The following is a 122,500-nucleotide window of genomic DNA, read 5'->3' as shown; positions in this document are numbered from 1 at the left end:
CCAGGACTCAGACACCGCCATCAGGACTCAGTTAACGCCTCCAGGACTCAGTCACCACCATCAGGACTCAGTTACCGCCTCCAGGACTCAGTCACCGCCTCCAGGACTCAGTCACCGCCTCCAGGACTCAGTCACCGCCATCAGGACTCAGTTACCGCCTCCAGGACTCAGTCACCGCCTCCAGGACTCAGTCACCGCCTCCAGGACTCAGTCACCGCCTCCAGGACTCAGTCACCGCCATCAGGACTCAGTCACCGCCATCAGGACTCAGTCACCTCCATCAGGACTCAGTCACCGCCGTCAGGACACAGTCACTGCCATCAGGACTCAGTTACCGCCTCCAGGACTCAGACACCGCCATCAGGACTCAGTTAACGCCTCCAGGACTCAGTCACCACCATCAGGACTCAGTTACCGCCTCCAGGACTCAGTCACCGCCTCCAGGACTCAGTCACCGCCTCCAGGACTCAGTCACCGCCATCAGGACTCAGTTACCGCCTCCAGGACTCAGTCACCGCCTCCAGGACTCAGTCACCGCCGCCAGGACTCAGTCACCGCCGTCAGGACTCAGTCACCGCCGTCAGGACTAAGTCACAGCCTCCAGGACTCAGTCACCGCCATCAGGACTCAGTCACCGCCTCCAGGACTCAGTCACCACCATCAGGACTCAATTACAGCCTCCAGGACTCAGTCACCGCCTCCAGGACTCAGTCACCACCTCCAGGACTCAGTCACCGCCATCAGGACTCAGTTACCGCCTCCAGGACTCAGTCACCGCCTCCAGGACTCAGTCACCTCCATCAGGACTCAGTCACCTTCGTCAGGACTCAGTCACCGCCGTCAGGACTCAGTCACCGCCGCCAGGACTCTCAGTCACCGCCGTCAGGACTCAGTCACCGCCGTCAGGACTCAGTCACCGCCGCCAGGACTCAGTCACCGCCGTCAGGACTCAGTCACCGCCTCCAGGACTCAGTCACAGTAGTCAGGACTCAGTCACCGCCGTCAGGACTCAGTCACCGCGGCCAGGACTCAGTCACCGCCGTCAGGACTCAGTCACCGCCGTCAGGACTCAGTCACCGCCATCAGGACTCAGTTACCGCCATCAGGACTCAGTCACCGCCTCCAGGACTCAGTCACCTCCATCAGGACTCAGTCACCGTCGTCAGGACTCAGTCACCGCCGTCAGGACTCAGTCACCGCCGTCAGGACTCAGTCACCGCCTCCAGGACTCAGTCACCGCCGCCAGGACTCAGTCACCGCCGTCAGGACTCAGTCACCGCCGTCGGGACTCAGTCACCGCCTCCAGGACTCAGTCACCTCCATCAGGACTCAGTCACCATCGTCAGGACTCAGTCACCGCCGTCAGGACTCAGTCACCATCTTCAGGACTCAGTCACCGCCTCCAGGACACAGTCACTGCCGTCAGGACTCAGTCACCGCCGTCAGGACTCAGTCATCGCCGTCAGGACTCAGTCACCGCCATCAGGACTCAGTCACCGCCGTCAGGACTCAGTCACCGCCGTCAGGACTCAGTCACCGCCGTCAGGACTCAGTCACCGCCTCCAGGACTCAGTCACCTCCATCAGGACTCAGTCACCATCGTCAGGACTCAGTCACCGCCGTCAGGACTCAGTCACCGCCGTCGGGACTCAGTCACCGCCTCCAGGACTCAGTCACCTCCATCAGGACTCAGTCACCATCGTCAGGACTCAGTCACCGCCGTCAGGACTCAGTCACCGTCTTCAGGACTCACTCACCGCCTCCAGGACTCAGTCACCGCCTCCAGGACACAGTCACTGCCGTCAGGACTCAGTCACCGCCGTCAGGACTCAGTCATCGCCGTCAGGACTCAGTCACCGCCATCAGGACTCAGTCACCGCCGCCAGGACTCAGTCACCGCCATCAGGACTCAGTCACCGCCGTCAGGACTCAGTCACCGCCATCAGGACTCAGTCATCGCCGTCAGGACTCAGTCACCGCCATCAGGACTCAGTCACCGCCGCCAGGACTCAGTCAACGCCATCAGGACTCACTCACCGTCGTCAGGACTCAGTCACCGCCGTCAGGACTCAGTCACCGCCGTCAGGACTCAGTCACCGCCTCCAGGACTCAGTCACCGCCGCCAGGACTCAGTCACCGCCGTCAGGACTCAGTCACCGCCGTCGGGACTCAGTCACCGCCTCCAGGACTCAGTCACCTCCATCAGGACTCAGTCACCATCGTCAGGACTCAGTCACCGCCGTCAGGACTCAGTCACCGCCATCAGGACTCAGTTACCGCCTCCAGGACTCAGTCACCGCCTCCAGGACTCAGTCACCTCCATCAGGACTCAGTCACCTTCGTCAGGACTCAGTCACCACCGTCAGGACTCAGTCACCGCCGCCAGGACTCTCAGTCACCGCCGTCAGGACTCAGTCACCGCCGTCAGGACTCAGTCACCGCCGCCAGGACTCAGTCACCGCCGTCAGGACTCAGTCACCGCCTCCAGGACTCAGTCACAGTCGTCAGGACTCAGTCACCGCCGTCAGGACTCAGTCACCGCGGCCAGGACTCAGTCACCGCCGTCAGGACTCAGTCACCGCCGTCAGGACTCAGTCACCGCCGTCAGGACTCAGTTACCGCCATCAGGACTCAGTCACCGCCTCCAGGACTCAGTCACCTCCATCAGGACTCAGTCACCGTCGTCAGGACTCAGTCACCACCGTCAGGACTCAGTCACCGCCGTCAGGACTCAGTCACCGCCTCCAGGACTCAGTCACCGCCGCCAGGACTCAGTCACCGCCGTCAGGACTCAGTCACCGCCGTCGGGACTCAGTCACCGCCTCCAGGACTCAGTCACCTCCATCAGGACTCAGTCACCATCGTCAGGACTCAGTCACCGCCGTCAGGACTCAGTCACCATCTTCAGGACTCAGTCACCGCCTCCAGGACACAGTCACTGCCGTCAGGACTCAGTCACCGCCGTCAGGACTCAGTCATCGCCGTCAGGACTCAGTCACCGCCATCAGGACTCAGTCACCGCCGTCAGGACTCAGTCACCGCCGTCAGGACTCAGTCACCGCCGTCAGGACTCAGTCACCGCCTCCAGGACTCAGTCACCTCCATCAGGACTCAGTCACCATCGTCAGGACTCAGTCACCGCCGTCAGGACTCAGTCACCGCCGTCGGGACTCAGTCACCGCCTCCAGGACTCAGTCACCTCCATCAGGACTCAGTCACCATCGTCAGGACTCAGTCACCGCCGTCAGGACTCAGTCACCGTCTTCAGGACTCAGTCACCGCCTCCAGGACCCAGTCACCGCCTCCAGGACACAGTCACTGCCGTCAGGACTCAGTCACCGCCGTCAGGACTCAGTCATCGCCGTCAGGACTCAGTCACCGCCATCAGGACTCAGTCACCGCCGCCAGGACTCAGTCACCGCCATCAGGACTCAGTCACCGCCGTCAGGACTCAGTCACCGCCATCAGGACTCAGTCATCGCCGTCAGGACTCAGTCACCGCCATCAGGACTCAGTCACCGCCGCCAGGACTCAGTCACCGCCATCAGGACTCACTCACCGTCGTCAGGACTCAGTCACCGCCGTCAGGACTCAGTCACCGCCGTCAGGACTCAGTCACCGCCTCCAGGACTCAGTCACCGCCGCCAGGACTCAGTCACCGCCGTCAGGACTCAGTCACCGCCGTCGGGACTCAGTCACCGCCTCCAGGACTCAGTCACCTCCATCAGGACTCAGTCACCATCGTCAGGACTCAGTCACCGCCGTCAGGACTCAGTCACCATCTTCAGGACTCAGTCACCGCCTCCAGGACACAGTCACTGCCGTCAGGACTCAGTCACCGCCGTCAGGACTCAGTCATCGCCGTCAGGACTCAGTCACCGCCATCAGGACTCAGTCACCGCCGTCAGGACTCAGTCACCGCCGTCAGGACTCAGTCACCGCCGTCAGGACTCAGTCACCGCCTCCAGGACTCAGTCACCTCCATCAGGACTCAGTCACCATCGTCAGGACTCAGTCACCGCCGTCAGGACTCAGTCACCGCCGTCGGGACTCAGTCACTGCCTCCAGGACTCAGTCACCTCCATCAGGACTCAGTCACCATCGTCAGGACTCAGTCACCGCCGTCAGGACTCAGTCACCGTCTTCAGGACTCAGTCACCGCCTCCAGGACTCAGTCACCGCCTCCAGGACACAGTCACTGCCGTCAGGACTCAGTCACCGCCGTCAGGACTCAGTCATCGCCGTCAGGACTCAGTCACCGCCATCAGGACTCAGTCACCGCCGCCAGGACTCAGTCACCGCCATCAGGACTTAGTCAACGCCGCCTGTCTCTCACTGTCTCTTACTAGAGCAGAAGCCTGGAATCTACCTCTAATATGGACGTTGTTGTGGGTAACATGCAGGCTGGCTATGAGATAACTGATTACATTATTAGGAAGGAGCTGATTGTTCTGATTCAGCTTTGATGTCAAATAGCTCCACATCATTCAGGGGCCGATTGGTGTGATGACAGGTAGGGGTCCCATTACGACCAAACAGCCTTGAAAGTTCAGAAGTAATTATATTAGTCATTTTTTGTGGCTCAGTAAAAGGCCTTAAAAATACTTAGTAACACACAGAGCATACAGCGGACAGAGTGTTTGAACCCTAGCACACGGAAAGCAGAGGTCAGGTAGCGATATTGGCTAAAACTAGTGACCTACATGTAGGATAACCTGTGAGCCAAGTGATCTATGCAAAAACATCTTTTTCCTCTTTAGATGTCAGAGATGCATTCAGGAACTAGACTTCAAACCCAATTAATCAACTTTATTGTCAAGTACGATTTACATTGCAATGGTGATTTCAGTTTCAGTTTTTCTTTCTGAACATAGATGGCTTCCTTTCAAACTCCTCACTACCAGAAATAAAACCTTGGGAAAGCGATAAGTGCTCAGTGGAGAAGGCGCCATATTTTAAGGTGGTTGAGGACAGTTAGAGTTACTGAGATCCAGAGATATCAGAGAGAAAAAAGAGCTTATATCAGCCGTAGATAGACTGAACAGCACATTGTTCAGTGAAGTGAACAAAATACGTCTCACCAACAGCAGCAGTAGCTCCCTCTAGTGTTAAAGAAGAAACATGGCGGCTGTTAAAAAATCTACCAAGCTGATCAGTTCCTACTAGGGAAGGTTGGATCAGCTACGTAAGCAGAAAAGTTCATTAGTTGTTACGTTCCATCCATGCATCATCCCCCCGCTGTCAGAGAGAGTCTGTCTTTCACCTCCTGGGGTGTGAAGATATGAAGCGCCCCCCGCTGGCCTAGCATGGACCAAATAATGGGCTAATACTCCCAGAGTTTCCCAGGGAGACGCGTCCTGAGATTGTTGGCAACATGGCCGACTCTGTCCAGCATCCAGCGAAAGGAGATGAGTGTCTGCTGATTGTTTCGTTTTAAAACCCTCTGCTTCAGCACAGGAATGAAATGATGAACTCATTAGATGGACCCTGCAAACGGTGGGCCAAAAGTTTCTGTTTGGGGGAGGATGGAGTTTCAGGCTCCTGGTGTCTTTAATGGCATCCTCAGCGGGGAGGTTGTTGCTCTTCAAGGGGAGGCCTGAGTCCATATTAATAATGTGCCTTTATTGCTGCAGTAGTCTGAGCTAACCCCACAGTTAGCTCTCATAACCAAGGCCAGCTAACGGAGCTCAAAACTATCATACACATAAAGAGTAACACATAAGTTCCTATTTACAATAACGGCCTGACGACTGCAGTAACCAGTTAGGAAAAGGGAAGTAGGGCTAAAGGAAAAGAGAAGTAGGGCTAAAGAAGGAGGTAAGTAGGGCTAAAAGAAAAGAGAAATAGGGCTAAAGGAAAAGAGAAGTAGGGCTAAAGGAAAAGTAAAGTAGGGCTAAAGGAAGAGGTAAGTAGAGCTAAAGGAAAGGGGGAGTAGGGCTAAAGGAAAGGGGGAGTAGAGGTAAAGGAGAAGTAGGGCTGGGGGAAGAGGTAAGTAGGGCTAAAAGAAAAGAGAAATTGGGCTAAAGGAAAACTGAAGTAGGGCTAAAGGAAAAGAGAAGTAGGGCTGAAGGAAAAGAGAAGTAGGGCTGAAGGAAGAGTGAAGTAGGGCTAAAGGAAAACTGAAGTAGGGCTAAAGGAAAAGAGAAGTAGGGCTAAAGAAGGAGGTAAGTAGGGCTAAAAGAAAAGAGAAATAGGGCTAAAGGAAAAGTGAAGTAGGGCTAAAGGAAGAGGTAAGTAGAGCTAAAGGAAAAGAGAAGTAGGGCTAAAGGAAAGGGGTAGTAGAGGTAAAGGAGAAGTAGGGCTGGGGGAAGAGGTAAGTAGGGCTAAAAGAAAAGAGAAATTGGGCTAAAGGAAAACTGAAGTAGGGCTAAAGGAAAAGAGAAGTAGGGCTAAAGGAAAACTGAAGTAGGGCTAAAGGAAAAGAGAAGTAGGGCTGAAGGAAGAGGTAAGTAGGACTAAAAGAAAAGAGAAATAGGGCTAAAGGAAAAGTGAAGTAGGGCTAAAGGAAAACTGAGGTAGGGCTAAAGGAAAGGAGAAGTAGGGCTAAAGCAAAAGTAAAGTAGGGCTAAAGGAAAACTGAAGTAGGGCTAAAGGAAAAGAGAAGTAGGGCTAAAGGAAAACTGAAGTAGGGCTAAAGGAAAGGAGAAGTAGGGCTAAGGAAAAGTGTAGGGCTAAAGGAAAAGAGAAGTAGGGCTAAAGGAAAACTGAAGTAGGGCTAAAGGAAAGGAGAAGTAGGGCTAAGGAAAAGTGTAGGGCTAAAGGAAAAGAGAAGTAGGGCTAAAGCAAAAGTAAAGTAGGGCTAAAGGAAAACTGAAGTAGGGCTAAAGGAAAGGAGAAGTAGGGCTAAGGAAAAGTGTAGGGCTAAAGGAAAAGAGAAGTAGGGCTAAAGGAAAACTGAAGTAGGGCTAAAGGAAAAGAGAAGTAGGGCTAAAGGAAAACTGAAGTAGGGCTAAAGGAAAAGAGAAGTAGGGCTAAAGGAAAACTGAAGTAGGGCTAAAGGAAAGGAGAAGTAGGGCTAAGGAAAAGTGTAGGGCTAAAGGAAAAGAGAAGTAGGGCTAAAGCAAAAGTAAAGTAGGGCTAAAGGAAAACTGAAGTAGGGCTAAAGGAAAAGAGAAGTAGGGCTAAAGGAAAACTGAAGTAGGGCTAAAGGAAAGGAGAAGTAGGGCTAAGGAAAAGTGTAGGGCTAAAGGAAAAGAGAAGTAGGGCTAAAGGAAAACTGAAGTAGGGCTAAAGGAAAGGAGAAGTAGGGCTAAGGAAAAGTGTAGGGCTAAAGGAAAAGAGAAGTAGGGCTAAAGGAAAACTGAAGTAGGGCTAAAGGAAAAGAGAAGTAGGGCTAAAGGAAAACTGAAGTAGGGCTAAAGGAAAAGAGAAGTAGGGCTAAAGGAAAACTGAAGTAGGGTTAATGGAAAAGGGAAGTAGGGCTGAAGGAAGAGGTAAGTAGGACTAAAAGAAAAGAGAAATAGGGCTAAAGGAAAAGTGAAGTAGGGCTAAAGGAAAACTGAAGTAGGGCTAAAGGAAAGGAGAAGTAGGGCTAAGGAAAAGTGTAGGGCTAAAGGAAAAGAGAAGTAGGGCTAAAGGAAAACTGAAGTAGGGCTAAAGGAAAAGAGAAGTAGGGCTAAAGGAAAACTGAAGTAGGGTTAATGGAAAAGGGAAGTAGGGCTGAAGGAAGAGGTAAGTAGGACTAAAAGAAAAGAGAAATAGGGCTAAAGGAAAAGTGAAGTAGGGCTAAAGGAAAACTGAAGTAGGGCTAAAGGAAAGGAGAAGTAGGGCTAAGGAAAAGTGTAGGGCTAAAGGAAAAGAGAAGTAGGGCTAAAGGAAAACTGAAGTAGGGCTAAAGGAAAAGAGAAGTAGGGCTAAAGGAAAACTGAAGTAGGGCTAAAGGAAAAGAGAAGTAGGGCTGAAGGAAGAGGTAAGTAGGACTAAAAGAAAAGAGAAATAGGGCTAAAGGAAAAGTGAAGTAGGGCTAAAGGAAAACTGAAGTAGGGCTAAAGGAAAGGAGAAGTAGGGCTAAGGAAAAGTGTAGGGCTAAAGGAAAAGAGAAGTAGGGCTAAAGGAAAAGAGAAGTAGGGCTAAAGCAAAAGTAAAGTAGGGCTAAAGGAAAGGGGGAGTAGGGGTAAAGGAAATGAGAAGTAGGGCTAATGAAGGAGGTAAGTAGGGCTAAAAGAAAAGAGAAATAGGGCTAAAGGAAAAGTGTAGGGCTAAAGGAAAACTGAAGTAGGGTGAAATGAAAGGGGGAGTAGGGCTAAAGGAAAAGAGAAGTAGGGCTAAAGGAAAAGAGAAGTAGGGCTAAAGGAAAAGAGAAGTAGGGCTAAAGGAAAAGGGGAGTAGGGCTAAAGGAAAAGGGGAGTAGGGCTAAAGGAAGAGGTAAGTAGAGCTAAAGGAAAGGGGGGGTATGGCTAAAGGAAAGGGGGAGTAGAGGTAAAGGAGTAGTAGGGCTGGGGGAAGAGGTAAGTAGGGCTAAAAGAAAAGAGAAATTGGGCTAAAGGAAAAGTGTAGGGCTAAAGGAAAACGGAAGTAGGGCTAAAGGAAAGGAGAAGTAGGGCTAAGGAAAAGTGTAGGGCTAAAGGAAAAGAGAAGTAGGGCTAAAGCAAAAGTAAAGTAGGGCTAAAGGAAAACTGAAGTAGGGCTAAAGGAAAGGAGAAGTAGGGCTAAGGAAAAGTGTAGGGCTAAAGGAAAAGAGAAGTAGGGCTAAAGGAAAACTGAAGTAGGGCTAAAGGAAAAGAGAAGTAGGGCTAAAGGAAAACTGAAGTAGGGCTAAAGGAAAAGAGAAGTAGGGCTAAAGGAAAACTGAAGTAGGGCTAAAGGAAAGGAGAAGTAGGGCTAAGGAAAAGTGTAGGGCTAAAGGAAAAGAGAAGTAGGGCTAAAGCAAAAGTAAAGTAGGGCTAAAGGAAAACTGAAGTAGGGCTAAAGGAAAAGAGAAGTAGGGCTAAAGGAAAACTGAAGTAGGGCTAAAGGAAAGGAGAAGTAGGGCTAAGGAAAAGTGTAGGGCTAAAGGAAAAGAGAAGTAGGGCTAAAGGAAAACTGAAGTAGGGCTAAAGGAAAGGAGAAGTAGGGCTAAGGAAAAGTGTAGGGCTAAAGGAAAAGAGAAGTAGGGCTAAAGGAAAACTGAAGTAGGGCTAAAGGAAAAGAGAAGTAGGGCTAAAGGAAAACTGAAGTAGGGCTAAAGGAAAAGAGAAGTAGGGCTAAAGGAAAACTGAAGTAGGGTTAATGGAAAAGGGAAGTAGGGCTGAAGGAAGAGGTAAGTAGGACTAAAAGAAAAGAGAAATAGGGCTAAAGGAAAAGTGAAGTAGGGCTAAAGGAAAACTGAAGTAGGGCTAAAGGAAAGGAGAAGTAGGGCTAAGGAAAAGTGTAGGGCTAAAGGAAAAGAGAAGTAGGGCTAAAGGAAAACTGAAGTAGGGCTAAAGGAAAAGAGAAGTAGGGCTAAAGGAAAACTGAAGTAGGGCTAAAGGAAAAGAGAAGTAGGGCTGAAGGAAGAGGTAAGTAGGACTAAAAGAAAAGAGAAATAGGGCTAAAGGAAAAGTGAAGTAGGGCTAAAGGAAAACTGAAGTAGGGCTAAAGGAAAGGAGAAGTAGGGCTAAGGAAAAGTGTAGGGCTAAAGGAAAAGAGAAGTAGGGCTAAAGGAAAAGAGAAGTAGGGCTAAAGCAAAAGTAAAGTAGGGCTAAAGGAAAGGGGGAGTAGGGGTAAAGGAAATGAGAAGTAGGGCTAATGAAGGAGGTAAGTAGGGCTAAAAGAAAAGAGAAATAGGGCTAAAGGAAAAGTGTAGGGCTAAAGGAAAACTGAAGTAGGGTGAAATGAAAGGGGGAGTAGGGCTAAAGGAAAAGAGAAGTAGGGCTAAAGGAAAAGAGAAGTAGGGCTAAAGGAAAAGAGAAGTAGGGCTAAAGGAAAAGGGGAGTAGGGCTAAAGGAAAAGGGGAGTAGGGCTAAAGGAAGAGGTAAGTAGAGCTAAAGGAAAGGGGGGGTATGGCTAAAGGAAAGGGGGAGTAGAGGTAAAGGAGTAGTAGGGCTGGGGGAAGAGGTAAGTAGGGCTAAAAGAAAAGAGAAATTGGGCTAAAGGAAAAGTGTAGGGCTAAAGGAAAACGGAAGTAGGGCTGAAGGAAGAGGTAAGTAGGGCTAAAGGAAAAGAGAAGTAGGGCTGAAGGAAAAGTGAAGTAGGGCTAAAGGAAAAGAGAAGTAGGGCTGAAGGAAGAGGTAAGTAGGACTAAAAGAAAAGAGAAATAGGGCTAAAGGAAAAGTGAAGTAGGGCTAAAGGAAAAGAGAAGTAGGGCTAAAGGAAAAGGGGAGTAGGGCTGAAGGAAGAGGTAAGTAGGACTAAAAGAAAAGAGAAATAGGGCTAAAGGAAAAGAGAAGTAGGGCTAAAGGAAAAGGGGAGTAGGGCTAAAGAAGGAAGTAAGTAGGGCTAAAAGAAAAGAGAAGTAGGGCTAAAAGAAAAGAGAAATAGGGCTAAAGGAAAAGTGAAGTAGGGCTAAAGGAAGAGGTAAGTAGAGCTAAAGGAAAGGGGTGGTAGGGCTAAAGGAAAGGGGGAGTAGAGGTAAAGGAGTAGTAGGGCTGGGGGAAGAGGTAAGTAGGGCTAAAAGAAAAGAGAAATTGGGCTAAAGGAAAAGTGTAGGGCTAAAGGAAAACGGAAGTAGGGCTAAAGGAAAGGAGAAGTAGGGCTAAGGAAAAGTGTAGGGCTAAAGGAAAAGAGAAGTAGGGCTAAAGCAAAAGTAAAGTAGGGCTAAAGGAAAACTGAAGTAGGGCTAAAGGAAAGGAGAAGTAGGGCTAAGGAAAAGTGTAGGGCTAAAGGAAAAGAGAAGTAGGGCTAAAGGAAAACTGAAGTAGGGCTAAAGGAAAAGAGAAGTAGGGCTAAAGGAAAACTGAAGTAGGGCTAAAGGAAAAGAGAAGTAGGGCTAAAGGAAAACTGAAGTAGGGCTAAAGGAAAGGAGAAGTAGGGCTAAGGAAAAGTGTAGGGCTAAAGGAAAAGAGAAGTAGGGCTAAAGCAAAAGTAAAGTAGGGCTAAAGGAAAACTGAAGTAGGGCTAAAGGAAAAGAGAAGTAGGGCTAAAGGAAAACTGAAGTAGGGCTAAAGGGAAGGAGAAGTAGGGCTAAGGAAAAGTGTAGGGCTAAAGGAAAAGAGAAGTAGGGCTAAAGGAAAACTGAAGTAGGGCTAAAGGAAAGGAGAAGTAGGGCTAAGGAAAAGTGTAGGGCTAAAGGAAAAGAGAAGTAGGGCTAAAGGAAAACTGAAGTAGGGCTAAAGGAAAAGAGAAGTAGGGCTAAAGGAAAACTGAAGTAGGGCTAAAGGAAAAGAGAAGTAGGGCTAAAGGAAAACTGAAGTAGGGTTAATGGAAAAGGGAAGTAGGGCTGAAGGAAGAGGTAAGTAGGACTAAAAGAAAAGAGAAATAGGGCTAAAGGAAAAGTGAAGTAGGGCTAAAGGAAAACTGAAGTAGGGCTAAAGGAAAGGAGAAGTAGGGCTAAGGAAAAGTGTAGGGCTAAAGGAAAAGAGAAGTAGGGCTAAAGGAAAACTGAAGTAGGGCTAAAGGAAAAGAGAAGTAGGGCTAAAGGGAAAACTGAAGTAGGGCTAAAGGAAAAGAGAAGTAGGGCTGAAGGAAGAGGTAAGTAGGACTAAAAGAAAAGAGAAATAGGGCTAAAGGAAAAGTGTAGGGCTAAAGGAAAACTGAAGTAGGGTGAAATGAAAGGGGGAGTAGGGCTAAAGGAAAAGAGAAGTAGGGCTAAAGGAAAAGAGAAGTAGGGCTAAAGGAAAAGAGAAGTAGGGCTAAAGGAAAAGGGGAGTAGGGCTAAAGGAAAAGGGGAGTAGGGCTAAAGGAAGAGGTAAGTAGAGCTAAAGGAAAGGGGGGGTATGGCTAAAGGAAAGGGGGGAGTAGAGGTAAAGGAGTAGTAGGGCTGGGGGAAGAGGTAAGTAGGGCTAAAAGAAAAGAGAAATTGGGCTAAAGGAAAAGTGTAGGGCTAAAGGAAAACGGAAGTAGGGCTGAAGGAAGAGGTAAGTAGGGCTAAAGGAAAAGAGAAGTAGGGCTGAAGGAAAAGTGAAGTAGGGCTAAAGGAAAAGAGAAGTAGGGCTGAAGGAAGAGGTAAGTAGGACTAAAAGAAAAGAGAAATAGGGCTAAAGGAAAAGTGAAGTAGGGCTAAAGGAAAAGAGAAGTAGGGCTAAAGGAAAAGGGGAGTAGGGCTGAAGGAAGAGGTAAGTAGGACTAAAAGAAAAGAGAAATAGGGCTAAAGGAAAAGAGAAGTAGGGCTAAAGGAAAAGGGGAGTAGGGCTAAAGAAGGAAGTAAGTAGGGCTAAAAGAAAAGAGAAGTAGGGCTAAAAGAAAAGAGAAATAGGGCTAAAGGAAAAGTGAAGTAGGGCTAAAGGAAGAGGTAAGTAGAGCTAAAGGAAAGGGGTGGTAGGGCTAAAGGAAAGGGGGAGTAGAGGTAAAGGAGTAGTAGGGCTGGGGGAAGAGGTAAGTAGGGCTAAAAGAAAAGAGAAATTGGGCTAAAGGAAAAGTGTGGGGCTAAAGGAAAAGAGAAGTAGGGCTGAAGGAAGAGGTAAGTAGGACTAAAAGAAAAGAGAAATAGGGCTAAAGGAAAAGTGAAGTAGGGCTAAAGGAAAAGAGAAGTAGGTCTAAAGGAAAGGAGAAGTAGGGCTAAGGAAAAGTGCAGGGCTAAAGGAAAAGAGAAGTAGGGCTAAAGCAAAAGTAAAGTAGGGCTAAAGGAAGAGGTAAGTAGAGCTAAAGGAAAGGGGGGGGGTAGGGCTAAAGGAAAGGGGGAGTAGAGGTAAAGGAGTAGTAGGGCTGGGGGAAGAGGTAAGTAGGGCTAAAAGAAAAGAGAAATTGGGCTAAAGGAAAAGTGTAGGGCTAAAGGAAAAGAGAAGAAGGACTGAAGGAAGAGGTAAGTAGGACTAAAAGAAAAGAGAAATAGGGCTAAAGGAAAAGTGAAGTAGGGCTAAAGGAAAAGTGAAGTAGGGCTAAAGGAAAAGAGAAGTAGGGCTAAGGAAAAGTGCAGGGCTAAAGGAAAAGAGAAGTAGGGCTAAAGCAAAAGTAAAGTAGGGCTAAAGGAAAGGGGGAGTAGGGGGTAAAGGAAAGAGAAATAGGGCTAAAGGAAAAGTGTAGGGCTAAAGGAAAACTGAAGTAGGGTGAAATAAAAGGGGGACTAGGGCTAAAGGAAGAGGTAAGTAGAATAGTAAGTAGGTCTTTGAAATGTCCTTTACTGGTCCTTGAATGGTCCTTGGCTGGTCCTTGAATGGAAATTGGCGGGTCTTCGGCTGGTCTTTGAGAGACGTTTGACTGGTCCTTGGCTGAAATTTGAATGTTTTTTTGGCTGGCCCTTGGCTGCTCCTTTGATGGTCCTTGAATGGTCCTCAGCTGGTTCTTGTCTTGTCCTTGAATGGTCCTTGGCTGGTCCTTGAATGGAAATTGGCGGGTCTTCGGCTGGTCTTTGAGAGATGTTTGACTGGTCCTTGGCTGAAATTTGAATGTTTTTTTGGCTGGCCCTTGGCTGCTCCTTTGATGGTCCTTGAATGGTCCTCGGCTGGTTCTTGTCTTGTCCTTGAATAGTCCTTGGCTTCTTCTTTACTTGTCCTTAGCTGGTCCTTGAATCGTCCTTGGCTGGTCTTTGAATGGTCCTTTACTGGTCCTTGGCTGGTCCTGGAATGGCCCTTGGCTAACCCTCGGCTTGTGCTTGAATGGTCATTGGCTGGTCCTTGGCTGGTCTTTGAGTGACTTTGACTGATCCTTGGCTGGCATTTGAATGGTCTTTGACTGGCCCTTGGCTTGTCTTTGGCTGGTCTTTGAATGGTCCCTTACTGGTCCTTGAATGGTCCTTGGATGGTTCTTGGCCGGTCCTTGGCAGGTCCTTGAATGACTGTTGCTTGGTTGTTGGCTGCTCCTTTAATAGTATTTGGCTAGTTCTTAAATCTTCTTTGGCCGGTCCTTGAATTGTCCTTGGCTTGTCCTTGGCTAATCTTTTAATGGTCCTTTGGTGGTCCTTAAATGGTCCTTGGCTGGTTCTTTGTTGTTCCTTCGCTGGTCCTTACATTGCCCTTGCCTTGTCCTTGGCTGGTCTTTTAATGGTCCTTTAATGGTCCTCGGCTTGTTCTTGGTTGGTCCTTGGCTGGTCCTTGAAGGCCCCTTTATTGATTCTTGGCTGGTCCTTGAATGGTTCATGGCTGGTGCTTGAATGGTCCTTGGCGGGCCCTTTGCTGGTCCTTCGCAGGTCTTTGAATGGTCATTGGCTGGTTCTTGGCTTGTCATTGGCTGGTCCTTAAATGGCCCTTGCTTGGTCCTTTGCAGGTCCTTGAATTGTCCTTGGCTGGCCCTTCACTGGTCCTTGAATGGTCATTGGCTGGTCCTTGGCTGGTCATTGACTGGTCCTTGGCTGGCACTTGAATTGACTTTGGTTGGTCCTTGGATGGTCTTTGACTGGTCCTGGACTGGTCCTTAAATGGTCCTTGCCTGGCCCTTGGCTAGTCCTTGGTTTATTCTTGGCTGATCCTTGGCTGGTCCTAGAATGGCCCTTGCCTGACCCTTGGCTTTTCCTTGAATGGTCCTTGGTTGGTTCATGGATGGTCCTTGGCTTGTAATTGAATGTTTTTTTTGCTGGCCCTTGTGTGGTGCTTGAATGGTCCTTGGCTTGTTCTTGAATAATCCTTGGCTGGTCCTTGAATGGTCCTTTGATGGGCTTTGGTTCATCCTTTGGCTGGGCCTTGGTTGATCCTTGGCTTGTCCTTGAATGTTCCTTGGCCGGTCCTTGGCTGGTTCTTAATGGTCCTTGGCTGGTCCTTGGTTAATCCTTGGCTTGTACTTGATTGTCCCTTGGTTGCTTCTTTGTTTAAATGGTCCTTGGCTGGTCTTGAATGGTCCTTAGCTGGTCCTTGAATGGTCCTTAGCTGGTCCTTGAATGGTCCTTAGGTGGTTCTTAAATCGTCATTGGCTGGTCCTTGACTGTTCCTGGTTGGTTTTTGGCTGGTCCTTGAATGGTCATTGGCTGGCCCTTGAATGGTCATTGGCTGGCCCTTGAATGGTCATTGGCTGGCCCTTGAATGGCCCTTGGGTGGTTCTTGAATGGTCATTGGCTGGTCCTTGACTGCTCCTGGTTGGTATTTGGCTGGTCCTTGAATGGTCATTGGCTGGCCCTTGAATGGTCATTGGCTGGCCCTTGAATGGTCATTGGCTGGACCTTGAATGGTCATTGGCTGGCCCTTGGGTGGTTCTTGAATGATCATTGGCTGGTCCTTGACTGCTCCTGGTTGGTATTTGGCTGGTCCTTGAATGGTCATTGGCTGGTCCTTGACTGCTCCTGGTTGGTATTTGGCTGGTCCTTGAATGGTAATTGGCTGGAACTTGAATGGCCCTTGGGTGGTTCTTGAATGGTCATTGGCTGGTCCTTGACTGCTCTTGGTTGGTATTTGGCTGGTCCTTGAATGGTCATTGGATGGCCCTTGAATGGTAATTGGCTGGCCCTTGAATGGTCATTGGCTGGACCTTGAATGGTCATTGGCTGGCCCTTGAATGGCCCTTGGGTGGTTCTTGAATGGTCATTGGCTGGTCCTTGACTGCTCCTGGTTGGTATTTGGCTGGTCCTTGAATGGTCATTGGCTGGTCCTTGACTGCTCCTGGTTGGTATTTGGCTGGTCCTTGAATGGTAATTGGCTGGCCCTTGAATGGTCATTGGCTGGAACTTGAATGGCCCTTGGGTGGTTCTTGAATGGTCATTGGCTGGTCCTTGACTGCTCCTGGTTGGTATTTGGCTGGTCCTTGAATGGTCATTGGATGGCCCTTGAATGGTAATTGGCTGGCCCTTGAATGGTCATTGGCTGGATCTTGAATGGTCATTGGCTGGCCCTTGAATGGCCCTTGGGTGGTTCTTGAATGGTCATTGGCTGGTCCTTGACTGCTCCTGGTTGGTATTTGGCTGGTCCTTGAATGGTCATTGGCTGGTCCTTGACTGCTCCTGGTTGGTATTTGGCTGGTCCTTGAATGGTCATTGGCTGGTCCTTGACTGCTCCTGGTTGGTATTTGGCTGGTCCTTGAATGGTCATTGGTTGGTCCTTGACTGCTCCTGGTTGGTATTTGGCTGGTCCTTGAATGGTCCTTAGCTGGCCCTTGACTGGTCCTTGAATGGTCCTTGGCTGGTTCTTGGCTGGCCCCTGAATGGTCATTGGCTGATTTTGGCTGGTCTTTGGCTAGTCCTTGAATGGCCCTTGCTTTGTTCTTGGATGGTCCTTAAATGGTCCTTGGCTGGCACTTGAATTGTCTTTGGTTGGTCCTTGGATGGTTTTGACTGGTCCTGGACTGGTCCTTAAATGGTCCTTGCCTGACCTTTGTGTAGTCCTTGGTTTGTCTTGGCTGATCCTTGGCTGGCCCTTGATTGGCCCTTGCCTGACCCTTGGCTTTTCCTTGAATGGTCCTTGGTTTGTTCATGGCTGGTCCTTGGCTTGTAATTGAATGTTTTTTTTTGCTGGCCCTTGTGTGGTCCTTGAATGGTCCTTGCCATGTTCTTGAATGATCCTTGGCTGGTGCTTGAATGGTCCTCTGGCTGTCCTTGGTTGATTCTTGGCTGGGCCTTGGTTGATCCTTGGCTTGTACTTGAATGGTCCTTGGCTGGTTCTGTGCTTGTCGCTTGTCCTTGAATGGTCCTTGGCCAGTCCTTGGCTGGTTCTTTGTGTCCGTGGCTGGTCCTTGGTTGATCCTTGGCTTGTATTTGAAAGGCCCTTGGTTGGTTCTTTGTTTGTCCATGAATGGTCCTTGGCTTGTCTTGAATGCTACGAAGCTGGTTCTTAAATGGTCCTTAGCTGGTCCTTAAATGGTCCTTGACTGCTCCTGGTTGGTTTTTGTCTGGTCTTGAATGGTCCTAAGCTGGTTCTTGAATGGTCCTTAGCAGGTCCTTTAATGGTCCTTGACTGCTCCTGGTTGGTTTTTGTCTGGTCTTGAATGGTCCTAAGATGGTTCTTGAATGGTCCTTAGCTGGTCCTTGAATGGTTCTTGGGTGGTTCTTAAATGGTCATTGGCAGGTCCTTGGCTGGTATTTGAATGGTCCTTGAAGGTTCCTTGATTGGTCCTTATTTGGTCCTTGGCTGGCCCTTGGATGGTCCTTGGCTGCTCCTTGAATGGCCATTGGTTGTTCCTTGCTTTGCCCTTGGCTGGCTCTTGGCTGGTCCTTGAATAGTCCTTGGCTGGTCCGGGAATAGTCCTTGGCTGGTCTTTGAATGGTTCTTTATTGGTCCTTGAATGGTCCTTGGCTAGTCTTCCAATGGTCTTTGGCTGGTCCTTGAATGGTCATTCAGTGGTCCTTAGCTGGTCCTTGGCTGGTCCTTGGTTGGTCCTTGAATGCCCCTTGGCTGGTCTTTTGCTGGTCCTTCAATTGTCCTTGACTGGTTCTTGGCTGTTCCTTGGCGTTCCTTGAATAGCCTTTGCATGTTTCTTGACTGGTCCTTGAATGGTCCTTGGCTGGCCCTTGGCTGGTCCTTGATGCTTGCTTGGTTCTTGGCTGGTTCTTCAATGGTGCTTGGCTTGCCCATGGCTGGTCCTTGAATAGTCATTGGCTGGTCCTTGGCTGGTTCTTGGCTGGTCCTTGGCTGGTCATTGAATGGCCCTTTCTTGATTCTTGGCTTGTCCTTGGCTGGTCATTGAATGGCCCTTGGTTGGTCCTTGAATGGTCCTTGGCTGGTCTTTGACTGGTTCTTTAATTATCCTTGACTAGTTCTTGGCCATTCCTTGGCTGGCATTTGCGTAGTTTTGGCGGGTGCTTAAATGGTCCTTGGCTGGTCATTGAATGGCCTTTGCATGGTTCTTGACTGGTCCTTGAATGGTCCTTGGCTGGCCCTTGGCTGGTCTTTGAATGATCATTGGCTCGTCCTTGGCTTACCTTTGGCTGGTCCTTGGCTGGTCCTTGAATGGTCATTGGCTGGCCCTTGGCTGGTCCTTTGATGGTCCTTGAATGGCCATTGGTTGTTCCTTGCATCGCCCTTGGCTGGCTCTTGGTTGGTCCTTGAATAGTCCTTGGCTGGTCTTTGAATGGTTCTTTATTTGTCCTTGGCTAGTTGTTCAATGGTCAAGAACCACCTGGTTCTTAAATTGTCCTTGGCTGGTCCTTGAATGGCCCCTGCTTGTTTCTTGGCTGGTCCTTGAATTTTCCTTGGCTAGTTCTTTAATCATCCTTGGCTGGTCCTTCAGCCGTCCATGGCTGTTCCTTGCGTTGCACTTGGCTTGTCCTTGGCTGGCTTGAATGGTCCTTGAATGGCATTTGCGTAGTTCTTGGCTGGTTCTTAAATGGTCCTTGGCTGGTCCTTAGCTGGTCTTTGACTTTTCCTTAGCTGATCCTTGGCTGGCCTTTGGTTGGTCCTTGGCTGGTCCTTGAATGGTCATTGGCTGGTCCTAGGCTGGTCATTAAATAGACCTTGCTTGGTACTTGGCTGGTCATTGAATGGTCCTTAGCTGATCCTTGGCGGGCCTTTGGTTGGTCCTTGGCTGGTCCTTGAATGGTCGTTGGCTGGTCCTAGGCTGGTCATTAAATAGACCTTGCTTGGTACTTGGCTGGTCATTGAATGGTCCTTAGCTGATCCTTGGCTGGCCTTTGGTTGGTCCTTGGCTGGTCCTTGAATGGTCCTTGGCTGGTTGCTGGCTGGTCATTAAATAGACCTTGCTTGGTCCTTGGCTGGTCATTGAATGGTCCTTTGCTGGTCTTTGAATGGTCTTTGACTGGTCCTTGGCTGGCGTTTTATTGGTCCTTGAATGGTCCTTGGCTGGTTGCTGGCTGGTCCTTGAATAGCCCTTTCTTGGTTTTTGGCTGGTCCTTAAATGGTCATTGGTAGGTCCTTGGCTGGTCTTTGGCTGGCCTTGAATGGTCCCTGGCTGGTTCTTGGCTGGTCCTTGAATGGCTCTTGTTTTGTCCTTGGCTGGTTCTTGCCTGGTCCTTGGCTAGTCCTTTAATTGTCCTTGGCTAGTTCTTTAATCATCCTTGGCTGGTCCTTCAGCCATCCTTGGCTGTTCTTTGTATTGCTCTTGGCTTGTCCTTGGCTGGTCCTTGAATGGTCCTTGAATGGCATTTGCATAGTTCATGGCTGGTTCTTAAATGGTCCTTGGCTGGTCATTGAATGGCCTTTGCATGGTTCTTGACTGGTCCTTGGCTCGTCCTTGGCTTACCTTTGGTTGGTCCTTGGCTGGTCCTTGAATGGTCATTGGCTGGCCCTTGGCTGGTCCTTTGATGGTCCTTGAAAGGCCATTGGTTGTTCCTTGCATCGCCCTTGGCTGGCTCTTGGTTGGTCCTTGACTAGTGCTTGGATGGTCTTTGAATGGTTCTTTATTTGTCTTTGAATGGTCCTCGGCTGGTCCTTGGCTTGTCCTTTGATTGTCCTTGAATGGCCATTGGTTGTTCCTTGCATCGCTCTTTACTGGCTCTTGGCTGGTCCTTAAATAGTCCTTGGCTGGTCCGGGAATAGTCCTTGGCTAGTCTTTGAATGGTTCTTTATTGGTCATTGAATGGTCCTTGGCTAGTCTTTGAATGGTCCTTGGCTGGTCCTTGGCTGGTCCTTGGCTGGTCCTTGGCTGGTCCTTGGCTTGTCCTTGGCTGGTCATTGAATTGCCCTTACTTGGTTCTTGGCTGGTCCTTGGCTGGTCCTTGGCTGGTCCTTGGTTGGTCCTTGGTTGGTCCTTGGTTGGTTCTTTCTGTCATGATTTGTGAACATTAAGATCTAAAGAGAAGCGCCATCTCCTGGTCAGACCCTGTAATTCAGTGAAAGGGTGGAATATTCTCACTTCCTGTTTGGATTAACTGAGTGTGCAACTGAGTGTGCAGCTGTTCAGAGGATCTCCATCTGAAGTTAAGTTATTTTTTCTGTGATATCTCTGTATCTAAGTAACTCTAACTGACTACTTTAAAACATAGCACCTTCTGCTGCACTTTTCTACTGAGCACTTGTCAGTTTCACACGGTTTTATTTCTGATAGCAAGAAGTAGCTAGCCTAGGCTAGCGCTAGCTTAGCATTGCTATGGCTTCTCTCTCCCTCCCTTGACTCTTTTCCAACTCTTCCTTCTTCCTCTCCTCTCTCCTGCTCTCTGTGTCAGATGTTCAGTTATTCCTCTGCCTCCTTTAGTGATAATGGGATGTGTAATAAGTGTAGTATTTTTGTAGCTTTGGAGGCGAGGGTGTCAGAGTTAGAATCCAGGCTTCAGGCTGTTGAAGTAGGCCCCCCACGTAGCTGTCCTCCAAAAGTGCCTGAGCAGCCAGGCGATTGGGTAACTGTACGCAGAAAGCGTAGTCGTGGATCTCTGCCCACTGGTCACCACCAACCCGTTCACGTTTCTAACCGGTTTTCCCCACTCAGTGACACACCCACTGAGAAGCCCACTCTGGTGATTGGCAGCTCCATAGTCAGAAACGTGGCATTAGAGACACCAGGGACCATAGTCAAATGTTTGCCGGGGGCCAGAACGGGCGACATCAAATCCTACCTGAAACTACTGGCTAAGGATAAGGTTAAATACAGTAAGATTGTTATTCACGCTGGTGGTAATGACACCCGGTTACGCCGATCGGAGGTCACTAAAATTAGTGTTGCTTGTAAGTTTGCCAAAAAAATGTCGGACTCCGTAATTTTCTCTGGTCCCCTCCCTGATCTGACCAGTGATGACATGTTTAGCCGCATGTCGTCATTCAATCGCTGGTTGTCTAGGTGGTGCCCGGGAAACAACGTGGGCTACATTAATAATTGGCAATCCTTTTGGGGAAAGCCTGGTCTGATTCGGAGAGACGGCATCCATCCCACTTTGGATGGTGCAGCTCTTCTTTCTAGGAATCTGGCCACATTTATTAGTCCTCCAAAACCCTGACCACCCAGGGTGCAGACCAGGAAGCAGAGTTGTAGTTTAACACACATCTCTGCAGCTTCTCTACTGTTACCCACTCTTTACTCCATCCAGACAGTGTCTTGCCCACGACCAAAATCTAATAAATTAGCAAAGATTCCCAAAGGAGTAAATCATGATAATCTAATTAAAATCAAAATAACTCCAATTGGGGAAAAAGTTAAAACAAATAAATGCGGTCTGTTTAACATAAGATCGCTTTCCTCTAAAAGTCTACTAGTTAATGACTTGATTTGTGATAATCACATTGACTTGTTTTGCCTTACAGAAACCTGGCTGCAGAAAGAGGATTATGTGAGCATAAATGAGGCAACTCCTTCAAGCTATTTAAATTTTCACATCCCCAGAAGTTCTGGGCGAGGAGGAGGAGTAGCAACAATCTTCGAGTCTGACTTACTGATTACTCCCAAAACAATTAATACCTACAACTCTTTTGAACATTTAACCCTTAATTTCCCTGATCCAAATTTCAAGGCAAGAAAACCTCTTCTTTTTGTAACTTTGTATCGTCCACCAGGTCCTTACTCTGAATTTTTAGATGAGTTTTCAGAGTTCCTTTCTGATTTGGTATTAAATACTGACAGGGTCATCATATTGGGAGATTTTAACATCCATGCTGACATTGAAGGCGATAGCTTAAGAGCAGCCTTTAATGCTATCTTAGACACTATTGGCTTTGTTCAGAGTGAGAGTGGTCCCACGCATTCTCATCTTCATACTTTGGATCTTGTGCTGACATACGGCATAGAATGTGAAGAAATAACAGTATTTCCTCACAACCCTGTCCTCTCTGACCACTTTCTAATAACCTTCAGGATTACTTTAACAGAGTTCTCCTCCCCCAAAAGAAGGTTCAATTTTAGTAGATCTTTATCAGATAGTGCAGTTATAAATTTTAAAGAATCTGCTTCACTTTCTCTCTGCTCTGTGTCACTGAGCAGTGCTGCAGAGTGCAAAAGCTTAGCTTATTCCCCTTCACAGGTTGATGATTTTGTTGAGGGGGTTGCTAGTTCTCTGCGTATTGCCTTAGACAACGCAGCTCCTTTGAAAATGAAAACCGTTAAAAATAGAAAGCTTGCTCCTTGGTTTAATGCAGAGCTGCGTACTTTGAAGCAAAATGCTAGGAAACTGGAGAGAAAATATCGCTCCACAGGCCTGCGAGAGTCCTTCCTAGTCTGGAAAAATGGTTTACTGCTGTATAAGAGGACCCTTTGTAAAGCAAGAGCAGCATACTTCTCCTCATTAATAGAGGAGAATAAGAATAATCCTAGATTTCTTTTTAATACAGTTGCCAAACTCACCCAGAGCCATAGCTCTGTTGAACCGTCCATTCCACCTGCTCTTAGCAGCAATGATTTTATGGGATTCTTTATAAATAAGATTGATCTTATTAAAAATAAGATCATAAGCACTCCTCTATCCGCGATTGTACCTGAGGTAGTCATGGAATCTGAACCGGGTTTAGACTGCTTTGATCCAGTTGAACTCTCTGAATTAGCAAAATTATTGTCTTCATCTAAGCCTTCAACTTGTATGTTAGATCCAGTTCCAACCAGGTTATTTAAGGAGGTATTCCCTTTGATCTCCTCCTCCATTTTAGATGTGATTAATCTATCTCTGTTACAGGGATATGTACCTAAAGCTTTTAAGATTGCTGTAATTAAACCTCTGCTTAAGAAACCGTCTCTTGACCCAGATGACTTGGTCAATTATAGACCTATATCCAATCTTCCTTTCTTATCCAAAATTCTTGAGAAAGTAGTTGCCAAACAAGTTTGCGATCACTTCCACCATAATGAACTTTTTGAAGAGTTTCAGTCTGGCTTTAGAGCTCATCATAGCACTGAAACAGCTCTGGTGAAAGTCACTAATGATATTCTCATGGCCTCAGATAATGGACTTGTATCTGTGCTCGTCCTGTTGGATCTTAGTGCTGCATTTGATACAGTTGACCATAATATTCTTTTAGAAAGACTTGAATATTTTGTTGGAATTAAAGGAACAGCACTAGACTGGTTTAAATCTTATCTATCTGATCGAATTCAGTTTGTTCATGTTAATGATAGATCTTCAACACGCTCAAAGGTTACCTGTGGAGTACCACAGGGATCAGTGCGCTAGGACCAATTCTCTTTACTTTATACATGCTCCCAATTGGTAGAATTATTAGACAGCATGGGATTAATTTCCACTGTTATGCTGATGATACCCAGCTATATCTGTCTATAATCCAGATGAAGCTAACCCATTACATAGATTACAGGCATGTCTTGAAGACATAAAAACCTGGATGACTCTTAATTTTCTGCTTCTGAATGCAGACAAAACAGAAGTTATAGTCTTTGGACCCGAGTCTCTGGAAAAGAAACTGATTAGCCAGTCACTTCATTTGGATGGGATTAAACTGATTTCAGATAATAAAGTAAAAAATCTTGGTGTTATTTTTGATCAGGACCTGTCATTTAGGTCCCATATCAAGGAGGTTTCTAGAATTTCCTTCTTTCATCTGAGGAACATTGCAAAAATTAGAAATATCCTGTCCAGGGGTGATGCTGAGAAACTAGTCCATGCATTTGTTACTTCAAGGCTGGACTATTGTAATTCTTTACTATCAGGAAGTCCACAAACTGTAGTTAAAAGCCTTCAGCTGATCCAAAATGCTGCAGCCAGAGTTCTGATGAAAATGAAAAAGAGAGATCATATCTCGCCTATCCTGGCTTCTCTTCATTGGCTTCCTGTTAAATCAAGAATAGAATTTAAAATCCTCCTTCTCACATATAAAGCCTTAAATGGCCAAGCTCCATCTTATATCAGAGATCTGATTGTTCCTTATGTTCCTAACAGAGCACTTCGCTCTCAATCTGCAGGTTTACTAGTGGTTCCTAGAATTTCTAAAAGTAGAATGGGAGGCAGGTCTTTTAGTTCTCAGGCTCCTCTCCTGTGGAACCAACTACCAGTTTTAGTCCGTGAGGCAGACACCCTGTCTACTTTTAAGGCTAGGCTTAAAACTTTCATTTTTGATAAAGCTTATAGTTAGGGTGGCTCAGGTTATCCTGAGCTATCTCTATAGTTATGCTGCTATAGGCTTAGACTTTTGGAGGACATAGGGACCCCCATTTCATCATTCTGCTTCATTCTCTCTCTGTTCTCCTATTCTGCAGAATCTGTTAGTTCAATCTCTAACCTTCTGCTCTCTCTGCTTTTCCTCAGAGTAGCTTTGCCTCGTCTGTTCCTGTTTGGCTGTGACGTCATCCTGGAAAAAAAAACATCAGCTGTGCTGCTTCTATCAACACCCTTGTTAATAGATGTTGGAGATCGGCCTGTTTTCCAGTGTGGTCCTGTTTCTCTGACCGTGACTGAGTGGATGTGCTCTCTTCGTCCTCTGGCATGGGAGCTGCCTTGGAGCTCGTCTGCCTGGCTGTGTGTTTCCTGGACGGGGCCGCCTTTTACAGCTGCTTTTTGTATCTCTGCTTCTGTCTCCTTGAACCCCAGTCGGCCTCGGCAGATGGCCGCTCACACTGAGCCTGGTTCTGCTGGAGGTTTCTTCCTGTTCAAAGGGAGTTTTTCCTCTCCACTGTCGCTACAAGCATGCTTAGTGTGGGGGATTGTATTTGAGTCAATGAGTCAATGCAATCAACTGGTTTTCCTTAGATAGAAAACTTTGTATCAATTTGACTGGATGATCTGGTTGAACTGTAAAGTGCCTTGAGATGACATGTGTTGTGAATTTGGCGCTATATAAATAAACTGAATTGAAATTGAATTGAATATGCACCCCCATTGGCTGGAAGTTGGAGGGGATTTTGCTGGGAGTTGCAGGGAGGTGTGCTGCCATTCGGCTGGCATTTGACTGGGAGGGGCCATTTTAAATGACTGCTGCTGTATTACCACTCTATATATGGGGCTTACATTTCTTTAATGTAATATGGAGCAGCTGGAGCTCCGTATAACAGGACCCATTAGGGTCATTTAATTATTGGGTTGCATTCCAAATCCTCTGCTTCATTACATTTTTATTTTCTTCACCTGAAACAAACCAGACAATTAAAACGAGAGAAAAGCAATTAAAAACTCAGATCTAAATCTGCATTGCACTGTAGTCCTTAACGTTCAGTAATCTTACTTTATCCCAGACACACAGGCATTGATTTCTACTCTGTTTATTTATCAAGCACTAAATCACAGAAGATTTCCTCTCAGAGCCCCTCACTCCAAAACGGAACAGCTTCATTTTCAGATCCACTGATTGCATCATTCACTTCAAGGAGCTCAACCTCCAGCGAACATGAAAACCTCCTTTATTATACAGCTGCTCAGAGTTAGTCTGCTTTGTTTGTCCTCCCAGCGGCACCATCACCTGCAGCTCATAGGGCTGCTTTACATCTCCATTATTGATACAAGCAAAAAAAAAAACACATTTTGTAAACAGAAATGTGAAAAGAGAAATTAAAGTTTGGAAATGTTTTAAAAGACAGATTTTATGGATACATTTAGTATTTTTTCAGATTTTATGGCAATGCTTTTTGTTTTTATTTTTTTCAGATTCTATTTTTTTCTATTTTGTTTTTTTATTATGATTTTTTAATTCCTCATGTTCAGTCCACTGCAAAAAAATCTAAATCTTGATAAGTCATTTTTTCTTAAAATAAGTGCATTTGTTTTTGAATTGAGGAGATAAAAGAGACATTTTGCCAATGGAACAAGACAATTTAGATTTAAAATAAGAAAACACTATTGCATTCTCTTATTTCAAGTGAATACTATCTAATTATCTTATTTTAAGAGTAAAAATACTGATTGCATTGGCAAACTATCTCATTTACCTACTAAAATCAAGGGTAAATACACTTAATTTAAGAAATTTTTACTTATTTCTAGATCATTTTTGCAGTGGAGTTGGGCTTTTTTTCCTCTGGAGAAAGAAACACATTTGTATTGGTTTGTGAAGTTAAAGAGATTATAATTCTAAAATTCTATCTACAAAAGAGAAATTTGAAATATTTTTAAAACCCCTTTTCACTGATACATTGCATTTCCATTTACAAAACAAAATGGACTCCATATTCTCCTGGTTGATTTCTGATGGTTTATCTAAGTCCTTTAAAGCCCATCAGATGATTGGTTTGGGAAGCAGTCAAACTCTGACCAATCTATGAGCTGAAGATCTGTGGCAGGAACAACAACAACCGATGCAAACAGGCTCTAATGTTTGAGAGTTTTTGGTCAAAGACATTCGTGAAAAATTAACAGAGATGCACGAATATAACAGAGTTATTCTAAATCATTTTAAATGCCAGCATGAGTCAAACCTTTAGACATAATTATTATTCCCCTACTTGGACATCTTAAAAAACCCTAAACTAATTTAAAATCATTGCCTGGAACAGCTTAAAATAGCACAGATAAGAAACACAATAACCTTCAACCATCCTCATAAAAAACTGCAACAAACCTAAATATTAACTGCTGATTCTGATGCAACGTAGACAGCTGCACAGTTCCCTGCGCTCTCCTTCATCATTGCTAATACCACTCCTTTCACACCTGAACAGTGTTAAAAGCTCATAACTGCTTCAAAAGTCTCAACAGATGAGGTGAAGCAAGGTTAAGGATGGGATTTGTGGAGGAATAAACAACCATGTGCTCTGAACAGATGTTTTTTAGGGAATTACAGAAATCCACTAGAGGGCAATGTTGTTTAACTAAAACTGCACCAGGCAGGGAGGGAAAAAGGACATTTCATCGAAGGTGTCTGAGCCATATGGGTCACAGCACTAGGTTTTTTCAAATATGAACAATGAACAGTGATGGGAAGCAGGGAGAAATAACAGGAATAAAAATTCATGCCCAGCAATCAGAATGAAACCTTTTTCTTCCTGCAAATCAGTGTAATAAAGGAGGCTTTAATAGGAAAGGAAAGTCCCGAGCCAAGGAGCCGTTACAATCCAAATAATTACATATTCTGCACAAGAGCTGTTAATTGCACACATTCAGACAATTTTCTGCTGATGTATCGTCACTGTCACCCCAAGCCATCAGCGAAACAGCATCATCCTGAGTCAGAACCGCAAATGGAAATCTGCTGCTGCCTTTCATGGCTATGTTGACAATATAAAGCTACAGCAATCTGCTCCGAAAGCAGAGCGTTATTCCACCTTATAAGAGTGGCTGCTTCTCTAGCCTCGGATTCTGCTCCACACTGTCTCTCGGTCTCCCAGAGTCATTTTAAAATCAAGCTGAAAAGAGTAAGTGGATCCTATGCTGGACGAATGAACTGTCAGCCTCAATTTTCCTGCTTATCCTATCAGGAAACTCTACTAGAAGGGTTGTTTGGAGTCAGAAAGTTAGACATCCAGTAACAGCAAACCCACTTTGATGAATCCATATGACGCTATGACTTCTGCTTCAGTTTGATGCTGTTCAACAAACGGGGAACCTTGGATCAGAACCAGTACATAAAGGGTGCACAGTTTATTCAAAGAGAATCATGACTATCCTGAAAGCTAAGTAAAGCTGGAATCGAATGAGGCAGAACTCGACCTTTGAGGCAGCAGAGAGGATCTCAGCAGAAGATTGCAATAAAAGGGCTGGCTCAGAGCTCGTCTGCCTGGCTGTGTGTTTCCTGGACGGGGCCGCCTGTGGAGCTGGTTGCCTTTTGTATCTATGCTTCTTTTTCTATTACCCCATTTACACTACCCTTGAAAAACCGATTTATGCCGAGACCGGTCCGAGCTCGGATCGGTTAACCATCGGTTAACGGTTCTGATGACCATTTACACATCACGCTATCTCGGTTCCTCGACTCCTCGCCTCCTAGTGACGATCTGCGGTATTACAGCCAGTATTGATGGAGGAAATCAAGCAGTTGGTGGCGGTAATGAACCAAAAGTTGTTTGCCAACCGCCATAAAACACAAGAAGAAGAAGACGAAGAAGGAGGGAATCAAGCAAATCAAAATGGCGGCGCCCGTCACATTCAGAAAGTTATGCTTGATTATTATTGCTTGTGTTATTATTTAAAATGTTGCGTGGAAAAGATTTCGATTGTTCTTTATAGTTGTTCTTCTTCTTCTGTTTTGTGTTGGTTGCCAAGCAACGTCCGGGGGGGGGGGGGGGGGTGCATTACCGCCACCTACTGGCAGGGCCGGCGATTGCTATAGGCCAGCTAGGCAATTGCCTAGGGCGACAAATGTGTTGGGGGCGCCCTCTAGCGTCGCCCTTAGGCTTACTTCCCATTAATCATAGAATTTGAAAAAAAAGCGAATTAAACCGGTTATGAAGCGTCCGTCAGTTACGTATATATAAATAGCAAAATATGAACAAATAAATATACCAACGTTTTTTTATTTATTTTTTCACATTTAAGAGAAAACCGGAAAAGATTCTGATCACTTTTCAAGCGCCCTCCAACCCGGAAGTCGTGACGTCAGAACGGGAGCGTTCATGGCGGTCTACTGCACTAAATGCGATAGCCAAAACGAGAAATTTGAAAGCAAAATTTCGACTTCAACCGAGCGATTCCTACCAGGAGATCATTCTGATGTATCGGAGGAAGAATATTTGTGTCTGGAGCCTCACATGTTCGACCCAGATGTTTCAGATGAAGAGAAGGCAGCGGACGAACAACAGCGAGTCGGACAATGAGTGGAGATTGGACGTCGGGAGATTAGATGAATGGTAGGACAAGTTTTTTTCTTTTAACAGTTCAAACATTTTTTTTGTATGTTGACTTCATTTTTTCTCAAATAAAATCTCATTTGATGATACCATCAACGAATTTGCCATTAGGAAGTCCAGACGAGTCAAATTTTAATGCTGCATCAATTTTGAAGGTGAATAGAAATACCTGAAACAACTGATAGATAGAACTACAAGAACTTCAAACTTTTAATTTTGTAATGGTATTCATAAAAGCACTTTTGTTTGTAGAGGGTTAATCCTTTCTTTAATCACTAATCAATGTCAGAAATCAGGATAAATATACCTGATATATTTTATTTAGAGGAACATTTTGTTTATCTCATTTCTATTTATGTTCAAATGATTTAATTGAACTGGAAAAGAAAATTTAATTTAATGTTTATCAATTACTTTTTTATGTAATCCTTGGTTGAAGAATTTCTTAAATATATTATTTTTTATTGTTATTTGGTAATTTCTGAAATTGATTTATTTAATATTTGTTTAATGTGTGTTAAATTTGTTAATTGTCTGAAATAAATTCATTCATTGATTCAATCCAGTTTTTTAGTTATACTTTACCTAAGTGTCCTTACAGATGGTTAAAAGTGTTTTTGCACAGTCCTAACTTTGAGTGTGTAATAAATTATTTAAAATAATAAAAAAGAAAAGGTACTGAAACCTATTCTGGTATTTGTCTATGCATCACTCCATGCTAAGTTACAGTTTTTTCTGAATGCTTAAACACAACCTTGATTCTTATAGCACAATTTCTAAAACTATTAATACTTATAGCAAATCCACTCACTGAGTTCACAAAACTAAAAGAACAAACACTGCTTTGCACTCAATTTGCAATTTTGTAACACACACTTTGCACAACTGTAGGCACAATTCACCGCACAGCACTCTTTGTGGAACTGTAAACACAACTCAATGAAGCACTAAACAGATGCTGAAAACAGTACTGGTATTTCACACGGCAAAAGTGAGGGTGGGGGGCGCAAAACTCAATCTCGCCTAGGGCAACCAAAGGGCTACAACCGGCCCTGCATGCAGGTTTGTGTTTACGATAAGATCAGGCGCTAAACACCAAACGGACCAACAGCGATAAAAGCACCAAAAGGTGAAGTGATTCCAGTTTTCAAACATTCTCCACTGTGAGAGCTGAACGTTAGATATCCATCATTTCCATAGATATAGAGCAGGGGTCTCAAACTGGTTCCAGAAAGGGCCGTGAGGCTGCAGGTGTTCTTTCCAACCAAGCAATAGCACACCAGACTCCAGTCATCTCATCAAGTCATCATGTTAAGACTGGACTCACTTGATGAGATGACTGGAGTCTGGTCTGCTATTGCTTGGTTGGAAAGAACACCTGCAGCCTCACGGCCCTTTCTGGAACCAGTTTGAGACCCCTGTTATAGAGCATAATAAAACTCAGCATGGATTTATATTGATCTTCTTTTTAAGGATTCTCAAACACTCAGCCCACACATGTTATTTCACATGAAGTAAACACTTACTGCTCCAATGAGATGTTGGAGAAGAGCAGAGGGGGGGTGGAGGTGGGCTGAGCTGAAGTGGGCGGGGCCGTCCTCTTTTCTGGTAAAGACGTCTGAGGGACGATCTCAAGCACTGCCCAGCACCTGGTTAACACAAAAACACAACGAGCAAGTTAATGAAACCTGAATAGATGCTGTGACGTTATGTCCCCCCCCCCCCAATGATTATATGAAGTGATTATCCTTTAATCAAAGCCTTTTTTCCCTGTTTAAAAGCATTTATGGTTGGAAAAAAAAACTGATGTTAAAGAAATGCTGGGAAGCTGAGAATAATTCTTAGATAAAGAATGTTTGAGTATTTTCATTTTCACTTTATCATCAACAGTTAGTCAACCCAGAAATTGTGTGTGTGTATATATATATATATATATATATATATATATATATATATATATATATACAGGTGCTGGTCATAAAATTAGAATATCATGAAAAAGTAGATTGATTTCAGTAATTCCATTTAAAAAGTGAAACTTGTATATTATATTCATACATTACATACAAACTCATATATTTCAGATGTTTATTTTGTTTAATTTTGATGATTACAAATGACAACAAATGAAAATCTCAAATTCATCATATCAGAAAATTAGAATATTACTGAAGACCAATAAAAACAAAGGATTTATAGAGATGTTGGCCAACTGAAAAGTATGAACATGAAAAGTATGAGCATGTACAGCACTCAGTATTTAGTTGGGCCTCCTTTGGCCTGTATTACTGCAGCAATGCGGCGTGGCATGGAGTCGATCAGTCTGTGGCACTGCTCAGGTGTTATGATAGCCCAGGTTGCTCTAATAGTGGCTTTTAGCTCTTCTGAATTGTTGGGTCTGGTGTATTGCATCTTCTTCTTCACAATACCCCATAGATTTTCTATGGGGTTAAGGTCAGGAGAGTTTGCTGGCCAATTAAGAACAGGGATACCATGGTCCTTCAACCAGGTACTGGTAGCTTTGGCACTGTGTGCAGGTGCCAAGTCCTGTTGGAAAATGAAATCTGCATCTCCAAAAAGTTGGTCAGCTGCAGGAAGCATGAAGTGCTCTAAAACTTCCTGGTATGTGGCTGCGTTGACCCTGGACCTCAGAAAACACAATGGACCAACACCAGCAGATGACATGGCACCCCAAACCATCACTGACTGTGGAAACTTTACACTGGACTTCAAGCAACGTGGATGAAGTGCCTCTCTTCTTTTCCTCCAGACTCTGGGACCTTGATTTCCAAAGGAAATGCAAAATTTACTTTCATCAGAGAACATGACTTTGGACCACTCACCAGCAGTCCAGTCCTGTTTCTCTTTAGCCCAGGCAAGACGCTTCTGACGCTGTCTGTGGTTCAAGAGTGGCTTGACACAAGGAATGCGACAGCAGAAACCCATGTCTTTCATACGTCTGTGTGTGGTGGTTCTTGAAGCACTCACTCCAGCTGCAGTCCACTCTTTGTGAATCTCCCCCACATTTTTGAATGGGTTTTGTTTCACAATCCTCTCCAGGGTGCGGTTATCTCTCTTGCTTGTACACTTTTTTCGACCACATCTTTTCCTTCCCTTCGCCTCTCTATTAATGTGCTTGGACACTGAGCTCTGTGAACAGCCAGCCTCTTTAGCGATGACCTTTTGTGTCTGGCCCTCCTTGTGCAAGGTGTCGATGGTCGTCTTTTGGACAACTGTCAAGTCAGCAGTCTTCCCCATGATTGTGTAGCCTATAGAACTAGACTGAAAGACCATTTAAAGGCTTTTGCAGGTGGTTTGAGTTAATTAGCTGATTAGAGTGTGGCACCAGGGGCCATCAATTTTGAACCTTTTCACAATATTCTAATTTTCTGATATGATGAATTTGAGATTTTCATTTGTTGTCATTTGTAATCATCAAAATTAAACAAAATAAACATCTGAAATATATGAGTTTGTATGTAATGTATGAATATAATATACAAGTTTCACTTTTTAAATGGAATTACTGAAATCAATCTACTTTTTCATGATATTCTAATTTTATGACCAGCACCTGTATATATATATATATATATATATATATATATATATATATATATATATATATATATATATATATATATATATATATATATATATATATATATATATATATATATATATATATATATATATATATATATACACACACAGACCTGTGTCTGAGGTCTGAGACAATCAATCTGAGACATTAAGTGTTAATGTTTGTGATTTAAGGTTTAAACTGCAGGAGTAAAATATTTTGTAGATGATTTGGGATTAAAAGGTTTACAGCCTCCAAGCTGCTGAATAAAGGTGATTTTTATTTTTTTTAGCTGTTTTTTAAAATACTTTCAACCTGTCTTTTTAAATGTACTATTCAGGTATCTTTAGACAAAGCTTAAGAGCTAAGCAGGATTGCAAAAAAATAAAAAATAAATGACCTGCAGCAGTTTGATGATGAACAGATTGATCATCTAACATCTCACAGCACATCTATGAAGAAGTCAGTAAACAGGTTATCACCAGGCCCTGCAATCTGCTGCAATCTCAGTCATTGCTAAACTGAAACTACTTCATTTCAGAAAAATATCCATATTATTGTCGCAGGAGTTGGCTAACAGGAATAAAAGTGTGGTTTTTTTTTACCGCTCTGAGTGAACTGTTTGCAGAACAATAAATATTAAACATTCATCCCCGTGTCGAACAGCAGTCTGCATTAGAAACACTGAATTCTTTCTTTGAAGTAATTGATTTGTTTTTACAGTAATTTCCTTTAGCAACACAGAAAGCAAAATGTTGGACAAGGAAAAACAAGAAGCTGGAGGTTCGGATGCTTTTATTTCTACAGCCATTCTGAGTCTGATCAGCAGGTCGGGTGGATTCAGGCCTGATGGAAAAATGTTAGCTACATCCTTTATCACTTCAAGACCAGGCATCCTCTGCATGTTAATGCACTGAGAATTTGATACTCAACATGGAGCGTTTTCTGCTATTTAGGTAAAGGAGGAGACCAGGTATCGTCTAGATCAGAGGTCACAGATTTACGGACTGCGGTCCGGATCCACTAATCCGGATCCAACCTGATTTAAAACATTTATAAATTACTGCATGTTGTCCGAAGGCAGTGTCTAACTTCACTTGCGCCGCTTCTCCTGTTAATACGGTAAAGCCCTGGGGAGCGTCCGGCTCCAGGCTGCACGTGATCCAAATAAGCCAATGAGCTGTCAGTCTGGGTTGCTGCTGCTGCTACTTTTAGACACAGCAGGCAAACCTGTGGCAAGCCGGGCGATGGGAAAGAAGGAGAAGACCATGAGAAGAAGAGAGCAGAGAAAGTGTGGACTGCTGGAAGAACTGCAGTGAACTGGTGAAAGAAAAGTGAAATGGCGTGCTCAAAGATGACCCTGCACATTTAGAGGATGTTTGGCTCAACCTGCTGCTGTGAAGCAGGATTCTCCACCATGAACAGAATCAACAAGAAATCTGGATCCAGGCTCAAAATGAGCTCCTTGATCTGTGCTTGAGAATGGCTTAGTCTCCGGTTAAACCCAGGTTTAAAGCCTTGCAGGGCAGCCTAAAGCCCACTGCCAACATTAAGACAGAAAAAAGAAAAATAAACGATCAGTTCAGGGGTTTGAGAAAATATGGGAATCAGGAAATTGTCTATAAACCAAACTGAACGATTGTTGTTATCTGCTTTAAAAACACTTAAGATTTTAAAATGGAACAACGTTCTATTTTTTTTTATATTTAAAAAACAAATTCAATATATAACAAATCTGCATTAAAACCTAATTTTATTCTATTTAAAGAAACAGATAATAATAATAAAAAAAAAAAAAAGTTTCTTTATTTCTGTGATTTTTAACTGGTTAGCCCTGGACTAGATGCTGATCCACTAATGGCTGTAAATCTAGGGAGGGGGTTCAGACATAGCAGGGTTTTACTTTGGAGCCTGAAAGGGAAGTGGAACAAGAATAAAAGTATAAGTTTGTATAAATTCGATCACACTTTCCCTCCAGATTCTGCACAGAACGCGCTTCTGATTCTACTGAAATCTGTGCTGCAGGTAAAACGACCCGTGATCTGAACAAGGCAGGCATCTGTCATTTCTCTTTAGTCAGGTGGAAACTGGATATTTCATCGACGCGACCAAACCGTCCTTCCCCTTTAAAAGCCTCAGAGGGACCATGGGAGTTTTGTTCTGTTTTTTTACAGGGAGAGACAGATGGATTTTAAACTGAAATAAATCCAAGTTTCAAGCGAAAAGCAGCAGGGCTGTGAATATCATGAGTCTCATTGGAGGATTGTTTTGTTGATTTTTTTAACTCGTTTTTGTGGTTCTACCCAGTTGCTGAACGCTGAAGGTCCTAATTTATTCCCTCTAACAACTCTAGCTCTAGCTGATCTTGTTTCCTACTGCTAAACTGGCCGAAGGGATCCATTCCCCTGTATATCCAGCAGACCCCCTCCCTCGGCGGTGTGTGTCTGTGCTGCGTCGCCTTTGAGTTTATTGTGCCCCCCACTGAGACTCCTGCTGAGACGCATCAGGGCAAAATTCAAAAAGCAAATAGTAATCGGAAAAAAAACAAGGAAAAATAACCGACTTCCTTTTGTTTTTAGCTGTCATTTTATCCTCAGGTTGTTTTAGTTTCAATTTTCTTCACACTATTTTCTTGGCATTTCACTTTCTTTGTACTGTGGTTCATGTTGCCCGTGGTAACAGTAGTGTTGATGGCATTTTGAATTGAAAAAAATGTGTTATGCTGAAACTGTAATTTCAGGGATAAAAAAGTGCTGATGGGACTAAAACAGACATTTTTAACAGGTTAGTTTTTGTTAGCTCTCTGCTAACATTTGATCTTGATTTCATTAGAAGCAGGAAGATAGCTGTGTTGAAAAGCTCTGGCCCTGATTTATCAGAATCGTATTAAATCGCTACAGAGGTTTAATAAGAATGATGCTTTTCTTACAGGATGGAAAAAAACAAAGTATGACTGAGAGCAAAGATCAAGGATGCAATCATGAGCAAAGCAATAAAGTTTAGAATTTCAGCAGTTGTGCTGCTGCCATCAACACCTTTGTTTCTAGATGCTGAAGATCGGCCTGTTTTTCAGTGTAGTCCTGTTTCTCTGTTCAATCTCTAACGTTCTGCTCTCTCTGCTTTTTCTCATAGTAGCTTCATCTGGTCTGTTCCTGTTTGGCTGTGACTCCATCCTGGAGGGAAATATCAGCTGTGCTGCTGCCATCAACACCTTTGTTTCTAGATGTTGGAGCTTGGCCTGTTTTCCAGTGTAGTCCTGTTTCTCTGACTGTGACTAACTGGATGTGCTCTCTTCATCCTCTGACATGGGAGCTGGCTCGGAGCTCGTCTGCCTGGCTGTGTGTTTCCTGGACGGGGCCGCCTGTGGAGCTGGTTGACAGTTGCCTTTTGTATCTATGCTTCTTTTTCTATGTCTGCTTCTGTCTCCTTGAACCCCAGTGGGCCTCAGCAGATGGCCGCTCACACTGAGCCTGGTTCTGCTGGAGGTTTCTTCCTGTTCAAAGGGAGTTCTTCCTCTCCACTGTCGCTACAAGCATGCTTAGTGTGAGGGATTGCTGAAGAGTCAATGAGTCGATGCAAATTGAATTTGTGATTTATGTTATTGCTCTATCACTCTTCATCCCAGAATATAAGGCATCCTGATCATTGCATTCAACCCGGGTAGGTGATCCTGAAACAACGGGACCAAACATGATAAAGCTAAGCTGCTTCAGGTGGTGATCTTCTTCCCCTCTTTCAGGTGTTAAATTAAACTATCTACCAGTAATTTGGTACATTATTTTATTTTTAAGTTTAATGTGATCACCTTCTTCCTTTCTGACATGATGCTGAGCTCTGCACTAGTATTAGTTAAGATGGTTGTGAATGTGACTGGATGAATGTGAATCTGTCCTTGCCTACATGTCAGATTGAGCGTTGATGGAGTACCCAGAGAAAAACTAAGCTGGCACAGGCAGAACAAGCAGCTGGAGTGGTAAGGCTGATTTATAATCCGGTTGCCGCAGACAGGAGGCCTCTGATTGGTCAGATCTACATCCGCTCTACTCTATGCGTATTTCCTGTTTGGTTCCTTACCGGCTGGTTTTGTTTGTCTGACCGCCATTGTGGAAAACGATTGGTGAAGATGGAGCAGCTAGCAGAGCGAGGTGCGCAAGAACGCTGGGACCCTTTCCCACCTGGATCCCCGCTCTTCTTGGCCCTCATGTCCCTCCATTGTCGCACAAACTTGCCCCCACTTCCTCACCGCCTCGGCCGTATCTAGACCCACAGCTAGTTCCTGATTGCCCCTCTGGCGTTGTGGCGTGGAATAACAGCGCAGACCACGCTTCAATAGTGGGCAGATGTTACAAGCCTGCCAGGCTGTTTGTTTTTCTTTCCCCTCCCCCCTTCGCCTTTGCTTCTACACAGGTAGCAGAAGCTGGGATCAATCTCCCCTTGATTGATTCTTGATTGAGACTTTCTGTTAAACACACTAGGTAAGTAGATGGATGCCACCCTTGTAAAGTTTTGGTGAATCTTTTTGTTAGATTAGGTTAGCAGGGTTTTGTTTCATTTGTTTTATGTAGCTTAGACCGTAGGTAGGCCCTGTTTTTGTTTTATTGTTTTCTTTGATTCGGCACCACCTAATCGTCCCTCTCTCCCCCACCATTTGTATGAGTTGCTTGGGATTTTCTGTAACCAATAAATCCCTTAAGTAGGGATTCAAACTCAGGAATTTCTTTTTGTTGGCCTACAGTGCCTAAAAAAAAACTGTGACACCAAACAGCTTAAAGAAAAAAGGTAAAACAGTCTGACAAAAATTAACCAATGACTTAAAAAACAACAACAAAAAAAGGTGCTGTGACAAAACGCTGTGAGTGCTGTGGCCGAGCATGTAACGGACAGGACAAACCTTTGGGCCCCAAAGAAAGGAAAATCACAGCTATTGGGAAACATTCTGGTTTCTGAATCTAGCCTGCAGGGCCGTTAATCTGCCGAGGGCACAAAGAGTCCTCCAGACTAATGGGGCATCCTGAAGGGAAACACACGGCCCGGGGGGAGAAAGCTCAGCCTCCTCAGTGCCTCTTCATTGTCCTCCAACAGGATAATCGCCCAGATCAGCCCAGGGCAAAACAAAAATAGCTTGAATAAGAAAAAAACAAGAAAAACATCTGAGCCTGGATGTTAATCCAGCTGAACATCGCTGGAAAACTGCAGCATGGAGCTTCCCGTCATGAAGCCTGACACAGCCTGAGCACTTTGCTCTGGCTGGTGGGTCAAACTGCCACTTGGTAAATGTAAATAAGCGTGTGTGAAGCTCAGAACATCTGTAGCTTTACATTTATTTCTGAAAGTTGTGCTAAAAAAAAAATAAAACAAACGCGCTAAAACTAGAGAGAAACTTTCTCCTGTCAGCAGGGATCAGTCAGGATTTATCCTTCACTAAACGGGACGTCCCTCCCAGCAGCCGATGCCAATAAGATTCAGACTCCTAAACTGACATCACACCGCCGGCGCGAGGCGGGAAGCTTTAGATTTTAGACTGTGTATCTTATAAGAGATGATGGTTGACCAGGAGGTCAAACAGAAACACTCCAAGGGGATTTTCTCTCACATTTTTACAGCTTTTCAAGTTTGTTTAACATCAGCCTGATAATCCTTCAGGATTTTTGAAAGTTTTCAAAGTGATGAATATAAAAAAAAAAAACAGAGCAGACTGAGAACCTGAAGCTGAATCAAAAACAGTTTGCTTGGAAGCGAGGGCAACAAAGGCCAGAGACTGCGGAGGGAGAACAGGGGAGCTTTCTCCTCTCTGCAGCGGTAGGTTGGAGTCGGCAATGCAGCGCTGAGAGATTTATCCTTTCATTTGTTGTGGCTTCGCTCTAATGCACTCAACAACACACCATTTCTATTTTATTCTACTGGTCTTTCACTCTGCAGGGTGGCTCAACAGAATTATGTCCCCGACGATAATTATCAATCAAAATTATGTTCTGAAAAATGGAGTCAGAGGAAATTGCTTACCAGGATGTCAAACTAGGAAAGGATCCTGGATGAGAGAGAGAGAGAGAGAGAGAGAGAGATAGAGAGACAGGCCATGCTCTGCATCTGTGCAGGATAACAGACTCTGAATCCTGAACAAATCCTACAAAAAACCTCAACTTTTATTCTGTTTTTGCAAAAATACACATTTTAACTGCAGTTTTATTATTTTTGAAATCAAAAAAATTATTTTGCAATTGGAGATTAAAAAAATAAAAATACAATCCAGAAAGAAAACTTTTAACAATTAATTAAAAAAAAGTTCTGAAAGTAGCTTTGCTGTAATGGCAACGGTAATTTTCCATCAAAGGCACAATATTCATGTAGCCAAATAAAGCTGAAAGGGATGTTGTTTAAAAGTCTGCTGGTTAAATCATCAATGGCTCTGATGCTTTAAATATAAATAATATAAACTGTCCTGTTTGCCCGTTAAAACAGATGGATCCAAAATGCTACTTAGAAAGTTTAAACTGCCTCACAGATGGAGCTCGAATCAAAACATTACAACACGCATTATTTCCCACTCTATGGTGTCATTACACCCGCTAATGTCTGACACCTTATTCACTCATTAAATCCTGAGGAGTATTGAACATCTAAACATGTAAACAAAGACCATCCTTTCTATTTCTATGTTTTTAAAGAACAGGAGAAAAAAATCAGTTACCAGATTATAGAAATAAATATCAGGTCTTCTTCTTTTAATTTAGTGAGATCTTGACATAGAGCAGATATTTGATTTAAATAAAGCTACATTTTTACCTAAAAACTGATTCCAAATTCTTTATGTTTGTAATTTTACTGTTAAGTGGATGATTTGATTCTTTTCTATAATACTATTTCCACGCTTCCCTTTATATCCATCCATCCGTCCGTCCGTCCAGAAGGAGTCCCACTCAGATACATAATGATGATTTGATTCAATGCAATTTAATCAAGATAGAAAGAAAGGGAAATTATTAAACATGCATCACGAAGGAGGGAGAAAAGCTGAAACCTCTCTGTACAGCTATAATAAATTAATACCTGAAGTTCAACAAGAAAAACTATCACAGAGCATTTGCCTCACAACAGCACTCTCACAATATGAAGTACTGGTTGGACACAGAAAAAGGAGGGGAAATGTAGCCAGCAGCTTATAAATCTGAGGGAAGCGTCCCAGAGGAGAGAGACTTATTGTGTGGAGCTGCTGTACTCTGTTTCGCCCGAAGCCGATCAGCAAAGAACACCAAAGGTCAGAGCCAAGCAGTTGTGGGGTTGAGCTCAGTGAAATCTGTCATGGCTGCACCCGGACTCGTCTCAAATAACCAGAACTAACCTTTTTTCTTTTGGTTCGTGTGTGGATTTAGAAAAGCAGGAAGAAGCAAGCCGCTCAGGAGATTGGTATCTTTTACCCGATGTATTCCAGCATCCAGCTGCCATGCACGTGGGCATTGTCAGTTTCACTATAGCTCTGGTGAATTTCAATGGTGAAGTCCTCTGGAAATCTTCAATAATTGTTGTTGATTGCAGATGTGTCTAGTAGTTCCCATTGATTTAGCTTGGAAAGCGGGGGAGAATGGCGCTAGGCTTACCGCACCGTGACCTCACTGCTGGAAGATGGCAGGAGGGAGGGGCTACTATATTTGGGTAAAAATGGCCGCTCCCAGACTATTTTTTTTTCTTGATTAACCCTAAATTCATGATATCCCCGAGAACCTATTAGTTTTAGTTATAAATAATGATCCATTGATTATTCCTTGTCGACCGAACTTTTGCTTTAACTAGTGTTGCGCCGATGCCATTTTTTGGCCCCGATACCGATACCCGATACCTGGCTGTGCAGTATCGGCCGATACCAATACCATAATAATGTAAAATAATTGCCATCATGGCTTTGTCGAAGCAGGAAAAAATCTAATACAAAGTGAATCCAGTAGAACTTTTTATTGCCTACCAGGAGTGGGTGACAATAGTTGAATAAACTTTTAGCTCTCAAAATGGTATCAGTGCCCTATTTGTTGGTACTTGCTGATACTGATACCACCATTTTAGGGCAGTATCGGGGCCCCGTCCGATACAGGTATCGGTATCGGTGCAACACTAGCTTTAATGCTCCTCTTCATTCTCTCATACTCGTATTCTGACCCGTTTCTGTGTGGAAATGTCCCCATATGCGGTATTTCCAGGAAATAAGATAAACAGCAAATAATAAATATATCGACTATCCTGAACTAAATGTAAAAATAGATCCTAATAGATCCTAATATGATGCAGCATCTTCCTCCACCTACTTCTGCTCTTCTTTGTCTTTTTCTTAAGGCAATACAATGTTTCCCACCTCATGCATGAAGCTGTTATGGAGCCAGGAGCTCCTGTGGTTACAGACTGTTTCATCCTAGATGCACAAAGGAGCGCCTCCACAGATCCTCCCTCCCTGCTGCTCTAACAGTGTTTATAAACATGCTGCTGATGGTTACAGCGGTTCTTCATTCGATCGAGAAAGATTTCCACCGTTTGTAATCTGCTCAGTTTGTTTCTGCCACGTGAAAATCTGCACAAATCTGAACCTGCTCTGGATGTTTGTTTTTATAACTATCACACATATTTCAAATCGTTCTGTAAACCAGCTGGTGTTTTCTTTTTCTTTTTAAATACAAAAATTCTCATTTTTATTAGAATATTCCTTTTTCTTTTCTAGCTGCAGCATATTTTTTCCTTCTGTGAAGTGACTTCCACAATTGAAAAGTCCCATTTTTAATTATTTGATTTAATTCATAATCACACCGTATGTTCTCCACATTTATGCAGCATTTTTGGATTTCCTTCCTTTTCACTGAGATCTAGATGGATCATTTTAGATACCAAGCAGTAATCAACATGTCTGAAAACATCTTTCTGAGCACATAGGGGGGGGGGGGGGGGGGGAAGGGGAAATATTGGAACAAGAGAGTCTGCTTCAAACATAAAGCCGAAAACAGGAAAGCTGACTAAACTGGATCAAATGAAACAATCTTTATAATCTGATTAAGTAATTTCTGTTCTGAATCAGTCAGGATTAGATTTATAATGTTCTGATTTTAAATGTGAACATGCATTAAGTTAGTAGATATAAAGAACAAGCTGTTAATGTTTATATTTGATGACTGGAAGGTTTAACGTCTTTTTTCTACAGTGCATTTAAATGTCTGGTTAAGTTGAAGGTGCAGCATGATTCATAAATCCATCCTGCAGAAGCTGATTTTCTTTGTGTGGAGAGCAGAAGACAGGCGGATAAATACTCTCCCTAAATGCATCCGACTCCACAGCAGCAAAGTGGGGTTCAGGAGATTGAAGATGGTTTTTGCTCTCCACTGCATTTAGAGTCCTTTGTGGACGCTTATTTTGCCAGATGGCCTTGTTTCACTTCAAACCACCGAGCTCACTGCTGCTTTTAACGTAGGCTTCATCTGAACGTCTGCCCAGGGTCTCCTTGCTGACTATCGTCAGCCTGGTTTTTAGACTTTTCTTACAAAACTATTTACAAACCTAAAATCATGGAAAATAATGTATCTTATTTGAATTTTACACATCTGTTAGTATGTAAAGGGGACTGTGTAGATAAGGGGTTTAAGGGATTATTGAGAAAAAAAATAATTTTTCTTAAAAGAGAAATCAGAGGTTTGGTTTAAAGGCTTCAGGTCAGACCAACATGAAAAACTAAAACTGGATGTTAATCTGATGTGAAGCTGGGACCATTAATGGAGCTAAAAACAAGGCATCCTGGGAATAAAAGGAGCTGATAGGTTGAGAGAGAGAAGACTAGGAGGAGTCCACCCGCCCTAAACACAGAGCCAAGGAAGAGTTCAGATCGAAGCACGATGTCGCTCTAGACAGACAATAAAGTCTAAAAGTAACTTGTTTATTTGTCGCTTCATCCGGGACCGGGTCGTGGGGGCGGCAGTCTCAGTAGAGACTCCCAGGCTTCCCTCTCCACAGACATCTCCTCCAGCTCTGTGGGGGAAGCCCACTGCGCTCCCAGGACAGTGGAGAGACATAGTACGTCCAGAGGACCAGGGCTTGTCCCCTGGGCCTCCTCTCTGTGGGACATACCTGGACCACCTCCCAAAAGAGGCGTAAACATACCAAACCTAACAGGGATGAACTCTAGTTGTTTTTCCTCCAAACAATCAATGGTGAGAAAGTTCTTTATGCAGGGGGTGGGTTGGTTCCCCTGGAGGGAGTGTGTCTGACTTTCCAATGTATAAATTTACTGAGCTCGCCGCAGTCAGAGCTCTATCTCTCCGCCCGAGGACATTAAAGACATTTGAAACTTATTTCTTGCAATAAATGCCTCAGCTTCCCAACAGTGAAGCAGCAGCTAAAGACCAACTGATATTAATATAATAAACCGATCTACAGCAACTCTAATTTCTGATAAATCTTTCCCAGAACCTCGTAGCAGAACTTTAAGGAAAGAGAAAATTCCCAAATCTAAAACGGTAAATAAGGACACAGCATCTGGGTAAGAACCAATAATCAGTCTATTTATTTATAATATTTTAGTTATTTAGACTGTAGAGACTAAGGTTAGCATTACTATCACTAGTATCAGTATTAATAAGGACATTTACTCACACATCCATAAATTTGGATGCTTTGGTAACTGTAGCTCCTGCTTCAGTGAACATTCAGACTGTATTCACAGCGCTGTCCCAGCATTTCCTCTATTGAAATCAAATATGTTTTGTTTTTTTTTGACATCAGATCATGCACTTTACTTCGTTATCGCCACGCTTCGCTGGGTGGTGCTAACTGGCTTAGCCACAGTAGGCTAATCCATTGTTTCCCCCTGCATTCAACGACAATTGTTTTTATTCTAAATGTATATTAAAACAGCTTTATTTACCAACAAATCAACCCGGATCAAAGTGTAAAACCCCGAAATAGCAAATAATTCACCAGCAGAAAAAAAAAAAAAAAAATAATAATATATATATATATATATATATGCAACCAGAATGACCTACGTGCATTGAAAGAAACGGAAAAAAAAAACATCTAACATGACCTTTAAACTCCTCCATCTTTGCACAAATACACTGTAGCTGTAGATGTTTAGTTGTTAAACACTCGGGCTGTTTGGTGGTTGGCTGATCCTGAGGAAAGCTGAAAAACTGCAGGAAGAAGCTTTTCTTTAGCACTACCTGTTTCTGTGCTTTCAGTTCGCAACACAGATCGCACAGTCCTTGCACTCAACCACATTTCATCCACTTATTTCAGTGTTTTTAACACATTTCTAGTATTTTAACACATTGCAACCAAAATGTTGTGATTAGAAGTTGCATCTGTGTTTGAATAACAACTAGATAGATTTCTACTGTTGTCCTTTTACCAGAGAATGTTGAGGACTGTACAGGTAGCCAGGCCTCCAAGAACTGCTCTCCGAAACCAAAGGATCTGGAAAGAAAACAGGGAAATATGTCACATATATTGTGAGAAATGATGCAGTTACACTGATGCAGGTTTACAAACACAAGAGAGAAGTTTATTTCCAGGAAAATGGTTCAGTGTCACTCATGGAAAAGATGAGCTGTTTCTTAGAAATGTGAGCAAACATTCAGCAGCCATTGGCTGTCCCATTTTCAATGAAGAACGACGGCGGAGGCTATCAAAGGCTGTCTCTACATTAATCCACAGAGCAGAAGTTATGACTTCAGGTTGGAAAACGTCACAGAATCACCTCTAATGAATCTGTGGCTGAGCCATCCATGGTCAGCCAGATGCTGCCACCATCAAGGAATCTCAGGAGGTCCTCTTAGTGTCCTTGACTCTTTTTATGTTCCTCCACCTTAACTATTAGTCAGAGTAACCCTGGGTAGCCTCTAAGCCAATCACTGTCCTTCTTTCAATGGCTAATCCTATCATTTATTAGACGAAATGCAGCAACGAATAGGCTAGGCTACTTCAGTTGGCTTACTTAAAAGTCTATGACTTACCCTTCATGTGACTCGACAGCGCAGACTCGCCCATTGTGAAAAGCTGCACATCTTTTCTGCAGACTTTACAAGAGGCAACTCGTGGGGTTTGTCCCCGTTTAATCTATAATTTGTGTTTTTCATCTTCCAGCCAACGTTCATTGAAACGACAACCTCCCGGCATGGTGCAGTAGTGGTTTCATGGGGGCGGAGTCACACATGGAAATAGACTGGCAGATCGCAGTCACACATAAGCGAGCAGGTTTCATTTTCAGGCTCTGCAACATTTTATTTCTCCATTTAATAAACACAGTTAGATAGGTATTTGTTGCGAAAGAAATAGTTACAATTTCAAGCATTTTCAAGCATTTCATCCAAAATAAAAGCACTTTTCAAAGCTTGAAAACACAACGTCAAAATGCAAGCATTTTCAAGGATTTCCAGCACCCGTACGAACCCTGCGAGATAGATCCTCTACAACAGAGATATATCTAATTAAAGCACGGCATTTAATTCTGCTGCTGGCATTGAGTAATTTCAGCATCAGAAATGCAGATGTTTAGTCAGAGACATGAAAGGAGGATCTTGTGTCTTTTCAAGATCAAAATAAACATAAAACTCCTGAAATGATGTCTGTGGATCTCTTTGCTCCGCTAAAATTAAACTAATCTCCATAGGAGATCCTCATTTTCTCCTTGTTTGAGAAAACCATACACTTGAGGGGGGCGTGGGAACGGTAGGCGGGTTGGGTACCTGCCCTGGCGTCTGTGGGGGTGGGTCTGCGGTTCCTGAGGGGATGCTGTTGGGGCCGACACCTTACGTGGGGTGTCGGGTGGTGTTTAGGGCTAGACCTGGGCTAAACTGCTACTGTCCACCAGCCAATCTCAGCCCCCCCATCCCACCTCAAGCTGTCTGCCCCTTTTCATTTCTGGGGGATTCCTTTCTTTAAAACTAACTGAATATTACTTTTTTTCACATGACTGGATGCGGTATTATATCTGAGTTATTACAGACATGAGAGCTTCTACTTCAACAACACAGACTCACTTATTCATCTGGATAAATATTTTGTTGGGTTGGAGGAACTCTGAATGAAAGCCATTCCTATCTGATGAGCAGACGCCGGATTCCAGGCAGTGTTGATTTTTGAAAGACCTAGAAGGGAAATGATGCAGAAAGCTGCTTGATCAAAGCTTTTGATATAAGAAATAAAAAAAATAAAAACCTGATTAATTTGACATGAAGTTAAATTTGAGATGAGATTCATCCTGTTTCTGCTGATCATTTTTTAGATCTTTCTACAGCGTTAATCGATCCTCCTGTTGTAAATTTCAGCTGATCAAATTGCATTAGGAGAGACAAACACTGGTATATATATATATATATATATATATATATATATATATATATATATATATATATATATATATATATATATATATATATATATATATATATATATATATATATATATATATATATATATATACTATAAGGTAGTGTTACCTCGCCAGGGGACATTTAGCAATCATGAAGTCTGATGAATTGGCGCTTGGCCTTTTAAACAGAAGATGGTCTTGAGGCACATACTGTCTAAACTGAACGATCAGGGGAGAAAGGTCTTACCTACAGAGGTGACCAAGAGTCTAACCTGTCAGAGATTCAGTGTCAGAACATTCCAGAAGGACAACCAGCTTACCATCAATCAACCAATCAGCTGTCTGGTGTTCAGTGAAAGGAGCCTGAAGGACTCTTAGATCAGGGGGAGCAAAGTTCTCAGGTAAGGCCAGACAAAAATTAAACTGTTTGTTGTCAATGCCAGACACCATGTTTAGAGGGAAAATAGGACCAACTTGGCACAAGGCCAATACCGTCCCTACAGTGAAGCATGGTGATGGCAGCATCATGTGATGGGGATGTTTTTCAGTAGCAGGTAGAGGAAAGGTTGAATAATGTAAAATCTCAAAAAAACTATTTCAGAATAATTGTGTAGAAATTTAGGTGATGCATGAATCCTGATGGGTGGAGCACGATGCACGGTGGAGCAGTGGGTAGCACAGTTGCCATGCAGCCAGAAGGTTCTGGATTTGATTCCTGGCCCAGGGTCTTTCTGCATAGAGTTTGCATGTTCTCCCTGTTAGGGGTGTAAATCACATCCATCATGGCGATTCGATTCAGTATCGATTTCCTGACCCAACGATACGATTATTTTCGATACTCAAGAATACACCATGATTTGATTCGATTAATCGGTTAATTTTTTTATTTTTTTATTTTATTTTTTTACACCTTACAGGCTAAACAAAGTTTCAAGTTTGAAATAAATCAATGAAAGCTGTAATATCGTTATGCATTTTCTTTAGAAACAACAGCAAATAACAGAAGTAGAAAAGTTGCATCAAAAAATACTGCAAAAATACTGCGCAATATCAGTATAATGAGTTCAATGCAATACCTCGGCTCCAGAGAAACTGTCCAACATATTTTTTTAGAATGTAATAAATATACTCAGGAAAGAGAGATGTTGCGTAGAGAGTTAGACAGGAATAAAAATAAACTACAAATAAGGGAATTGTTTCAAAGGTCATCTGGGGATGTAGTTTTTGGGAGTATTTTTAATTTTCTAAGAAGAACGGGTATTTTAGGGAGAATATAATAGTTTGTCTGGTCCATACTCCATTCTGGAAGGTGGCGGTAATGCACCTATAAGTTGTTTGCCAACCGCCATTAAAAAAAAGAAGAAGAAGAAGGCTCCAGAGTGTCGACGTCACCTTGAGAGACGCTCCGCTGCTCCTCTCCCAGATTGTAGCTGACCGCAAACAGTGCAGCAGACAGGAGGCCGGCTTGTTTTGTTTTTATGACCGAAATTGCGGAAAACAACTCGTGAAGTTTGACCCGTTAGAAGAGCGAGGTGCGCGAGAACGCTGGGACCCTTTTTCCACCTGGATCTCCGCTCTTTTTGGCCCTCATGTCCCTCCGTCGTCGGACTAAACTCGCCCCCACTTCCTCGCTGCCTCGGCCGTATCTAGACCCACAGCGTGTAGCTCAGACCACGCTTCAATACTGAGCATAATTAAAAAATGTCTGCATCAAGCTCACTGCAACACACTGCTGTAAGAGTATAACCAGGAAGCGAGGTAGGAGGGCAAAATAGGTTTAGCGCCACCGCAGCACGGGAGGGAGAATTACGTCCAGGAGCAAATGGATAAAAATAGACCGGAGGAAAAAAAAAAACATGAATCGATTATCTTGCGGACGTGTCGATGCATCGGATCGTCGGCTTTTGGATCGATGCATCGATACAAAACGATTATTATTTACACCCCTACTCCCTGTGCATGCGTGGGTTCTCTCTGGGTACTCCGGCTTCCTCCCACAGTCCAAAAACATGACCGGGAATACTAGGAATATTTCATTGGGGGTACACCTCGGTGTATGACGTCTTTAGGCTGTAGGGGGTGCTATCCTTCCCTGAAAAATGTTGAAATGTAGACTCCCTGAAACTCTATTTCCAGCAATTTGAGGTGGAGCTAACTTTTTCTCTTTGTTCCAACACTAATTTTGTCCTGATTATGGGAAATATGTGTGCTTAACTTGAGGTGGAAATGTCATAAAGAAGACATGAGATCATTTTTAGCTACAATATTATGTTAAATTCAAAGAATCAGAAAGGGTAATGCTATGTTCACACAGCACGCCATTTCAGCAGCAAAAAAGTGTCTGCGGCTTCATTTTTGATGCTTGTCCAAATCAAGGTCAGACGCGCTTCACGAGCATCAAAGAAGTGTGTTGAGATGCATCTGTCGCTTCTGCTGCTCCTGTGTTCAATGCCAGAGAGCAGCTTTGCTATCTTAGCTGTGATCAGCGGGTAGAAAGTAGTTAGAATCTATGTTGAAGTGAGAAAGTCCTCCTGAAAACATGGTCTGTGCAGTCAGTTCATCCAGATTACCATCCTGCCTTCAAAGATTATTTCTCTGTGGGAGCCGCTCAGACCCCCACATACCGGCGCTGCGCTGTCACTGGGAATCCCCAGCAGCAGCTGCCTCAGGCCCGAGAGCCTCTCTGGGGTTTTCCCCTCCTGTTGGTGGCGGCTGGAAGTAGATGTTAGCGTTTTTCAGGTCTGTGCTACAGACTGCAGGCAGCAGGATAATAAAAGCCAACATATTCTGCCGGCAGGTTTCTACATTTGAAGTTAATTTAGGCGTTAATAAACTGTTTCAGAGGAGTGATCATAGCGCTCTGCATCAGCAGTGCTGCGTCTGACTCCCTGCCAGCTCCCAGATCAGCTTCTCTGATTGGTTGATGTGGCGCGTCCAGCAGCTAAAGGTACATTTTTCCAACTTCAGCAGCTGCTGCTTGAGAAATTTAGATAATTTGAGAGAAGTTTCCAGGCAAAAATAGGGTTTAAAATGTTCTTCTAGTAAAGGGCGTACGAATAGCTAGCTAAAAGCCTGACCTCGCCTCTCGCCCATAGATTGCTGGAGATGAGAAGTGGCCTCACCGCAACCCTGACAGGACTATTGGGAGAAGATGGATGGATCCTGATGTGCTGCAAATAGCTGAATTTTCTTTTTTAAAATAGTTCCAAATGTATAACACCCCCCCAATGACATAAAATCTTTCCTGGGAGGTTATTACATCTTTTATGCACTCTACCTTAATAAACTCTGGTTCCAGGTAAGAATATGACAAAAACTACATTATATTCTCATTAAAACAAGACCCTGAGGCTAAAGGTGGAACCTAATCAGCTGCTCTTCTGAACTGACCAATTAAATGTCCTAAAATGTCTGAAGTGTTACAGCAGGAAAGTCAATCTTTACCAGGAGCTGGAAGAACTGAAAGTCTTTGAGTTTCACCATCTGGTTTTAGAAATTCAAGGTATAAGAATATCAGAAGACACAACAGAACAACAAAAGGGGTTAAAGTCTAGGGAACAAGTACCTGTGTTTTGTTGTGTGAGATGTGAGAAAAAAGAAGAGGCATCACATTCACAATCCCCCCTGTTGAGACAAAAACGAAGCCAGAGGTTAATTCCTCAGTCATCTATACAGTCTGATCTATTTGTGTTATTTTGGTGGAAAATAAGCTTTGACCTAACAATATTGAATATGGCCTCTTTCAATTTTTCTTTAACAACCATCATAGAGAAAGATTTTGCTTCATTGAAAACCTGTTTTTTCTACCAGCTTTCTGTCATAAGCGTTTGTTAAATATAACAATAAGGAGCAGAGGCCATGTGACGCCGCCTGTGTGTGTGAGAGCAGGCAGTGGAGATCTGGCTGTTATTATTTCAAAACAAAGAAAAAAATGGTGACTTACTTGTCATTTAAGATCTAAAACAAGCACATCTATGAAATGGTTAACATTTGTCACCAAGATAGCAGCTTCTGAGGTGTATTCCCTGTAGAATATAGATCTGCTTCTAACGCTGGCATTTCTAAACACTGCCAACATTTTCATGACAGACACCGGTAATGCGTATTTAAATGGAGCACCTTTGCTGTGCAGTGCTCCGTTTAACAGTTAGCTTGGGGTTTTCTTGATAAGGCTTCTGTCAAGTTATTGCCGGTAATAGCTCCCTAAATGTAATAGAGATGCGTTATCAGAGTAAGCTTGTCAAACAGTAAATACGTCCTCAGTTGTTGAAGATGACAGATGAAGACGACAGCCTTTGTTTTGGCTGACTATAGACCTTTGAGAGAGAAAAAATTGTCATCATGATCACTGAGTCTGGGAGCGGCCATTTTTGCCCAAATATAGTAGCCCCTCCCTCCTGCCATCTTCCAGCAGTGACGTCACGGTGCGGTAAGCCTAGCGCCATTCTCCCCGCTTTCCAAGCTAAATCAATGGGAACTACTAGACACATCTGCAATCAACAACAATTATTGAAGATTTCCAGAGGACTTCACCATTGAAATTCACCAGAGCTATAGTGAAACTGACAATGCCCACGTGCATGGCAGCTGGATGCTGGAATACATCGGGTAAAAGTGAAAAAAAGAGTTATTCCACCTTTCTGATTCCTGATCCTCCACGGACGGGTTGGTCGTTGGATCGCCAACTTGAAGAGGGAGGATTTGCCATCGAACTTCTGGCCAGAGAAAAAACCCGTAATATGTAGCCAACATTTGGAAGAAGAATGTTTTCAAGATGACTTGGATAATAGCACGTTGTGACAAACACCAGATACAGCACTGGGACTTGATCAACAGCCGATACCGCACCGTGACATGTCACTAACCAGTAGGTGGCAGTAGTGTTCTTTGACAAACATGGATGCCTCCAGTAAAGCACATTCACATGAAAATTACTCTGAATTAAAAACACTGATCATTTATTGAACAGGATGGAATCATTTCAGATTTAAAGAACTTTCAGAAGTTTGAATTCTGAATACTTTTCCTTTAAAGAGATCAAAATTGAAATTGTAAAGTGGAATTATTCATCTTAGTGTTTTTTACTCCATCAGAGGTGAATACACAGTGAAGAGGCACTACAGCTGATGAATACAATCATTCTTACACCTTTTGAAACTCACAGCCTTGAAGCAGATATTAACCACCTTGTTTAAAAAGCTCTTCTGTGTTAAACTTGTTCCTTTATGAGTCTGATGTCACGCTGTGATCCTAAATGTTTTCTTTAGCTGTGGGCAGAAAATCATCATAACAGAAATAAAGACATGAAAACCTTCTGTGCCTAATTAATCTTTATACGTTTCACTTGGTGAATGGACTTACTAAAATAAATGAACTTTCCAATAATACTGTATTAAATTAGGTTTGTGGATACCTGATATTAAAACTGTTTACTCATAGAAACAAGAAAGAAAACTGTTTACTCAGTAATAATCTAAATTTGATCTAAAAATGAGAAGGAATTTCTAAACATAACCTTATTTTCCCATCCATTTAATAGGAAATTCAAATTATCTGCCAATTTATTGAGATTAAATGCCCCTAAAATAAGATAATTATTTACACGGCACCTGAAATGAGATAATACAGATTTATTTTTCTTATTCTAAGCTAAACAATCTTATTCTACTGGCAGATCATTTTACCAACCAGCTGAAAGTAATTGCAAATACACTCCTAGAAAATATGACCTGTTTTTAGATAACTTTTAGCAGAATAGCATTTAGCCTAAACATATCAAATTCACACTGCATCGTAAAACTGTTCAGCTTAATCATAAACACAGATCGTCACCAAACTGTTCTGGAATTGTTGGAAAACTTGATGCTTCTTTTCCTTTATGACCAGCTGACAGCCTTGTCCTATATGTCATATAGATATATATTAAAGATTTTATTGATCAGTCAATGTAGAGATGAGAAATTTAAAGCTCATAATGAGTCAGCTGCAGATCAGCGTATAAATCCAAACCAATGTGACTTAATTTCTTATAGAGAGAATGATTTTGATTAACGGAAGACAAAATAAATTCGCAATGTATTTGGATGTCTTTTAAAATCTGAGTTTTGTAAGTGCAATAAGGGCACTAACAGACGCTGATGAGAGGCTGCTCAGAGGACAGGCTGACTGCAGGTGACAGGAAACCAAAGGTGAGGTGTTCCTGCGGCTGGAGGCGGGCTCTTTATCAAAACCCTTTCATAATAAAAGTGATGAAGCCACCACTTGTTCCAAGGCGGAAAGGAAAATTACGGTTCTGTTAATCAACTCGTGCCATTTAGTGGGAAATTGGGGGTGGAGGTGCACCTACCCAATACTGCAGGCGCACAGTTTAGAAAAATGGAAATAAGATAATACTTTATTTCACTTAGATATCAAAGCGTATGATTTTTGTCTGCAACTATGTTTTGTAAAAAAAATGTTTTAAATTTCCCAGAAAAAAATGATTATCCGATCTATCTTCAAGCATCACATGACAACCATCACCAAGACTAAAGCGGTTTTACAGCCTTTGGTTATTAACATGGACGTGCTGCAGCGTAACATCAACAGGGTTGCCAGATGTCACAGACTCACGTTTTCCAACCCAAAAATGTTCATAAACCACCTGGATATTCGAAATCTCGCCCAATCTGAACCAAAGTCTACTGATCTCTCAGACCATTAATCTAAAGGAAAACATTTTTCACCCACAGACGGCCGTCCTAAACTGCCAGACTGGGAAACATCCCAACCTGGCAACAATGCATGTAAGACGGGAAACGTCTTAAGATGCTAAACCCCATCATGGACCGCAACATATTTTTGCAAAATATTCAAACATAAATTTGCCAAATATAAGAGGAGCATCGTAGTTTGGTTTAAAGAAAGCATTTTAGTTTTATTATAATTTAGTTTATTTCAAGGGTTTAACAGTTTGGAGAAATAGGAAATGACAGCATATGCCAACCGTCACCAGGATGAGCATGAGGGAAGGGCTAAATATACTGCATGCATCATTTAGGGAGTTAACATTGGATTACTGCTTCAGCTCCTTTAGTTATTTACTGTCACAGGTAGGAGCTTCAGCCGGAGAGGGAGTGTCGGGGCCGGTTTAATTTAAGGAGGGCTGGCCCTCGCAATCTGAAATTAGGACCAGTCCACTGGGCTCAATATCACAGCATCCGCTGCAGATCCACCAGGTTCTGCATCGGCTTCTTCCCCACTGCCATCAGACTGTTGAACCTTTGATCCACAAACCGAACTCTGCACCTATTGCACATTATCGGGCATCAATGCTGCTGAACTTTTAACTTTTAGCCCTTTAATTGTTCATCTCATTTCTATTTTCAATAACCCATTTTTTGCACAAATGCCTATCTGCACTGAACCATTGCAATTTGCACACTGTCTTTATCCTCTGCACTGTTTACACTTTGACCACTGCTGCACTTTTTGTATAACTTGTGCCATTTGAAATATCAATGCAACGTTCATAAGCTGTATGTAACGCAATTTCGTTCTGTATGCACTCTGTGCATACAAAATGACAAATAAAGAAGTCTAAGTCTAAGATTACCAGTCTGAGTCTGGCCTTGGACAGATGACCTGCCTGTTCCTACTGTCAGTGATCGTGCTTCGTGTTTCTTTTGTTTGTTTTTTCCAGCTACTTACACTGTCACAAGTGCAGAGCAACGTAATTCACTCTCCCCATCTGCTCCACTGCTCCCCCTCCCCTTGGGGAGTAGTGGGCTGCCATTGTGCGGCACCCAGGGAGCAGTGTGGGGTGAAGGGTCTTTGCTCAGCGATGCAGAGTGGAAGTCTGTGGGAGCGGGACTTGAACTTTGAACTTCTGGGACCAACACTCCCCCTCCAACCCACAGTGATTCATGTCTGCAGTGTTCTGGAGGGTCATATGAGGACCCTTTGGAAATGACGCAGCCATTATTACCCGGCTGCCATGTTCTTATGTGAATGAAACAATTATAAGGATATATGATTGAAAAATATATTTTTCTTTTTCCGGTCCTTTTTTATTTCCTGCAGATTTTCCATCTGTTTGTTCTTTTGGGTAGGATTTTCTTGCCTTGCTACCCTTCTTGTCACCAAAACATGCACCATCATTCCCAGAAGCCAAACACCTGTTAGTTGCTGGGCACTGAAAGAATCTGCAAATATCTGCACAAAATTCCTCCAGTGTGTCTTTATGTCTGCTATTCCAGTAATCTTCAAGGGATTTTTCACTGCGGGGTTGGATTCCTCTCAGCCTTTAGTATTTAGTAACCAAAAAAAAGAGAGAGAGGAAAAAATGAGGATGGGGGGGTAGAGGCAGAAAGGAAGCGGTTAGAAAGAAAAGGAGTGATCCTGAACAAAGCTGAGCCTCACCTAGAGCCACGGTGCCCATTAGGAAAGGTTTCCCCATCTGACTGAAGTCACTGCTGCTCTGCAGGCCGACCTCAGAGCCCACTGCAAATGTCACCACCACCTGAGACACACAGACATAATGCAGGGCGGTGAGCAAAAAACCAAACATGCCCTGAGCCGTCTAGCTCAGAGGAATTCAGACGATTTCTAATATACCTACAGAAATAATATCAGCAAACAGTTTCCTGTTTTTCTTTAAGGTGTCTTTGCTTTAGTTTGAACACAGATACTGAAAAAGATGATTTTAGAACATTTATACAAACGCAGGAAGGGTTCCCAGCTCACAGATCTATCAACACAAAAAATATCAACAAATCTGTTTTTACTTCCTTTAACTGACTTAAATGCTTTGCACCTTTTGTGCATCTGCATTTAAAATAAAACTAGCATTAATTCGGCATTTGAAAATGACATGTGAAGCCATGTAACGTGTCACGCATGTGATTTACATGCGAATCCACATTACATTCAGGTTAAAAACACACAGGATTTACAAAAATCACATGTACATTTGGTTCCACATGTGAAGATTCCCATCTGAAGCTGATTTGATTCACATTTTCTTCTGTGAAACACTAAATTCACAGATAAACATGGGTTTCACATGTGCTTAACATGTGACAAATGGGTTTTTCTATAAGGTTTTTTGACTAATGTGAAAAAGGCATTACACAGAGCCCGATCTATTCACATGAAAATTAGTTTTAACATGTAGTGAACAAATAAGCAATCACAAGTTCCACCTGTGATTAAAAACTGACTAGAACATGACATACATGAACAAAATGCTCGATCATTTGTGGAAAATGAGACCCATGTAGTCAAGTCAAGTCAGCTTTTATTGTCACTTTCTTCATATGCACAAGACATACAAGGGAAATGAAATTACGTTTTCTCTCTATACCATGCCAGGACAAGACATTTACAGACTGACATAAAGTGCGGGACAGGACAGATAACAGTGATAGACTGGTAACAATAAGTGGTCAAAAATAAATACAGTACAAAGAACAAATGACATTTAACGTTAACATTCAATATTTAACATTGAACATGTAAAAGAAGATAAGATAGATAAAGAGTATAGACATTACAATAAAAGCAATAAAAACGGCAGCAATAGTGTAGAAGATGAGTCTCATGTGAACACATGTGACAGTCATGGGATTTATCTGCCTTTATTTTCTTTAATCCCCGGTCGGCCTCAGCAGATGCTCGCTTACACTGAGCCTGGTTGTGCCGGAGGTTTCTTCCTTAAAAATAAGTTTATCCTCTCCACTATCGCTGCATGCATGCTCTATGTGAGGGATTGCTGTAAACAACATAATAAAAGTGGATATCTATTGTGTCTAACTGCTCATCCAGGAGGATCTACTACTGTTAGAAGATCAGCTGTTTTTTTCTTTTCCAAAACTTTGAACCTTTAATCCAGTTTAACCAGATAAGCCCAACTGGAAGATCTGGTTGAATCGTCTCTGTAAAGTTTCTTGAGATAACATGTTGGTGCTATATAAATACTCTAAATAATTGAATTTTAATCCAGTGCAACTAACTACGTGATGAAATAAATAAATATCCCCATGTTTTGCTTTACAAAGCAGCAAATAAAGGTACAAATGCAAATACACCAAAGCAGCACAGCAAACCAGTACAGGAAGCATGCAGAGGAAGGAGTTCTGGACACGTTTGGCTTCTTTATCAACATTAAGCCACTGTTTCCATGGTGAAACCTGGTGATGGCAGCATTTCTTCACCACAAACTAGAGAGCATTAGAGGAAGATGGATGAACTTGTTAAGAAGCGAAACTGGCAAAACCTGTCATAAAAAGAAAAGACCAGAGACGAGGAAAACGACCTTTTTGATTCACTAGAAGGCTTTGGATCAACCTAGGTTTACATAATAGAAATATGATCTATATATAAATATATATATATATATATATATATATATATATATATATATATATATATAAATATATATAAGTGAAGCACAGAGTAGTTCTATAAAGTACTTTATCAGTAGAGCTAACTATAAAAGACATGTTCCTGCTCTACTGACAATTGCTGAGTCACAAAATGTGTTAATTTGTAGTCTTTTAAACAAAAATCCCGATAATGAACATTATGAAGAATAACGATAATCAATATTATTGAAAATAAATAAAAAAGTGTTACTGTGGTCGGAAATTTTGTTTCTCTTATTTCATGTATTGATTTATGCTATTTACTCAATATAAGTTTTCACTCAGCCTGTTTCACTTGCAAGGCCACACAATTTCCCTGCATAAAGGTGTTTTTAAGGTTTATTCATAACATGTAACTGTTTAACCAAAGTGTCTGTAATTTGTTTTGACTCTGACTATTTTCCATTATTGTCAGTAAGGAGGAACGAACGCTGCCCAGATCAGAACAGGGCTGATTACCGAGCAATAAGGGCCGTATGATGAACTGATCCAGAAGATAAAGTACCGACTGAGTGAAATCCATCGATCTCCGTTTATTTAACTGGAGCAAATAGTTATACTCTTTTCCCCCTACAAATGTTACTGGCCTCTACAAGAAAGGCCAGAATATATCTGTCGTTCTTTCTGAGCCTTAATAAAATTTCAGCAGCAGGTGCAATGAGCAGACATAAACAGAGGTGGCGCCATCACGCATCCATCGACTCAGCAGCTACATCTGAACGTCTCAGCAACTTTAACTCCCGCTTCATTGAACACCAACTATCATACTGTATTCTCTGTGCTGTTCACTTTTTCTGTTACGTTTTTTCACATTACTTCGATTTCCTTAATGTTCCCACTTTGCTGACATGTGCTAATTGGCTACTTCCTTCTTTACCCCCGGCACACATAGCCTGGGTGCCATTCCGAACTTAGTCCCGCCCACAACGTTTGAGGTCGGGAAGTTCGGTCTGGCATTGCTCCATAGTAGCACGAGTATGATCGCCCACCCTCTGGCGATCCAATCAAATTGTCAGGGCGGGCTTTATACGATGATGGACAGATGATCAACAGTAACGTAATCAACCACGTGACCAAAGCGCGCTTGGGTGACAACAACAATGGCTGCCGCTGGAGAGTTGAGGTGAGTAGATTCTGCTATTAGGTCTGTTCTAGAAGATATCGACAGCAAATTAATTTTAAAAGAGGAACAGAGAAACGCGATCAAGTCTAATCTTCTTATTCTAGGTGTGAAACTGCACGCTTTGATTTTTGTTGACAACAACTATGCCTCGCTTAACATACGTCACGCACTCCGTTGCTCTTATTGGTTGTAGGTCTATCCAATTGAGTGCAGAGGCATTTTTTTTCCTGGTTCGTTCGAAACACGCCCCATAATCACAGCTCTATGGAGCAGCATCAGACTCATTCTGACTAGAATTGAGTAGGACTACGTCAGGCTAGTGCACACATGGGAGGATGAGAGAATCTTAAGAAAAGCTTCATATGCAACCAGACTGAGTTTCTGGAGTATATGGAAATTGTGATTTTCAAAAAGAGTTGAGGAGTATTAATCTGGCTGCAGAGCTCAATAAAACAAAGAAGAACTGATGGGAATCTACAGAAAAGACAGTTGGCAACTTAGGGATAGATTAGGTAGAAAAAGGTAACAAAGAAATGGAAAGAAGTGAAAGTATTGACAAAGATGGAAAAGTAATTCAATGGATTTATGTGCAAAGGAACAAAGAACAAAAAAACAGCCTTTGCTTCAGTATCAGGTTTCCTGTTTGGGATTATTTCAGTTATTTTTGGACAAACATTTTTTCCATCCGGCTTCCATATGAGCGCCCACTCGCTCTGAACCTCCTCCTGGTGATCCGACCGCCCTGATCCAGGCCCCGGCGCTGCCCCGCTGTCACGGGAGCCGCTGGCATTAAAGGCTCAATGACAACTTTATTAGAGGTGATGGTCTGGAATCCTAACCAATTATTAAGCCTGAATAAATGTCACACTCATTATTTCCAGAAAGCCGTGAAATTGCAGTCGATTCTCCATGAATAATCTTCCTTCCAACAATGTTCAGCTGCTCGGTGCATGAGATTCATTTAAAAGTGAGTGTATGTGTGAAACAATGGTGTGTGCTGGATGCTATGACTAAAGCTACACTCAGGCCCCTTTCACAACAACCTAATAGAGCTTCTGTAAAGGTGCATAAACTTCATTTGGGCTCCACTGTTATTTTATTTAGCTGCAGGTTTTGGTGTGGAGCAATCAGTCAGATGTCAGGCCTTAAGGAGCTGCTGGTGCAGCACATCGATTTGGACGGAATAACAGAGAGGAGAGCAGAGGAGGAGAGAGGCGGAAAGAGGGGAATTCATTTACACCAGGACGCAGGGTTCCCATAAGGCAGGGGCAGATGTGATTTTATTCTTTAATTAGAATGTGTAGTTTTTGCTATTCCCCAGCGGAAAGGATGGAGCACAATACGAGAGTTAACTTCAGAACAATGTGTTGCATAATGGATCTTCCAGATCCTGTTCTCCAGATGGACGAAGAAGACGTGATGGCAGTAACTAGAAGTAGGCAGGTTTACGGGGGGTGTCTGAAGGGAAATGCTACTGTCAGCTGCCTCCTCCATCAAATCAATGAACTGAAATTAGGATCTTTGATGCACCATGCAGAAATCTGGTCACCTTAGCTACTTTCCTGGGGTGGGTTTGAGATCAATCGATGGGTCCTTGGCTGATCCCCTAAGATTCCTTTTTTAAACATCAATCTTTGTACTAAAATATTCTTTCCGTCATGATTTGTGGACATTAAGATCTAAAGAGAAGCGCCATCTCCTGGTCAGACCCTGTAATTCAGTGAAAGGGTGGAGCCAGAGTAAAAAAATGCACACCCAGGAGAAGGAGGGGTCACAGGAAGTGGGCTGTCATTCGACTGGCGTTTGACTGGGACGGCCATTTTGAATGGCTGCTACTGTAGCTAGTAATGCCGTCTGACCCAGGCTCTGTTCTGGGTGTGTCCTTCGCTAAGCCTTGAAGTTTAGGGGAGGAACGTTCACAAAATCCACGGTTCGTTTTGATTCACGGTTTTTGGTTCAATTCGGTATATGTTGATTGTTAGCCTGACATGTTGGTCATGTTGCTGTTAGCATAAACAAAACGTGTTGCACAATGCTTGCACACTGTTGCACTTTTATCCACAGCTTTCTTTCCTCCGCCATCGTAGGTCACTCTAAATGCAAAGTGGTCCCATACAGCAGACCTATAAAGTGCTGCTGGCGCGTCTTCCAACTCCTGTTCTTTCCCACTCGCCAGTCCGACACAATTCTCCACAACAACTGATTTTTCCCTGCTACACCCGGCTACGCTGCTTCGCTTCTTCTTCTTCTTGTTTACTACTGGTGGTTGGCTTTGGTCGCAGTACCGCCACCTTCTGCTCTGGAGTGTAAACGCTTCGCCTATGAGAAAAAGGAGCAGCGCATGAAACGAACGCAACACACGCGAATCGGACCAAGACAGTCGAACCGAACGGTTCGGACGGTTTTCAGAAACCGTTCAGTTCATCAGTTCATCGGTTTATCAGATACATTTGGCTCAAAGTCGACCCTGAAAACTCAGAGAGAATTTATCAGACAGTTGATTTTGCCGCAGTCTACTTCTGGACGTAGCCTGTCCAGGATCTGCAGCCTGCATGGACATTGGTTCACCATTGTCTAAAATGAATATCATGGTTCATAGAATAACACTCATGTCTCCTCTTGAGATTTATTGAGCCCGCAGCTGATAGTTGTGCTGTCAATAGATTCTCCCACCTAAGCTGTGAATCTCTGCAGCTCCTACAGATTTAACATTATCCTCTTGGCTGCTCCACGGATCGATGCTCTCTTCAATCCCCTGCCAGTTTAGAGGGTAGACCGTGTTTGATCAGTTTGGAGTTTGGCCACAATCTTTCCATTTTCAGATGATGGATTGAACAGACCTCTAGCAAATATTGAAAGCTTAGATAATAATTTTATGAGCTCAGCCTGCTATACTGTTCTCCAACACTCCCCTCTGACCTGTCTGCTGTGTTATTTGGTTTTCATGATGCTGTTTGATGACTAATATTCTCTAAAGAACCTCTGAGGCCTTCATAGAACGGCTGGATTTACTCTCAGATTAAATCGCACACAGGATGACTCCATTTATTACATTTAAAGACTTCTAAAATCAATTTGTTGCACTGAATTTTAGTTAGTAGATATGTGTAGAACGTTGTACATAAATTGAAGACTATAAATTATTTTGGATCCACTTACAAAAATAACCTTGGGCTAGGATAAACACAGTGGGCCAGCGGTTAGCACTGCTGCCTTGCAGCAAGAAGGTTCCGGGATTGATTCCCTCCCCCGGGTCTTTCTGCATGGAGTCTGCATGTTCTCCCTGAGCATGCGTGGGTTCTCTCCAGGTACTCTGAATTCCTCCCACAGTCCAAAAACATGGCTGTTAGGTTAATTGGCTTCTCTAAATTCTCTGTGAGAGTGAATGGTTGTTTGTGTTGCCCTGTGATGGACTGACAACCTGTCCAGGATGGACCCCGCCTCTCACCCGTAGCTGGAGATGGACCCCAGCAGCCCTGCGACCCCAGCAGGGATAAAGCGTGATGGAAAGTGGACGGATAGACAAATAGATAACTATAGATTGAATTTATTTGAAAATATTACATTTAATTATTCAGTTCATCATTAAAAACTTATTGTGGATTATTTTACTGTCTAGTGATATTTTTAGTCATGTATTAAATAAAAAATATTGTCACATCCATGTATTTTATGGTATAATTATTATTTGTATGCAATAGTCTAAAAGTAGAATTCCACTTGTAGCTTTGCAGCCAATGAAATAAGGTTTCAAACAAGCCCAAATGTGTGTAGTTTATTTAAAGCAGTGGTCTCCAAACCTGGTCCTCAAGATCTACTGTCCTACAGATTTTAGATGCATCCCTGCTTCAACACAGCTGAATCAAATGATTGATTACCTTTTCAAGCTATTCATTTGATTCAGCTGTGTTGAAGCAGGGATGCATCTAAAATCTGTAGGACAGTAGATCTTGAGGACCAGGTTTGGAGACCACTGAGTTAAAGGGATACCGCATTATGGGGATGTTTTAGAGCAGGGGTGTCAAAGTCGTTCCAGAAAGGGCCGTGTGGCTGCTGGTTTTCTTTCCACCCAAGCAGTAGCACACCAGGCTCCAGTCATCCCATCAAGTCATCAGGTTAAGACTAGACTCACCTTGATGAGATGACTGGAGTCTGGTGTGCTACTGCTTGGGTGGAAAGAAAACCAGCAGCCACACGGCCCTTTCTGGAACGACTTTGACACCTGTGTTTTAGAGAGAAACACCGACACCAGCAGGTGGAGCCGTAGCGCGCCGCTCCAAGATGACACCCAAAGTTCAAAACCCCACAGCTCTGGAACTGTTAAAGCTAGAGGTCTGATATTTTCTGCTTTTGTGGATATATGATGTAGAACACATATAATACAATGAAACTTGCTTTTTCTCAAGAATGTCTTTATTACTGCTGTTCAAAAAAAGACCTTTCCGAGAATAAAAAAACATCTTTGAGTCATGTTGGAACTGATGCAGGTTGGTCTGTGTTTCATTCAATTTTTATATATTCAGAAACTAGAGGGCGTTAGCTTTCAAGCAATGTATTGCACATGTAATTTGGGCTTACAGTTCCTAAGTTATTTTCTTTTCCATTTGGGTATGCAGAATAGGCGAGAATTACCCAAAATAAGGTGGATGTTAAGAGGCTAAACCAGAGGGTGGCAGCAGGGATGCCATCAAGTAGACCAGGGGTGCTCCAGTCCTCTAGAGCAGTGGTTCCCAAATTTTTGTGCCCAAGGCACACCAAAGGACAAGTAAAAATCTCAAGGCACACTTATTGTGCTAAAGAGCATTTAAAACCTGTGTCATCCATCGTGTTTAGCAAAATATTTGTTATAATTATGTACTCATTCAAAATAAATTGTGACAAGACAACTATATTACTCATGAAATATTTATTAACAAAATATTCCAAAATTTATTTTGAAACCTCATCAAAATAGGATTCATCAAAGCAGCCACATTCCTATTTAAATCATGGTTCACAAAATTAAAAACGAAGCAAAGAAAACTCAGCAGAAATTAAGCACAAAGAACTATCAATGCAAGGAAGCTGCACTGTCCATTGTCCTGAACTACAAATAATAAAATGAAACATTTTTTTATCAGCATTGAAACGTGTGCTGTTGTAAATATTTTGTCTGCTTACAAATTAGTGAGACACGTGTGCCTGTTGGTGCACACAGATTTTTTTAATCCTTAGTGGCACTGAGGAGAGGGCCACACGCAAGTCCTGTTCAACAGAGAGCCGTGACCTCCTGTTGTTCTTCATGTAAACCAGAGTAGAGAACGCCAGCTCACACAGATAAGTAGTGGGGAAAAGAAGAAGTTGCTCAATTGCGTGGCGTGAGATGTTTGGGTATTCTGATGCAGAAGCCAACCAAAACTGATCCAGTGGGAGCTCACTAAATTTGAGTTTTAATGTGCGGTCCGCACGGAGCTCTGCGCACTTCTCTATTTCTTTCATTGTCAGTTTTTCTGTTGAAGATTCCTGGTTGAATGGGTCTCGGATCCAGTCGTAATCCTCAACGTCAGCAACATGTGGAAAGTGGAGCTCAAACCTCTCTTTTAGGCTCTGAAGGTGTTCGGCATATAATGCGCGCTCCTTTGCTGCCTGCGGCGCAGCTGATGCCAGCGGGAACATGTCCATCGTGCCCTGTTCCAAAGCCTTGCGCCACCGGATGATAATTCCTACCTGCGCATCTCCGTGGTCAGGGAGTTCTCCTTGAGTTTTTTTTTTCTTTTTAGATTATTTTAATGTAGTTTGCCTCTGTTTTGTGAAAATGAATGCAAACAAAGTAGTGATATGACCGTATAGGCTTTTTATTTTTCTGTTATTATATTGTAATGACCATACATGGTTGTCACAAAATTCCACGGCACACCCTCACTTGACTCACGGCACACCAGTGTGCCGCGGCACACCATTAGGGAACCACTGCTCTAGAGCAGAGATCACGGATCAGCGGACCGCGTTCTGGATCCGGACCCGCCTGATTTAAAACATTTATAAATTACCACATGTTGTCTGATGGCAGTGTCTAATTTCACTTGCTCCTCTTCTCCTGTTAATACGGTAAAGCCCTGGGGAGCGTCCGGCTCCAGGCTGCGCGTGATCCAAATGAGCCAATGAGCTGTCAGTCTGGGTTGCTGCTGCTGCTACTTTTAGACACAGCAGGCAAACCTGTGGCAAGCCGGGCGATGGGAAAGAAGGAGAAGACCATGAGAAGAAGAGAGCAGAGAAAGTGTGGACTGCTGGAAGAACTGCGGTGAACTGGTGAAAGAAAAGTGAAATGGCGTGCTCAAAGATGACCCTGCACATTTAGAGGATGTTTGGCTCAACCTGCTGCTGTGAAGCAGGATTCTCCACCATGAACAGAATCAACAATAAATCTGGATCCAGGCTCAAAATGAGCTCCTTGATATGTGCTTGAGAATGGCTTAGTCTCCGGTTAAACCCAGGTTTAAAGCCTTGCAGGGCAGCCTAAAGCCCACTGCCAACATTAAGACAGAAAAAAGAAAGAAAATAACAAACCATCAGTTCAGAGGTTTGACAAAATATGGGAATCAGGAAATCGTCTATAAACCAAACTAAATGATTGTTGTTCTCTACTTCAAAAAAACACTTAAGATTTTAAAATGGATTTTCTATTTTTAAATTTAAAAATTCAATGTATAACATTGATAGATAGATAGATGTACTTTATTTATCCCAAGCTGATGCATAAACACCTCATTTTATTTCAGTGTTAAATTCTGTTTAAAGTAACAGATTATAATTAAAAATGTCTCCAGACTTTTACTGGTTGATAATTTTCTTTATTTGGATCCCGCTGATTTTTAATTAGTGAGCCCTGATCTAGAGGAACCATCCTGTAACTTCTACTTCACTTCAGGTGTGTTAAAAATGGAGTGCATCAAAAAGTTGCAGGACATAAGCTCTTGAGGCCTGGATTTGAGAACCCCTGATGTAGGAAGTCGTTTCCCAAAGATCTGATGTTTTAAGGTTAGTTTATTAACCATAAACTGACAACAAAAAAACAGCAAATAATTATTCACAACAATATAGTGCAGGTAAAGAGGAATAATACAGAATTTAATCTCAATATAATTAATCTTTGTTTCTTTCTAATCAAAGATAAAAAAATAACTGCTAAACACATTTAATATTTAACATAGAACCAGAAATTAATTTAACAGAAGTGATCCATAAATATTTAGTTTTACTAGGAAGAGCCTCATAAAAACCTGCTCTGCCTTCATTCATATATCGATGTTTTCCTGTTTGTTTATTGTGATCAGCAGACATTGATCCTGAACTAGTTTTGCTCCCAGCTTTGAATTAATACATTAATAAACTTTCCTTTAAAATAATCACATCTGTTTTTTTTATGAAGTTTTCCCAAAGGACTGAACTTTTTCTTTTCATATCTGCTCTAATATTGTCTTCCAGCAGCTTATATACCTCATTAGTTCTGTTTATTCATTGATGTAGTCGCAGATGAACGGACGCTGTGGGGATTAGTAACAAAGAGATTGATTTAAGTGTTATGAAGTCTTGCGCCGCAGGTGGGAGAGTCAGGAGGGACATCCGACGGTTTCTGCTGCAGCCGCCGGATGTTTCAGTGCAGCGTCTACATTTAAGGTCAACATCCAATCAAATATCAGGGTCTGACTGAACAGAAGTTTTTCTCTACAGCTTCATTTGAACAAATCTTTCTTGTTTAAAAATATCATGACTTCTTGTTCCCTACACCTCTTTGAGTAAATCTGCTTCAATTTACATTAATGTGTTAAATGAAATGAAGGTTTATTGGAATAGTTCTGATACTAGAATGAGACAAACAGTCCAGGTCATACTTTAGACGTCTAAAACTGCACTGAGTGAGCGGATTGAAACAGCAGAAAGTGACAAAAATATATATTTTCACTTAATGAGGCACTTTATTATGGGAACTTTCTTTATAGGTAAACAGTTGCAATCCAAGTCAGCTAGGAATGTATAATGCAGAACTTTACCAACTGCTGTACAAAATGTCCAACAAAAAGGTTTTATTCTAAGTTCTATTCTTCTTCTGTTTAAAGAAATTATATTGAATGAAAATCCTTCTAAATCTGCCATATTAGCAAACTTTAGCATCATATCTGCAGTTTAAAGTCTTAGCTTTTGTTCTTTTGTGCTTTTTTTCTTCACTTATCTCACCATAGATGGTGCACTGGAAAAATACTCTAGAAATAAGTAAACATGTCTTAAATTAAGTGCATTTACCCTTAATTTCAGTAGGTAAATGAGATAGTTTGCCAATGGAATGAGTATTTTTACTCTTAAAATAAGATATTTAGATAATATGCACTTAATATAGGACAATGCGATTGTGTTTTCTTATTTTAAGTGTAAATTGTCTCGTTTCATTGGAAAAATTTCTTCTACCTTATAAATTCAAGAACAAATGCACTCATTTTCAGAAAAAAATACTTATCTAGATTTAGATTTTTTCCAGTGTGTGAATTTGTTAGGGATGCACGATATAATGGGCCCCCTATCGGTATCGGCCTTAAAACTGAATATCGGACATCAGCCACCCCACCGATATTTAACCCGATATTTGATCAGCTTCTGAGTTTCTAAAGTCTAAAAAAGAAATACAAATACTACTTCTTCTTCTTCCTTAAAAACTTCTTTTTTATAGACATAAAAACTTCTAAAGACGAGGGAAAAAATATTGATCCATTAAAATCTCCCAATATCTTCATATGCTGATATATTGCCATTTAAAAACACCATATCAATCTCTTTTACTAATGAAATATTGCTATATGTCATCGTTATGCTACGAAATCCCCCGAAAATTCACGAAATTTTGCCATATTTTTATATGTTGATATATTGACGCGGTATCGATCTATTTTACTAACAAAATCTCACAAGAATTTGCAAAATATCACGAGAGTTTGTAACAGAACGATGAAATTTCACCAGATTTTGAAAGTAAAATAGATCGATACCGCGTTTTTAAAAATCAATTTGATATCAGCATATGAAAATATATTTGAGTATATTATTTTTCAAAGTGTCAGAAATTGATAACAAAACTGCTATTTTCAATGACTACTTATTTTTGTCCAGCTTTAACATCGGTATCGATATCGGTTATCGGCTACATGAGTTTTAAAATATCGGCATATCGGATATCGGCCAAAATCCCAATATCGTGCATCCCTAGTATTTAGCTACAAACACAATTAGCTTAAAAAGGATTTCTTTTTTTTATTTAGTTGATAAGTATTAGAAAGAACAGTATTATTATCTTATTGCTGATAATTCTACCTTTTCATGAGTGGGAGACAATATAGATCACATAAAACAGTTGATCCGAATAGAACTGAACAAAATGAAGAAGTGGTTCAATATTATTTAATATTAAATTAAATAATATTGAACCACTTTTTTTAAATGAAAAAAATCTTCATATTAAGTGCTAATGGGGTAGAAAATGTGGTCTCCGTAATTAACAGGAGTCTTTTCCTGTTATTCTGATATGCCAAATATATATATTTTACATCATCTAATACAGGTTAGAAGGAATTTTTCTCCCCAAAGTGCTGAAATTCTCATTTAGGGGACCCTTGAGATCAAGGCATTAATTAACATTAACAATAATCACAAAGGATAAAACATAAAGGGAAGCCAGAAACTGCAACATCAGATCATTCAGTAACATGCAGTCATTTCTCCCTGAAGGATCTGCTGTCCTTGAAGAACAATGAAGAAAAGGCACGGAGTCATTTCAGACGACATTGATGGCAAACAGCCTTCATACAACAAACACAAACATCCAACCTCAACAGAGTCCGTGTCACATAGGTGGTGGTTCAATTTCGCAGTCATTATTGACGCCTATTTTATAACAGGAAACTGATAAAATCCTCCTGACACCTCTTCAGGATGTACCTCCTCATGCGAGATATTTTGGGAAAGAGTCGTTATGTTTTTGCACCTTGTAGATGGAAATGTATTTCCAGCACACACACACACACACAGAATGGAGGAACAGTGACCTGGAGCTAAGTCCCAAACAGGAGGAGGTGCTAAGATTTAGAGGCTCAGCTGTGTAACAGGGCACTAAGAGCCATTCCTTCCTCTGTGCATCAATATGAGTGAGAGCTGGCCAGGCAAGGCCGAGTGCTCTGGAATAAAACACCATCAAGAAGCAGCCATTTACGGCCCAGCAAATGGGATTTTTTTTCTCATTGTGGTTGAAATATTAATGTTTCTATCTTGGTATACTTGCAAAGAAAACTGTTTTCAGGCGGTAGAGTTGGGAAAAAGCTGACGGCCGATATCCTCAAAGGGCAACCTGCAAACGGTCACCCCTGCACGGGCAAAAGAAATATGATTTGATTAAATCATAACATGCATGTTTTTGGAAAACAAGCTGAGCACCAACAACCGTCCAACTCAAAAACACGCATTATTTCAGGTTGTGACCACAAACACTGCATCTGAATGGGATTTATGTATCATTATAACATTATTCTAACATGTAGAAGACTTTAGTGTTCAATTAATGCAAAATTACTATTTTTTCATTGTTAAACAAATATTAGAAGACAGATTTTGTTTTTGTTTTTTACTTTTTACTGTAGTCCAAATCAGTTTCTAATTGTTTTGACCTGTTTCTATAATTTTTCTCCTTTTAAAGGCACACTATGCAACATTTTTCAGTTAATTAATGTGTTCCATAACGTTTTGGATGATTAAATGAGTCATTTCAGGTTGAACAAAGGTTTTCTCGGCCGCCCTGGTGGTCTGTGGGGGAAATACCGCACTTGCAATTGCAGGAGCCCTCGGCCCGCACCCACAGGCTCAGAAGTCTCGTGCATCGCGAGAGTCGGTCTTGCTTTACGGCAAGAACTGCTACACGCCCCCAGTTAAAAGCATGCTCGTTGCTAGCACAGTGGCGATCTTTGTGCAGTTATGCTACGTTCACACCGGACGCAGCAAAAGCAGCAAAATCGCGTCTGCTGCTTCATTTTTGCTGCTTGACGCGCTTTTTAAGTTAATTTAGGCGTCAATAAACTGTTTAAGAGGAGTGATCATAGCGCTCTGATCATCAGCGCTGTGTCTCTCTCCCAGCCAGCTCCCAGATCAGCTTCTCTGATTGATTGACGCGGCACTTCGAGCAGCAAAAATATAATTTTTCCATCTCGAGCAGCAGCGCGTCACGAGCGTCAGATGCTTAAACGCGCCCGACGCGCTGCTTCAGCTGCTCAGACGCGCTGCCCCTGCTGCTCAAAACGCTTCTGTCGCGCCAGCTGCGTCCAGTGTGAACGCAGCATTAGTCATTCATTGCGTTCGCCTGTCTGCTAAGCTCAAAACAACCGCGCCTGGCTTGACGGAGAAACCAGGAGAACAGCTGTGCATATTTACGACAGTGCACTTTTACTTTCGCCCTCTGGGGGGAGCCTCGCTGGAAAATCAACACCGGTTGCATAGTGTACCTTTAATGCTGTTGAAGATTCTCAGTAATGCAGGAAGTAGTCATTTCCTCGGAGAAAAAATCCAGTGGATTGTTTTTTTACTTTTAACTTTTTTGCAATTCTCCTTTTCATCTTTACATTTCCACTAAAGTATAATTTTTTTTTACAAACTACAATATTTTTTTTTTACAAAGTATAATAATTAGTTTTTCCGTAAAAATTCAAAAAATATCCACTGGACTTGGTTTTCAAGATTTGAAGACGTTTCTCCACCTCTCCAGGAAGCTTTCTCAATTCAAATGTCTGGATCCGCAGTGAGTTTGAGTCTTATATAGACAACGCCTTGTATCGCTTGGAAACATGCAATAGAAACCGATGAATGGGTCGTTAGTTCCATCGTTAGCCTGTAATATCTGAAACTGTCTATGATTCTAGGGGTCGGTCGTTAAAGGGGGGATTGTCATTAAGGGGGGGATTGTCTCCTGTAATACCTGAAACCTGTCTATGATTGTTAAGGGTTGGTCGTTAAGGAGGTATTGTTCACCGGCTGGAGCGGGTAAGTCCCTCGTTCCTCTGTGATGGGGTGGGGGGTTTGGTGATATCTGGAAGGGATCATGTCTATGATTGAATTGTATGTTTTTGGAAGCTGGAATCTGAGTCCACCACCTCTGTTTAAAGGTGGTTTTTCTCTCTTAACATAGATGGCTTCCTTCACGCCCCTCTCAAACCACCTATTTTCTTTATCCAGAATGTGGACATTCTGGTCCTCAAAAGAATGTCCTTTGTCCACAAGGTGTAGGTGTACTGGATATCCACAGTTTCGGAGAGCATCTTTGATGTGTTTCCAAACTGGGCTTTTATCAAATCAGCAAGGAAATCCAAAAGACACGCAACAGAAGACAGCGATGGGAAAATTAAACGCAAAAACATCACAATCCCTTATGTTGCTGGATTGTCTGAAAAGCTCAAGAGGATTTTCTCCAAACACAAGATCCCAGTACATTTCAAGCCAAACCAAACCCTTAAACAGAGGCTAGTGCATCCGAAAGATAAAACCCCCAGACCGAATATGAGCGGAGTGGTATATGCTGTTCAGTGCAGTGAGGAATGCTCTGATCTTTATATTGGAGAAACCAAACAACCTCTCCACAGACGCATGGCCCAACACAGAAGAGCGGCCACCTCTGGACAAGACTCCGCAGTACACCTACACCTTGTGGACAAAGGACATTCTTTTGAGGACCAGAATGTCCATATTCTGGATAAAGAAAATAGGTGGTTTTAGAGGGGCGTGAAGGAAGCCATCTATGTTAAGAGAAAAAAACCACCTTTAAACAGAGGTGGTGGACTCAGATTCCAGTTTCCAAAAACATACAATTCAATCATAGACATGATCCCTTCCAGATATCACCAAACCCCCCACCGCATCACAGAGGAACGAGGGACTTACCCGCTCCAGCCGGTGAACAATACCTCCTTAACGACCAACCCTTAACAATCATAGACAGGTTTCAGGTATTACAGGAGACAATCTCCCCTTTAACGACCGACCCCTAGAATCATAGACAGTTTCAGATATTACAGGCTAACGATGGAACTAACGACCCATTCATCGGTTTCTATTGCATGTTTCCAAGCGATACAAGGCGTTGTCTATATAAGACTCAAACTCACTGCGGATCCAGACATTTGAATTGAGAAAGCTTCCTGGAGAGGTGGAGAAACGTCTTCAAATCTTGAAAACCAAGTCCAGTGGATATTTTTTGAATTTTTACGGAATGACTATGACCTGGATGACTGAGAACCTTCATCAGCATATAATAATTAGATAATCAGAGGAACTGACATGTTGTCTAGTGTTTCCCAGGGAGGCTGAGTTATAGGTGCGCTTGCTGATTGTGTGGGTCTGTGCAGACTAGCTGTGCTAATAGAAGAGCTGTAGATGCCTGACAGGGCCGTAGGTGCAGTATGGTCAAAAAACACAGGACAGTATTCAACATAAGCAGAGGAAATGTTTTAAAAAGTGGAGAAGTATTTGATGCCACATTTTCAAAATGTAAACAGTACTATATACAATTCTATTTTTTTTTTAACCTTTATTTAACCAGGAAGTCCCATTGAGATTCAGAATCTCTTTTTCAAGAGAGACCTGGCCAAGGTAGCAGCCATACCCAAGGAAGTTCATACATATTTACAACATATTACATTTTTCATAATAAAATCAGAGCAGGATGTTAAAACACATTGAGCATCTCAGGAAAAACAAGCACATATCTCCATCACTACATTCTTCATGGTTGCTTTAAATTCATTAATGGACATGAGAGTTTCTAATTTGAGCTCTTTCTGGAGGTTATTCCATCCCCAAGGTGCAGAGGAGGAGAATGCAGTTTTTCCCAACTCAGTTGAAGCTCGGGGTACATTAAAAAGTAACCACTGAGAGGAGTGCAACTGATAACTACCAGAACTCACAGAGAGGAGGTTACAGAGGCACAGTGGGAGTTTACCAAGTATTGCTTTATAAAGATATACCAGTGCTGTATTCTACGAATAGTTAGTGATGTCCAACCAACTAGATCATAAAGAATGCAGTGATGAGTAAGGGACTTAGAAGTTGTAATAAATGTTTGATGTATTTGTAGAAATAAATGAGGGATAGAGACCAGACACTTCTGGACCATTTGATGTCTGTTCAGAAGACTTTGGCGAGGGCTCCATGAATCCCTCCATTTTTATTGAGATGAGATTTTTGGCACATGCAGACTTGCATCCTGTTCAATGTGGGGAATATAAACTCAGCTTTACCACCACACCGTAGTGGGCTTTTAAATAAAGCCACTGCTCTTGGTTACTGCCTTTCTGCACTCTGATGCTGGCATTTAACAATGATTTATTCATGCAGTTGAAATTTGAAGTAGCTTTTAAATTCGCCGGTGAAGATTCTCAGTCATCCAGGTCATAATCATTCCAAAAAAAAAAAAGAAAATGAAAAACAATCTACTGGACCTTGTGTCCAAGTTTGAAGATGTTTCGCTTCCAATGCAGGAAGCCCCCCCAATAGAGGGGGTGGAGTCAGGTTTCAGCTTTCAGAAACATACAATGCAGCAACCGAGTTACTCCCTGAGTTAGTTCCTGTTATCATTGCAACCCCTGTACAGGAGCGTGAAGGACCTCGTCTATTCAGCCAGGCCAATAATTCCCTTTAATGACCAACCTTTCAGACACTTAGACAGGTATGGGGCATGGCAAGTTAACAAAAGAAGCCAAACGGGGGTGGACCACTTCGTCTGTTTTAATTTGCATGTTTTCCAAACCAAAACCAGGCTTCGTTGGGCTTCTCTACAAAACCTGGAACTAAACGCTATTTCTGACATTTTGAATTGAAAAAGCTTCCTGGATGGAAGAGAAACATCTTCAAACTTGGAAACGAATTCCAGTGGATGTTTTTTTTTTATTTTCTTTTTTGAATAGCTTTTAAATTCTTTGTATTTAAGAGAATTTGAGATTAACATAGTTGATGTTACATCTGCTATTCATATTGTAGGTAGGGTCATGGTCCCATCCACTCATCGCCTTAACAAAGATGGCTTCCTTCACCGCTCTTTCAAATCATCTGCCTTCTGTATAAAATCCCAAAAAATGTGTCTTTTGTTCTTGATGTAAGGGGAAAGCAGAATCTCTCCCAGAGCTACTGCCTCTCCTATGCTGTCGGGACCTTTGTGGAGTTGTTGTTTCGTTTCTTCACTGCAGGAATCTGAGCGATGATCACTGCACATAAACAACACCACTCAGCTCAAGAGTTACTTAGCGAATCATGACAGACATGGAATAACAATGTTTTATGTCCCTCTATTATCCTCAATGCTAGATATGGTGTTTTTCTTCCTGCGATTTTTTGATTCAACTTAACAAATGCCCAGTCTGGAAAATCACCTGCTCTGGTGCGAGTTGACAGAACTGACAAAGACTCCTGGAAAGGTGTCAAAACATTTCCAGAAAATGAAAAAGAGGTCTGGTCGCCTCAGATGTGTGTTTCGTGTTTTTTCTCCAGTGTTTTGTATGTAGGTCCATTTGATTTACTGTTTGTTTTTTACATAGATTTGCAATAAAAAAATCACATTTTCAGGCAGTAACTTGTCGACGTTTTGTCGAGTGTGTGACTTCTGAGAATAGCTCTCAGTGGAGAAGCCACCGCTCTGACTGTAACGAATAACTCTTTATCTTTAAGGTTCCTTCAAACTGAAAACCGTTCCTGTTGACCTTGATGTCTCACTGGATATAAACCTATTTGGGATTCAATACTTCATTACATGGATCAGATAAATAATACATTTGGGCATCAGAAGCAGTTTTTTCATCAACATGAAACAAATAAAAGATGTCTGAATGGAGAGAGATCATCAGCTACGGTGGTTAAGGTCTAACTGTTCCAGGTCTTCAGAAGAACATGACCCCCCCCTGAGTGAAAAACACTTTATATTAGAAAAAGTTAAGATTGGAGAATTCATTTGTTAAGTTCCTGAATGTTTCTGAATTTTTGTGTAATTTGGCTAAAAAAAAGCTTTACTGCACGTCCAGTAAACCTGGACTGCATCCAGGATTTTACATTTCTTTCTATATATCATGATCACACATTTGAAGGGGGAAATATGAGCTTCTATTGTGGAGGATTCTGGCTTCATTTAGCAAATGAACATGAGGCATGTGGTTAATTTGTGAAAAAGTGAACTATGAAGGTGAGCTAGTTCATTTCCATCTGTGTGAACTGAACTTTGACCTCACTCTTCTGAATAGACCAAACATTATCTGCTACATATCTGAGTTACTAACCATTTAAATTACCGGTAAGTATATTTATGAATCGAAGACTAAATTATTCACATACTTGCATTATATTAAACTATAGTTCCACACTGGAAAAACAATCTAGAAATAAGTAAGAATGTCTTAAATTAAGTATATTTATCCTTAATTTCAGTACGTAAATGAGATGATTTACCAATGGAATGAGCATTTTTACTCTTAAAATAAGATATTTAGATTAAATGCACTTGAAATAAGACAATGCAATTGTTTTCTTACTTTAAATATAAATTGTCTTGTTCCATTGGCAAAATGTCTCTTCTATCTCCTCAATTTAAGCACAATGCACTTATTTTAAGAGAAAAAAATGACTTATCTATTTTATTTTATTTTTTTTACTGTGCAACATTGTCCACTGTTTGACACCATTTGACAAATGTCCTACCCATGTGTGGCCCAAACACAAAATAGATCCCTTCAAACAAAGAGAACATTTTCAACAATAAAAAAAAAGTGTTCAAATGCAATTTTTTGAGTCTCAAATATTTTATGTGCATTCAAAAACTATTTTCTATGATTCAAAACGTTAATCTTTTCATTGAAGTTACTTTTTTTTATTAAAGGAACTTCGTTTTTGATTGAATAATAAAGACACAGATGTCCTACCCATTATATGGTCCAATCAAAAAACAATGTTACTTCAATAAAAAAAAGACTGCAGTTCTATCAAATAAAACATTTTCAATCAAAGAAAAGCAGTGTTCAAATGTTTTTTTTTGAGTCTCAAATATATTTTTGCATTCAAATACCTTCTTTCTTTGATTGAAAAGTTTTTTTTTTTCATTGAAGTGAAGATTTTTTTAATTGAAAATATATTTTTTGATTGAAGGGACCTTTTTTTTGATTGAATGATAAAGAAACAAATCTACCTTCATAGATGGAGATCTAATCAAAAAGTGGGTCTAAGTCCAGCTGTTTGTTCTGGACCTGCAGCTTATTCATTCTAACCTGCTGTAAAGGTCCTGACTGAGGGGGGGGGGACAAACTCTAGTCTGTTTAAAGCAGATGTAAATGTAAAGCATGAATAAACACTCATGTTTCTGCCGCTCCCTCTGATATATTATTGTTGGTCCTTTTTGCACCAAAAATGATGAAACGGGATGGTCATTTACATCTGAGGTGTTTTAGTACAGCTTTGGTTTAATGAATCCCTTTCCTAAAATACTGGCCGACTCTCGTAGTGATTGTCTGACTAGATGTTATATATAAGCTATAAAGATTAAAAGAGGTACATAGATGTAAATCTCCCTGGTTTTGATGGTGTAGTTAAAGAAAACATTTTTTGTTTTGCATTTGGCCCTGACTTTTTTTTTCATGCCCCTTTTACTTGTTGCCACCAGTGAATATAAAGTATTTTAATTAGTAGCTCTCTTGCATATATTCAAATTACCTTAAGTACCTCTCTCTGCTTTACACAGAGCTACGTGCTTCAGTATGGGACACTCGTTTGTGAAGAGATGTTTTCTCTAATTTCCCATGAGGCTCATGTTGCATAATATAAACAGCAGCCTTGTAAAGGGGCGAGCAAGCATTGGTTTGTATATAGCGTTGTTTGTATTAGGTTCTCGTCTCCTGATGAATACTAAAACACTACATGAATAAGAGTTTTGCACCCTGACAATAAGGTCCTGCATTTCTGAAAAGATTTTATTCATTGTTGAAGGAATCTCCAGTGATAAGGATGCATATTTGTGTTTTTTGGCAGAGAGTTGACATGAATACAGACAGAACTCCCAGAGGGGGCGAACTGTCTTTCATTAAACAGACTTTTGTTTACAACGACTGGCACAGAAAGACTCGGTATTATAGTGATTAGCATTCACCTAAACCGGTTCAAATTCACCGACCCTATGGACTAATTGGCAGCGCATATCAAGTTGCAGTGTGTGTAAAAACTGTCATTAGCCTTAGCCTTGTCTTTGACCAGGTCTTTCTAACTGCGAACTGTGTTTAATTCAAATCACTCCTTTCTGTCCTGCTGGAGGTTTAATCTGGATTATCCAATCTAGTTTTAGCAGTTTTCTTGACCTCCTCTTAGCTCCAGAGTTGAAACTTTGAAAAACTTCTTAAATTCAAAGCACAAAATGCATTCTTTGCCTGCAAGAATAATGGAACATAATTCACTCCATAGACGGTGCTTTGGATTTATGTTCCTTGTTAGTTTCTACTCCAGGGTTTTGCATCAAGTTCATTGTTTTTTAGACTTGGTAGTTTATTTCTATGCAAAAAAGACTTTTTATCTCCTTCTATTAACAAAAAGGTATCTGTTTGTACTAATGTTCCATAAGTGGAGAACATGACTAAAAGTCAGGACTGTTAATTTTTGCAGCTTTTCAAAATCACCATGAACCACACGGTCGTTTGCTGATTAAAGCTCACCTTGTCCGGCCTGTAAGGGGTGGCCGTAGATTGGTACATTTTACCTTTTATTTATCCATTTTTAAATGACTGCTTGAAAAAAAGTTTGTACATATTCAATGATTAGAATATTCTTTTATACAGCAACCTAAGCCAGTTTTGAGTTTCTTCACCACTAGGGTTGGGAATTGAAAAGATTTTCACGATTCCGATTCCCTTTTCGATTCTATGAAACGATTCGATTCTTTATCGATTCTTTTTTCGATTCCAATTTGGGGGAAAAAGGAGAACAAACAGTTTGATTATCAGCATCAACTTTGTTTACTTAACTATTGCACAATCTTACAAACTCAACAAGATCAAGATGTCCACAGGAAATGTGAAACTGGAGTAACATCTGTGTTTAAATGAAAAATGAATACAAGAACAAACTTAATAACCAACAATGTCTAATAACAAATGATGGGATAATAACCTATTTTAAATAACAAAAAATACTAATTATAAAACAGTAGTAGCACTGCAAAAAATGTAAATCTAAATAAGTCATTTGTTCTTAAAATAAGTTCATTTTTTCTTGAATTGAGTAAGTAAGTGAGACATTTTGCCAATGGAACAAGATAATTTACATTTGAAATAAGAAAAAAACTATTGCATTGTCTTATTTCAAGTGCATATTATCTAATTATCTTATTTTAAATGTAAAAATACTCATTCCATTGGCAAACTATCTTATTTACCTGCTCAAATTAAGGGTAAATACACTTGATTTAAGATATTTTTACTTAATTTCAGATCGTTTTTGCAGTGAGGGAAAATTAACAGTTCTTTTGCAGAAAGATGAGCATATCTGCTTTTTCTGGAAGGATACGGGATCTTTCAGCGCTTATGGTGTCTCCAGCCGTGGAGAACACCCTCTCAGATGGGGTGGAGGAAGCCTGCACACAGAGGTAGTTTTCAGCCAGTCCAGATAGCAAGGGCAGCGTATCTTGCTTGTTCCACCACCACAGTGTGGCGCTATCCCTGCAGGGGATGGAGGGCAAGCTTTTATAGAGCTGGATTTCCTGATCTACCCTCTGGGCTAAGGAAAGACGGGGCTTTGATTCACAAAGTGACCGCAGCTCGCTGTCTTCCTCCTCGAATAGTTCTTCCAACTTGCGTAACTTGCGTAACTTACGTAAAAAACGTGACGTAAGTCGTGCTCCCCAGAGCCGGCGCTCTAGGCTCTGGTGCTGCGGGAATCGAAAAAAGAATCGTTCAGCGAGCTGCCAAACGATGCCATGGAATCGGAAAATACGGAACCGGTTCTTAACAGGAACCGGTTTTCGATTCCCATCCCTACTCACCACTTTGTCCCTCTGTTGTGTTCATTCGTCATCAGGAGGCTTTCTGATCACTGTTATCATCTAACAACGCTCTGTTCCCTTCATAGAAAAGCTGTTCATAGGTAGAATAAACTAGAAACAGGTGGACTCTATCAGTTAAAAAAAACAACTTCTGAAGTGAGCTGGTTGCATGCAATATTTTTGTGGCAGGATCACAATGTAGATTTTGCTTTCAATCCCACTACAACAACTAAAATTAAATTAAAGGTCATTTTTTTCTTTAAATTAGTGTCTATTCTCTTGATTGCTGAAGTTAAGTCAATTTGCGAATGGATTAAGATGGTTTAAGCTTCAAAGTATGAAAGCTCATTGGTAGAATTCCCTTATGACAGAAAGAAGGCCACGGTTCACACCATTTTATCGTCCGGAGGGGGGAAACATTTAATTGCAAAACCAAATTCATACAGCTGTCTTAAAAACTTCTGATTTAAAGGCAGAAATATTCTCTCCATTGCACGGTCATTAAAGGGCAAATATGCCTGTTTTAAGTCGTTCTTCCTTATTTGTTGATCAGTTTTTGCAGTGAATGCAGTACTTTATGTTAGTTTATCACAGGAAAGTGAAACTGGTCCAGGTTGGATTTAAAACAGTAAAACAGAACTTTATAACAAACAGATCATTTTTGGTTAAATAAGCACAATATATTCAATAAAAAAAGTTGGTAGAAATGTTTTAGTACTTCATAAAGAACAATAGCGTCCTGTTAATAGAGGGAACTTTACAGGTAGAACTGCTACACACCAATTTAATCAAAAACTCTTCTTTTTATCACCTTATGCCATTTTGACTGAGTAGTATTCTGGGATTGTTAAATAACGTTCGCTGTTAGGTTTTAAGCTATGGAAGCCGTATTTAACAGCTGTGCCTCACTATGTTGGGTTTGTCTGCTGCTGTTTGCATCACAGAGAAGTTTAGTGCACAGGTAGACGAGTCTCTCAGGGATGAAGGGGAAAAACTGCAGAAACAACAAAGTCAGAGAAACTCTCTTCAGTGTTGCACCGCTTTTCTACAAAATCCAGGAGGATTTGTGCTGAAAGCCAGTGGAGCACAGTGTGAACTCAGGGTGCTGCTTTAATGAAGGAGCAATCCATGGACTTTGTGACACAGCTGGGCTGATTTGTCTATTTATTATTTTCTCTGTGCTCGGCAACATTGAAAAGGCTGTAAGTGAAGCTGTTGTAACACTTTACCAGACGTGTGCGATTGATGTAAATGTTGTGTCAGACTTAGGGCCGGATTTATCAAGATCCAATTTTGCGTGCAGTAATTTGCGCTCGCAAACTGGAATTTTGCGCGAGGGGCTGGACCATGGTTTGCGGGTGATTTAACAAGAGCGATTGCGTAACTGGTGGCAGGTGCAAAACTGTTGGAGACGCCCTATTTAAATGATGGTTTTGCGCGTTTTGTGGTTTGCGGCAAAGTAGTTTGTAGTTTCTACAAAGTAGTGCATTAAGAAATTTAAATCTTACAGTGATATAAAGAAAAAACTTTGGCAACCTTTATTATTTAAGGTGGTATGTGGCTGAATTTCTACTTCACTGACCCAGATGCAAAAAAGTGCAACGTTGCAAGGAGTTTTGTGATATCTGGTATTGCGTGGGTCCTCCTTGTGGCTGGCTCCAAATCCATTCGGAGTTCCCCCAACAGCTCCAAAATGGCAATGCTGGATAAACGATATGTTTTGATGATCGTTTCCTCGTTCATTCCAAAAATATTCACACGGAGTGAAAAAATGCGTTCTCTGCGTCTCCTTGCTTCATTTCGATGTCTCCTTCTTGCGACAATAACCGCTGCCATGTGTGCGCAATTACGCATACAGACCATTTGCACCTTCTTTTGAAACGTGTTAAATATAGAGTCAGATACCGTTAGCAAAATTGCTTTCAGGTTTGATAAATCACTTTGCGAGTGCTAAATTAATATATTTACATGTTCACCTCCCACAAGACGCACTTTTGCGTGTAAACGCCCCATATTGCATATTCATTGCAGAAAAAGTACTAAATGGATAAGAGGCGCTATTTAGCACGTTTTAAAGACCAAATCCTTTTAGCACGCTGTTGATAGATCAGTTTGTACATTTTTTAGCGTGCGCAGTGAAATAGCTCACGTTTTTATACACGCAAACCTTTGATAGATCCGGCCCTTACTGTATTAATTGACAATATTGTATTGATCTTGAAGCAAACTGTAAATTCTCCTCATAGATAAATGTTTGTAACACCAGCTGCATCACATCCAAAGGTGTGCAAAATAATTGTCATATCAATGCATCGCGATTCTAATTTTTGTGATCTACTGCATCGATTCTTGAAGGCAAGAATCGATTATAAAAAAAAAAAAATGAACAAATAAAATAAATTTATGGTTGGCGCACATCAGCCAAATCAAGTGGAATACAACTTCCAGTCCAGCAGATGTCACTGCGGATGTGTTGACGCCCGCTGCTTTGTGTCACAAGCATGTTCGGCCGCGGGATACTGCGCCGACTCATATGAAACAAAACATGGAGGACACTGAGAAAATTCGCCCCGCGGCTCCATCACATTTCAAGATAGATGCTTGGATGCATTTTGGCTTTAAAAACAAAGAAGGTAAAAATGAAATTGATATGATGCACGTCATTTCCAAAAGAGGAAATGTCATACATTCGAATGTTTTCATTTCATTGGTCTAAAGGACCACTGAGGCCATGTAAACGGCACTGATTATCCTTATTTTGTTATTTTAAGTTTGATGAATCCTAAGATCTTTTTGTCATCGTGTCCACACCAGTAATAGTAATATTTCTGTCCAGTATTTGTTTCCATGGCAACACCTCCAAAAGTCGTTTCAATAAATCCAACTATGTATGAATTCAGTTGCTTTCAGTTATGCATCAATTGAAGAAACTATCCAGATCATACCCAGCCAGTCAGACACTGGTAAGGGCTGGATCTTTTTCTTACAGTGTTCAGTGAAAATATCGCAATGCATCGCAATATTTCAAGTATTGCGATGCATCGTGATAGAATCGCATCGTGACTTCTTTGCCAATACCCACCCCTAATCGCATGTAACAAAGAGTAACTACAGCGGCGGCGTGTATTTAAAATAGTGTGCAGCTTTCCCACTAAAAGTTGGCGGTAGGAAGAAATCTCATATAGACGTGTTACTGCACACCTTTCCTTTAGAAATCCTTATCTGCAGAAAGTCAAATGCAACAGGTAGAACAACTAATTAATTGATAAGTTGGCATTTTCTTTAAAAGAAAAGACAAAGGTTTTCACTTGTAAATACTATACTATATGCTAAATACTATATGCTAAATACTATTTTTGAATGAGATGAATTTAAAAACCTCATTAAATTTGAACAATTTACTGTATCCACTGTATAAAATACTGACTGAAAAAGCTCAAAACATTTTCTTACACATGATTAAACTTATTTCTTAGCTCTAACAAAATAGCAGCCTACTAGGTTACTGAATGAAAAAAGATCAGTAAAATATGGGAAAAATAACTAATTAACAGACAGGGTATGTCGCTCTGATATGCTGTCAGACGCTAACCGCGATCTAGCTCTTTGTTTTTAGTGCAATCCTGCAATCAGGGCTGGGAGAACGTTTGTGTAGCTCGCCGCCCCTTTAAACGGGGGAAATGTTTCTGGTTCAAACTTGGCTCTATGAAATCTATTAACTGACAAAGCCTTCTGCTTCTACCGTGTTTATTACCGACACGTCTTTTCTATCATGTTGCAGAAGTTTTTGCATACTGGCCCCATTAATCTATCATCACACCCTCACCTTTTAAGCACAGCAGAGAAGTTATGCTGCTCTGCCATGCAGCAGGTCAGAATGGACGCGATTTAAGCAATAACTTACAGTAAGGAGTTTATCCAAAGTTAAAGGTAGAGAGGACAATCTTTTATTTCCGAGTGGATCATCTAAATAAGTGGTTCTCTAATTGTCAATTATGCGCTCTTTCAGACAGTCATTGAAGCTCACCTTTTTCACCGCGGTTCTTTGAAAATGGCCGAGGATTGTAAGAGAAAAAGTGTCTACGAAGTGTATGAGAAGAAAAGTAAGGCCTCAGAAGAGGCAGATATATCCCAGAATGCTTTGCGAGGAGAGCTCTCCATGCAAAGCATTCTGGGATTTGCTGTCACAGCGGCCCACTGTCGGTACCTGACAGCAGCGACTAATAACAAAGATGGCGCAGGCACTGCGCGGTGGAGGAGGAGTTATGTGACCAATGGGGGACAAAAAAGCAGTGATCATCTGTCCGACTTCACCGTAAAGTTCACTATTTAGTCCCCGCTCTATATAGTGATGGCGGGATTTAGGGATTAGGGCGGACAGTCAGACACAGTAAACTTGTGTGAGCATTAAGAACAGCAACTTCAAACAGAGCGTGCTCAAGCCATTTTCTCCTCGTGCACGCTCTCACATGCGTTTAATAGGCGTTCCTTCTCTGTGCGGCTACAGGGTTGTGCATGTGCATTTTTGTTTTTGAAGTGGAGAGGGCGGGTCTTTTAAAATAGTTGTGAAAATCCTCCACAATGCCTTTAATATTCGCAAACAGAACCACATAAAGTTCATTTTACATCCTTGTTGCCATTAATTAGTGAAAATGATCCTGGATCAGATTCTGGATCAATTCATGTTTTTGCTTTTTCTGCGTGCCACCCTCCGTTCTCACATTACTTCTCTTGCAAATAACAATGAGAATCGATGGAGACGCCCTTTAGTGGACAGCAATAAAATAACGACACTGAGAGAAATTCCTTCTAAGTTAATGTCCATCAAGTAATTCCCACCATGCAAAAAATTGGTTGCAAAAACATAAAAAATATGAAATGATCTACGTTGAAACAATGTCTACATTTGGTTGAAAGTGCAAAGCCGTAATCATCATAATTCTCATGCTTAACCCATCAGTTCTTCCTCTGGAAGAAGCATCTTTTATCAGCACAACATTGAGTCTGAAAAATGGCAAACTAAGATTGAAAAGAATGAGGAGAATCCCAGTTACCGTAACAATGAGCAGAATTCCCTTCAGGAGGGTGAGCAATGAAGTGATCGGCTGAACGACTGTGTGAGCAAGTAGAATAGCAAGTGTTAGAATCCAGGTGAAGGCCGGGATCACGTAAATGTGTCTGTGGAGACATGTAAGCACATGGAAAAAAACTTTATTATTCACAAGGAATTCAAATTTAGTTTGTTGTTCTACATTGCAGGTATGCCTCCCTCTGCTTCATTAAGGGTCTGAAAGTCATAAGCGCCACCTTTGATAAATCTCAACTCTACGATGGAGTATTAGGGCCAGGCTAGAGATTTTTTTTCTTCTATTTTGAGAATAAAGTCGTATTTTATGACAACTTTTACCAGAAGCCCTTTCTTTCATGTGAAGTTCTACTTTAGCATCGATTTGACAAATCAGGAAATCTTTTAGCAGCAGCATCAAACTGTGCAGGATGTCAAAGTGGAGGTTGCTGATTGGTGGAGCTGGTTGGCCGTCATCTGCTGGGCGGAGCTCCAAGCTTCTTTTCTGAAACGGGTTGTTGAATGATGACTTTATTCACATAATATTACAACTTTATTCTTGAAATAGAAGAAAAAAATCTCTAGCCTGACCTGATACTCTGTCGTAATATTGAACTTTACATGCTGTAGCTTTGATTATCCAACATACAACAGCGTTCCTCCATTCACCAGCTGCAATTAAGAGAAAGGAAACTTGATTTAAGAAATGTTAACTTATTATATGAACTGTTTTTAAGTGGATAGTGCAGGAAAGTGAAAAAGACAGATCATTTTAAAGGTGCTAAGAACATGGGATTAGTGTACAATATCTGCAAAAATAGCTTCAAAAACTAAGGCTACGTTCACACTGCAGGCCTTAATGCTCAATTCCGATTTTTTTGTGAAATCGGATTTTTTGCGTGTCCGTTCACACTTCCAAGTATATGCGACTTGTATGTGATCTACTGTGTGAACTGAAAGCGTTCAACCGAAGTGTCCCGCATGCGCACTCCAGGACGCGATGACGTCACATGTAGCAAGCGTCCTCAGTGTTTGCGGAAGTAAACATGACTCGTAATACCGCAGCGTATATTGCGTTCTTTAAGTTCTTCTCCAACAGGAGCAGGCACATTACGAACGAAATCTTTTTAAGAAGATCAAAAAGAAAGACCCTCCCCCGGTTCCGGTAAGACCCTTCGAGTTTGGTCTGAATCGAGCTATCTTTCCAAATATGAATTAAGTCAGCAACCTCACTTTCTCTCCATTGACTGTTCTCTGTGTTATCTTCCGCCATGGTTGTTAGTTTTTCCCGCCTCCGCTTAGTAGGACGCAGATTAGTAACATTTGTAACATTTGTCAAGTATCAATGACGTGTAGGTCGGATGAATGCGACCTGGCCGTACAGACACAGGTCGCATTTGAAAAGATCAGATACGTATCGGATTCAGGACCACATATCCAAGTGGCCTGGGTCGCATTTGAAAAAATCCGATCTGTGTCGTTCAGACTGTCATAAAAAGATCAGATACAGGTCACATATGGGCAAAAAAATCGGAATTGGGTCACTTCAGGCTGCAGTGTGAACGTAGCCTAAGAAATAGCAATAAAGTCTCCGCGTCCATCCGTTCATCTATCTTTAAGTAATTGATCTGATCTCATATAGATAAGATCAAATCATTTTTTTTTCATATTTCTCATATTTTGCCAAATCTTCTTTTTTTAAAGTTTTAACTAATTTTCATGTGAATGTGCTTTACTGGAGGCATCCATGTTTGTCAAAGAAAACCACTGCCACCTACTGGTTTGTGACGTCACGGTGCGGTATCGGCTGTTGATCAAGTCCCAGTGCTGTATCTGGTGTTCGTCACAACGCGCTATTATCCAAGTCATCCTGAAAACGACCAACCCGTCCGTGGAGGATCAGGAATCAGAAAGGTGGAATAACTCTTTTTTTCACTTTTACCCGATGTATTCCAGCATCCAGCTGCCATGCACGTGGGCATTGTCAGTTTCACTATAGCTCTGGTGAATTTCAATGGTGAAGTCCTCTGGAAATCTTCAATAATTGTTGTTGATTGCAGATGTGTCTAGTAGTTCCCATTGATTTAGCTTGGAAAGCGGGGAGAATGGCGCTAGGCTTACCGCACCGTGACGTCACTGCTGGAAGATGGCAGGAGGGAGGGGCTACTATATTTGGGCAAAAATGGCCGCTCCAAGACTCAGTGATCACGACAAAAAAAATTTTTTTTCATTTGTTTTACAGATTAACGCTAAATTCATTAAATCAGCGTGAACGTATTAGTTTTAGGTATAAATAAAGATCCACTGATTATTCCTTGATGAACAGACTTTTCCTCTAATGTTGTGAGTAATATAAAATTCTGCTGATGTTGTTGAGTGAATAAATAGAAACACTGCATTAAGAAATAAGGAGTCCATCAAATGAAGTACATTCAGAAACTATCTGTATATTATACACGTAAAGCTTTGCATAAAAGTTAAAATACAATCTAAAACACATTGATAACATTTTGAAGTCTCCTACAAAGATTTTTGATTTAACACCAACAAGTTGTTTCATATGACATAAAACATAAAGTCAAGAAAAGCATAAAAAGTTATGCTGCTGAAAGTCTAAAGAGGAGTTAAATTACTAAGTTCACCATCTGTAGAGATAAGGCTGAGCTCGGTTTCATCTTAATTAAACACAGGAGATTTAACTGATATTTGCTGGTTAAAGATTGTTTCCTAATCCTCTTATATTTCAGGCTCTGGGGAAAATCCTGACTTTTTAAAATCTAAAATTCACATAACAGTCAGGATAAATCCCAGTGAAGTGGATGCTCAGGTTAAACCACTCAGTAATACTTCCAGTCCTCTGTAGCTCGGTGGGGTTTGCGTCCAGGAGGTTTCCGCCCTAAAGAGGTGGATCAGAGGGGCGGTGATTCTGCACAGAAACCTGTGACACTGCTGACTGCCGCCTTCCAGAAGCAGGAAAAAAACGGTTTATCCGAAGCAGGCCTCCCAAGATTTTTTCACTCCAATAACCCTGCCTTCCTACTCCCACAACAAATCGCTGCATCTCCCCTGGCGCTTAGCATGCTGATAATGAAGCACCCGAGCGTGCCAACGAAGCAGTCCGACCGTCCCGCAGAGTGTGAATAATATTATTTGGGTAAAGGATTTACTGGGGCATGACAAAATAAATTAGCCCCGTTAACTGATAAAGGTAATTATAGGCCTGGGAGGGAAAGAGGAGGTGTGAATTGAGGGGAGAAACAGCAATCACTAGAGGAGACCCAAATAATCCAACTGTGAGTTTAAACACTACAACATTCTCTAGCTTTTACTCTGGATCAGCTCAGTATTCTTTAGGTTTAATCACTCTAAACAAACACTGTGCCAAGTACTGTGAGTAATGCACTGCTGTCTAACAGTATGTTAGATGCACAGAAAAAAAAATTAAAAAAGATGGCCAACATAGGAAGCAGCACAGAAAACATACGATTGTATTTAGAGTTATATACAGTTAAAGAGATTCATTCCAAACAAAATAAAACAAAACCAAAAAAAAATTTGACATTAATATACACCAGTTAACAGGCTGGTATTTTAGTTAGGCTTTATGATTATTATTTATCTCGAAGCATTGGTTTCCGTTGCTTTTCACTGCTTTGAAAACTCTTGTCCACAGGAAGGCTGCGTAATAGTTGCATTTGGAAATATAATCACATTTAATAAAGTTCAATAATTAAATCCCAGAGACTCTCCGTTTTGGGTGAGGTGGTGTATGGAGGACCAACTCTGCCATATTTCAAAATCAATACAGAAATAAATAAAGGCTCAATAACGAATTGATTGAAAAACAGTGCTGCTTGATAAGCGGATAGTTTGATTTCACTGAAGTTATATTGTTTTGTTTATTTTTTTCAGTGTATAAAAGACAAATTATAATTGCAGACTTGACAGAAAAAATATTTAAAAAATGTTTTTTTGTATATTTTCTATTCATGACTTAGATGTTTTTTCTTCTGCTCCTATGAGAAATACAGTTACATTCATTTACATCTAATATATCCATGTACATCTTTAAACTTTGAAATGAAAGGATTTCTTTCTGTCAACAACATCTGAAGCAGCCGGCTCTATATGTAGTATACCACACGTTCATTTGCTTTTCCCAAATTTAGCGTCTAATTTCAGCATCAAAGGTGTCTCTGATGGTCGACTTCAAACGCTTTCTGAGCTGCCTAAGCTCCTCTTCCACAGCAAGGAGCAAACACCGAGTGCAACATGGCATTCTTAGAAAAACAGAATAATAAAAATCCATTAGAGCATGGCTGTGATGTAGCCTTGTTTCCATCATCATCATCATAGAAGATAAAATAAACACAAAGTGGGATATTTTTCCCGTCTCTGTATAGTCTGCTAAAAAGGTCTTTTTATTGTTTCTTAAAATCGGCAAAGGCTCAGAGTCTCGCTCTACAGGATCATCTTCATATGTTATGGTTTTAAAAATGCTAAGAAATCTTTTTATTTTAGTTTTTAAGCGATGTCATATTCGGCCACTCTGGACTTTTTGGTTCTGTGTAAGTTTTTATATTCGTTCTGAGTTATGCTTTATTTTATAATATTCTGTATTGTCAAGATTTATATCATATTAACATCATCTTAGTTTGACTCTTTCTTGTTATTTCTCTTCAGTGTTTTCCCTATAATTTATTCTAGGTCTAGTTTTGGTGAAATATTCATCCTTTTATCTTTAGTTTAGGTTTTTCATAGCTTCAGTTATCTCCAGTTCCTTTTCTTATCCTTTAGCTTTCCCCTCGTTTATTCCTTATTTCAAAGTTATTAGTTTTATTCCACTTTAGTCTTATTTAAGTTATTTTCCAGTTAAGAGTCCTGTTTTCCCTGGTTACTCTTTGATGCCCCCTACTGTCCCATTCCTTTCTGTCTCCCATATATACTCCTCTGCAGTCCCTCAGTGCTGGATCCTCTTCAGTTCTTCTTGTCTGTTTCTCCTGAGCATCTCTAGTTTTTGCTTCCTGAGTTCCTGGCCTGTTATTTCTGGATTTATGTTTTTTTACCCTCTGCTTCACCATTCAAACAGCAAAGACCATCTCAGCCTCTTCTACTCTGGATGGAGGGGATGGGTTAATTGAAAAGAGTGAATTTCTCCAATGTGAGATCAATAATGTTCAATCATAAAAGAAGTTGTGGGTGTGCTCTTGGAGGTTTGTTGTGAATCGATTTGATGTAAATTTTAAGCCTCTTTTTGATTAAGATAAGAAATCTGCTTCCTTGTTTGTTGAAGTACCAATACTTTGCATTCAATAATTTCATTAAATAGTCTTATTTTTTGGAATATATAATAATTATGCTCTAATTTGTAGTTACCAATCTGTCGTTGCAATATTTGAATTTGACAAACCAGATTTTCTCACTGTTCTTCTTCCTGTTTGGCGCGATAACAATGGCAGATTTTGACCTGGCCGGGGCAAAGAAAAGCTCTGCTCCATATTTTAACAGTGACGAATGGAGAAGACGTACGCGGACGGTGACGTACAGATGAGTAGCGGGATGGGGAACAGTTTTCATTGATTAATACGACAGCACAAGTGCTCCGCACCACGTACGTAAACGGGGCGGAGGGTCGATGGAGGATGTGGAGTCTGGGAGTTATAGGAGTAAGGCAGCTAAACAGATTATGAACCGTTTTCATCCTCAAATAAGCTTGAATTTAAAGAAGTAGCCATTTACAATTTCCCCACTTTCTTTGGCTGGTCCTTGGCTGGTCCCCTACAATTTCTTTTTAAACATCAATCTTTGTACCTAAATATTCTTCCTGTCATGATTTGTGGACATTCAGATCTACAGAGAAGCGCCATCTCCTGGTCAGACCATGTAATTCAATGATAGGGGGGTAAGAGTAAAAAAATATGAAATCCCGGGGTCCTGCAGTGTTGGGAGTTGGGGGGGTTTTTGTGGGACTAAGGGAAGGGGCTGCCTTCATGGCTTTTAACTGGGAAGGGCCGTTTTGAAGGCTCTGCTGTAAAAAATCTTTAAACCCGCGCTGTATTTTTGGTAGTTAAAAAATTGAGCAGTGTTCTATCGTTCTGAAACATTTGTCTAACATTATCCAGAACAGGGCTGAATTTTCCCAAATATTTCTAACATTTTTCTTAAAACAAAAAAGATTTAAAAACCTAATAATGGAACAGTAGCTTTCAAAATAAATATTTTCGTTTCTAAATGTAAAAGATTTTGTTTATTTTAATTAATGGCGTGAATTTATCATTTTTTTTTTTAAAGGGGGGTTTGAAACTTTCAAGCACGTGATTACGTATAGTGGTGAGATGATAAAAATAGGGGGTGATTTTGATTAAGGAATTTTCATTCCAACATTCAGAAATCGTCCAACATTTAAAGGTTTCCCAGATTCTTATGAAGCCTCAATGTTGGCTGGACTCTTTTTTTTAAAATGGTGCAACATCTGGTCCAACATTGGCCGGGTCACAACAACAAGGTCCACAGAAACCAGAAAGCTGATCAGCCAGATGTGAAAGGAAACTATTATAGAGCCGTTTGTTTATAGTAGAGAAAATCAAAATCACAGTTACAGATGGACCTTTTTTTTTTTTTTTTTTCTACCATCAGTGAAGTTAAATGTGACCTCCGTCTGTCTAAATCTGCCGCTGCAAATTGATGTACCTGGTGAATAAAGAGCAGAACAGCTGTTACCCAAATACAACCAGGAGGAGCCTTTCTGTAAAGACAAGGTGTCTGTTCTGTTATTAACTAACGGGGACCTCCATGTTAACCGTCATTCAATTAAAACAAACTAATTGTGTTAACCGTGAAATTGTTGTAAATGAATTCATTAAAAACTACATCCTTTATAAACCTTGAATAACTTTGCCATAATGAATCAACTGTCCCATGAGATGTGGACCATCCTTGAAACGGCTCATTCTATTCAAAGCAGAAGAGCCATGGTTGTTTTTATTTTTTTTATGGAGTTTGTTAGTTTCATTGCCTAAATAAAAAAGGTTCGATATAAAACTCATTATTAGCAGCAGGTTTGCTGCTCAGTCTGGATAGGACTGGTTAAGATGCTGGAAATCAAAACTATTTCTAATGAAATAAACGCTTATAGCTGTGCAAGACATCACTTTTTACTGCGAGCTTTTGGATGCAAAAATATTTTTGTTTGCATACTCATTAAAAAAACTGAATCCAAAAAGAAAATATTGTTGTTTAATCTTTTAAATTGACCTACGGAAAATGTAGATATGCTAATTAACGTAACAGTCATGTATTTGGACTGAGTGATTGAGATGATGTAAAAGGAAGGAAAGAGTGAAAATATGGATTATCTAGAATATATAATTCACAAACCTCTTTAACAGCATTTCCCACCTGAGTGAAGTTGCCCCCCCACCTTATTCAAATTAGACAAAATTAATGTCAAACTTTTGTGCTACGATTGTGCAGCCAAAATTGTCGTTTGTGCTGCTTTGGATTTGAAGATATTAAGGAAAATGTAAAGGTCAAAAGGTCAACCAGCCCCCCCACCTCATTCAAATCAGACGAAGTGGGTGTCAATTAACTCAGCTCCGTTTGTGCAGCCAAAAATTCCGTTTGTGCTGCTTTGGATTTGAAGATTTGAAGAAAGTGGGGGGGGGGGGGGGGGGGGGGGGGGGCTGGTTGACCTTTCATGACCTCTAGAAATATTTCTTTATATCTTTAAAACGATAGCGGCACAAAAGAAAATTATTGCTGCACAAACGTTTGACACTAATTTTGTCTGATTTGAAGAAGGTGGGGGGGGCAACTTCACTCAGGTGCATTTCCCACTTTATCTTTCGTCAACATTATTCTCTGTCTTCTATTTTGATTTAAGAAAATTCCCCTCTGCAGCCTAAAACAGTGCTCAGTTCTTTCATTCGTTTACTTTCTCCTCTCCTAATCCTTTTATTGTCAATATACTTGATACAACAATGTTTAAGAATTTATGGATTTTATGCTGCAACATCATGGAATGTTATCATCACTTGATCACAAGGTAAAGCAGACGTTGGGGAAGCCATTGTGTCATTTTACAATCACATATTTTTTTAAATATCTAATTACTTTACATCTCAAATATCTGTTTAGGAAAAGACGAGCAATGTTTATTTATTTATGATGGACTTAAAAGAAAGCCTAGAGGGGAAACCTTTGCGCTCTGTTCATCTAACCTGCACAGCTGCTTTAACACAGCGAGATTAACTTTTTTAACTTGATTAACTGATGATGAACTGGAAAATAAATCAATTAAGAGATTAAAGGTGATTCTGATTGAAGTCTGATTTTGATAAAATGTTCCTTAATTGAGAAAATTCACATTTCTTTCTTCATTAAAAACTCACCTGATATGAAGGAGGGCAGCAAAGGCTTCGCTGCCAGCCAACACATAACTGATCCCAATGGATACGCTGTAAATAAAAGACAGACAGAAATGGTTAGATCCGATGAAAATAAAAAAGTAAAGAAGACAAAAAGACAAAATGAAAGTTTAATCAGTGATCAGGTAACATTTAACTTTCCTACATTCAATTAAAACTTTCTATCATCTCGTTCTCAGTTTGTAATGCTTCGCCTTTATCCTTCAAATGTTTTAGTAAAATTTTTCATCCTGTGAAGCAGCAGAAATCCGTTTCTACAGCAACGTGCGAATCTCCAGAAAGAGTAAATGAAATGTTTTTACAATTGGTTTCAGGACAGGTCTTTGCAGCTCAGCAACTGTTCCCTTCTCACGTGTTAAAGCTGCTGTAATCTCTTCACAGTTGGTGACTGAGATTGCAAATCTATCATTGCTTTCTACAGACAGCGAAGGTATTATGGAGGCTGAAGCACATCCTCGCTTTTCACGCTGTTCCCTTTCACACCTTTTCAAAGGACATATCAACACATTCTGGAGGAGCTGGTTTCAATCTGGAGAAGAAAATGTTTTAAGTATCAACAGTAGAAGCTTTAAAAAGGAAAGAATAAAGAACTGACCGTAAAACTTGGAATTCAAATTATTCATAGTTTCAGGAACTAAAAATTAATGGAAGTTAAATCTGGTGGAATATTTCTTCATTGTAATATTATTTTCTATTTGATCTTACATGGTGCATTGACTGTAAAAAGAAAATGCTTTTTATGGGTTGATCAGAACAGAGTATAAATGACCGCTTTAAAATAAACAAAACGAGGGAAGGGGTCAGTAGGTAACTTTAAATCAGAAGCTAAATCCAATCCCAAGGGTGAGTGTTTGCCCCCCCCCCCAATTTATATTTACATTCTCCCCCTAAATTAGATAACAATAACCAACAGTGTTTTAACCTTACTATGCAGACGACACACAGCTGTACATTATGATGTCATCAGATGACCACAATTAACTGAGATCATCCATAGAACAAATCAAAGCAAGGATATGGACTAATTTTCTGTTTAATCAAAACTAAACTGTGGACCAAAGCAAAGCAAACCTAGTTTTAGTTAATCCAGCTAGAAACCAGTAATCAGATTCTAAATCTGGGTGCAGTGATGGAGTCAGATCTGAACCTTCAGAGGCTCATAAAGGCAGGAACTAAATCAGCCTTTAATCACCTGAACAACATCTCCAGGATTAAAGGACTAATGTCCAGCAGGATCTAGAAAAACTCCTTCATGTATTTATCTATGGTAGAATTGATCACTGCAGCAGAGTCTTCATAGGTTTGCCTAAAAAGTCCATCAGGCAGCTGCAGCTGATCCAGACGCTGCTGCCTGCGTCCTCACTAGAACTATAGAAAGTAGATCAGACAGCTGATCCAGACGCTGCTGCCTGCGTCCTCACTAGAACTATAGAAAGTAGATCAGACAGCTGATCCAGACGCTGCTGCCTGCGTCCTCACTAGAACTATAGAAAGTAGATCAGACAGCTGATCCAGACGCTGCTGCCTGCGTCCTCACTAGAACTATAGAAAGTAGATCAGACAGCTGATCCAGACGCTGCTGCCTGCGTCCTCACTAGAACTATAGAAAGTAGATCAGACAGCTGATCCAGACGCTGCTGCCTGCGTCCTCACTAGAACTATAGAAAGTAGATCAGACAGCTGATCCAGACGCTGCTGCCTGCGTCCTCACTAGAACTATAGAAAGTAGATCAGACAGCTGATCCAGACGCTGCTGCCTGCGTCCTCACTAGAACTATAGAAAGTAGATCAGACAGCTGATCCAGACGCTGCTGCCTGCGTCCTCACTAGAACTATAGAAAGTAGATCAGACAGCTGATCCAGACGCTGCTGCCTGCGTCCTCACTAGAACTATAGAAAGTAGATCAGACAGCTGATCCAGACGCTGCTGCCTGCGTCCTCACTAGAACTATAGAAAGTAGATCAGACAGCTGATCCAGACGCTGCTGCCTGCGTCCTCACTAGAACTATAGAAAGTAGATCAGACAGCTGATCCAGACGCTGCTGCCTGCGTCCTCACTAGAACTATAGAAAGTAGATCAGACAGCTGATCCAGACGCTGCTGCCTGCATCCTCACTAGAACTATAGAAAGTAGATCAGACAGCTGATCCAGACGCTGCTGCCTGCGTCCTCACTAGAACTATAGAAAGTAGATCAGACAGCTGATCCAGACGCTGCTGCCTGCGTCCTCACTAGAACTATAGAAAGTAGATCAGACAGCTGATCCAGACGCTGCTGCCTGCGTCCTCACTAGAACTATAGAAAGTAGATCAGACAGCTGATCCAGACGCTGCTGCCTGCGTCCTCACTAGAACTATAGAAAGTAGATCAGACAGCTGATCCAGACGCTGCTGCCTGCGTCCTCACTAGAACTATAGAAAGTAGATCAGACAGCTGATCCAGACGCTGCTGCCTGCGTCCTCACTAGAACTATAGAAAGTAGATCAGACAGCTGATCCAGACGCTGCTGCCTGCGTCCTCACTAGAACTATAGAAAGTAGATCAGACAGCTGATCCAGACGCTGCTGCCTGCGTCCTCACTAGAACTATAGAAAGTAGATCAGACAGCTGATCCAGACGCTGCTGCCTGCGTCCTCACTAGAACTATAGAAAGTAGATCAGACAGCTGATCCAGACGCTGCTGCCTGCGTCCTCACTAGAACTATAGAAAGTAGATCAGACAGCTGATCCAGACGCTGCTGCCTGCGTCCTCACTAGAACTATAGAAAGTAGATCAGACAGCTGATCCAGACGCTGCTGCCTGCGTCCTCACTAGAACTATAGAAAGTAGATCAGACAGCTGATCCAGACGCTGCTGCCTGCGTCCTCACTAGAACTATAGAAAGTAGATCAGACAGCTGATCCAGACGCTGCTGCCTGCGTCCTCACTAGAACTATAGAAAGTAGATCAGACAGCTGATCCAGACGCTGCTGCCTGCGTCCTCACTAGAACTATAGAAAGTAGATCAGACAGCTGATCCAGACGCTGCTGCCTGCGTCCTCACTAGAACTATAGAAAGTAGATCAGACAGCTGATCCAGACGCTGCTGCCTGCGTCCTCACTAGAACTATAGAAAGTAGATCAGACAGCTGATCCAGACGCTGCTGCCTGCGTCCTCACTAGAACTATAGAAAGTAGATCAGACAGCTGATCCAGACGCTGCTGCCTGCGTCCTCACTAGAACTATAGAAAGTAGATCAGACAGCTGATCCAGACGCTGCTGCCTGCGTCCTCACTAGAACTATAGAAAGTAGATCAGACAGCTGATCCAGACGCTGCTGCCTGCGTCCTCACTAGAACTATAGAAAGTAGATCAGACAGCTGATCCAGACGCTGCTGCCTGCGTCCTCACTAGAACTATAGAAAGTAGATCAGACAGCTGATCCAGATGCTGCTGCCTGCGTCCTCACTAGAACTATAGAAAGTAGATCAGACAGCTGATCCAGACGCTGCTGCCTGCGTCCTCACTAGAACTATAGAAAGTAGATCAGACAGCTGATCCAGACGCTGCTGCCTGCGTCCTCACTAGAACTATAGAAAGTAGATCAGACAGCTGATCCAGACGCTGCTGCCTGCGTCCTCACTAGAACTATAGAAAGTAGATCAGACAGCTGATCCAGACGCTGCTGCCTGCGTCCTCACTAGAACTATAGAAAGTAGATCAGACAGCTGATCCAGACGCTGCTGCCTGCGTCCTCACTAGAACTATAGAAAGTAGATCAGACAGCTGATCCAGACGCTGCTGCCTGCGTCCTCACTAGAACTATAGAAAGTAGATCAGACAGCTGATCCAGACGCTGCTGCCTGCGTCCTCACTAGAACTATAGAAAGTAGATCAGACAGCTGATCCAGACGCTGCTGCCTGCGTCCTCACTAGAACTATAGAAAGTAGATCAGACAGCTGATCCAGACGCTGCTGCCTGCGTCCTCACTAGAACTATAGAAAGTAGATCAGACAGCTGATCCAGACGCTGCTGCCTGCGTCCTCACTAGAACTATAGAAAGTAGATCAGACAGCTGATCCAGACGCTGCTGCCTGCGTCCTCACTAGAACTATAGAAAGTAGATCAGACAGCTGATCCAGACGCTGCTGCCTGCGTCCTCACTAGAACTATAGAAAGTAGATCAGACAGCTGATCCAGACGCTGCTGCCTGCGTCCTCACTAGAACTATAGAAAGTAGATCAGACAGCTGATCCAGACGCTGCTGCCTGCGTCCTCACTAGAACTATAGAAAGTAGATCAGACAGCTGATCCAGACGCTGCTGCCTGCGTCCTCACTAGAACTATAGAAAGTAGATCAGACAGCTGATCCAGACGCTGCTGCCTGCGTCCTCACTAGAACTATAGAAAGTAGATCAGACAGCTGATCCAGACGCTGCTGCCTGCGTCCTCACTAGAACTATAGAAAGTAGATCAGACAGCTGATCCAGACGCTGCTGCCTGCGTCCTCACTAGAACTATAGAAAGTAGATCAGACAGCTGATCCAGACGCTGCTGCCTGCGTCCTCACTAGAACTATAGAAAGTAGATCAGACAGCTGATCCAGACGCTGCTGCCTGCGTCCTCACTAGAACTATAGAAAGTAGATCAGACAGCTGATCCAGACGCTGCTGCCTGCGTCCTCACTAGAACTATAGAAAGTAGATCAGACAGCTGATCCAGACGCTGCTGCCTGCGTCCTCACTAGAACTATAGAAAGTAGATCAGACAGCTGATCCAGACGCTGCTGCCTGCGTCCTCACTAGAACTATAGAAAGTAGATCAGACAGCTGATCCAGACGCTGCTGCCTGCGTCCTCACTAGAACTATAGAAAGTAGATCAGACAGCTGATCCAGACGCTGCTGCCTGCGTCCTCACTAGAACTATAGAAAGTAGATCAGACAGCTGATCCAGACGCTGCTGCCTGCGTCCTCACTAGAACTATAGAAAGTAGATCAGACAGCTGATCCAGACGCTGCTGCCTGCGTCCTCACTAGAACTATAGAAAGTAGATCAGACAGCTGATCCAGACGCCTGCTGCCTGCGTCCTCACTAGAACTATAGAAAGTAGATCAGACAGCTGATCCAGACGCTGCTGCCTGCGTCCTCACTAGAACTATAGAAAGTAGATCAGACAGCTGATCCAGACGCTGCTGCCTGCGTCCTCACTAGAACTATAGAAAGTAGATCAGACAGCTGATCCAGACGCTGCTGCCTGCGTCCTCACTAGAACTATAGAAAGTAGATCAGACAGCTGATCCAGACGCTGCTGCCTGCGTCCTCACTAGAACTATAGAAAGTAGATCAGACAGCTGATCCAGACGCTGCTGCCTGCGTCCTCACTAGAACTATAGAAAGTAGATCAGACAGCTGATCCAGACGCTGCTGCCTGCGTCCTCACTAGAACTATAGAAAGTAGATCAGACAGCTGATCCAGACGCTGCTGCCTGCGTCCTCACTAGAACTATAGAAAGTAGATCAGACAGCTGATCCAGACGCTGCTGCCTGCGTCCTCACTAGAACTATAGAAAGTAGATCAGACAGCTGATCCAGACGCTGCTGCCTGCGTCCTCACTAGAACTATAGAAAGTAGATCAGACAGCTGATCCAGACGCTGCTGCCTGCGTCCTCACTAGAACTATAGAAAGTAGATCAGACAGCTGATCCAGACGCTGCTGCCTGCGTCCTCACTAGAACTATAGAAAGTAGATCAGACAGCTGATCCAGACGCCTGCTGCCTGCGTCCTCACTAGAACTATAGAAAGTAGATCAGACAGCTGATCCAGACGCTGCTGCCTGCGTCCTCACTAGAACTATAGAAAGTAGATCAGACAGCTGATCCAGACGCTGCTGCCTGCGTCCTCACTAGAACTATAGAAAGTAGATCAGACAGCTGATCCAGACCGCTGCTGCCTGCGTCCTCACTAGAACTATAGAAAGTAGATCAGACAGCTGATCCAGACGCTGCTGCCTGCGTCCTCACTAGAACTATAGAAAGTAGATCAGACAGCTGATCCAGACGCTGCTGCCTGCGTCCTCACTAGAACTATAGAAAGTAGATCAGACAGCTGATCCAGACGCTGCTGCCTGCGTCCTCACTAGAACTATAGAAAGTAGATCAGACAGCTGATCCAGACGCTGCTGCCTGCGTCCTCACTAGAACTATAGAAAGTAGATCAGACAGCTGATCCAGACGCTGCTGCCTGCGTCCTCACTAGAACTATAGAAAGTAGATCAGACAGCTGATCCAGACCCTGCTGCCTGCGTCCTCACTAGAACTATAGAAAGTAGATCAGACAGCTGATCCAGACGCTGCTGCCTGCGTCCTCACTAGAACTATAGAAAGTAGATCAGACAGCTGATCCAGACGCTGCTGCCTGCGTCCTCACTAGAACTATAGAAAGTAGATCAGACAGCTGATCCAGACGCTGCTGCCTGCGTCCTCACTAGAACTATAGAAAGTAGATCAGACAGCTGATCCAGACGCTGCTGCCTGCGTCCTCACTAGAACTATAGAAGTAGGATCAGACGTGTCAATGGGTACTTGGGTGAGCGAACACCCAAGATGGCTGCGTAGAGGAGAACTTGCAAACGCGCCCCCCCGTCCCACCATAAAATACTTTTTTTCCATTCTACATATAAAAAAATGGCTCGGGCAAGGATTGTGATTACGGAGTAGAATGCAAGGAGTTTCCAGACAACCATACCACAGTACGTTTGAGAAGCATAGGAAGCGAAGCGGTAACGAAGAATGGAAGGAAACATGGCGGCTGCCCAACATCGGAAATCAGACAGATACCCAAAAAAAAAACAACAAAATTGCGGAATTAGCGAGCAATTAAAAACGTAGCTGCTGGGGATCAGCGTCGGACATGAGTGGACTGAGAATCGGGCATGGATGCTGTTCAGACTGCAGAGAAAAAACTAGGGGCCCGGTGAACGAGGCTGGGGCCCGGATTTCAACCTGAAGATCAAGGCCAAACCAGAGGGAGTGACGTCTGGACGTGGCTGTAAAGACCATACGCAGCTCCAGGGAGAAAATTACGTACCTGAAGATGCGGCCGCCGCAACAACGTCCGTATCGTGAGTTTACAGAAGGAGCGAAGGACGAGAATGCAAGTAGGTTTGTAGCAGAAGCTTCTACGAAGAATTGGATGTCGGGACGGCGGGATTTGGAAATCGAGCGCGCCACAGAGCCGGTCGGAGAGGCGGCAGAGGACTGACACCTACTGGTGCGTTTCTTTGGTTCGGAGAACGGGAGGCAGTGCGCGGGCGGCTGGGAAAAGGAAGAGTTGGGTGGCAAGGCAAACGCTTATCCTTTTTCAGGATCTCTCGCAGGATGTTATTCAGAGGGCAAGAAGTTTGATGTGCTGTGGGCGCTTTGAAGAAAACGGCTACAGGAGAAGGGGCTGCGGTACACCATGGAATACCGGCCTACTGAGAGTTTGTGGTCGAAAACGTATGACACCACATTTGCTGCGCCAGAGGAGGTGGCGGGATTTTATTTCTATGAGGATCTAATAAAAATTCCAGCGTTATTTGGGAGAAGATCATTGATGACCTACGGACTGAACTTTTTGGTGGATTTATTTTTGATTTTTACAAGCCACCAGCGGATTAACCTATCCAGGATGGACTGAAGGGGACATTCGGGCAAAGTAGAACTGTAACAGTATAGGTGGAAGTCAGAGCGATTACGGTCCACTTGTTTACATGAAGCTGCAGCACCTGAATTTACACCTCACGTTTGTTTATTTTAGGACAGATCGGGTCTTAGTTGAAATCCTGCTGCTTAATGCTTGGATAATGTTATTCGAAGAAGTTTATGGGGACAATGCACTTTGGGTTTGTTCGGGGTTAGGATATAAAGTGTACTGATAAACAGTGAGGACTATAGTATATATTAAAGGAAGAAGGGACCATTATAAACATGTAATGCAAAAATGCATGCTGTGGTAATACTCATTTCAGAAAATTACAATTTTAGATGACCTGTTCTTTTAAATTGAGGCCTGTGTGGAATTATAGACACGAGATGTCTAGTTTTTCTTTTTTTCATTCTCTATTCTCTTTGCAATATTTATTTATGATTTTTCCACCTTTTCTCCTTCTTCTGTTTTTGAATTTAACTAATTACCCATGCATGATATTATTTTAGAATTTGTTTTAGTTTAAGAAAAGGGCTCCTCATAAAGGTCTAGGTTATAGGTTAAAGGACGAGAGAAGATGGTGGTTATATCTCAGTAGTTTCTGAATTCACTTTTAGACTCGGTTAAAGAGGAAGAGATACAGTGATGATGTTGGGGGGGGGGGGGGGCAGCCAACTCGGCCAGGATTTGAGTTTCACGGACGTAATATTTTGTTTTTCGTTTGAGAATGGAGGTTGTGGAGAGCCGGTCTTGTTCTAGATGGATACCACATTTGTGTATTTGTATTTCTATTTTTGTGTTTTTTTGTGTGTGTTTCACATGTTGGTTACATTTACAGCGACGGGGAGGGAATCTGCGGCGGGTGCGCAAAGCATGGTTGCAAAAAACCTTGTCACAAACACTTTGAGACCAGACCAGAAAAAGACCAGGGACAAATCAGGTAAAAAAATGAAGGAATAATGGCAGAATGATTAACAGTGATATCATGGAATATAAAGGGGGACAAATCATGCTTAAAAAGGAAGAAGCTTCTTTGTATCTAAAACAGAAGAGGGGCGATATATGCTTCCTAAGGAGACTCATTTAGATAACGAAGAGTCTACTAAATTACGAAGGACTGGGTTGGTAAAACATTCTTTAGTGCTATTCATCTAAACAGCGGGGCGTTGCCATTTGATCCGTAGGAATCTCAATATTATTATACACAAACAATCCGAAAGGGATGGCTGTTGTGAGGTGGGCGATAGATGTAGACCTTTGTGGTATTAGGTGCTCCTTGTTAATATTTATGCCCTTATATAGATTGCCCAGGTTTTTTTCACTGAATTTGTAACATTGTGACAAAAATGGGAATTCATATGTAATAATTGGGGGGGATTTTAATCAGCGTAAGGAAACAGCATTGGACAAAGTCAAATTTAAATCCACAAATACCAAAACAGGTTCAGAAAATCCCAATTAGCAATTGATCATTGGAAGAGGAACTGGGCCTTAGTCGGACATCTGGAGGTCTATTACCCCCCAGATAGGGAGTATACTTTTTTTACTCTACCCACATGCCACATACTCAAGGATAGATATTTTTTAATATCGAAAACAATTAGTGGGCATGACCGTGAATGCATAATTGGTTAATATTGATTGTTGTCTGATCCCGCACGGTTGAAGCAGTGTTAAGTTTTGGCCTATATCTGAAAACCCTAGAACCATGGAGGTTCAATACATCTCTACTCCAAAATGAGAAGTCCCGTGACTTTATTAAAAAGGAAAACTTCTAGATTATTGGAATTTAATGAAGGGTCAACTTCTAATCATAGTGTAGAGTGGGATGCATTTAAGCCCTTTTTGCAGGGGTCGTCTGATACAACACTGCTCTTATTTGAAAAAAAAAAGCTATTAGTCGTGTTGAGGATTAGAGGGGAAAAAATTAAAAGATCTGGAAAGGTGAATGCATCCAGCAAATTGCTGTGGTATTTTTGCAGTTAAACAAACTTAAGTTGAACTGGACACTATACTACAGATGAGGCAGAATTAGCACTGTTTTTGTGTAGACAGATGTACTATGAGCAGGGGGAGGCAGCGGGGGATTTTGGCATAGGGTAAAAACAACTATAAGATAGTACATTAATAACGCAGTAGAGATGAGAATGGGGTCTTAAGTGTCAGACAAGGTGGAGATTAATGAAGTGTTTACAGCATTTTACCAACGTTGTACACATCACAATGTACCACTGACCAGACGAATTAGATAATTTTTTGTCTCAGGTAATCTTGCCGACTCTGTCTGAGGAAACCACAAAGGGAGATTTCAGGGAGATATTTATTGGAGGAGGTCAACGAGCTATAAAGAGACTGAGTTCTTGGGAAAGTCCCCTGGGGACGACGGTTTTTCGACGGATTTCTACAAGGAGTTTTCAGACATATTGCACCAAGTATCTTACTGTATCCCCCCTCCCCTAAAACAACTTCGGGGACGCCCTGAAAAGAGGGAGCATGCCTCACAAGTATGCAGATGTGTAATAACATGTCTACATAAAAAGGCCAAGAACCCCCCAACATTGTGGAAGTTATCGCCCAGTTTCTTTGATAAATTGTGATAACCAAAATATTGGCTAGATTCTGGCTAGAGACTAGAGACACATTACAAGTGATTCATCCAGATCAAGAGGTTTTATAAGGGCGTTATTTCTGCAGATAAACGTTGGCAGGTTATTACATTTGATTTGGAAGGAAAGAAATAGTACGGAACCACGGTTGATTCTCCTCGACGACGAGAAAGCGTTCGATAGGGTAGAATGGGGATACTATTTTTGTAGGACGCTACACAGGTTTGGATTAGGATCCATATTTATAATTGGGTTAAACTTTGTACTGTGACCCAATGGTTCTCAGTATTAACAAATGGGAGGGTATGTCCCCTACTTTTCCCTTTACGAGGGGTACAAAGGCAGGGGATGTCCCTGAGCCACTAATCTTTGTTGGCTTGGAACCATTAGCCGCTGCCATCAGACGATAACATAATATCGAAGGCGCATTTCAGCAGGAGACGGAACACAATTGTTGTTGTACGGGCAGGATGAAGTCTTGGTGCTAACATACAAATCCAGAACAGCTGTCCCTCATATGTTATTCACTGATTGACTCCTCTCTCGTTATCTCAGGGTATAAAGTAATTGGGGGATAGTCAGAGGCAATGCCTTGGTCTAAACCTATGTCCACCAAATATTAGGTGAACAACCGCGGGAAATTGGCAGTTTAAAATGGCTCCCTTCAGGATCTTGGTATTTTGGCATAAAGCTTACCAGGCTTAAAAAACATTAATGTCGGAAAATTTCTCCCACTTTTCAGAAAATTGAGAGTACCTTGCAGAAATGGGCCAAATGTAGGGCTATCTCTGTTGGGAAAAATAAACATCCTAAATCATTGGTAGTAATCCACAAATTAATTATTTCACAATTATTTATTACCTTTGAGTTTCCTCCTTGTTATTGGAAGGTATCGCAAGACGATACATACTTTTTATTTTAATACGGGCAAGCAAAAGGACCTCTTTTTCAACAAAACAAAATTATGGGCAGCAAGGGAGGATGGGGGTCTTATGCTTAACGAGAGTGGATTTGGTTCTCACTATGTCCTTTTCTTCTTAAGCAGTTATCCAAAAGTTATATGGGTGAAAATCAAGTCCAGGATGGGTCTCGCAATTGAAAAAAGAGCTTGTTGAGCCTCTTCCAATACAGGCCTTTATCTCACTGACAGGGGAGACAGCTTTTCAACTAGAAAATCCAGTGTGATGTTTGCGAGAGAAAACTTGGAGAGATATCACACCAGGTATAGGAGTCAAAAACTTCTGTACCATGAAGTCACCTCCTTTGGGAATAACAATCTAATAAAAGTGGATAAAAAAAACTTTTATGGAGGGACTTGGTTCCAGGCAGGTATATTATCTTTTTTGAGGATCTTTTCAAGGATGATATTTTAATGTCTTTTGAAAGGCTGATGGTAAATACAAATTTCTAAGAGAGATTTTTGGAAATTTCTTCAATTGGTGGAGCTGTTATAATGGCAGTACAAAGGGAACACTTCAATCCTCACAACAGTGATACGAATTGTTTCAGAGCAATTTGATGGTTAAGGGCAGGACATCCAGGTTTTACAGTTCTAATTGAGACCAATCTCACCACAAGGCTTGATGGTTCAAAGAGTGCTTGGGAGAGAGGATTATGGGTTGGGATAGCGGGTGAGAACGTGGAGAGGAATTGTTGGGGTCCTGGTTTAAGACATCGAGGGAAGTTCAGACACAGTTAAATACATATAGGATCCTTCATAGGAGCTACTGGACTGCCTGCAAAAAATGGCAAGATTGAAATTCATTCCAATTCAATTCAGCTTTATTTTTATAGCGCCAAATTCACAACAACATGTCATCTTAGGCACTTTACAGTTTCAACCAGATCATACAGTCCCCCCACCCCTATTCCCCACTCCACCCCCCCCCCTCCCCCCCTCCCCCAAAAAATAAAATATAACAATTGAAAAAAAAAAATAAAATAAATTAGAATAAAAAATTGAATAATTGTAATTAAAAAATATAAATTGATACAAAGTTTTTATCTAAAGGAAAAACAGTTTTGATTGCATTGATCATAGACTCAAATACATAACTCACATAAGCATGCTTGTGAGACGACAGTGGAGAGGAAAATCTTTTAACAGGAGAAACTCCAGCAGAACCTGGCACAGTGTGATGAGGCCCATCTGCTGAAGGCCGACTGGGGTTCAAGGAGACCAGAAGCAGAGATACAAAAAGCAGCTGTAAAAGGCGGCCCCGTCCAGGAAACACACAGCCAGGCAGACGAGCTCCAAGGCAGCTCCCATGCCAGAGGACGAAGAGAGCACATCCACTCAGTCACGGTCAGAGAAACAGGACCACACTGGAAAACAGGCCGATCTCCAACATCTATAAACAAGGGTGTTGATAGAAGCAGCACAGCTGATGTTTCTTTCCAGGATGACGTCACAGCCAAACAGGAACAGACGAGGCAAAGCTACTCTGAGGAAAAGCAGAGAGAGCAGAAGGTTAGAGATTGAACTAACAGATTCTGCAGAATAGGAGAACAGAGAGAGAATGAAGCAGAATGATGAAATGGGGGTCCCTATGTCCTCCAAAAGTCTAAGCCTATAGCAGCATAACTATAGAGATAGCTCAGGATAACCTGAGCCACCTCTAACTATAAGCTTTATCAAAAAGGAAAGTTTTAAGCCTAGCCTTAAAAGTAGACAGGGTGTCTGCCTCACGGACTAAAACTGGTAGTTGGTTCCACAGGAGAGGAGCCTGATAACTAAAAGATCTGCCTCCCATTCTACTTTTAGAAATTCTAGGAACCACTAGTAAACCTGCAGATTGAGAGCGAAGTGCTCTGTTAGGAACATAAGGAACAATCAGATCTCTGATATAAGATGGAGCTTGGCCATTTAAGGCTTTATATGTGAGAAGGAGGATTTTAAATTCTATTCTTGATTTAACAGGAAGCCAATGAAGAGAAGCCAGGATAGGAGAGATATGATCTCTCTTTTTAATTTTCATTAGAACTCTGGCTGCAGCATTTTGGATCAGCTGAAGGCTTTTAACTACAGTTTGTGGACTTCCTGATAGTAAAGAATTACAATAGTCCAGCCTTGAAGTAACAAATGCATGGACTAGTTTCTCAGCATCACCCCTGGACAGGATATTTCTAATTTTTGCAATGTTCCTCAGATGAAAGAAGGAAATTCTAGAAACCTCTTTGATATGGGATTTAAATGACAGGTCCTGATCAAAAATAACACCAAGATTTTTTACTTTATTATCTGAAATCAGTTTAATCCCATCCAAATGAAGTGACTGGCTAATCAGTTTCTTTTTCAGAGACTCTGGTCCAAAGACTATAACTTCTGTTTTGTCTGCATTCAGAAGCAGAAAGTTGAAGAGTCATCCAGGTTTTTATGTCTTCAAGACATGCCTGTAATCTATGTAATGGGTTAGCTTCATCTGGATTTATAGACAGATATAGCTGGGTATCATCAGCATAACAGTGGAAATTAATCCCATGCTGTCTAATAATTCTACCAATTGGGAGCATGTATAAAGTAAAGAGAATTGGTCCTAGCACTGATCCCTGTGGTACTCCACAGGTAACCTTTGAGCGTGTTGAAGATCTATCATTAACATGAACAAACTGAATTCGATCAGATAGATAAGATTTAAACCAGTCTAGTGCTGTTCCTTTAATTCCAACAAAATATTCAAGTCTTTCTAAAAGAATATTATGGTCAACTGTATCAAATGCAGCACTAAGATCCAACAGGACGAGCACAGATACAAGTCCATTATCTGAGGCCATGAGAATATCATTAGTGACTTTCACCAGAGCTGTTTCAGTGCTATGATGAGCTCTAAAGCCAGACTGAAACTCTTCAAAAAGTTCATTATGGTGGAAGTGATCGCAAACTTGTTTGGCAACTACTTTCTCAAGAATTTTGGATAAGAAAGGAAGATTGGATATAGGTCTATAATTGACCAAGTCATCTGGGTCAAGAGACGGTTTCTTAAGCAGAGGTTTAATTACAGCAACCTTAAAAGCTTTAGGTACATATCCCTGTAACAGAGATAGATTAATCACATCTAAAATGGAGGAGGAGATCAAAGGGAATACCTCCTTAAATAACCTGGTTGGAACTGGATCTAACATACAAGTTGAAGGCTTAGATGAAGACAATAATTTTGCTAATTCAGAGAGTTCAACTGGATCAAAGCAGTCTAAACCCGGTTCAGATTCCATGACTACCTCAGGTACAATCGCGGATAGAGGAGTGCTTATGATCTTATTTTTAATAAGATCAATCTTATTTATAAAGAATCCCATAAAATCATTGCTGCTAAGAGCAGGTGGAATGGACGGTTCAACAGAGCTATGGCTCTGGGTGAGTTTGGCAACTGTATTAAAAAGAAATCTAGGATTATTCTTATTCTCCTCTATTAATGAGGAGAAGTATGCTGCTCTTGCTTTACAAAGGGTCCTCTTATACAGCAGTAAACCATTTTTCCAGACTAGGAAGGACTCTCGCAGGCCTGTGGAGCGATATATTCTCTCCAGTTTCCTAGCATTTTGCTTCAAAGTACGCAGCTCTGCATTAAACCAAGGAGCAAGCTTTCTATTTTTAACGGTTTTCATTTTCAAAGGAGCTGCGTTGTCTAAGGCAATACGCAGAGAACTAGCAACCCCATCAACAAAATCATCAATCCTGTGACAGGGGAATAAGCTAGCTTTTGCACCTCTGCACTCGCCTGCACGCAGTGACTCAGAGCAGAGAGAATGTGAAAGAGATTCTTTAAAAATTTATAAAACTGCACTTCTGATAAAAAAAAAAAAAAAAGGAAATTTTTTTTTCTACTAAAATTGAACTTCTTTTGGGGGCGGAGAACTCTGTTAAAGTACACTCCTGAGGGTTATAGAAAGTGTCAGAGAGGACAGGGTTCGTGAGGAATACTGTGTATTTCTTCACATGTCTATGCTGTACGCGCAGCACAAGATCCAAGTATGAAGATGGAATGCGTGGGATTTCACATTCCCGCCCCCCTCGTCCACCCCCCCAGCCAATAGTGTTAAGATAGCATTAAAGGTGCTGTTAAGCTATCGCCTTCAATGTAGCATGGATGTTAAAATCTCCATATGATGGACCTGTCAGTATTTAATCCCAAATAGAAAGGAAACTCTGAAAAATCATCCTAAAAATTCAGAGTAAGGACCTGGTGGACGATACAAAGTTACAAAAAGAAGAGGTTTTCTTGCCTTGAAATTTGGATCAGGGAAATTAAGGGTTAAATGTTCAAAAGAGTTGTAGGTATTAATTGTTTTGGGAGTAATCAGTAAGTCAGACTGGAAGATTGTTGCTACTCCTCCTCCTCGCCCAGAACTTCTGGGGATGTGAAAATTTAAATAGCTTGAAGGAGTTGCCTCATTTATGCTCACATAATCCTCTTGCTGCAGCCAGGTTTCTGTAAGGCAAAACAAGTCAATGTGATTATCACAAATCAAGTCATTAACTAGTAGACTTTTAGAGGAAAGCGATCTTATGTTAAACAGACCGCATTTAATTGTTTTAACTTTTTCCCCAATTGGAGTTATTTTGATTTTAATTAGATTATCATGATTTACTCCTTTGGGAATCTTTGCTAATTTATTAGATTTTGGTCGTGGGCAAGACACTGTCTGGATGGAGTAAAGAGTGGGTAACAGTAGAGAAAGCTGCAGGATGTGTGTTAAACTACAACTCTGCATCCTGGGGTCTGCACCCTGGGTGGTCAGGGTTTTGGGAGGACTAATAAATGTGGCAGATTACTAGAAAGAAGAGAGCGTGCACCCATCCAAAGTGGGATGGTTTGCCGTATCTCCGAATCAGACAGGCACTTTCCCCAAAAGGATTGCAATTATTAATGTAGCCCACGTTGTTTGCGGGCCACCATAGGAACAACCTGCGGTTGATTGACGACATTGCGGCTAAACATGTTTCATCAATGGGTCAGATCAGGGAGGGGACCAGAGAAAATTTACGGACTGTCGACATTTTTTTGGCAAACTTACCACACGAAGCAACACTAATTTAGTGACTCCGTTCGGGTAACCGGGTGTCATTACCACCAGCGTGAATAACAATCTTATGTATTTAACCTTATCCTTAGCCAGTAGTTTCAGGTAGGATTTGATGTCGCCCGTTCTGGCCCCCGGCAAACATTTGACTATGGTCCCTGGTGTCTCTAATGCCACGTTTCTGACTATGGAGCTGCCAATCACCAGAGTGGGCTTCTCAGTGGGTGTGTCACTGAGTGGGGAAAACCGGTTAGAAACGTGAACGGGTTGGTGGTGACCAGTGGGCAGAGATCCACGACTACGCTTTCTGCGTACAGTTACCCAATCGCCTGGCTGCTCAGGCACTTTTGGAGGACAGCTACGTGGGGGGCCTACTTCAACAGCCTGAAGCCTGGATTCTAACTCTGACACCCTCGCCTCCAAAGCTACAAAAATACTACACTTATTACACATCCCATTATCACTAAAGGAGGCAGAGGAATAACTGAACATCTGACACAGAGAGCAGGAGAGAGGAGAGGAAGAAGGAAGAGTTGGAAAAGAGTCAAGGGAGGGAGAGAGAGAAGCCATAGCAATGCTAAGCTAGCGCTAGCCTAGGCTAGCTACTTCTTGCTATCAGAAAATAAAACCGTGTGAAACTGACAAGTGCTCAGTAGAAAAGTGCAGCAGAAGGTGCTATGTTTTAAAGTAGTCAGTTAGAGTTACTTAGATACAGAGATATCACAGAGAAAATAACTTAACTTCAGATGGAGATCCTCTGAAGGTTGATTGAGGGAATCGGATATGTGCTGGCGATGTGATAGGAATAGAGGTACACTTACTCACATGTTGTACGAATGCCAAATGACTTGGAATCTCTGGGAAAATATAATAATATTGCTCAATAAAATATTCAAAATAGAGCTATCACGATGCCCTGCGCTCTGTATATTAGGGATAATAACGGAAGGGGTAAAGCTGTCAGCTCAGCAAACTTTATGGTGTAGACTTGCCCTTACTACAGGCTGCAGGATTGTCCTTAGGCATTGGAAAACAAAAAACAACATCCCATTTAATGAATGGTTGGGGGAGATGACCAAGGTTGCTAATTATGAACAGTTGATTTCTAAAATGAATAATAGACAGGAGGTATTTTTGAAAGTATGGGGCCCTTACATTGACACAGTTCTGAATGATTAATCCGTGAAAAACTGAAGCTGCCACTTTGTGTTTAAGATTATGGTCCTGCCTGATCTGAATGATATGTCATGTTTTTTGTGTCTGAAAGACTGAAAGAGAGGGGCTTTGCTGCCGGGTGGACATCCGAACTGCTGATTTTTACCCTATGTGTGTGCATAATTATCTTTAAAAATTACCTTGTTTTGTTTTTTTTTGTTTTTTTTGGGTTTTTTTTTTTTCGGTGTAAAAGTTTTGCTGAAACCCTTTTTGGAAAAGGGCAAAAAAAAAGAAAGTTACAAAAAAAAAAAAAAAAAAAAAAGTAGATCAGACAGCTATCCAGACCCTGCTGCCTGCGTCCTCACTAGAATATAAAAAGTGATCAGACAGCTGATCCAGACGCTCTGCTGCCCCCCCCCTCACTAGAACTTGAAATGATCAGACAGCGATCCAGACCCTGCTGCCTGCGTCTCCTAGAATATAGAAGAACAAAAAAGCTGACCAACCCTGCTGCCTGCGTCCTCACAAAAAACTATAAAAAGTAATAAACAGCTGATCCAACCTGCCTGCCGCGTCCTAATAGAATATAGAAAGTAGTCAGACAGCTGTCCACCCCCTGTCCTCGTCCTCACTAGAATATAGAAAGTAGAAGACAGCTGATCCCAGACCCTGCTGCCTGCGTCCTCACTAGAACATAGAAAGTAATCAGACCTGATCCAGACGGTCCCCTGCGCCCTCCACTAGAAAATAAAAGTAGATAACAGCTGATCCAGCCCTGCGGCCTGCGTCTCACAGACTATAGAAAGAGATCGACAGCTGATCCAGACCCGCTGCCTGCCCCCTCATAACTTAAAAAAGTAATCAGACGCTGATCCAGCCCTGCTGCCTGCGTCCCACTAGAACTATAAAAGTAAATCAGACAGCTGACCCAGCCCGCTGCTGCCTGCGTCCTCACTAGAACTATAAAAAAGTAGATCAGACAGCTGACCCAAGAGCTGCTGCCTGCGCCCTCATTAGAACTATAGAAAGTAATCAACACTATCCGGCGCTGCTGCCTGGTCCACCACTAAACTATGAAAGAGATCAAAGCTGATCCAAACGCTGCTGCCCGTCCTCACTAGAACTATAGAAAGTTGATCAGACACTGATCCAGACGCTGCTGTGGTCCTCTTTAGAACTTTAAAAAAGTAGATCAGACAGTGATCCAGACCCCTTTTTTCTCCCTGGTCCTCACTAGAACTATAGAAATAATCAGACAGTACCAACGCGCTGCCTGCGTCCTCTTAAAACTATAGAAAGTAGACAACATAAATCCAGACGCTGCCGCCTGCGTCCTCACTAGAACTATAGAAATAACAACAGCTGATCCGACCTGCTCCCTACGTCCTGAGTAGAACTATAGAAAGTAGAACAAACTGACCAGACCTCTGCCTATCCTGAGTAGAACTTAGAAATAGATCAGACAGTGATCCAGACCCTGCTCCCTGCGTCCTCACTAGAACTATAGAAAAAATCAGACAGCTGATCCACCCCCTGCTGCCTGCGTCCTCCTAGAACTAAAAAAAGTAGTCAGACAGCTGATCCAGACGCTCCCTGCGTCCTCACTGAACTATGAAAGAAATCAGACAGCTGTAAAAACGCGGGTCCCTGCGTCCTCACTAGAACTAAGAATAATCAAACGATCCAGACCCGCTGCCTGCGTCCCACAAACTTAGAAAGTAGATCGACAGCTGACCAGCGCTGCGTCTGCCCTCACAGAATAGAAAGTAGATCAACACTGATCCAGACCTGCTCCCTGCGCCCTCACTAGAACTATAGAAAGAAAATCAGAAGCTGATCCAGACGCTGCTGCCTGCTCCTCACTAAAAACATAGAAAGTAGATCAACAGCTGATCCGACCTGCTGCCTGCGCCTCATAAACTAAGAAAGTAGTCAACACTACCAACCCTGCTGCCTGGCCCCTCACTAGAACTATAGAAAGTAGATCAGACAGCTATCCAGACGCTGCTCCCTCTCCTGATAGAACTATAGAAAGTAATCAGACAGCTGACCCAAACGCTTTTTGCCTACGTCCTCACTAGAACATAAAAATTTGATCAGACAGCTATCCAGACGTGCTGCCTGCGTCCTCACTGAACTATAAAAAGAGATCAACAGCGACCAACGCTGCTGCCGGCCCACTAGAACTATAGAAAGTAGATCAACAGCTGATCCAGACGCGCCCCGGGGCGCCCTCACTAGAACTATAGAAAGTAGATCAACAGCTGACCCAGACGCTGCTGCCTGCGTCCCCTAAACATAGAAAGTAGATCAGACAGCTGATCCAGCCCTGCGCCTGCTCCTCATAAACTTAGAAAGTAGATCAACAGCTGATCCAGACGCTGTGCCAACGTCCTGAGTAGAATAAGAAAGTAATCAGACACTGATCCAACCTGCTGCCTACCCCTCACTAAACTAAGAAAGTAGATCAGAAGCTATCAGACGCTGCTCCCTTTGCGTCTAATAAACTATAGAAAGTAGTCACATCACCCCGGGTTTCTGAAGTTTTTTTTCCTCTGGCTCCCTGTAGCTCAGGAATAGACTTTAAAACCCTTCTGTTAGTCTAGAAATCACTGAATAATAGCACCTAAACCCAAAAATAGCTTTTTGTTAGTGCTACCTCACAGACCACTCAAACTTCAGTTCCAGCCTCCTCTGTCCACCAAAATTAAAACCCAAACAGGGAGAACAGATCATGCTCCAGGGATCTGACAAACCCCCGCAGCATCATGCTCCACGGATCGGGAACAAACTCCCAGCAGCATCTATGCCCACGGATCTGGAACAAACTCCCCACTCTATGCTCCACGACTGGAAAAACCCCCACAGATCTATGCCCCCACTCGGGAACAAACTCCCAGCGCATCTATATTCCATGGTTTGGGAAAAAAATCCCAGCAGAATCTATACTCCCGGATCTGGAACAAACTCCAGCAGCATCTATGTTCCAGGGTCGGGAAAAAACCCCCCCAGCGCATCATTTCCAGGATCTGGAACAAACTCCCACACATCTATGCCCCAGGGTTTGGGAGCAAACTCCCAGCAGAATCATGTTCCAGGGATCTGGAAAAAACTCCAGCAGAATCTATGCTCCACGGATCTGGAACAACTCCCGCAGCACTAACCCCGGATCTGGAACAAACCCCCAGAGCTCTATTTCCAGGGATCGGAACAAACTCCCAGCAAAATTAAAAACCCCAAAGGGATCTGGAAAAAACTCCCAGCAGCATCTATGCCCACGGATCGGAGCAAACTCCCGCACATCTATGCTCCAATCTGGAACAAACCCCCACACACTATTCCAGGGATAGGGAACAAACCCCGCGCTCTTGCTCCACGGATCTGGAGCAAACTCCCACCCGAATCTTGCTCCAGGGATCGGAACAACTCCCAGCACATCTATGCTCCCGGATCGGAAAACTCCCAACGCATCTATGCTCCACGGATCGGAAAAATTCCAACGCATCTATTTCCTGGATCGGAACAAACTCCCACAGAATTATCTCCACGGATCTGGAACAAATCCCGCAGCATCTAGCTCCAGGATCGGAGCAAACTCCCGCACATCTATGCCCCGGTCTGGAACAAACCCCCGCGCATTTTTGCCCAGGATCTGGAACAAACCCCCAGCAAATCTATGCCCACGGATCTGGAGCAAACTCCCACAGAATCTATGTCCATGGATCTGGAACAAACTCCCAGCAGCTCTAGCTCCCGGATCTAAAAAAACCCCGCAGCTCTATGCCCACGGATCTGGAACAAATTCCCCAGCAGCTCTATTTTCCCATGGACTGGAACAAACCCCCCCCAAGAAATTATACCCACGGACTGGAAAAAACTCCCACACACTAGCTCCACGGATCTGGAAAACTCCCCAGCATCTATGCTCCAGGGGTCTGGAACAAACTCCCAGCACATCTTGCCCCAGGGATCTGAGCAAACCCCCCCAGCAGTCATCTCCACGGATCGGGAGCAAACCCCAGCAAAATCTAGCTCCACGGATCTGGAACAAAACTCCCAGAGCATCTATGCCCCAACGGATCTGGAACAAACTCCCCAGCGCTTATGTTTCCGGATTAACAAACCCCCAAAGCAGAACTATACTCCACGTTTCTGGAACAAACTCCAGCAACATGCTCCACGTCTGGAGCAAACTCCCAGAGATCTAGCTCCCGATCTGAAACAAACCCCCCAGGCATTATGCTCCACGCTGGAACAAACTCCCAGCAAATTATCTCCCGGATTGGAGCAAACTCCCAGCAGCATCTATGTCCCGGATCGGAAAAAAACTCCCCCACATCTATGCCCAGGGATCGGAAAAAAAAATACCAGCAGCATCTATGCTCAAGGATTGGAAAAAAACCCCCAGCAGCATCTATGTTCCAGGGTTTTGGAACAAACCCCAGCAGCTCTATGCTCCACGGATCGGGAACAAACTCCCACAGCATCTATGCTCCAGGATCTGGAACAAAACCCCAGCAGCATCTATCTCCGGGATCTGGAGAAAACTCCCAGCACATCTATGCCCCAGGGGATCGGGAGCAACTCCCAGCGCACTATGCTCCGGGATCTGGAAAAAACTCCCAGCAGCTCTATGCTCCAGGATCTGGAAAAAAACTCCCAGCAGCATCTAGTTCCAGGGATCTGGAACAAATTTCCCAGCGCATCTATGCTCCAGGGATCGGAACAAACCCAGCGCATCATGTCCACGATCGGGAACAAACCCCCGCAGCATCTATGCTCCACGGATTGGAAGCAACTCCCGCACTTTTTATGCTCCACGGAACTGGAGCAAACTCCCAGCAGCATCTATCCCCCCGGATCGGAACAAACCCCCAGCACATCTATGCCCCACGGATCGGGGAACAAACTCCCGCGCATCTATGCTCCACGGATCTGGAACAAACCCCAGCAGCATTTGCCCAGGGATCTGGAACAAACTCCCAGCACATCTATGCTCCACGGATCTGGAACAAACTCCCAGCAGCATCTATGCTCCACGGATCTGGAACAAACTCCCAGCAGCATCTATGCTCCACGGATCTGGAACAAACTCCCAGCAGCATCTATGCTCCACGGATCTGGAACAAACTCCCAGCAGCATCTATGCTCCACGGATCTGGAACAAACTCCCAGCAGAATCTATGCTCCACGGATCTGGAACAAACTCCCAGCAGCATCTATGCTCCATGGATCTGGAACAAACTCCCAGCAGCATCTATGCTCCACGGATCTGGAACAAACTCCCAGCAGAATCTATGCTCCACTGGATCTGGAACAAACTCCCAGCAGAATCTATGCTCCACGGATCTGGAACAAACTCCCAGCAGAATCTATGCTCCACGGATCTGGAACAAACTCCCAGCAGAATCTATGCTCCACGGATCTGGAACAAACTCCCAGCAGAATCTATGCTCCACGGATCTGGAACAAACTCCCAGCAGAATCTATGCTCCACGGATCTGGAACAAACTCCCAGCAGAATCTATGCTCCACGGATCTGGAACAAACTCCCAGCAGAATCTATGCTCCACGGATCTGGAACAAACTCCCAGCAGAATCTATGCTCCACGGATCTGGAACAAACTCCCAGCAGAATCTATGCTCCACGGATCTGGAACAAACTCCCAGCAGAATCTATGCTCCATGGATCTGGAACAAACTCCCAGCAGCATCTATGCTCCACGGATCTGGAACAAACTCCCAGCAGAATCTATGCTCCATGGATCTGGAACAAACTCCCAGCAGAATCTATGCTCCACGGATCTGGAACAAACTCCCAGCAGAATCTATGCTCCACGGATCTGGAACAAACTCCCAGCAGAATCTATGCTCCACGGATCTGGAACAAACTCCCAGCAGAATCTATGCTCCACGGATCTGGAACAAACTCCCAGCAGCATCTATGCTCCACGGATCTGGAACAAACTCCCAGCAGCATCTATGCTCCATGGATCTGGAACAAACTCCCAGCAGAATCTATGCTCCACGGATCTGGAACAAACTCCCAGCAGCATCTATGCTCCACGGATCTGGAACAAACTCCCAGCAGAATCTATGCTCCATGGATCTGGAACAAACTCCCAGCAGAATCTATGCTCCACGGATCTGGAACAAACTCCCAGCAGAATCTATGCTCCACGGATCTGGAACAAACTCCCAGCAGAATCTATGCTCCATGGATCTGGAACAAACTCCCAGCAGAATCTATGCTCCACGGATCTGGAACAAACTCCCAGCAGAATCTATGCTCCACGGATCTGGAACAAACTCCCAGCAGAATCTATGCTCCACGGATCTGGAACAAACTCCCAGCAGCATCTATGCTCCACGGATCTGGAACAAACTCCCAGCAGAATCTATGCTCCATGGATCTGGAACAAACTCCCAGCAGAATCTATGCTCCACGGATCTGGAACAAACTCCCAGCAGCATCTATGCTCCACGGATCTGGAACAAACTCCCAGCAGAATCTATGCTCCATGGATCTGGAACAAACTCCCAGCAGCATCTATGCTCCACGGATCTGGAACAAACTCCCAGCAGCATCTATGCTCCACGGATCTGGAACAAACTCCCAGCAGAATCTATGCTCCACGGATCTGGAACAAACTCCCAGCAGACTGGAAAAGAGCTGAAACATTCTTTAAAATGCAGTTTGCTTCTTGTAATGATTAAAACTTTGCAAACTAGTCTTTTTTCCCCTGAATCACTGACCTTTGACCCACACAGATACCCCCCCCCCATATTAGATTATGAAAAAATTTGAAAAGTAGCTTTAAAAAATCAAAGTGCAAACAAAAGTCCATTATAAAAGAGATAGATAATAAATAAATATATACATATAAATAGATCATAATTAATTAATGAAAATAATAAAAAATGTTTTAAAATATGAATACAATTTTGCTACATTTATGAATTTAATAGTCTAATAATTTAGCAGCATTTAATTATTTAATATATAAACGACTCTATATTTAATGAACCAGAATAATACAATAGAATAAAAATAAATGATTAAAATAAGATAATTTGAAAACAAAATTAAAGAAATATGTTTTTAACCTGGATTCAAAGCAACTGAAGTTTTTACAGCTTTCTGTGGGTTTATTCCAGATTCTTTCTTCATGTTTGTTTCTGGTTCTGCAGATTTGATCCAGTAGATCAGAATGGTCTGACTGTCGATCCACTGACAGCAAGTCTGTATTGCATTTTTGAGCTGATCTATTCAGTGATTTCTAGACTAACAGAAGGATTTTTAAAGTCTATTCTCTGAGCTACAGGGAGCCAGAGGATGGAAATGATTAATTATGGGAAACCAAATGGCAGTTCAGTGTAATCAGATCCTCAGAGATGATCCCATATTGGAGAGTCTGTTTTTCCCACCGTTCTTCTCCCTGAATAACAGACAGAAGAACGGTGGGATCACCTGGATAACAGACGGAAAGAGGAAGCGCTCTGTGACAGCAGTGAGGGGAGATCAGATCACGAAGCTTGGAAGAGAACGTACATATAAAAAAATTATCTATTAACCCTTTTAGGGCACTCAGTGAAATACTTTAAATATCTACATTTAAAGCAAACAGTGCACTGCAAAAAACTGAAATCTAAGGGAGTCAATTTTTCTTAAAATGAGCAAGTACTGTAAGTGAGACACTTTACAAATGGAATAAGAAATTTTACATTTAAAATAAGGGAAATAAATGCAATGCAAACCAAATCCTGCTAAGAATTTGTCAATAATGCGTAAAAGCAGTCAGTCAGGCCGGCAGCTGATGTAACGTTCAAGAAGAATAATCAAGTATTTAGAGATTTATATAAGCAACCTGTTGATGAGAACAAAATGTGTCTTTCAGGTTTTAGTGGATGTTCAATGAAATGCCTGGATTTAAATGTTAAATGTTGAAGCTGAGAATAGAATTTTGATCCTGTTATAAAAACTGAAATTTAGATTGATCTGTTGTGTTGTTTATTTAAAGGATTTGAATTGGTGAGAAGAGAAAAACCAAGAATAACGCTGCTCCCTTTGTCCATTTTTTTTTTTTTTTTTGGTCTGCTTGGGTTTTAAAATGTCCTTCAGTGAGTCGTTCCAATTTGCAGCTTAATCGGATGTCACAGCTGGATCCGAGGGGAATTATCTGGCCTCTCAATCTTTATCTCAGTCCAGAGGTTGACATTGTGCTTCACTCACTTCGTCTCACAGTAGCTTCTCTTTGACCTCTACTTGTTCAATATAGCTTTGAGCTTTAACCACAGCAGGGCACATTGTTTATTCTCCTAGAGACGTGACGGTTATAACAGATTTATATTTAAGCCACGTGGCTTTTTGAAGCAGCTTTAAGGTAATTAGGAGGCACTAGATTTTATATCCCTGGTTTAATATAACAAGTTTGAACAGGCATGTTTTACTTGAAACTGTTCAAACTGTTTCTTTTCCTGCTACGTTTGCTGGATTAATGAAAAATTAATGTTCGCTGAATCTAAACATGAGAAAATAAAGGACATTTTAAAACATTAATGCCTGTCATGTGTTTACAGTAAGTGCATTATTTTTTTTGATGCAATACTGTTCTGAATAGAGCATGCAAACTGGGATTGATGATGATCAGTTTGGTCTGAATTTGGAATATTCCAGTTGCTCCAATGTTTCTGTAATTCTGTTATTTCATGTTTAAAGAACCGATTTCCTGGAGATTAAAGCCTGGAAGAAAAAAAATGTCAGTGCTTGATGTGAACCCAAGGTGACCAATTAAGTATTAGTCATATAAATTAGGAAGTCAGTCCTTCCATGGGTTTACTTACTGGCAAATCCTCCCTCTTCAAGTTGGCGATCCAACGACCAACCCGTCCGTGGAGGATCAGGAATCAGAAAGGTGGAATAACTCTTTTTTTCACTTTTACCCGATGTATTCCAGCATCCAGCTGCCATGCACGTGGGCATTGTCAGTTTCACTATAGCTCTGCTGAATTTCAATGGTGAAGTCCTCTGGAAATCTTCAATAATTGTTGTTGATTGCAGATGTGTCTAGTAGTTCCCATTGATTTAGCTTGTAAAGCGGGGAGAATGGCGCTAGGCTTACCGCACCGTGATGTCACTGCTGGAAGATGGCAGGAGGGAGGGGCTACTATATTTGGGCAAAAATGGCCGCTCCCAGACTCAGTGATCGCAAAGAAAATTATTATTTTCATTTTTTTACTGATTAACACTAAATTAATTGTTATTTAAACGCTAATTAATAAAACCGGACTTTTCCTTTATTAGTCAGTCCTCACTGGGGTCCATTTTACTTATAGTAGGGTCATTAGGCAGCTGAATTTCTCATCATACATTAGAAATCTCTTTCCGCCTAGCTTAGCTGGCTAATGTTTTGTGATTTCTACAGCATAATGTTCCTTTGCCATCAGGTGCTCAGACTGTTTTAGTTGGTCTTTGTATATAAAGCCAACAATCTTGGGTAACATCAATAACCATGTAACAACATGTTAATAACATAGAAAGTCACACTATATTACTTGGTAATATATCTTCAAAGCAGTTACCTGCATGCAATTATTACAATTATAATTGTAATTATTACAACAACATTCGGTGGATAATTACCATTAGATTAGAACATACCGGTTTCTATCGGCAACCACCTACCAACGGCTTACCAAGTAAATTGTAAACTGTAAAGTAAACTAATCATCAGATAATAGAGCATTATAAAACTGAACTCAGGTTACATATAAATAAGAGTTTAGTTAAGAAGTTTGGCTTGCTGTCTTCTGGGTTTGGTTGTCTGTTATATGCCGATTAATAAACTGCATTTTACAAGATATAACTAGTGATGCACCGATGCCAGTTTTTGTTCCCGGCAACGATACCTGGCTGTGCCGTATTACCCGATACTGATTCCATCTGTTTTGAAATTGATGTGTGTGTGTATGAAGAACTACATACTACTAGGATGTAAAATAATCACCATCATGGCTTCATGTCAAGCTGCTGCCTACCTTTGTGAAGCAGGAAAAAGACTAAAACAAAGTGAATCCAGTAGAACTTTTATTGCCTACCTGGAATGGGTGACAATAGTTGACGAAACTTTTGGCTCTCAGAATGGTATAAGTGCCCTATTGGTTGGTACTCACCGATACCGATACCCCCATTTTAGTGCTGACCGACCGATACTAATATCGGTACTGGTGCAACACTAATAATAACAAATACATTTTTTTGCTGACGGTGAAATGAAGTAGAAAATCAAAACTTCCCCACTTTCCTCGGCTGGTCCTTGGCAGGTCCCCTACAATTCCTTTCTTTTTAAACATCAATCTTTGTACTAAAATATTATTTCTGTCATGAACCCTGTAATTCAGTGAAAGGGTGGAGTCAGTGTGAAAGCATATGCAGGAGGGGGTCACTGCAGAGGCTGGACGTTGGAGGGAAGTTGGCTGCCATTCAGCTGGCATTAGACTGGGAACGGCCATTTTGAATGGCTGCTACTGTACCTTAAGGGTGTGCAAAATAATCGTCATATCGATGCATCGCGATTCTAATTTTTGTGATCAACTGCATCGATTCTTGAAGGCATAATAATAATAATAATGAATTTTATTTATCATGCACTTTACATTTGATTTCAAATCTCAAAGTGCTACAAAACAAGTTTAAAAGACCATAACATTAAAAACAGAGTAAAAAGACAGTCATTAAAATCAATACATTAAAAGGCATACGTAGCCTATTAAAAAAAATCTAAAATCAACAATTGTAGGAATTTCTAAAAAGGAAAGTTTTTAGTCCTTTCTTAAAATAATCCACCGTCTGTGGGGCCCTAAGGTGGTCTGGGAGGGCATTCCACAGACGGGGAGCTGCGGCTTCGAAGGCCCTGTCGCCCATTGTTTTTAGCCGTGTCCTGGGTGGGGCCAGACGGTGCTGTTGGCCTGACCGGGTCCGGGAAGAGGTGTGTGGTGTGAGCAGTTCAGGGAGATACATGGGGGCCGCACCGTGCACACAGTGATGGGTGTGCAGAAGAATCTTGTACTCTATACGGGCGTGAATGGGCAGCCAGTGTAAAGTGTGAAGGATGGGAGTGATGTGCTGGTGTTTCCTCACCCTCATCAGGACCCTGGCAGCGCTGTTCTGTACATACTGGAGCTTCTGAAGGCTCCTGCCAGAGATCCCGACGAGGAGAGCGTTGCAGTAATCCAGCCTGGAGGAGACGAAGGCGTGGACGAGCTTCTCTGCAGCAGGGAGGGATAGGGAGGGACGGAGTTTAGAGATATTACGGAGGTGAAAGAAGGACGTTTTGCAGATGGAGGTGACATGATTGTCAAAGGAGAGGTGGGGGTCAAGCTTGACCCCAAGGCTTGTAACAGAGGGAGAGAGGGGAATGGTATGACCACAGAATGAAACAGAGGTGAGAGGAGAGGAACGGAGTTGATGAGGAGTACCAGTTTGGATGGCCTCTGTTTTTGAGGCATTAAGCTGCAGGAAGTTTTGACTCATCCACGCCTTTATATCCTCCAGGCAGGAGCTGAGGCGGGTGACAGAGTTGGCGGGGGAGCTGGGAGGAGTCATTTTAATGTAAAGTTGTGTGTCGTCAGCATAGCAATGGAAGTTGACCCCATGCCTGCCGACGACACAACTAAGGGGGAGCATGTAGATGGTGAACAGGGTAGGGCCGAGCACGGAGCCCTGGGGGACCCCACAGGTGACAGTGTGAGGTCTGGATTTTGCCTCCCCCAGGGCCACGTACTCGGTCCTGTCAGTGAGGTAGGAGTGAAACCAGTGGAGGGCAGTGCCAGAGAGACCAATGAAATGCTGGAGGCGGTGGAGGAGGATGTGGTGATCTACTGTGTCAAACGCAGCAGACAGGTCAAGAAGAATGAGGAGGGACGTGAAACCGGAATCAGAGGCCATCAGCAGATCCCTGGTGACTCTGATGAGAGCTGTTTCTGTGCTGTGGGAGGGGCGAAAACCAGATTGGAATTTTTCATACAGATTATTGCATTTAAGGTGGTTGTGGAGCTGGGTGGAAACAACTTTTTCTAGGAGTTTGGAGATGAATAGGAGGTTTGAAATGGGTCTGTAGTTTGACAGAGGTTCAGGGTCCAAGGTGGTTTTTTTTAGGAGGGGTTTAATGAGGGCAGTTTTAAGGGTAGATGGGACGGTACCCGTTTCCAGCGAACTGGCTATTATTTTGGTTATGAGATGACTAATGGATTGATGGTGAGTTTTGAGCAGAGGGGATGGGAGGGGATCTAAAGAGCAGGTGGATGATTTAGATTTGCGGATGATGTTCTCGACCTCCTGCTGCGTTGGCAGAGAGAAGTGTGATAGGAGTTGTGTGGGAGATGTCTCAGGGGTATCAATAGTGGTGCTGTTTGAAGGTGAAAGTGAAGAGCGGATGCTGTCTATTTTTGATATGAAGAAGTCCAGAAACCGGTTGCAGTTTATATCTGTGTGGTTGTAGAATGAGGAGACCTGTGGTTTGAGAATATGGCTGATTGTGGAAAAGAGTTTTCTGGAATTACCTGGGTTATTGTTGATGAGCGAGGAGTAGTAATTGGACCTGGCCTTGGAGAGGGCTGTTGCATAATTTCTGCGATGTTCCCGGTAGGCCAATTTATGCACCGTCAGGCCAGATGTTTTATATGCCCGCTCCAGGACACGGCCAGACCTCTTCATTTGCCTTAGCTCTTTGGTGAACCAAGGAGCGGAACGTGTGAATGTGACAGTCCGGGTTATTACAGGAGCATGAGTATCCAGGATGGAGTTGAGGCTTGTGTTGTAGAAGTCCATTAAGTCACTGGCTGATGAGAGTGGAGAGGGGGAAAGATGCTGAAGATGTGAGCTGAAGGATGAGGAATCAATGTTTTTGATGTTTCTGAAAGTGATATGGCGTTTTGGTTTGGTGAAAAAGGTTATTGGGAGTCTAAATGTAACTGCCAGGTGATCTGAGACACCAACATCGTATATGTTGATGCTGGTGAGTGGAAGGGAGTCAGTTATAACAAGGTCCAGAGTATGCCCTTTGCTGTGGGTGGGGCATGAATCGATTATAAAAAAAAAAAAAGAACAAATAAAATACATGAATGGTTGGCACACATTAGCCAAACCAAGTGGAATACAACTTCCAGTCCAGCAGATGTCGCTGCGGATGTGTTGACGCCAGCTGCTTTGTGTCACAAGCATTTTCGGCCACGGGATACTGCGACGAGTCATATGAAATAAAACATGGAGGACACTGAGAAAATTCGCCCCGCGGCTCCATCACATTTCAAGTCAGATGCTTGGATGCATTTTGATATGATGCACGTCATTTGCAAAAGGGGAAATATACATTTGAATGTTTTCATTTCATTGGTTTAAAGAACCACTGAGGCCATGTAAACGGCACTGATTATCCTTATTTTGTTATTTTAAGTTTGATGAATCCTAAGATCTTTTTGTCAGTGTGTCCACGCCAGTAATAGTAATATTTGTGTCCAGTATTTGTTTCCATGGCAACACCTCCAAAAGTCGTTTCAATAAATACAGCTATGTATGAATTCAGTCGCTTTCAGTTATGAATCAATTGAAGACATGATCCAGATCACACCCAGCCAGTCAGCCACTGGTAAGGGCTGCATCTTTTTCTTACAGTGTTCAGTGAAAATATCGCAATGCATCGCAATATTTCAAGTATCATGATGCATCGTGATAGAATCGCATCGTGGCATGTGAATCGTGATTTGAATCGAATCATGACTTCTTTGCCAATACCCACCCCTACGTACCTGGTAAAAACAGTGTGAAATCTAAGAAGTCTGACCATACATTGTCCACCTAAAACTTTGAAGCACAGCACTTGACAAAATTCTCCGTAAAGTGTTTTGTTACCTAATATAGTGTAACTTATGTTATCACATGGTTATGGATGTAAATGAAAGCGTTACCCAATCCTGACCAGTTTTAACCTGATTTTGATCTTGTCAGTTTTTTTTTCGTCTCACTTTACTCCGTATCAATTGAAATCAGATCTTTTAGCTGGGATATTCTTCTGCTAAACCACTAATGTTTTAGATCCATATCGTCCATCAATCCTTCAAAAACTTTCCACAGGAACTCATGAGTAAGACTACATCAACTTTTATTCTCTGTTCAAAATCTACATACTATACAGGGTTTATGAGTCCTTGTCACAATGCAGAGCAGCGCAAACAGAGCAAGGGTTGGCCGGGGTAAAGGATGCAGGTCATGTTCTGCGCGGTGTTTTGTGTCTTGGTGCAGCTGAGCCTCTGCATTGATCGCTCACTAAGCCCCCTTCAACACAATGAAGGAAGTATCGATTTTGGGCCCGGTGTTTCAGAGCCGCTCACACGCTGATAACGGGACCTTCACCGTGTTGCTAAAAGCCCGGCGCTCCTCCTAAAAGGACTTACACTTTCCTGCACACAAACCGGCCGTAACTTTAAATAACACAACAGTAAACTGTTATAAAAAAGAAGCGGTTTAGTTTATTTGTAGAAAAACACT

The 122,500-nt window shown here is 42.3% G+C and overlaps 3 protein-coding genes across 3 annotated transcripts in view; 1 reads left to right on the top strand and 2 right to left on the bottom strand.

Annotated features, from left to right (window-relative positions):
* The window catches only part of LOC119776877, a 79,257-nt gene extending 55,390 nt beyond the window's left edge, over positions 1-23,867 (top strand). Inside the window, 5 exon segments of the mRNA XM_038275507.1 lie at positions 1,747-1,841; positions 1,927-2,061; positions 20,825-22,945; positions 22,948-23,056; positions 23,059-23,867. Coding sequence (XP_038131435.1) covers positions 1,747-1,841; positions 1,927-2,061; positions 20,825-22,945; positions 22,948-23,056; positions 23,059-23,867 — 3,269 coding nt within the window.
* Positions 23,868-30,028: 6,161 nt separating this feature from the next.
* On the bottom strand, positions 30,029-99,048 carry LOC119776876. Its single transcript, XM_038275506.1, has 8 exons — positions 99,010-99,048; positions 97,574-97,800; positions 90,466-90,531; positions 82,065-82,188; positions 53,826-53,925; positions 48,991-49,049; positions 43,464-43,528; positions 30,029-30,155 (listed from the first exon to the last, which is right to left on the bottom strand). The coding sequence occupies exons 1-8, from the start codon at positions 99,046-99,048 to the stop codon at positions 30,029-30,031; spliced, it is 807 nt and encodes a 268-aa protein (XP_038131434.1).
* Positions 99,049-103,397: 4,349 nt separating this feature from the next.
* On the bottom strand, positions 103,398-120,784 carry LOC119776875. Its single transcript, XM_038275504.1, is given in 3 exon segments — positions 103,398-104,135; positions 104,137-105,497; positions 118,846-120,784. Coding segments are annotated over 3 exon segments (4,038 nt in total).
* Positions 120,785-122,500: the final 1,716 nt, after the last annotated feature.

This window comes from Cyprinodon tularosa, unplaced genomic scaffold, assembly GCF_016077235.1.
Source record: "Cyprinodon tularosa strain WSP-4 unplaced genomic scaffold, ASM1607723v1 ctg962, whole genome shotgun sequence".
Lineage (NCBI taxonomy): Eukaryota > Metazoa > Chordata > Actinopteri > Cyprinodontiformes > Cyprinodontidae > Cyprinodon > Cyprinodon tularosa.
Note: the sequence above shows the minus strand (reverse complement) of the source record. Positions and strands in the feature narration are given on the sequence as shown.

Coding starts and splice junctions, on each gene's coding strand:
- LOC119776876 (XM_038275506.1), bottom strand. CDS start 99,048: ATGCTTTGCGCACCCGCCGCAGATTCCCTCCCCGTCGCT. Junction 49,050..53,825: donor AATGGGCACCGTGGCTCTAG/GTGAGGCTCAGC, acceptor TTGTCTCAACAG/GGGGGATTGTGAATGTGATG. Junction 30,156..43,463: donor ACAGTCCTCAACATTCTCTG/GTAAAAGGACAA, acceptor TGTGTTAACCAG/GTGCTGGGCAGTGCTTGAGA.